Source organism: Eupeodes corollae, chromosome 3 (genome assembly GCF_945859685.1).
Source record: "Eupeodes corollae chromosome 3, idEupCoro1.1, whole genome shotgun sequence".
Classification (NCBI taxonomy): domain Eukaryota; kingdom Metazoa; phylum Arthropoda; class Insecta; order Diptera; family Syrphidae; genus Eupeodes; species Eupeodes corollae.
Window position 1 is genome coordinate 953,515 of NC_079149.1, and position 121,554 is coordinate 1,075,068.

Genomic DNA, 121,554 nt, shown 5'->3' on the forward strand with positions numbered 1-121,554 from the left:
TTCTTATTTAAGGGAATTTATAGCATTTAAAACTAACATTACGGTTTTTAGTGAAAATCATTTTAACGCAGAATTTACTCAATGCTGGAGATATTAGAACAGTACTAAGACATGAAAATGCTTTTTTAAATTGTTACCTAAGAAATACTTTTCGTCAATTTTTCGTGAATCATGGACCACTGTGTCTATGTTTCGACTCTTAGTCCTTTGCCTAGTATATAGGTGTTTGCATCCATATCGTCGGCGGCGGTGGCGGCAGAGTCGTGCTTCTGGCTCACTTCAAATCCCTTAGTGAAAAGGTCCTTTTACAGAGAGTAGTGCTAGTGCCCCTTTTATGATAATAACAATACACAACGACACGACACAAAATTGTTGAATTTTGTTAGTGCCATTTTGCCACAAAGAGTGCGTGTGCGTTAAAATTCTGGATATTGCCTATAAATTTATAATGACGAGAAAACATTGAAAATTGAAAGGGAATATTGTTTTGTTGTCTTCTTTTAAGCAATTCGGGATTTCCTATTTAAAAAAGTTTTATTTATTAATAAAGGTTGCAGATCTAATTAGATTCAATAGGAAAATTGAAATTTCGAGTGTTGACAATTTAGTAACTTAAATAATGTAAACCATCGTCAACAAAAGCTTCAGACCATGCAAGACATGTATAAATTTTGGTAGATATACATTGTTTCTTTTCAAAGATGTCCTTTTTTGACAAGTCTTAATGTCACTTGTGGTTTATTTTTGCATTATGAAGATGTCGCTAGATACGTTCGTTAACACATAACTACAGACATACTTTTTTAAAAAACACATGATTGTGAGCGGGGTGGTTTTAAAAAGAGAGTGACATATGAAGCTTTATCTATTCATACTCATCAGAGAGCATTATTGTGTAAATATTTTGACAACACTTTTTCTTCCTGTTCGATGTTGTCGCTTGTCTCGAGTATTCTTTCACTTTTAGCCCGTTTCTATATTCTTTCTTCTACAAACGAAGTTCCTTTCTTTTTATAAAAGGCATATATTTTTTTATAGCCTATTCATATTCATTCCCATTTCCGAGACATAAAATTTGTGGGTTTCTGTGGTATGTGAGTTTTGAAATTATATGCTCACCGACAATTACTTGTAAATTGAGATTTAACAATGCCTTTGACATTATTTTAAATTAAATTTTGAATTTTAACATCTGATATGAAATTTGACCTTTTAATATGCTTGTTAGCTTTCTTTATGCATCATGGCACAGGTTAAGTACTTATACCAGGTGCACGTTCCTGAGTGGGCCACGTAGGTACTAACATAATTTAAATGCTATTCTATGGAAAATTTCAGATAACATTTGGGAACCAGGTCGCAAATTAAGAATAATTACTCTTAGAGTTAGAGAGGAAAATAAATTATAGCATATATTTAAGAACCTTTTTGAAGTTTATGTGAATTGTAGTGAACTTTATACCGCAAGTCTGCTTTTTGATGAAAATATCATTTAATTAAGTTTTTGAAACCTATGTGACAATTCTTTGTGGTAAGACAAAATTTACCGGTCACAAGGACTGAAACTAAGATGTTAACATCAAACTAAATATGAAATTCTTTTGATTTACTGTCTAAAAACAAAATTAGTACGTTCGCAGTTTTGCTAGACTTAAGTGCTAAGAGAAAAAAGAGGCTGGGATGTGACCCCACTGATCATTTCCCATCCCGTTTGTCGATTAGTCTTGCTTAAAAGTTTGTAGGTTTTCGTCTTGGGTTAAAAAAGTTGTCAGTTGCATTATTCTTAAAAATTTTAAAATTACCAACAAAATTTCCATATGAAGAAATAGCTTAGTTTGAAAATCTAGTTTTGTTTAATAGATTTTTAGCCGAAAACAAATTTTTACCAATTTTAGAGCATTTCTAAGATTTTACAAATTGGATGAAAGAAATTAATGTAAGAGATATCAAGGAACGAACATCAATTTTTACCGAATTTGCGCACTATTTTTTGTAGATTTTTTTTTAAGAAATAACTGTTAATAAAAAAAACCTACTGAATATCGAAAACAATATTTTTAATTTTTATTTAAAAAAAAACTGTCAATTCATTTTTTTTCAAAATTTTACAGAATGTTGAAAACAATATTTCTTGTAAGATAAAACAAGTTTAAGGAAAGGACATAATCTCAAATGTTGAAAAGATATTTGAGTCGAAATTCAATTTCTACCAACTTTGAGTAATGTTTTTTTTATGTTTTTATTTTTTTATTAATTATTTTTTTTTAATTATTTGATTTTTCTTTTTAATATACAAATTAATTTAAGTCTCTAGCGTCATTGCTTCGTGAGATGTTTAGGGATAACCACAATTTTCACCTTTTTTAAACCACCCACAATTTTCTTGAGAGCCCTTTCTGCATTATTATCTGTATAAACAAAATTATTTAAATCGATATCTGTTCTGGTTCTTGAGCTATGGATGACGAAAAAAAACGTCGTGAACGTACGACCGTACGACGCACGTACACACGCACGCACAGACATCCTTATAAAAATCTTTTATTTGGACTCCAGGGACCTTGAAACTTCGAGAAATGTCAAAATTTTCAATTTGACAAATCAGACCCATCACAATAACTTCTTATTTCAAGTTAAAAATTAGTTAAACCGTTTTGATCTAGGGCCTTTTTTTATCTAGTGCGAAAGAATTGAAACAGTGTATTTTGGATACTTAAAATTTCGGCTACACACTATAACCCATACCAACACAGGGACTTAAAAAAAGCTTTTATTTGCGTGTTTACCCAAGAATTGACTCAAAACTTTTCTTTCTAAAGCTTTCAGTTTCCTTCTGGCGTTAGTTAAAAAAAGATCAGATATGGAACCATTTTCTTAAAATTTTCTATTTTCTTCGACCCAAAATCCAAATTTAACCTAATTGTACCTATACAATTTCATTTTATTTCAAACCCTGTGAATTTCCAAGGATGTGCTTGTCTAACCATTATTTTTCATCATTTCTTTCGAATTCATATTTCTTTACCTAACAATTTAAGCAAGAAACTCTCGAATGGCAAAAACAAAACACATACAAAAAAGACGCTTAAAAAACGTATCCTTACAAAAAAGCCCTCTAACCATTTATCAAATCCTAACAACAATATTTCACTGAGATTCACCCAACTCAAACTCAATTTATATGTACATATATTCAAAATCCCTGCCTTCAATCATCAAAATGATAGCGGATCAAAGTAAATCCAGCCTAAATCTAATTGAATAAAAAAAGGACACCCTTTCAATTCTTCTTTACTCTGATAAGGACAATATTGATTGCGTCACTCGAACAATTATTATTCTTTGTTCCACTTCCTTCATAAATGCACACTGACACGTGTAAACTCAATTTTTTCAAACAAATTTAAAGATAGGAGAGATATTTAGGAAAACATTTCAACAGAAGTTCAGTCAGAGGTCAGACATTCCATTTATTTTCATTTAAAAAACAAACTCGAAAGTGTGTAAATAAGTTTAATTTATGTCTTACATTCTCTTCTTTTTTAAAAAAGGTCCTGCAGACGTTTCACTAAAGCTCCTAGACAGCAACAAAATTCTTTGTCTGTTTATTAGAAGCAAGTACAGCTACCTTTAATTTTAAGTTATGCCATCTATCTTTCGATAATTTGTTGCATTCTCTCACAATCTTGCTACATCTTTCGTTTTTTCTTGACAGGCTGTATAACGGTAAGTTATTAATTAAGTCACATTTTGCAGACTGGCCCAAATGTATTGAAATTTCACCATCTTCTCGATTTTTCTGTCACGTGTTCAGATTATTAATATCTTCTTTTTTAAAACAAAATTGCATTTATATTCTACCATCTCAAAGATTTGGGCCTGCCCATAGCTGAATCCATAGAGTTGCGGAAGAACTTCAGGAAGCCCAATTATTAATTTTCATTCAATTCAAAGAGAGGCTTCTAAAAAAAAGATTCTACTACCTCCAACTTTCAAATCATATTTATGCTTTTTATTTTTGAGGGATTTCTGTTCTTGTGTATGAGTAGAATATAGGTAACGCAATAGGATTCATATATTCATATGTATATGTATTACATAGGGATGCAGGATAGTCTTCTTGGTCCATTAATCAAAAACACAACTGTGGCTGAATGGCACACCATAGACTCAAGTCTCAACTCACTCCAAAGTTGCTGAAGGGTATTTGGTAGTCATCGTAGGTGGTGTACAGTACAGTACATATACCTCAGTAATTTGAAAGATAAATGGCCTTTGAGGCAGGTTATAATTCTCAGGGACGATTGGGGACTATTTTTGCGAAGAGAATTTCACTTGAATGGTTCCGTCTCTGCTTGTGATTCTGCTTCTCTGGGGGGCCCCTAATGAATGGGATGAACTTAATAAGGTCATAAAAAGCAACATAATTGCCCTGCAAATAGCGCAGTTAATTCAAACCGAATTTTTGGCGAATACTTTTATATATTCGAGGAGACTTGAGTTGCATAGTAGATATGTCCACGTATATTTTTGCCCAGCCATTCTATGGTCTTCAGTCTTCAGAAGTTGTCTCTTTAACAATCGATAGAGAGGGTATGGGTGTCCTATATAAGTTGTCTTATAAAAGAGTACTTAGAAGTGATAAATGTTTCATATGAATCAAAAAGTTAACGTTCGAAATGGTGTTGCGTTAAATAAGCGATGAAAGCAAATTAAGTGAGTACTCGGCCTGAAAAAATAGAATACCTTAGTCGAACCTATATTATGTATGTATATGGATAAATTTATGTTTCATACTTTTAGCCTTTGTTAACCTTACATGGTCATATAGCTATATGTATTTTTTGTGTTACATTTAAAAGAGGATCAAAGTTCATTCATTTGAGGAGAAGAAAGCGTTAGAAGTTACGTAAGGTTGAACAAAAGGTTAAGCCTTTTGCAAATTAATACATGTGTACACATTGTATATTTAGGAATGGGATATATAAGGCTGCTTCGTAGAATGTGAAGTCTATAAAGTTTATTGGGGTGTTTTACCTAGAATCTTGTCCAATTAAGTATGTGTATTTAAGATTAGTAGAATTAAATGTTAAAACGATGTTAATGAATCTAACAGGTCAAAAGTGTTTTATTAACCAGACTACTTGTTTTCTTGACCACAAGGCTCATAAATGTACAATTTTTATATCAGCTTGTAAATGTTTTTGTTGAAATGGGACTGAATTTCAATTGATTCTGGTAAGTTAACGAGTGTTTCAACCTTCATTTAGACATTAAGTGAGATTGAAATGTAGCTTTTTTATTAGGAGTCAAACTTTTCAACAATAATTCGTATAAGACAGTTAGACAGAGCCACAAAAACGCTCTTTACGTATGATGGTCAACTTTTTACTGAAGTCATTATATATGGTAGTGGACAGTATTATTAAATTTTCACATTAATGTAGAACCGAAATCTCGAAATCCCTAGAATAAGTTAAAATTCATGGTGCAATTGTATTTTTTCCAGCGCGTTTTTTTTTAACTGTTCAATTTAAAAATCTCGTGAACTAATAACGATTTCTACTTCAATTAAATTATATGTTATTCATTGTAATGATACAAATTGCATAAAATATCTGTATAAATCAAAAACACGAAAAATACATTTGTCAACTAAATTTTTCTAAGAATTGAAAATGATTTTACCACAAGAATAGTTAACGCAACAAAGAACAATGTTTTCGACACCTGTAGTAAATTAAAAAGTCTGGGATGCGACCCACACTGATTACTTCCCACCCCGAGTCGAAAACCATTTCTTACAGGTTTTGTTCTTTTTGTAGGTTTTCGCGTTTTGTAAAAAAAAATATCAGTTGAATTTTTCTAAGAACTTCTAAAAACTACCAACAATGCTCTGCATATGATGAAACAGATTGACTTAAAAATATATTTTAGTTTAATTTCTTTTAGTCGAAAACCAATTTCTGCCTGTCTTAGTGGCATTTCTTGAACGTTTTTATTTCTTATGTAAACAAAAACATACTTGATTTTTCTAAGAAAATTTAGCAGAGAAATAAATCATTTCGAAGTCATTACCTTAATTTATTATTGAGAATCCAACACCAATGTTTATCAATTCTGCGTACTATTTTTTAGATTTTCATTTGTAGGAAAAAACTTACAGTTTGAAGCAAATATCTTATATGAAAATATAATTGAGCCGAAAATCATTTTTTACCAACTTTTGTAATGTTTTTTTTTTAGGTTTTTATTTTTTGAAAATAAACTGTTAATTAGAGTTTTTGAAAATTTTACCAGATATCAAAAACGTTAGTTTACGTTACATACAATTGTTTTGGAGATGAAATCATTTTTTGTTCGTAAAATATTTGACGTGACAATTATTTTTGTTAAGCTTTCTGATTTATAAAAAAACTGGTAATTGATTTTTTTCAAAATTGTTTCGTATAACATCACATTATAATATAGTCTTAAATTTAATTCAAGTCCCTAATGCTATTGGTTAGTTAAGTATTTTTGGTCCTTTCTGCATCTTTCTGCATTATTACCTGAATAACCAAATTTATTTAAAGTTGATATATCTACTGGTTCTTGAGATATGGAAGACGAAGAAAGTTTCCCGAATTTATATGGACGTACGAGTGTAAGAACTTACGTACACACGCACCCAAATCTTTTATTTAGATTCTAGGGAAGGTTTAGAAATGTCAAAATTTTCAATTCGAAAACTTCTTATGGGTACTTAGATAGATAGATAATTGATTTTTATTGATTTCAATATTATTTTACAATTATAACATAAATATTATATTACAAAAATCGTAATAGCATGACATTTGCCGTCAAACAAACAAAACAAAAACAATTAAAAAGAAAAAAAAAACATTTTAAAAAGGCCAATTTAAGAAGCAGAGAAAAAAATAACTAGCAAATTTAAAGCGTCAGAGGTCTTCATTTATAATTCTGGATCTACAAACATATGTATATCGTAACGAAACTTTGCAATAGTTATAGAGCTTGGAGAGATCCATCTCATTCAGCATACTAAGAACTTGTTCTTCTGATAAAAAGTCACTTCCAAGAATATTTCTTCTAGTTTCCCTTAAAGTTGGACACGTTCCGACAAAATGTATGATGTTCTCTCTTTCTGTTAAATTATTATGGAAGTAGTTCCTTTCTGCGGGTAGTACCCGTGGCATGATATGGTTAGTGCGTTGGACTGTCATGCGAAAGGTCTTGGGCTCGATCCCTGCCTATGCCACCTAAAGTTTTTCACGGGTACTGCCTCTTGCGAGGAATTGACAAATTCTTCAAGAGTAATTCTTTTCATGAAAAGTGCTTTCTCAAATTTTCCGTTCGGATTCGGCTTAGAACTGTAGTTCCCTTCTATATCTGACAACAGTGCTCGCACACAGGTATGGTTTAAAGTTATCAGTCACTAGGCCCTTGTTGTTTATAGTTCCTTTCTGCGAGATAATGGTTGAGTCTACTGTAAGTCGTTTTGAACAAGGATACAAATGTTTCAGCTGCATATTCTGCACTACACTTTTCATCTACCGCTGCTATAATATTGTACATAAGAGCTTTACTTTATTTTTATTCCACATTTAAATTCAAATTTAAATTGCATCCTTCTGCGAGACTGGACCACTCACTGTACCAGTGATTTTGGTCTTCTATAGCTTTTACTGCTAGTTTTCTAACAAGTCGGTATTCGTTGAAATTCCACTTTTCATTCGATGCATTTCGTCCACACCCTTTCTTAAAGATCATCACCTTAGATTTTCGAGTATTGACTGTAAGGTTCCAAAAACAGCAGTAGTGGTAAACAGGGTTATAAAAATCGTATAAGTTGAATTAAGAAAAGAAATTCCACTATAGTTCGTTGCATCCAACAAGGATCCTTTTTTGTGTATCGGGAAGATTATAGCGTCTCGAAATTCATTTACGGAAATATGCCTATCAAATACTCCATTAAAAAGTATTACCATACGTTCTTTAAACATGGAGTTCCGTATGGGTACTTAAAAATACAATTGTCAATGTTTTTTAAATAAATAAAACCCCTTAAATCTACTAGAAACCCTTAAAAATTACTAGAACTTGGCAACAATAGATTTTGAGCCCAAAAGGCTTGAGAATGAAAAAAGATATTGAAAGTGCTATTAACACATTATGTCAAAGTTCTACTAAAAAACATTCCTTTATTGAATAAACGTCTATATATTTTGAAAGAAAACAGCTTAAACTTAAATTTTCTATTTTATATGTATTGAAGTTACTCCGGCTTACTAAAAATAGGCACATTTTTAAGGACGCCTGAGTGACGGTGTTATTAAAAGTTTTCAAATTTATTTCAAAAATGTAATACTTCTTGATTGGAACTGGAATGCTGGAACTAGCTTAAAGTTAAAACTTTATCATTTATAAGTTCATATAAAGGGGCTAAGTTCACAAAGACAAGGCTCCTTAAAAATGTAATAAATTAGAGTTTAATTTTTGTCAAAAACTTCCTATGGAAGTACTCTCATAAATACATATTACTCCTTACAGGTGCTGCCACCACCACCACCGTAGCCGTAACTCAGAAAAGCTTTTCCATATTCCTTGTAATTATATTTTGATCAGTTGTATAACCTAAAGAGATACCCCAGCGTTGAAAATTAACGTCTGGCTAAAGGCCATTATAACAAAGCCTTACCACGGAAAATCTGAAAAGAAGTCCTTTCTTTTTTTTTGTTACTTACAGATAAAAGAAAATTATCTGAAAACATCTTTGGAAGGATTGTATAATATAATCATCCTCTATTTTTTGTTTGTTTGATTTTGCTGCAAGCATCCTATTTTTCCATATAGACGGTAGAGCACTAAACCAACTACCAACGACAGATAAGACGTGCGGGGGAGATGGGACTGGAGTCGTCGGAGAGTGGTCTACCTAGATAAAATGAGGAAGGCAGAGGATTTGTGGGACTAGGAAGTCCTGGTTTGAATAGATATTGCCTTTTAAGCAGAATTTTCCGTTTGGTTGTGACACGAATACAAAATGATGTGGCCTGGAGAATATAACCTTTTGAAAAAAATATAAGGGAGAGGACATCCGGTCATAATTTGTTGCGTCTATTATTATTTCTTCTTTTTATATTGTCTGGCTTTTATTTTTATATGTTTATACTGTGAACCTCATAAAAGTTTACAGAAGTAATAATTGTGGGTTGTTCGCTATTTTTGAAGATTTATGAAATTTTTGTTTTGAATCTTAAAGAACAAAAACTGTGCCCATTTAGAATTATAACAACAAACTTATATTAAAATTTAAATCAAGCAAAAGGTTATAAAAATGAATTAAAAATAAAACAACATAAAAAGCTTATTTATGTGTCCTATGTGAACGAAAGTATTTTGGAAATTATCCTGGAAAATTTACCTCAGTCAGCATCAATTCATACGCTACAAAATACAGTCTGTAGGGTTTAGCTTGAAATTAGGTAATAGCTTCGTAACTTATGTATATCCTCCAACACATAAAAATATGCAAACCTATCCCATATAATAGTCTGCCGACAAGACTCCTTGTCGTTCAATCTTCTTATCCCTATCAAATATGTAGATAGACAGATACATGCGTTTATGTTTTATGTATCTATACGAACAAGAATGAATTGAAAAAAAATAAAAATACTAACACTTCACTTGTGACTGCGAGAAAAGAAAATTCGCATCAACTTGTATGGTGTACGTGACATTGAAAATTAATCCTTGCGAATCCTTAAGACGATGTGATGCGACTCATCAATCTACCATTCATCAACTCACTTGAGCACGTGATAACCCAAAGGCGGAATTTAATAAAATAAAAAAAAACTAAACTAAATAAAAACATGTCTCATGACACAAAAAATGACGAAGAGGCCAAAATAAACCCAAATACTATACAAGGATTATTTATTTCTTTTTTCTCCATTAAATAGATAAAGAAGGTCAAACACTTAATACCATAAATGCATAAAATATAGTTATATAAAATAAAATAATAGACATAGACGCATGAAAAAAAGATAATGAGCCGAAGGTTGAAGATGCGCAGATTTCAATTCAGCACGTCATATAACTTAATGAGAACTTCAACGTTACGTACATATTAGGGATGGAAAAAAGGTGATAACTCATATTCCAACTTTTTGATAATGTTTAATATATATTTGGCTTTCTTGGGTTACATTACATCATTAAAAGGTTGCGTCGAATACTCACTAACTAAAGGTCACTCCACTTTTTGCAAAATTTTGTTTTTATTTAAAAACTTTACCAGATTTTTGCAATTTATGTATATCAAAGTTTTACGTTCACCTTTCTAAATAAATTATTGGATCTTTTCTCCGAAACTTAAGTTAACTTATCTAATAATCATGATATTTGAAAATTTATATATCCAAAACATTAAAATAAAATACCATTAAGCATCGACAGAGTCTAAAAGTATTGAATTCCAAGAAGTTCCTTATATAAAAATTTGATGAGCAATAATTTTAACTCCATCATATTGCAAAATAATAAAAGTTCCTCTTTTAAAATACATACATTTTTAAAATATAGAGTAAAGGAAACGTTTTCTTAAACTGGTGGAGGTTGGTGAAATTATAAACACAAATTTATTTATACAACATTTTGACTTCAACTATAATGAATTCAGGCAACCAATATGAATTAGAAACATGCTTTGTATAGAGTGTTTTTTTAGGAGCTTCAGAACTTTATGCAATTATGCAAGGCTGACATATTTATTGAACTAATTAAAAACTGGTACAAAATTGCAAATTATATTTTTTTAATATGATTTTTGGATTAACTGGGATTCAATATATAGTACAGAAAATTTTGAAGGATTAATAAGAAATATAAAACATGGATATACAAAACATATTACAGAAAACTTAATATGTACGTCATTTGATTTGAAAAAAAAACGCAAGTTATATAATTAGAAAAGAAATAGTTAAAATTTATTAAAAATAAGTTCTTTTGAAATATCAAATTTCATCTTAACTGTTTCGTATGTTCGACAAACATCGAGTTTCAAATATACCACCGTCTAAGAATAAATACATTCAAAGTTGCATAATATATTTGAATAAAAGTCAGATCTCTATCCTCAGTAGGTTTTCATTTATCTTTTTTATTTATTTTACAAAAAAAAAAACACGAATATAGTTCATTTGAACAGTACAACTTTTAAAAAATGTTCCCAATAAATCTGGTCATATGGCGTCAATTGTGGCTCGAATACTGACTTCCATCCAATGCTTCAAGAGTTGCTGGTATGTCGCCATAGGTCCATTAAAGTACAGATAAGAAACTATGTATACAGTTTATAGATATAGAAACTGTATATTTAATTTCTAATCTGTGGTAGAAGGTCAGCTAATAGGATAATTTTTTCAAAAAGAGTTGTATTGTTAAGATCCCATAGAAAGGTATTCTAATCGATCTGATTTGTTTAGTTGAAAATTTTGCAAGATCCCAAGAGTCGAAATACAAGATTCGTAGGTTCGAAAAGCGTTTTTCGTCGTCCATATCTGAATAACCAGTAGAAATATCGACATAAAAAAAATGTTGTTACACAAATAATGACACAGAAATATGAAGAAAAAACTCTTAAAGAAACTTGAGTTTGTGTTTTTTTTTACAATGGCAATTTAAAAAAAGTGAACAATTTAGTTAACCCAAAATATCTCGATAACCAATAACCAATTCGATATAATTAAGAAAACATCAGTTAACGGTTTTTTATGAATAAAACAAAATTAATAAAAATAATTGTCATCTCTAATATTTTAAGAATAAAAAATGATTTTATCTGCAAAATAATTGTATGCAACAAAGAATATCATTTTTGACATCTTGTAAAATTTTAAGAAAAATCGAATTGACAGTATTTTTACAAAACATAAAAACCTAAAAAAAATAGAGACTGAGATGCGACCCACACTGATAACTTTTCATCCTGTCTGTCGATTTGTCTTGCTTAAAAGTTTGTCTATATGTATCAAATTTTGTAAAATTTGCGTTCTATTTTTTATAGATTTTATTCTATTGAATATCGAAAATAATATTTTTTGTGAAATAAAATAAGTTTGAAGCCAATATTTTTAATTCTTGAAAAGCTATTTGAGTCGAAAGTATATTTTTACCAAGTCTCAGTATTGCTTTTTTTTTGTTGGGTTTTTATTTTTTATAAAAAAAATTGTTAATTCGAATTTTTGTCAATATTTTATGGAATGTTGAAAACAGTATTTCTTATAAGTGAAAATTAGTTGGAAGCCATAATCTCAAAGTTTTGAAAAGATATTTACGTCGAAAATTAATTGTTACCAACATTTTACATTCACGCAAAATTGTATGAGATTTTCCACTACCAACGGATTTTATGATACAGTTTTTTGGGATTCGTAAAAATTTCCGATTACGATGAAATTCATGATAGGGCTGATTCTTTTTAGGTTTCTTATTTTTTGTGCCAATTCGATTATTCGCAAAATTTGTCGTAATGTTGACAACAATATTTCTTATAAGTTAAGATTAGTTTGAAGCCATAATCTCAAATTTTAGAAAAGGTATTTGAGTCGAAAATCAATTTTTAGGAACTTTTGTTAATTTTTTTTTTAGGTTTTTATTTTTTTGTAGAAAACTGTCAGTTTGATTTTTTTCAAAATTTTATCAGATTAGAAATGCATCATTCTTCGTTGCACAAAATTGTTTTGAAGATAACATCATTTTTTATTCGTAAATTTTGGATGTGACAATTTTGTTTGATTTATACAAAAAACCGTTAATGGGATATTTTTCCAAAAATAAATTTGTTTGGTATCACGTTTCGATTTATAATATAAAATTTAATTGGAGTCTCTAGCGTTATTGTTTCTTGAGATATTTAGGGTTAACCAACATTTTACCATTCTTTTTATATATGATATAAAAAAAAACACCCACGCAATTTTCTTGAGAGCCCTTTCTGCATCTTTCAGCATTATTATCTGTATTACAAAATTTATTTGAAGTCGATATCTCTTCTGGTTTTTGAGCTGTGGAGAACGTCGCGAACGTACGGTCGTACCGACGCACGTACACAGTCCACACGCACGCACAGACAACTTTCTAAAAATCTTTTATTTCGACTCTAGGGACTTTGAAACTTCGAGAAATGTCAACATTTTTAATTTGACAAATCGGACCCATTACAATAACTTCCTATGGCAAGTTAAAAAACATTACTAAAACTTGGTAAAAATCGATTTTCCACTCAAATATCTTTTCAAAAATTAAAAATATTTAAATTCCATCTTAAAAAAGTATTGTTTTCAACATTAAGTAAAATTTTTATAATAATCCAACAGTCAGTTTTGTTCATAACATTTAAAATCTACAAAAAAAAAGTAAGCAACATTTTGATGTTCAATTCTCGATATCTCGCCAATAAACGAATGTATTGACTTCAAAATGATTTAATCCGATCTGTACATATAATAAATAAAAACTTTTAACAAATGTTGTAAGAATTGTAAAAAAAATGTTTGTCCACTAAATGTCGATTTCATCATATTTAAATGAATGATAGATCTTGACTAGGCGCCACGTTCCCTAGCACAAGTGAAAATTCTATTTACAGCGGCTTAGGAGTGAGAGGGGGCAAACGGTGCACGTGATTTTTTTCGCCATTTTTTTGAAAAATTTAACTGACTATTTTTTTAAAGAAACTGAAAATCTACAAAAATAACACAAAATTGATAAGAAATGGGTTTTAACTCAAGTATTAACAGAAGAAAGAAAGGTATTGACTTAAAATTATTCATTTCACACAAAATATTATTAGCAAGACAAATCGACAGACGAGATAGGAAGTTATCAGCGTGGGTTGCATCCCAGCCTCTTTTTAATCTATTGATTTTGTAATAAATTGAAGGTTTAGAGATTTAAATGTTATCGATGTTGCTGAACTAAAAATTAAAATGTCATCAGCATATATTAGGACAAACGAATTTTGTATGATCAAAACCAATTCATTTAAAAAAAAAAACAAATAGAATAGGAACAAGGTGACTACCCTGGGGGACACCAGAATTCACAACAAAATAACTTGAACACTCATTACGAAATTTAACACTATAACGTCTATCTTTCAAATATGAAGAGATCCAGTTTATGAAATAGTCGTTAAAATAGTTTTAAAAGTAATGTTTTAAGACACAATTTTTCACAGGCCTTTTGCTGAAATCAGTAAAGATACAATCTACTTGTTCACGTTTTTCAAAAACATCTTAACAAAAGGACGTAAAGTGAAAAGGATTAGTAACAGTTAATAGCTTTTTACTAAGGCATGCTGGTTATCACAGATAATTGAACTACAGTGTAAAGAAAGGACGCTACATACGATTGACTCAAACAGTTTAGGTATCACAGATAGTTTAGCAATAGAGCGGTAGTTCGTTATTTTGTTTTTAGGACTTTTTTGAATACTGGTATTATAAAGGAGCTCTTCCAGATAAAAGGAAACAGCGAGTTTCTTAAAGACGTGTTGAAAAGAACACATAACGGATGTGTTAAATACGCAGCACATTTCTTCAAAACGGAGTATGGTACACCGTGCGTCGGAACCTGCACTAAAACATTCGTCAAGTTGTAGAATACTATTAAAGACAGTATCTTCACTTATAACGAAATTGATTGAATGTAGTTTGCAAACATGTTCGCAATTAATTTTGTCCCATTATTATTTGATGTCGAATCAGTCATTAAGTTAGGGTATCCACATGCTTTCTTCTTACGATGAAGGAATATCCAAACAGTATCAGGATTATTTTTAATGTTTAATTCAATTTTCCGAATGTAGTCATCATATAGGACATTAGAGTCAGTAAAAATTTGTTTTATTATAATGAACGTCCTATAATCATCATCAGTTCCTGTTTGATTATAATTCACCAAGCTTTGTTCCTTTTGTTTTTTAAGTTTTTAACGTGAGAATCAAACCATGGTGGAACACTCAAATTATTTCCAGTCTTTTTAAAATGGAATCGTTTTGTAGAAAAAGTCAGAAAGAGATACACATATCGTCAATATTTAAGTTCCAAAATAAGTTATCCCATTTGATCGTATCTAATCGGATGTAATAATGATTCGTTAATGGCTTAAGAATTGTTAACTGACAAAGCCAATTAACCAGAAATGAGGTCAATCAGTCATCACTAAACCCAATTCTTCTGACGATTTGCTTTATAAACTTCGCGAACACATTGTTTTTTATTTTCGTATGAAGCTAAAAAAACACCCTATAGTTGAATTGTGAAATTTGGTTTTAATATAAGAAAATATTTTAATTAATTATAATTTCAGTTTATTTTTCTGTTTCACTCATATTTTGTGTACAATGTATGTCTATGTTTTTCTCAAGAGAATACAAGCATCATTGTATCATGCATATTTAGTAAACCGAAATTAATGGGGTAGGGAAATTTCACTAAAGGTATCCAGCCTTAGCAAGAATTCCTTAGTACCTTTATTATTACTCATCTGTATATCATTTCGTATTAAATTCATGCATATACACCTGTTCTAATATAGAAAGTCACTGGGTAAAATATTCCTTATAAATTATAGGCATATTTAGATAGGTGTATATTAGGGTGGTTCATATTTTAAACGTATTTTATTTATTTCTTTGACAAGACTTAAGTTTGCTGAATTTTAAATATTGTAAAGATCTAATTTCAACGGAAACTATGTATTTTAAATGTTATTCTTTCATTTCATTTATTTTAATGTAAAGTAATAGGTCATATCTATTCTGAACCATTAAGTCTTAAAAACAATTAAAATATTCAATATTACGAATCTCCCTTATGTACATACCTAAATCGCCTTTCTCGTATTTCTCCCCTTTAACTCTTCCCAAACACAATGAATTTTCACAAAACACTAAACCAAACATACATGACATCATATTATAATGTTCATCCTTAAAGTGACTAAAGAATTCCTGAAGGCTGCTGCCCTACAAAACCCACATTCACAATAAAAATTACCATTTTCATTTCTTTATGTTTTTCCTTCAGTAGGGTATACGGATATACTTATATACATATGTATGTATGATTTTATGTGAGTATCGAAATTTCGTTTTTTGCGGCTTAGTATTAGGGAAATGAAATTAAATAACCCAAGATAAATACCTAATGCTTTTGCCATTATGGTCCATGCTTCCACCTGATTCCTGTTTTGTGCACATAGTCACCTTGAACGCGTGGAACGTGGTTACTTACCTCAATATTGGTCTCGTTGTCAAAAGGACTCTAGTCTTTGGCTACCTATATATATGTAGATAGGTTAGGTACGGTGTTGGTTATATTTTTTTTTTTCGGACAATCACATAGCATCGAGGTTTTGTGGGCTGATAAAAAACTCCCACATCAGCCTTTCTTTCATAAGTCTTTGGATCGCAGTGGGGTTGGAAAGGGTAAGAAGAGAGAGGAAAAATATCTGATGGTAAATAGGGATTTTCTATTCATCTTCAATGGAATATTTCAGATGCCTGGATAGTGGATAGGTATATAGGGAAAAATTAGTAATTCACCAAAATACCCTTAGATAAGGACATGAATGATTCTTCTATTTAATCTTTTTTTCTTTGATAAAATGTTTATTGGATGTCCAATGGTGGTTGGAAACGTTCATGACTTAATGTGGCCTTTTAATGCCTTTCACCTGATCTTAAGCTGACAGGAAGAAAAATGACAATATTTAAGCTTATAAGAATTTGGTGGTTCGGTAAAAATCCATTTATATCTTGAATTATATTTTTTCTTTCAAATATCCTTTTCTTTGAAGGTTAATCTATGCAATTTCTTTTTTCAAGAAGAATGTGATTAAAATGAACTTTAAGCGTAACTAAAGTAAGTAGGGTGAATAGTCCTACTAAAATGTATGAGATTAGAAACTTATTAAATTATGACTTGATTGATTGATTTTCATTCTTAGATTTGGAATTTTCTTAATGACCATAGGCAATAATATGAAAGCCAAATAGTCAACAGTCAGTCACAAAAATTCAAGGGAAACGTGTTTAAAATATTCTGTTATAAATAAAGTTTGTTTTTTCCTAGCGATTAGTATTTAAAATTTACAATTTCACAGCTCTATTGTAGCACAAAACGTTTTAAAAACATTTTGGAGACATTTAATTTATCTTAAAGCAGACATTTCACATATAATTAAGATATTTTCATAAACAAACTTCATCATGAGCTTTAAAAACCAGTGTTATTTTATATTCCAACAATTATTTAAGCTCATACCTTGATCATCTATAGTCCTTTGTTTTTTATGATAATTAAGAAATTTAAAAACCGCAAGAAAATCCTCTTTGCCTGTAAACACTAAACACCCATTATTTGATTCTTTTTCTTCCATTTTTGCGGTGTAATTATTATTTGTGGAGGGATCAACAAACAAAACGAAAAAAAATGTAATTAAACAAAAGCAATAACGAACGGTCGTCGAAAATAATTACGAAAAGGGGTTTTTATGGACTGTGGACAGCCAACTGGGTCTAATAAATGTAGTAAATTTATTGCCATCCATTCCGAGATTCATAAATATTAATAAACTCCCTTATAGTCGCCTTAATAGTTCACTGTATCCGTTTGCTTAATGACTGAAGAGATTTAATTCGAAAGATATTTTATTGAAGTCTTTTTTTGTGGAAAAGAAAAAAAGCTGTTTTATTTTTCTGAGACTCTTGAATAGGTGTTTTGATTCAAATTCGAGCCATAAATAGTTTTTATTTGCATATATGATTTGTTAGTATTTAAACTGATGCTTAACATAATTAATTTATAATTTTAAAATAAACTTACTTATTGAAAAGTATCTAAAATTTCCGCAAGTTTTTGGGAATGGTCACCATATTAAATTACTTCCAAGCACTTTAACTCCTACACCACCACAACAATCCAAAATTGAATCAATAGTTTGAAAATAAAAGCATGAGCAAAGTTTTTTCCAAAAACATACATCCCCATATCAGGCCCCAATAAAGATCTGCGTTCCTCTCATATAATATAGCTGATATGACGTTTTATCATTCTTTTTATCTAATCAAATTGTAATAAACCACGATAAGATAAAAATGCTTTTGCCTTATATTCTACGCAGCTTTTGTGGCAACTTGAAGTCGTTATTTTGTCTGCAATCATTTAAGATTCTGATATTAAAGGCCTTATACTGTTTGTGAAATTGAAGTACGAGTACGAGTATTTTTAAAATTTGTTATGATTTTGCCATATTTGATTCTACCGTCTCTTTTATTTGTTTCGGTTATATTTGCTGAAGAAGATGTTCTTTTGGAAAGGCTATGCCATCCAACCGAACGTCGTTCGCGAAAAACTTGTGAGTGTAATAACGAAATTGAATCACCATGGGGACTACCAGCGTTAAAAATAGACTGCAGTTTCAAGGATTTAAAATCCCCCAACTTTCCGGGTGAGGTATTGCCCTTGTACTCGGATTCATTCGATATATCATGGAATAAGCTCGAATACGTGCCAAGTTTTGAAAGTGATAGTCTTAAAATTCTTAACGCAATGCACAATAATATTTCGGAACTTGTGGAGAACAATTTTAAGCATTTAACTGCGTTGCGTGAACTTTATGTAAGTTGGAATGCCATACAAACGATTTCCGCAAATGCTTTTGATGACCTGAAATATCTACAAGTGCTTGATTTGTCACATAATAATATCAAACAAATTGGATTTAATGTCTTTAGTTTCCTGAGTTCGTTGGAAAAGCTGGATGTTTCGTGGAACCGAAATCTTAACAGCTCAAATGGTGTGCAGAAACATGACTTTTATTTGCAGTATGGCATTCCTCTGAAGCTAGATAGCTTGAAGTTGGAACGGTGTGGCCTTAAGGATATTATCTTACCGGAAAAGGCCATGCTAACGTTGTTAAGTTTGAGAGACAACGAAATTGAAACTATTCCTAGCGTACTGCCATTAGGCCTTAAAGAACTCGACATCAGTGGAAACCCCTTACCGAACCTCTTGGAAAACCATACAAACAAACTTACTAATCTGGAAAATCTATTCGTTGAGGACATGCCATCACTTACAACTGTTGGAATCAATGCTTTAGCTCATCTGACAAAACTTCGCGCTTTAAGTTTCCAAAATTGCCGCCATCTGTCCTCATTCCATGAGTATGCCTTCGGCGTGGAAGCAACCAATCGCAGTTTGGAAGTCTTAAGTTTCCGTGGATCTGCTCTACGTTCCTTTAACGAAACCCTACTACCAGTATTCCAGGAGCTTAAAGAAATTGATCTTAATGGAATGCCATTGAGATGTGACTGTGACATGGTTTGGATAAAACAACTGAAAATCGACACCCACGGCCGGTGCATTAGTCCATCCAGACTGCGTGGAGTCAAACTAACCGATGTTCGAAGCAAGGACTTTTCATGTGACCACTGGCCCAGGTGGGTGTATGGATGTTTGATTCTAATAACACTCATAATTTGTGCAGCTGGGATAAGCTTAGTTGTTATGGGATTACGACCAAGGTCTAACAGAGTTGCGATGAGAAGAAAAGTTGGATCAAACAGTCCTTATGCAAGAGTTACAATCGAGCCCAATCGACAGGATAACAGTTATTATTAATATTTGATTTATGTATTAAAAAAAATATTATTTAAGTGTACATTTACAAAATAATATAGCTAGATGGTGTGAAAATTAATTGTGTGTGACTAATTTAATTTATTAATAAATAATAATAAATGCGAGCTGAGTTGTTTCAAAGCTTATCGCCCTGAATGAAATGTGAAGTTTAATGCTGATAACGATAAGATTATTTTTTCATACAAAATTATTTGATGGTGCTTCTAGGTATCGACCTATTATTTGGATTTCTTTAACTTATTTTAAACTTTGGATTTAAACAAAAAAAAAACCTTGCTCGAAAAACGTTTACCACTAGTTCAAAAAACTCATCATCACTAATAAAAAGTTATTTTATTTAAGAAAGTACCCTTGTAACTATTCTAATGCCTTAGCAATTGTTTAGCTCTTGAACTTAACACCCTCAGTCAAATTATTAACAAATAAGGTTTCTCATCGAGATGGTAATTCACATGCAATTACCCGCCTTCAGTATAGAACCTAGTTTTAATTACCACAAGGTAATTGTTAGTCCTGATGTAATACAACGATGACGATGAGGATGATGATGATGGTGTTTGTTTATTTATTTTTCACAAAACATGTCATTAAAATTAACCTAATATTGTAATTTGCATGCATCAGAGAATTTTGATTACATTCTAATTATTTTCAAATTATTCATAACCCGTTGCCAGATTTGTGATTCCAGATCCGAGCTAAACAAGAGGACTTAGTTGGTGCTTCGTGATGCTCCTGTCAATGCAATTATTTTCAGTTGGCAGAGTTTGTCTGCAGTTTCAGCTTCAGCTTCAGTTTTAGCTACAGTAGCAACATCAGTAGAAGAGAAGATAGGTAGCTTCTGCTAATACTACTTGCTCTCCACTGACAGCGACATTTCAGCTTCATTTGAGCCAAATGAGATAAATTGCAATCAAAAATGCAGATTGCACGTCGTTAACGTTGGAAGGTGTCATCTGTTCTATACACAGTAAGCAGCACGATATAATAATGTGTCATAGTCATCCAAAGGGACTAAATTGAGTGAAAGATAGAAGAGTAGGTATAAGTAGATATACTTCTGCAGGGTTTTGGCTGAAATATCCTTTTTGGAATACACACAGCTGAGTGGATCCAAATGCACAAACTTTACCCCAGAACGATGTAAAATACTACGAACTGAAGGCAGACTTTTTAATTAACTCAAAATGCATTTGAATTACGTGCAAAATAAATAGGTCACATGAACGGCGTTATCTGAAACATGAAACATAAAAAGTAATAAATTAACATTGAAACAAGAAAACACCTTTAAATGCAAGAAATTAAATTCCTCACTTCTGTCACGGGATCAAACTTATAAAATTTAATTTGTAAAGAGAGTATCCGTGTTGATGTTATACGGTATTTGCTTTTTTGTGTCCTTAAATGGGAGTTTTAAACTTAATTGGATGGAATAATTGGAGTCCAGGTCATAAATTGGTAAACTTTTGCAATCGTTTTGTAAACCTATATGAGGAGGTGTTTTCAAAAACGTAAAGAAAAACGTAAATGAATGTAAATATATGTAGATATGTCATCATTTTTACTTTAAGGTTCAAACCCATCGCCCTTGAATAATGGAAAATAAAAAGGAATTCCAAAATAAAAAATGTATTACCCTTAATGTTCCTTTTCTTTGTGCTATGAAGTTTTTTTGTCCTCTTTCTTTTTCAAGACTCTTTGGTCAATTCAACTTTCTTAATAAAAAAAACGAAAACATCTTATAGGAGGAGGCATTCTTAACAACTATCTCAATTTAACAGTCTCTATGATGTGCTCTTCATGTTAATTGAATTTCAAATCAAGTCCCTTAAGGACCTGAGCTTTCACTAATCGGTTTAGTTTTCTAGATGCGGATTTTGCTTTTTTCCACCAACATCGCCACCGTTCTAGGTCTCTCTCTCTAATAGTCTCTTTGAAAAAGAAGAATATAAGAATGTTTTATAAACATTCATTGGGCTTGAAATGTATAAACACTGTGATAACCTTTAGTATCTTCCCTTTAAAGAGGGGGATTTTTATTCGAGTAGCAAACTCCATAAGGAATGATAAGTAAATAATTGTGATTTGGAACAAAAGTTTTGCGTAGCACAAACCGACCGCTGATAGTAATCCCAGTAGAGGTTGGAATTATATAAGAACACTCTAATATGTATCTAATTACTATTTAAGGACATTTTTCTTTTCAAGTTCTTAAGTTAAGGACATGATTTGGGATCGCAATTATGAGAGACTATTTAATTGTTATTGAGGGAAGATTTTGTTTGTATTTATTTAATGCAGACATACTCGTATTATGTCCTTTTATGTTTGGCTCAATTTAATAGCCGGATTGCTTTAACTGGAGTCCTAGACTTTTGAACTAAAAGTGTCGGGGCCATTATAGATTGAAAACTATATAACTTATTATCATTGTTGGCTCAATAACAGAATTTGATTCAAAACCTCCTTCAACAAGTCTCTAAACATTATCTCGATTGGTAAAGTTTTCAAATAATTTTGCTCTTAAATAAAAGTTTCTCGCTGGTTTAAAGTTAAAAAAAAAATATCTTACATCTACATACAGATACAATCTATACATAAGTATTTTTATTATTGATTTCGTCTGGACTATTTTTTATAAAAGGCTTTCAGCTACTAAGCTTCGCGATTGGGAGGCTTATAGACGAAAATATACACACATTTGTTGAAAATTTGGAATGCTATTGAAGCTCCTATAAAAATGTTTTGAATTCCAATCACGTGGTTAACCGCACATACGAGTAGTTTACAATTCAACGGGCGGACGCACTGTTCAAACAAGTAAATTCCACAATACCCTACTTCCAATAAATATACATATATACCATATAAGCACTTAATAACTATATCGTTTGTAAAGAAAGGAAAAATGTCTTTAAAAAAATACACTTATACAAATTTGTAACGATTTACTCAAAGAAAAATATAAAGGCAAAAAATAATAAATACATTAGGTGCTTTGAATAAACATTTTTCAACATTCTTTAAACTAACGCAAGGTGTAGCAAAAGTCTTCAGTTTTCTATTTTTGATAAACAGATTTAAAAATCACGTTAAGAAGACATAAAAACAAAGTTCTTTTAATTTAAATTACCCATTTTGAGATTATAATTTTAGTAAAATGTTTTAAGCTAGTTTTTACATAGTAACTAATGAAAATGGTTTCACCATTTAACTTCAATCTTTTAAAAATTTGGGACTTTACATAACTCTTTATTTATACAAAATTAGTATCAGCTCATCTTTTGAAATTCATTTTTTTTTTTTTGAGTGTATGACAGAACAATATACGACATAGTTCTCGGTTTATCAACTCGAAAATCCCTCGGCAGAAAATTTGACTCCGACGTTTTTACATCATAATAAAACCGGGTATTCCAATGTCTTTCCTCGATTAACTACACCTACGAGAGTAGCCTTATCCTAACGTATTGCAAGAAGATATTGAAAGCCTTATATCGTGGCACGAAAAAATAAGACATTTCGCTCTTCCAATTTCAGTTGAACCTGTGTCGAAGAATGTCTTATTTTCGTATCGTCCTTGAACGAAAAATTGTGGTATCGTTATGGACTCGTCTTAAGGAGCGTCAGCAAAGGGTAGATTTATGTTAAATATTAAAGAATCGCGCCGGAGAAGAAGGCAATACTTACGCTATCTATCAATTTGTTTGTCAGATTGCCTATTTATACTCGCACGCTATTGTACTTGTACCGTTTTTTTTCGTTTTTGGATAACTTGCCCAAAGCATTAAGTCATCTTCTGAGATTGTGATTTGCAATAGCGAAACAAAGATGGTTACATCGGAAAAAATGGCCCTGGGGAGTATTTGACTCTGTTGTAATAGGAATGAAAACATGTTGTTTTGCGTTGTTGTTGTTGTAAGAATTAAATTGTTTCCTCGAAATTTGAACTTGGAGAGACTTTTATCTATGTTTATTTCTTTGTGTCTACTCGTTCTAAAAATATAAAATAAACATAAAATATGAACATATTTATCTACGTACACATCAAATATGGTTTAAATTTAACCTTTGGGTTATGTACGTATGCAAATATAATATTTATTCAGTTGCCTCATGTAAAACATAAAGATTATTTGGCGAAAAATTGATTTTTTAAGAAAAACAAAATTAAATACCTATGATTAAAATGCTTTGGGCTTTGATTTTCTTTTTTTAACATAATTAATTTTGGGGATAGCTTTGGGAGGAATTTGAAAAGATTCAATTTTCAAACTTCTTTTAGTTGCATGCATTTAAATTTAATTAAAAAATATATTTTATTAATTGGTACTATAAATCTAACAAATGACATATGTATTTTTTTGAGACTCAAGAATTTTTTTTCAAGAAAAGAAGTAAATCAAATAACTATAAAATGGCACTCAATACTTTTGTCAAACAGGTATTATGTGTCAAAACTAGAATTAAATTAAAAAATAAGAAAGAATTGTACCATAGCTAAGGACCTTTAGACGATTGTCAAATCTAACATGAGATATTGCTTCGAAAACCGTACTGGCGGTCATTAAGAAGCTTTCGATCTTCAAGATACTTCTTGAGCTGATAATTGAGCAGCGTTTACATGACCTTAAAAAGAAGGGACGTAAGTGAAATGGGTTGGTAATGGAATGTGGTATAAAAATGCAATTTTCCCCCATCCTCTCGAAACGAGACCTAAGGGGAAAACTGATGAAAAAGCCTACGCAGTGGTTTTTCCAGCGTTGAAGAACACCTCTTCAGAACAATAAGGGAGATACCATCCGGACCAGCGGATGAATCGCGTTAGTGTCTTACTTAGTTTTCAGAAATTCTCATTATGAGTCGTCATTTAAATCTACACGAGATCTTGAAAAATTGAATCCTATGCTTTAATCATTCTGAAAAAAATATGTTTTAAAGTTAGTTTTGGGAAAAAATAACCGTTTTTAACGTAATTTTATATTTGTCTAACATATTTCTAAAAAAATTTAATAATAGCCTTTTTTGGAAAATTGATTCGGTATCAGATCAAAATAAAATACACTAGTTGTTCACACGAACTTGCTCTTGTATATCCGTATGTATATAATTTAAAAGTTTATTTTCTAAATTTTAAATGTCATTTTATTTCTGAAATAAATATTAATATTTAAATTTTTTTATTTGAAGATATTTGAGCGCTTTTTTCACTTGCGACGTATAGGAACTATACGGCAAGTTTTTTCTTTCAAAATTCTATATATCAAAAACTGTTCAACATTTCAGCATGTATTTACAATCACTAACTATAGCAATTGTAAATACCAACGAAATAAAATGAACGTAACTTAATGTTTACGCTGAAAACTTGTAGGAAAGAAGGAATGTGATTGGATTGTAGTAAGTACCTTCTACCTACCAATATCATTCTTTTATTATCACCATAAAAATGTCTTTAGCTATCTATCTGCATAAAGTTGAGCATGCCAATGAACTTGTTTTAGACACCTACCTGACTACACAACCAATAGACGATCGCTTTGAAATCTAAACACACATGTTCTTCCTCTTTCTTGTCTTCAGATAATTTATTTTCCATCCTGGTTCTTCCAATATGAAATTAAAATAAAGCTTTCCAAAGGAAAAAGCCTCGAACAAACTAGTTGAATACACAAACAATTGTTTTCGTTAAGTATGCTTAAAAGTATTTTTCAATTTCGGGATGAGTTGCGTTAGGAAGAGTTGTGTATTGCGATGAAACTAGCTGACTGACAAAAAATGTGCTGTGTATTTTATAAGTTCATTCCAATACACAAACCATTTCCCTTAAGATAATATTTTTCTAGTATTCCATTTTTGTATTATAATACAAAATTAAGTTTTTTCAACAAATTAAAAATTAATATTCAATAAAATACAATTCGCATAGTCTACGGAAAATTATGTTTAAGTTGACACCTTATGTGTTAAAATTAAGTTGACACCTTATGTGTTAAATTAGTTAGTATGAGTGCCGCAAAAGGGAGACATGCTAACGAAATAATATATATGATGATTATTCGTCACGACTAAATTTCTATTCAATCACTAAACAACTGCATAACAAAAATATTTTTAAGAAAAAATGAAAAATTTGTATATATACAAAAAATAATTTAAACAAAACCGGTCTAATGATTTTCAAACAAAAAAAATTAAAAATTAAGGTTTATTTTGACAAGAAGACAAACTTATATTACAGGTATATTTTAAAATCTTATATAGGTACTTTTTTAAACAGACTCCTTGCATAAAGGAGCAAGTTCGTGCGGTCCAGTCGTGCATTTTATTTAATGATGTTTATGTATTAACTTTTTTGATTTGAGTTTACAAATATTTTTAGCATGCAGTTATTTAGAGCTTACTAACATAAATTTTACATTTTTTCTTCGTAAAACATTACGGCCCATTTTCAAGATATCGAAAAAAATGTTTATATATTTTTAAAAATCGAAACCAAAAGAATTGACATTTTGATCATCAAATATTATTGAGATAGTATACGAACTTGTAGACAACAAAAATTATTGAAATCGATTTTAAGAAATCTTGTATGGTTACTACTGTTATTTGTATTCTTAAACAAAATAAATAAGGCGAATCGGCTTAAAAGCTTAAATTCCAAATCTGAAGTCAATCGACTCAATGCAGACAGACGGGCGCAATCTATCTAGGGACCCACTAGAGTTAGATATAGTTCTATATGTCACAAGTTTAAATATAAACAATCTTTTGAAAGTATAATTTTATTGTCAAATGCAAAACCCTGTTCACCAGTGTTATATATAAAAATTAAGACATTATTAAAATTTGTCACCGTTGTTTAATCCAAGTGAAATTCAAAGGTCTTTATTTTTCTTAGCATTACAACAGGAAATGTATACCTATATAGTATAGAAGAAAGTATATATATATTTCATTATATGTTTTATTTCATGCAAGCATCAAACAAAGTATTTTTAAACTACACCTTCTTTCCATTTACAGCTGGACAATATTTCTTTTGTACCCATCTGAACATACAAACAAAAATAACAATTCACTTTTTAAATATATTCAAAACGTATTTTATGATGTTCTGTTCGTTCATTTCTTTGAAAGATCAAGAGAACTAAATAATATTAAAATCATGATATTTGAAAAGTTTCTATCATCTGACTGTAAAATAAAATACACTCAACGCCAGACAGAGTCTTGATGTAGATAGGTACTTGTTACTATAAAGAGCTTCATGAAGTTTCTTATAAAATTTTGATGAGAAATGATTTTTCATCTCTACCATAATTCAGTAGAAGAACAAAATTTCCCTCTAAAAAAAAAGTTTTAAAAAGAAGATGAATACATAAGTTCATATGGAACAACATGAAAGGATAAATTAAGTTTCATTGTAAATTTAATTTACATGCGGTAGTGGTCAGTATGGTTACTTTGTGAACATGGTTGGATATACCTACTTTTACAAAAGAACAATACAAAACAATTAATTACATTAGAAGAAAATGCAATAAAATTACAAAACACTAAAAGAGTTTTATTCTGAATTCTATGGAAAATTGACTTAAGGACAAGTAAACCGTACGGAAGTACAATACGATAAAACCCATTTATAAATTAGTTACGGTCTAAATGCTCGTATATAACAAGAAAACGAGGGAACTTGTGTACACAGACGTAATTTTATTGTTTTAAACAAAAAGTAATTTTCGGAATGAGATTCAAGTAAGGTTCGAAAATTATTTAAATTATGCCAATGAAAATTCAAAAATTTAGTTTGTATAAATATATTAAACTTTAAAAATAATAATCTGTTATTAAAATGATAAATAGGAACACAAAAGTTAACTCTTCTTCCATTTTGCATTTTTCTTTAAACAACAATTTAATGATTTTACTAATGAAGCATGTTTCATATAACAACAACCTCCAGTCGGTCTGACTGAAAGATAATTTTGACTTTTTGTGGTGTGGCAATCAATCAAAATAACAATCTAGACATTTGCGTAAAAGATATGGGTCATTATTAAGACGTTTAAATCTATAAAAGTGATATAACAAAAAGGTCACACACATCTCAGTAAGTATACTCTACACATACCGTACTCATACACTACTAAATATCTAAATGCTTAGAGTTCTTAATTATTATAAAGAGGATAATATGATTTTTTGTTATGTTTGAATGTTAAGAGTTCCTTATTTCGAAATGTATTTTATCTCCTGCTAGAATAATATAGATTTTATGTTTAACAATACAATAACTAATGTAAGTGTGTTTTGTAATCAATATAAAATACAAGACTTGGCATCACCAACAAAATCATAGAGATGTGCACATATAAAACTAAAGTTTTTAATGTTAATCGTTTAAAAACAAATTATTACTAGTTAATTCTTTTAAACAAAAGGTTTTTCTACACTAAACAGAATTTATTTTTTGTAATACAATGTAAGCAAAAATCAAGATTGGGCCTACAGAAATTAGCCAAGCTACCTTGAAAAACTCCCTCAAGCACTGCTGTCAAAAAATTCTCCTATCAACTTCAACCTCCCTGACGATGAAAGAAGACCACTTCTTGACCTAATACGCTGGCTGGCTAGATAGGTATCCATTTTAATTTCTTCTCTTCTCCTTTCAACCCGCGCACAACTTAATTAAAACCAAAGCAAACAAAGTTATCCGCATTGAGCGCCTAAAGAACAAAATAAAGTAGATGAGAATCGTTATATACCTACACTGCCTCTAAAATTTCATTTTTTTTTTAATTTTAGCAAAAGGAAAAATGGAAAAATAAGACCGCACCCAAAGATATCAGATTTAGGTAAGGCCAACGATTGTATAGGTTTGTATATTTTTTCTTCAGCATTTTCACCAAGTGCCCTGCTTTCAAACGATTAAAAAAATAAAAAATAATTCCATCCCTACGATTTCATCCGAGAGCTATTATCAGCGAAGTCATCATCCTCCTACAAATAAAAAATGTATTCGTAATTTATTTATACGGCAACCAGAAAACGAGCATTTGAATGAAAAGAAATAACAAATTTCGGATCTTCAAGATGGAATTTCGGTATTTTATTTAATTAAATCATATGCGAGCTTTTCAAACAACTAGGGTTTTCAAGTCAAAAAAAATAAGTTTAAATAGAAAATTGAATACTATTTTATTTAGAGTACACGGATTAATAAATAATAAAATAATAATAAATAAGCTAAATAACTTTAAATTTGATTTCAAAATGCAAAAGACATTTTTTCATTAGTATTTCCCTTGAAACTGTTTGAATAATTCAAATGAAATATATTTTTATTTCAAAACTGCAAAACCACCAAAATTCAAAACTGTTGCTTTGAGTATCCTTTATTAACTTATTTAAAGTCCAATCGATATACTCGTAAAAAATGTTTCTTAATAATTTTTATTATACACTACTAACCATTAGGATGAAGCCACATATTTTGGAATCGACTTTCGCATTTAATAGAAGAATAGTAGAAGTGTCACAATTATAAATTTATAAAATTTTAGGGTAAATTGGCATGAACGTTGGAGTTCTCCAACACATCCACCAATGGTTAAATTGTTCCCCACTTAAATTCTATCAATTTCGTTATAAGTGAAGATACTAGCTTCAATAGTATCTTACAACTTGACGAATGTTTTGGTCCTGGTCCCAACGGTGTATTTCATCCATTTTAAAGAAATGTGCTGCGTACTTAGCACATACTTTTTGTGTTCCTTTTAACACGTCTCTAAATAACTCGCTGTTTCCTATTATAATACCAGTACTCAAAAAAGGGTCCTAAAACCGAAATAATAAACCACCGACCTATTGCTAAACTATCTGCGATACCTAAACAATTTGAGTCTATCGTATGAATCGTCCTCTCTTTTCACTGTAATTCAATTATCTGTGATGACCAGCACGGTTTTGTTTAAAAGCGTTCAACTGCTACTAATCTGATTCACTTTCACTGATTTCAGCTAAGCCTTTCACAAATTGTGTCATAAACCATTACTTTCGAAACTAGCACAGCAAGGTTTTAACGACTATTTCATAAATTGGATCTCCTCATAATTCCAAACATAGACTTAGCGTTAAATTTCGTAATGAGTATTTGTTCTGAATTCTGGTGTCCCCCAGGGAAGTCATCTTGGTCTTATGCTGTTTGTTGTAATAATCTAAACTAACATTGAATGAACATCTTGATTTCATAGTTTAAAAAGCAAATAGAGTTCTGGGTTTCATTAATAGATTTGGTCGTGATTTCTGTGATTCATATGTTTTAAAATGACTTATTGTTTCATTTGTGAGAAAAGTCCTGGAATATACCTGTAAAGTATAGTCACCTTACTACGCGCGCCTTCGCCACTGCGCCGTACACGTCACAAGACTCGAAGCTATTTAGAAAAGTTTTTTGCATTTCTGTCTACGATCCCTTCAATGGTTTCATGATATTCATATATTACAGCCCTACAAAGACTTTTTCTAATAAACAAAATAAAAAACTATAAAATTCGAATTCTTTTTTTTTCAACAGCCTAGTTTAAGTATTAGATTTTAAGTATGTATTATATTTATAAAAACATGTTTATGCTAGTATTTAACGAATTATAATAACAAATAAGTCTGACAAGATCAAAACATAAACTACTACTGCGTCAATGGGATAAGGTCATAAGCAAAATTTCAGATCAAAACGACTATGTCCGCCATTTTCGGATATAACCTCTATAAGAAGGTTTGGAATAGAAACATTTAATTTTTTTAATAACCGCTGGCTTAGTGTTCTTTCATTTGATACTAAATTCATTGGGGCATCCGGGCCGGGTGCCCCTTATAAAATGAGCAATCCCCTTTCAACTCAGGAATCACGAAAAGCTTCGATTAGGTGCCCTCGTCTTCAAATATGGCTTTTGCTATGTTTCGTAACATATTAGATGAAGCTTTTGCTAATTTTGTTTCTTTAAAAAAAAATTCAAAAAGACCAATTTGGTTTAATAAAAGTTGTTCAAGGTTAAAAAATGTCGTAGCTAAACTTCGTAAAAAGATACAGATTTCGGATTATTTTTGTGAACAGTTTATTAGATCTAGGAAAGAGTACGAATTCTTAAAAATATTCACATATAAACAATATATTTGGTCTCTTGAGTCGAAAATAAAAACTAATTTAAAGTGTTTTTGGACATTTCTAAATACTAAGAGAAAATCAATTGGAATTCCTTCCAGTATTTCTAACAATGGCATTTTTTTTTTAAATTTAGAAGATATTTGTAATAACTTTGCTTTATTTTTCCAATCGAACTTTTCTGATTTGGGTTTAGATTATTTTGGAACACTTAGTTTCAATTCTAACATTAATGTTGGTGACGTTTCTTTATCGACAGTTGATGTATTAAATGCTTTATCGTCACTTGATAACAGTTTTTTTGCTGCACCGGACAATATTCCAACTTTAATTTTGAAATTTTGTAAATAAAACCTTAAAACCACACTTTGATTTATTTTTAATTTGTCCTTGAAACAAGCAGTATTTTTAGATACATGAAAACATTCTCTGATAACTCCTGTGGAAAATTATAGACCTATTTCTAGGCTTCAGCTAATCAACAAATTACTTGAAGCAATTGTTAAAATTAAACTTTATAGTTTGGTTCAAAACCATATTTCAGGACCAGTATGGCTTTATGAGTGGTAGGTCTACTGCAACAAATGTTCTTTCCAACGAAATACAACATTTTTCCGGTGTACCACAAGGTAGTCATCTTGGTCCACTCCTTTTCATTTTATTTATTAATGATTTACCGAATTGTATTAAAAGTTCTAGATGTCTTTTATATGCTGATGATCTCAAGAATTTTAGTTCTGTAAGTTCTTCATCACGCTAGTACCCGTGGCATGATGGTTAGTGCGTTGGACTGTCATGCAAGGGGTCTTGGGTTCAATCCCTGCCTGTGCCACCTTAATTTAAAAAAAAAAAAAATAATTTTCGCGGGTACTGCCTCTTGCGAGGAATTGACAAATCCTTCAAGAGTAATTCTTGTCATGAAAAAGTGCTTTCTCAAACTAGCCGTTCGGATTCGGCCTAAAATTGTAGGTCCCTTCCATTCCTAACAACAGTACTCGCACACAGGAATGGTTGAGAGTTGTAAGTCACTAGGCCCTGGTTCGCCCACCCATTTGATTTGATTTGAAGTTCTTCATCAGATGCTATTAAAATTCAATGGGATATTGATAATATTACCAAGTGGTTTTTCATAAATGGTTTAAATTTAAATGTAAAAAAGTGTAGTATTGTTACGTTTTCTAAAATAAATTATCCTAAATATGTTTTGCCTAAACAAATTGAGAATCAGTTCTTAATGAGGTTAACAAATCAAAAGGATCTGGGTGTGATTTTTGACTCAAATATGAATTTTTCTCTTTAAATTGATAATGCTATTTGAAAAGCTAACGCCATGTTGGGATTTATTTCAAGAACTTCTAAGTCATTCGAAGATCTTTATGCTTCGAAAACTCTTTGTGTATCGCTTGTAAGAATGTTGAATATTGTTGCAAAATATGGAATTTCTTTACACAATCAAGTATTTTAAGGATTGAAAAGGTTCAGAAGAGATTTACAAAATTTGCTTTACGAAAGCTTTATAATTATTAAATTCAAATATGCCACCTTGTAAGACCAGATGTGCTTTAATTGACTTAAAACCTAGAAGGAAATTGTATTCAGTACTCTTTGCTTACGATGTGCTCAACTCTAACATAAATCGTTAATTTTGTTGGTCTCAGTTTAATATGTATGTTTAATCTCGGAATTTGCGTCCTAGAAATGGTAATTTTTTCCATCTTCCTTTTCATAGCACAAATTATGCGAAACATAATCCAATATTTGTTTGAATTTGAATTTAAGTTTGTAATTGATTTTAATAAAAATAGATTAGATATTAAGAAAGACGTATTGAATTTGTTGTAACACTATGTTTTTACCACTGTCAATTTTTAAATATAATTTTTGATTTTAATGTAGTCTCTATGAAGTATTGTAACTTGAAAGGCAAATAAAATAAAAAAAAAATTTGTGGCCTGATTCTAGTGGTTAGCAGTGTATCTATATGTTGGAAAACACGTTTTGAAATTCACCCTGTATCAAAAAGAATCGCAGATATGTACGAATGAGAACTTCAAAAATAAAAAAAAAATAGAGAAAAGAATATAAATCTAATAGCAGATAGAAGCATGCTTTGAGAATGCATACTATCTGGTTGAGGGGCGCTCCCAAAGCTAAAATTTCTTGGAACATGCATATGTACATATATATATACATATGGTAAATATATATAGAAGCATTTATATTATATGAAAATTGTGTTACGGATGTGGACCGGATATCCATAAAATAGAGGAAATAGTTACTTTAATATTTTTATCGATTTCATTTTTATATTTATTTTGAATAAATTGGTTGTTTGTTTCGTTTATTCAAAAACAAGAATTCGAATGATATATGACATACATACATAGTATAACTCAGAACGGTTTTAGAAGTATCCTTCTTATTTTAAACAAACATCACGTAATGAGTTGAAATACAGAGGATTTTGTTTTCTGTGGCTGTTAAAAAAGTATAGAAATTCTAACAAGCGCGTTAACGACGAGCCTTACATAAGTGCAAATCCTGTTCCTGTTGTTAGCATTGTGCGAATATGAGAAGATGTATTTTCTATTTATGAGGAACGATGTGTAAAAATACACAAAGTTATTGCTAAAAGAAGAAAAAAATGTGTAGGCAGCGGAATGTGCATCTCTAGTTTTTTATTATGAATTTTTCAAAAGGTGCTTAAAATATACCCTCACACAAATGTTATCACAAGCGTTACCGTAGTGATAAAAATTATTCAAAAATCATAGCTTTTCAAAAAATACAACGAACAAAGTACTGAAATTCTTTGAATTAACTGTCATATAGAAATAATTTTGTTTTTAGTTTTATAATATCTTATTTTTGTTTATTTTATTTATAATCATTATATTTTACGTACAATTGGGCGTATGCGATCTTTTTTACAGAATATTAAATTAAAAAAAAAAAATGTCATGTACTTTTTTTTATAAATTAAGATAACCACAATTATTTAAGTTATAAATATCATTGTTTTTTTACAAATTTTTGAATGATTTTTTTTCGAATTTTTCAATGCTTTTATTAAAGCGATATAACAACGCTGGTTTGATTCAAATTCAATCGACTTGCAGTACTACTTGTAAAATGTTTCTTCTTGAATATTTTCTTGTTCTTTTTTTTCAGAAAAATCCTGAATTTTGAAATAAAGTTTACTTTAAGATAAGGATTAAGGATGAGATTTTTTTCATCTAACGCTAAAACAAGAAACTGACAATTATAAAAACATCAGCGTAGGTTAAAACGTGAATGAATGAAGATCTACATTCTTGGAAAATGAAACGTAATAAGTTTATGATTTTATAAGAAGGGAAGTCATTTAATATCTGAAAAAAAAATAGAAAAGAAATTCTATTTGACTCAAAATATGTTTTGAATGTATCCAAATCATTTGTATGGCTCACAATAAACATTATTTACATTTTGTGTTTGAGCAAATTCCATTTTTTATTTTTTGACAAAAAAATGTGTGTATTTTGTTATTTGTTATTTTTAGTCTTAAAAAGTAAATGAAAAAAAAAACGACTAACGCAAATGGGCTCAAAACTCTAATTCCCAATTTGAAGTCAATCGACCTATTGCTTTGGGTTGTAGAGGCCAAGACTGTCAGAAAGACGGAGGGAATCAGTGCACCCACTTTATTCGACTTCTGTACCATCGTAATTTCAAGTTTGAATATTTGTACGAATGCAAAACTTTGCAAAAACATACATATGTATGTAGTTCCTATATGTCTCAAGTAAAAAAATATTTCTTACAGTGTGGGCTATAATTTTACCAACTTCATAGTGATCCTGTCCCACTGCACGATTGATACTGTAGAATGCTATGACAACAAGAAACGTCCCTGACTCCAGCAACAATCATCAAAAATCATGAAAAAGCATATAGGGTAGATAAAATTATTTAACTCAAATCAAATCTATTGAATATAAAGACTAGTAAGCTTTCCTGTGCAGACAAAACTCTCTTAAAGCGGTTGCTTTATCCTGAATCAAAAACCTTTTTTCCCAAACCATCCCAAGAAAACATTTTTAAAAGGCTTAATAGACACTTCAAATATCAATCACTGATAGTTTTCTCAATTTCACTTCAATTGAAACCTTTTACTTGTGGCAAAAACGATTTCATCTCTCAAAAAAAAAGGAGAAAAACTTACTTACAAATTGCAATCCTTTACATCTAATAGCTTTCCCCGCCCAAGAAATCGGCCCAATTTTGTATTTTGTATGAATCTCTTATGTAAAGTAGAGAGCATCCGTTTGTTTCCATTCAATTTGGCAAGATAGTCACTATAGAGATACGAGTAGACCCCATTTGCTTTTGCCTTAGACTCTCTGAAAATTTTACAACAACCAACAAAAATAAAAAATTAAGATGAAATGAAACCCCCCACTCAACCCCAACTCCAACCCCCACTCGAATACACAGTATAAAACTTTCAAATCAAATCAAATTGTATTTTATCTGAGTCGTGTATTTGATTGCCTGATGTAGTATTGTAGATGGATCCCGTCCCGAGTACATCCAACAATTCTAAAGGCAATCTATTTTTTATTAACTGCATTATCATGTGAATTACATCCAATCAAGACCGACAGTATAGCTATACTACCAGGGTACCAGATCAAATTAAATCTTTTACCCAAAGGGGGCGTGTTTGGGGGGTGTTGCTGTGTGTTGTGCACTAGATGGGAGGGTTAGTGGTGGTCTGTGAAATAAGTCTTGAATTTATATTTTATATTCAAATAAAACGCCCATAGGGATGAATGTTCTGTTCATGTTACTCTGCAACATAGACCACTATTTGGAAAACTTTGAATTTCCAACTATTTAAACTTTCATACCTCAATCACCTCGAAAGGGAGTCAAGGAACATACTTCAAATTCCCTTTTCTTGGAGAACACAACATTTTTGAAAGTTGACTTTGATTGAAGACAAAAGAGCAGACAACTCATGCAAATGCCTGTGTTTCTGTTTCTGTTTTGAATTTGGAATTCTGGATACTGGGAACATGGCTTCTCTTATTCCCATTCAGTATCCACTCCACTGGGAGAACAGCTTTTGGGGGTTTGTTGAGAAAATCACTGAAATGAAAAGGCACTGTTTAAATTTATCGTTCAAATTTTTGGATTGAGTCTTTTGTATTTACACGAATCTAAGTTAAAGGACTCACTGATTCAAAGAGATGAAATAGAGAATATTAAAGGCCACTTGTGGCAAGGAATATTAACAACTGTGTGGGCTGTGTATGTGGCTTCAGTCTTGAGCCTTAAGCCTTGAGCACTAAGGGAATTGTTAAATCCATAGTTTCTGACCGCTTGTTGATGATTTGAAATGAGTAGAATCATAAATGTTGTTTCTTTCGTTTCGTACAGTTTCCACCTCATTTATTTTATATGAATGAACGAATATTCTCGTTTTTATATTTTTTGAATAATCTTCAAGTTCTTTGTGTGCTTATGCATGAATTGTTTATATTTAAGGGATATTTTTCATAGCTTCGAGCTGATGATAAATTACAATTTTTTGAATGTATATAGTTATATGATGTTGTAATTTTCTTGTATGTACAACAAAGCATGCCTAGATAAATTGAGACACATTTGTCTCTTATGCTAAACAAGCCAATTTGTGTATTTTAATCCGAAGGATATTAATTATGGATTAAACCACTAACCGAAACCAACAACTAGTAAAATATTCGAAGTGATGCTTTATATTTTACGCATAAGCCTAAACGCTAATGATTTGCATTTAAAATGACACAAGTATACATAACTTTAATCTTAATGTGATTTTATTAGCATACGTTATACACAATAAAACTGATAATTTAAAAAATCTAAATACTAAACCACAATACTATTTGAAAAATAATTTTCAAAACAGCCTGAAGTTGGAATAAAAAACGAGCATGCGTTTATTTCAATTTAATACGAAGGTCAGATTAAAACATATTCATTTTCTTTTTAAATACTTTGCATGATTTGAAAAATAATAAAAAGAGGCTGGGATCCGATCCACACTCATTACTTCCTTTTGGTCCCCATATAAATTTTGAAATGAAGCTTTTTGTAAGCAAGTTAAAAAAATATATTCTGCCAAAATATGAGAGATGTTCAATTTAGTATTAAAAAGATATGTTTTATGATTCTAAAAAAATATATGTTATTTTTTCGTAAAATTGTACAAAATGTTAAAAACAATATCATTGAATTGTTCTAAAACATTAACTAAACGTTAGCAACAATATTTTTCCTCCGAAAAAATAAGTTTGATTTTTAGAACATTTACTTATTAACTTCCCATAGCATAGGAAGATATTGCAATGGGTCCAATTTGTCAAATTGAAAATTTTGACATTTCTCGATGTTTCAAGGTCCCTAGAGTCGAAATAAAAGATTTTTAGAAAGATGTCTGTGCGTGTGTACGTACGTTTGTACGTCCGTACGTTCGCGACGTTTTTTTCGTCGTCCATAACTCAAGAACCAGAAGAGATATTGATTTCAAATAAATTTTGTTATACAGATAATAAGGCAGAAAGATGCAGAAAGGGCTCTCAAGAAATTTGCGTTGGTGGTTTTTTTACCATAGCAATTTAAAACAAAGTTGAAAATGTTGGTTACTTACGAACCAATAACACTAGTGACTTGAATTAAATTTAATATTATATATTGTAACGTGATTCCAAACAAATATATTATTGGGAACAAATTTACGGGTTTTTTTAAATCAAAAATATTGACAAAAAATTTTTCACCTCGAATATTTTACGAATACAAAACGATTTTATCTCCAAAACAATTTTGTGCAACGAAAAATAATGTTTTTAATATGCGGTAAAATTTTGAGAAAAATCGAATTTACAGTTTTTTTATAAAAAAATAAGAACCTAAAAAAACATTACTCTAAGTTGGCAAAAATTGAATTTCGACTCAAATGTCTTCTCACATCATTTAGATTATGGCTTCGAACTAATTTTTACTTACAAAAAATATTGTTTTAAACATTCCGAAAAAAATTGAGAAAAACTGAATTGACCGGTTTTTTACAAAAAATAAAAACCGGAAGAAAAAAATTAATAAAAGTTGGTAAAAATTTATTTTCGACTCAAATAGCTTTTCAAAAATTAAAATATTTTCATCAAACTTTTTTTACAGAAAATATTGTTTTCGATATTCAGTAGTTTTTTTAGTAAACATCAAACACTCCGTTTTTTCATAAACAAAAATAAAATCTGCAATATATAGTAAGCAAATTTGGTGAAAATTAATGTTCGGTTCTTGATATCTGTCAAATTAATTTCATTTATCCAATTTGTAAAAATTTAAGAAATGCTACTTAAATTTGTAAAAATTTGTTTTCGACTAAAAATCTATTAAACAAAACTAATTTCAAACTAAACTATTTCTTTATAGGAAGAATGTTGTTGGTAATTTTAAAATTTTGAAGAATAATTGAACTACATCTTTTTTAACCCATCACGAAAACCTACAAACTTTTAAGCAAGAAAAATCGACAGACGGGATCGGAAGTTATCAGTGTGGGTCGCATCACAGCCTCTTTTTTATATTTATTTTGGAGCATTTTTTGAAAGTTTTTATTTACTTTATAACAAAAACTTTAAAAATGGATCGAATTTTTCGAATTACGTTAAGAAGAAAAATTGGCACAGAATTTTGTAGCCTATACCTTCATTTATTCACGAAATATCGAGAAGCGAAAATCATTCTTTACCAATTTTGTGTAGTATTTTTTGTTGTAGATTTTCATTTTAACTAAATGCCCAAAACAATTTTTCCACTAAGACCAGATTTGTTTCAAGAAAATATTTTTAGATGTTGAAAAGAAGTAGTTTTTAAGAATACGTTTTTATTTTTTGTAAGAACTCTATATCAATTTGATCTTACCCAAAATTTCATTGAATATCGAAAACTATATATTTTATAAACATTTATTTAGTTTGAAGCCAAACCTTTTAATTTTTAAAAATATGTATGTCGAAAATCAATTCTGACCAACTTTAAGTAATGTCTTTTATTACTGTTATTTTTATTATCGTAAAAAAACGTCAAGAAATATAAAAATGTTCAATTTGAATTAAAAATCTATTTCTAACTACTTTTTGTATTGTTTTCAAACATTGTATGCTTTAAATATAATTAAAAAAAAGTAATTAATTAATAAAATATAATTAGACAGAGATTTACAGTGGAAATTTGAAATTAGGTCGTCAAATACCAAATTAAAATGAAAATTAAAAGAGACCATAAATGCTTTTTATCTCTTCACTGACAGCAGATTCTGGTTGGTTCGTATGAATTTTGCCCTGCTGTAACTAAATCATATCAATTAGGGTTTTTATTAACTTTTATATGATTGTATGGTATAAACCTATTTCTGTGACTTTAAATGAAATCAGAAGACTTAGTTTCATTTTGTACGCAGTTAAACGATTATTACACCGAAAGAGATGTCCAAGTCGAACTTCTTATTGCTACTTACCAAAAACTTAAATATTTACATAAAATAAGGGACTTACAACATTTGTAAATAATAAAGTTTTAATACCACGAACCTCTTTCAACCGCCATTAATTTAAAATCAGTCACTCATACCATAAATCCTCACCGAATGGAATATGTATATTTTGAGATACTTTACCCATGTTTTAGAAGCAAAATACAGAAATGCCAATGCCAACTGCCGTATTTCACAACAAATCACAATGTGCCAAATCCCGCAGATGTTTCTTGGTTTGGTAGTTTGGTATCTGAATGTTCTTAATCAGATTATCATATAAACGACTAACTTCCCCTTAACCTTTACCTCCAGGATTGTAAAAGCAAGGAATTAATTTCCATCACACACATCACAAGCATTCCAAGCCACTTGTTCTATCAAAACCCAATATCACAATATTTGCATTACACCCATTCACAGACCGCTTTAAGTTATGGAATAGCACAAAACCATGTCACATGGCCGATTTCACATGACATCGACCATGTCACATATGAAAAAACCCCCACAATTTCCCTACTGTAACCTCGTTCCAAAACGTACACATGAAGTATACCTGCCCCTATCATTGCGGTCACACTCTCGTTGTCCCCAATGTGACCCATATATCCATAATCAATTGTCACCTCTTTAATGGGGACCACACATGACCTGCCATAGGTATGTGTGTTATGTTATGTCTCATATATCCATCCTTATAACCTCTCCAATCTCCGGTCCGGTGTTCTGTGGATTGGGACCAAATTCTCTGTTGACAAATTAATTATATTTCAATAATTACCAAACATAACACTGTGTCTACTTCGAAAACACTTGCTTTCAATATGGCAATCCACAAATTCCATATCCATTTTACCGTAATAAATTAATTGTCAATTCCAAATCAATTAAATGGGGACCTCCCACTCAGTTGTGCTGTGACTGTGTTGCTAGATCAGACACACATTCTGGAATTTGTAGGGAAAAGGAAAAGGACGAAATGTCAACATCAATATAATGAAAATTGAATTTAACAATGACAGGTGTAAATCAAGTACGTGAAACCAGCGTACAAACATTCAACATTCATAGCAATCATCAATCCATCTCGGTATCATCTATAAGCATTTAGAAAACGTGTCGTCGGTGTGGGTGGTGGCATCACCTTGCGTCGCATCGACCTTGCATGCCTATAGCCCTTCCACTTTCCTTATATTTGCACAGAATACAGGATAAAGCCCCACCGAACTGGCAGCGTGTGAAATGAGAAAACAAAAAATCCTGCTACAAAGCCAAATAAATTCTGTTGAATTGATACTTTAACAGATTACCACAGCGTAACGAGTATAATTATTATTGTTACAGCTTCACAACAACCCCATCGTCGTCAACCCTGCGCCTGCGACCGCGACCTGCTGATCCGGAAACGACATTCATTTTTAGAAAATGTATATGAAACCTAATTCTCATCCGTTTTAAGATGCGACATACTCGTACTCGTATTCGTATAATATACAGTTTCAAACGCTAAAGCTGAAGCTGAAGCTGAACGAACAACTTACCGCACATCAACCTTCACCCGCATAGAGCTTACGTGGGAAATTTATCGTTCTATTGTGGTACAAGAAGCAGTGAAGCCCGGGTCGGATCTCGGATATATGCGCAATGGCAGCCAAGGGTTTTGAATGGTTAATTGTGTGACACATCCTGTTCTCTGAAAAAGAGATATGCATGCTGTGGATATGAGGTGGGGACTGTGGAGACTTGGGGTTTGGGCTGTGACGCTTTGAGCTGTGAGGTTTATGGGAGAGTGTTTGTGGGAGAGGTGCGAGTCTTCTGTATCTTGTTAAATTTAATAAAATCTGTCTCAACATGGGTGCTGAAGTGGGATATCAAAGGGAAACTGAAATTCCAAGTCCTACACAGATCTTTTAAGTTGAGAACATGAAAAGAAAAGAAAATAAAAAAAATACCGCTTTGGAGTGTGATATACTTCCCGCCCGTGTACGGTACGAATCTCCACGAATCACCTCGAGCATCTACAAATCTTCATATAATTCTCCTTAGTGCATATGACAGATTTACGGGCATGGACAAAATGCCTTTCCACATAACTTATACTCCTTCTCCCAATGCAGAACCAATCAATTTATTGGTTTTTTGATTCCGCCCGAAGATCGAAGAACGAAATAGAAGAAGTACGAGTACCATATATTGATGGGAAAACCAAACCTCTGCACTGCCACTTGCACTGATTAAAGCAATATCCTTTGAGAACTGATGATGGTGAAAACTATAGTTCCATAATGTTAAATCAATTTGGCTTTAATTTTGGTTTTTGATATTTCCTCTTATTATATCAGGAAATGACGATGTGCAGATGAAATAATAATAATTAAGTATTTAATGAGAATTGGAGCTTTAATTAAATTTGGAATGTACTGTAATATATATACAAATAATTTGTTCGAGTGCATTATATTTCGAAAATCTAAATTTGTTTTTGATAGGATTCATCAAATTGGACAACTTAAAGTGTCTTGTAGAAGTGAAATATTAGAATAGATTTTAAACATCGTGAGAAAACTAATATTTAGATAGATTAAATATGTTGTACGAATATTTACGATTTCTTTAAGCTTTTCAGTTGCTACAAATATTGAGATTAATTCTGCTGAATCTTTTGGTCCACGAATTTTTTACAACTTAAATTTTATTTATTTCCGAAAAAAGTAATGATACAAAAGCCGCTTTGTAAAAGCAGAATTATCAATGTTTAAAACATAAATAATAGTGTTGGAAATTTAAAAAAACGATGTGCAATTTTTAGTATCATACTTAACAGCACTTTGTTAAAATTATTTACCTTTTAATACTTTAAGGTCTTCGCCCGGCACGGATCGGTCCTGCACAGCTCACTTGCTAAAGCAGCTATCAAGGGCAAAATTTTCTCAATTTATCTGACAGAATTCAACTTCAGGTAAAACAATCTAACGGACTGTATCATATCCAGGAAGATATGACCATGGAATAATTGTAATTATTCAATGATTGTAATTATTCAATGATATGACCTCCCTACAACAACAACCTTTCCATCGAACAGATATAGCGAGGGTTACTGCAATATATACCGAACATTGGCTGATAGGAGAGCATGCAGCAAGGCTGGGTTTCTTTCACAATACTCACTGCCGTAGATGTGGAGACCACATGAAAGGGAAACTGTGATTCACTTCCTCTGAAAATGTATTGCCCTGACCGGTTCTAGAATGTTAAGCTAAGAGAATTTTTCAAATATCTTGATGAACTTTCCGAAATAAAAATAAAAGACCTGATTTTCTTTCTGAATGCAACGAAATGGCTCTAGGATCGCTTTTTTTGTCACAATATTATTTTTAATAATATGCATTACATAGGTGAAACGAGTTCATGATACCTCAACGGGGCTTTTCAGCGCTAATTGAGTCACTCAGCAAGGGCTGCTTGTGACTGCCATCTAACCCAATAAAGCACCCATTAAGCCATTTATAAATGTTTAAGTGTAAAGTGCTACAGTTTGATATTAAAAATGTTTTAGCAGTAATTTTGTGATCTTAACTTTAGTACAACGATACTTAAATAAATTGGGTGGCGCCATAGTTGGTTGAGAACTAGGGCCTAGTGACTTAAAACTCTCAGCTATCCCTTTTTGCAAGTAACATTGCCAAAGATGAAGGGGACCTACAGTTTTAAGCCGAATCAGAACGGCTAAAAAGACCTCTGGCATGACAGTTCAATGCACTAACCATCATGCCACGGTTACTGCATACTAAGATGGTGTAAAATAAACAAAAACAAACACTTAGCATCTTGCTAAGCCAAAACTGTTTTAAAATTGGTAAAAATTGTTTTTCGACTAACAATCGTTAACAGAAATAGATTTTGAAATCAATTTCATAATATACAAAATATTTTTGGTAACTTTAAGGTAATTTCATAGGAAAATTCAACTGACAACTTTTTACTTAAATTAAAAACAGTCTATAAGCAAAACATTTACAAAAAAAAGTCCGAAACATTTTAACTTATTTCTAAACTACTCGTACTTAATATGACTAAGCAAACAAATTGAAAAATTCAATCCTTAATGGAAAAAAGTACAAGCTTATATATACTCTGGGTTCGGGGTCTATACTTATGTCCCTCACACAGCACTTTTGTTTTTAACTTCAGTGACTAGGATATCTCTAAAACATATCAAAATGTTTAAGAATATATTATTCTATCATGTTCTCCATTTCATGTATCCTTTTTTCGGCAGTGTGTTTTTTTTTTAAGGTCTATAAGAATTGTCGATGGTTTTTTATGGTTTGACAGTTTAGAATCTTAAACTGTGTTAACATTTCTGTTCAGTAAGGTTAGGCAATTCTTCAATGAATTTAGTAAAATAACTAGGATTCTAAGTTTTGGGAATTCACAGAGAATTCGTCCGAAAAGCTCATTTTTGGTTGAATGCCTTCAATTAACAAAATGCCTGCATATGGAGCGAAAAAAATCCTCGCGCATAAACAAATCACTATTACATCCATTAACATTGTCTATTTGGTATGATTTTCCAATAAAATAGTTTGTAACAGTGTTTAAAAAATAATCGAAATGAAATCATCTACCGAACTATACAAAGTTCATTCCAACAATATTTCTTTCTTGTATTATAGTTAAAAGTTAAGATTAAAAAAAAAAACATCAGAATTATATTTAGAATATAGAATATTCTTTCATATGAACATTTAAATCAAAAACCGCTCATAAAAACTTTATCTCAAACTGATTTCACTCTTTCTTAAAACCTACACCAGCCACCCAGGATCCAGGATCCAGCAGAGCTAGCTAACCCTCAAAACAAAATAGGGAAGAAAACAAATTTAAAGCAATTCAATAATTTTAAATCCTTAAATCCTGTACTCTGTTTCAAATTTGAATAAATGCTCATATACTCGTATGTACAATACCTACATAAATAGGATCTTTTCGTAAATCAAAAATATATTTAAATAATTGTACAAAAGTAAGTATATACTCGTACTCGTATCATGTGAGCATGTGATTCATTTTTGAAGAAACAGAAAAACATTATGTATGTAGGTATAGAGGTTTCTTAAAAATGCTTTGTCAACATTGCTTAAATTGATGTATGTATTTTATGAACGGTTACATCCTATTAGTATAAAAGTCCTTGAATACCCACTGCCATAACCAAATGAAATCTGAGAAAATATCTAATATATTCAAGCTATTTTTGGTCTGATGACAGAATATGTAGAATGTTATGTATGTAGGAAGGATTTTTTTATTTTTTGCCCTCAGGTAAAAATGTATCATTCGCTGTCGATATACCGAAATATGTACGTATAAGGAGTAAACGAGGGAAAAATAAAACCTTGACAATCGAAAATTATTTTCCTACCTTTGTTGTGTTGTTTTTGTATTTATATGTGGAAGGCTTCTACGTAAGATACATTTTTATCCTTTTTTTCGATGTTGAAACAGGAGATTTCTTAAACTTGGCTTTTATTTAATAAAATGTGGAATAATACATGTAGCTATACATTTGGATATATTGTTTAAGAATACACACTAAGAACATTATTTATGCTTGTTGAATTGTAAAACTTATATTTATAATCTCATGAAGAATTTTGTTTAAGCTATTGTATTTAAGTTTAAGCTCTTAAGGTTTAGCTGTCAGCTTTAAAATAAGTGGGAAATGTTTCAAAATTTAAACTGATATTGATATTGATTTTAAGGAATATAATCTATTGTTAAATCAAGGATGGTAATGAAGCACTAAATACTATGCCGCGCAGAATTTTAAATAACCAATTTATAAGGGCTTTACTAAAATTATAAATAAACTTTTATTTAAATGAAAAGATCTAAAAAACACTAACCTTAGGATGCCATCAATACTTTCCAAAAGAAAAAAATTGATGCTTCTATTTCACGAAACTCTAAATCCAATAAAACTTCGAGAGTAGGTATGTGCATCAGAAATAAACAAACTTAATACCTAAATGAACAAGAAAGATATGACCTAAAGTGCCTACGAACAAAATTAAGAACAAATCGAAAGAAAATATCAATAACGTCAATTATAATCTTATAAGATCAGTAATTGAAATCAATTGCTAAAAACGTAGTTCAAGACTGCAAAGAATAGATAACAAACGTTTCATATAAACATGTTCAAAAGTATTAGAGGAAAAACATCGACGAAATAACTTTTTTTTTTTTTTTTTATAATATGCAGGCACTCAAGGGGTTATTAGTACCCTTTATATGTTTATATTTAAACACAGTGCAAGCGTTAGGAAAATAGGGAAGGATTTAAGAGGAGATACCGGTGCACATTGGTCTTAAAGTTCTGAACATCAAAATGGGAGGGAAAAACAGAGTTGGCCAAAGCATTCCACATTCTCGATGTGCGATTTAAGAAAGAATCTCTGTACTTAACAGTACGCCCGAAATTGAGCTCAAGGGTAAACTGATGAGCATTCCTAGAAGTGCGAGTATTACGGCTGAATTGTTTAAGGGGTGGAATGCAACTGGCTAATTCGACAGAACATTGTTTGTAAAAATATCTATAAAATAACGAAAGGCATGAAACATTGCGACGGTGTTCTAGCGATGTAAATGTTTCGATTATAGTTCTGTCGCCTATCATTTTTAAAGCCCTTTTTTGAATTCTATCCAAGAGATTTAAATTTGTTTTGGGGGCACCTGCCCAGATATGAGAATTATATTCAAGCTTTGGACGGATAAAAGCTTTGTAGATTATAGCCAGATCAGAAGGGGTGAAAAATTTCTTGCATCTTCGGAGAAATCCTAAGCATCTGGCAGCATTTTTGGCGATATCGAATATGTGATCATTCCATAAGAGGTGATCTGTGATATTCATACCAAGTACTAAAAGTTGATTAGTTTCCTGGATGCAAGTGCCGCTCATGGATAGCGGCATCGGGGGTGGGTTACGCTTTAACGACAGGAGACAGCATTGAGTTTTGGAAGCATTAAATTCTACACGGTTTTTGATTCCCCATTGGACAATGCTGTCAAGATCAGAATTTAATGAGCTTATCATACGCTGCCGTTGAAGTTCCACATCCGAAGGACAAGGATGTGAATCTATAAACGAGTATGAAAAGCTGAGGGTACTGTCGTCGGCGAAACAGGTTAATGGATTAGAAGTGGCAGACATAAGATCATTTATGAATATAAGAAAGAGTGTCGGAGACAAAACGGAGCCCTGGGGAACACCAGCATTTATTTTAAGAATTTCAGACTTGTAACCATCCAATACAACTTGTATTGAACGGTTAGAAAGGTAATTTCTAATCCAACGAAGAAGAGATTCATCAATACCAAAAGCACACATTTTCGATAAGAGAGCTTGGTGCCAAACTCTATCAAATGCTTTTGAAATATCAAGTGCAATAATCTTACTTTCTCCAAAACGATGTAAAGATTTGTTCCACTGTTCGGTGAGATGGACCATGAGATCACCAGTGGACCTATTGCTACGAAAACCAAGCTTTTACAGCCATTTATATTCAAAATAATCACAACAAAGCAATGAAAAAGTATTTCAACCATTTCTTAAAAGTGAAATCGGAAAAGCGATACATAGTTTCAAAAATGAATAATGCATAGGAAATGATGGAATCTTGGCTGAACAAAAATGTATTTTTGAGAGAATGAAAGCCAATCTTAATTTCAGCCATAGGTCTGAACAAGCTGGTTTCCGATCAGGTTTTTCAACAATGGATCATTTACAAACTGCAATACAAAAAAAAGAAAAATGCAACTTTGCTTTCATCGGTTTTGTAAAAGAGGCTGGGAAGCGACCCAAACTGATAACTTAACATCCCGTCTGTCGATTTGTCAAAGTTTGTAGGATTTCGTGTTGTGTTAAAAAAGTTGCCACTTGAATTATGCTTAAAAACTTCAAAATTTCCAACAATATTTTTCATACAATAAATAAAATAAGTTTTAAGCCAATATTTTAAATGTTAGAAAAGCTATTTGAGTCAAGTAAATTTCTATCAACTTCAGTAGGTACCGTTTTTTTTTTGTTTTATTTTTTGTAAAAACAAACTGTAAGATCGATTTTTCTCAACATTTTATGAAATATTGAAAACAATATTTTTTAAAAGATAGAAGTAGTTTAAAGCCAATATCTCAAGACTTTGAAGAGATATTTGAGTCGAAAATCATTTTTTTACCAACTTGTATTAATTTTTTTGTTTAGGTTTTTATTTTTTGAGAAAAATCGAATGGATGGTTTTCTTGCAAACAATTTTACCGAACACTGAAAACAATATTTCTAATACTTTGGAAGCCATAATCTCAAATTTTTGAAAAGATATTTGAGTCGAAATTCAATTTTTACCAACTTTTATACATTTTTTTTTTAGATTTTTATTTTTTATAAAAAAAAAACTATCAATTCGGTTTTTCTCAAAATCTTACTAGATGTTAAAAACGTTTATTTTTCGTTGCACAAAATTGTTTTGGAGTTAAAATTATTTTGTTTTCGTAAAATTTTCGAGGTGACAAATTTTGTTTTCAGTTTTTCTAATTTATAAAAAAAAAAACGTTAATTATATTTTTTTCAAAAAATATATTTTTTTGTTATCACGTTACAATATAAAATATTATATAAAATTTAAATTAAGTGTCCAACGTTTTTGGTTCATGAGATATTTAGGGTTAACCAAAATGTTCACCTTTTTTAAACTACTATGGTAAAAAAACCAACCACGCAATTTTCTTGACTTTCTGCATCTTTCTGCCTTACTATCTGTATAACAAAATTTAATTGGAGTCGATATTTCTTTTGGTTCTTGAGCTATGAACGACGAAAAAACGTCACAAACGTACGGATGACGTTCGGACGCACAAAAGTACGTAAACACGCACGCACAGACATCTTTCTTAAAATCTTTTATTTCGAATCTAGGGACCTTGAAACGTTGAGAAATGTCAAAATTTCCAATTTAGAAATAGGACCCATTACAATAACTTTCTACGGGAAGTTAATAAAATCAAACAAACATTACTTTTGGGAATCAATCTATTAATTTGAAATGTCAGAAACATTATAAAAAAAAAAACATTTAAAACTTTTAGGAAGTTTAAAATTTTGCGTCAACATTAAAATTTATATAAACAGGTCCTTTTTCAAGGTTAAATTTGTATTGGTCTTTACATTTTTCATTTTTAAAATATGACATTTCAGTGAGTTTATATTAAAATTAATATATATTATTTACTTTAAGCTAGTTTGATTTTCCTTTAAATGTTAATTTTTTCACACGATGATGGTTCCATAAGAGACAAATTTATTTTATTTCCAAAAACAAAGAGCAGAGATATTATAAATGTTGATATTTGTCTTGACACCCTCAAAAGAAAAATGAAAGATTTCACTGGCTAAGCTTTTGTGGATTTTCATTTTAATATACATACATATAGAAAAAAAGGTTATATGATCATATTATTATTTTGTTGACGCAAACATATTCGGAATCATTAATAATAGAAAATATAATATAACCCAAGATAACCATTGACATTTTTACTATTGCCTATTGGCAGGCCCCAACAGCAGTTTCCTTTGGGAAATTTTCACTGAACGAGAGTGTTTTCTTTTTTTATTTTTATTTTTTTCTTAGGTTAAGTTAAGTTCTGTCTGCTATATGTAGCTTTAGCGGGATGTTCTCGTACTTTTTTATAAGAATTCTACCGGGCTCTGTATAGCCCTTTTGGTATCCTCGTCGTCGTAGTCGAAGATGTCGTTGTTCTCATCGTAAACATGTCAATTTCCTTTTTTATTCGAAAACAAATATTGTTATTGCCACAGTAAAATAAAATGCAGGATATAGGATCACATGTAGTTGCTGATTGGAAAATAATTTTACAACTATTTGTGACTTAAATATTATATATTTTCCGAGATTATTCAAATTTGAAGAAGGTTTTCGTAGATGCAGATATTTAAGTCGGTTTATCTTATTTCACTTGACCGAAATTGATATTCAGGAAATCCTTCCACTGATTCTTCTAGTTTATGAAAATCTTTTTACATTCATCAATAGTGAAAACTCACATATGTATGATTCAAGTCAAGTCCCTTTGTCAAATGTTCGAAATTTCAAATTAGTTTGCAATAAATACAGATTAAAAATAAAATACTAATTAATGAAGACTTTGAACAGTGCTTTAATCAAAATGTTAAGTGCCTTACACCAAAAAATTCAAAATTTTATTCTTATAATCGTATTTCATCGTGCACTTTAAACAAATATTTTAGTAACCTTAATTTTCATTTGAAGAGAAATTATTTTTTTTTTTCACGAAACCAGTATTTGCCTCTGGAGTCTTTTTCTCTCAGATTTTTTTTATTTTCAAGTAAAGTTAAGGTTATCAAAATCGATCCTTTTGCTGACAATCGCATTGTCAACAGACGGAGTAAAAAACACCGGGATGTCTCCAATTGCCTTGCAATTTTTCCCAATTTAACTTCGACCAGCATTATGTCCTTGAGTCCGTTTATTGGTAAACTTTATATATGTACACAAAGAATAGGTGAAATCTTATATATGTTTGTGTTTGCTTCTTTATATAAATACATATAGATTCAGTCATACAAGTCAATGTAGAAAGACAAACAAAGAGTCTTTATGTGGTCTTATTGAAGAAGATTAAAAAAAAAAAAAAAAAACCCCACCTTCTGAGGACTAGATACATGGGATTTCTGGAAACTATTCTAATGTTCAAGTTTATTATCAATATTCTTAATATCCGTAACTAAATTTGAAAACTATTCACATATTGAAAAAAATTAAATTTATTTTCAGAATTGGTCCTTATAACTGATGCCATCTTGCGTTAGGGTTATGTTAAGTCCTTGGTTTATGCCGGCAAACCAGCAACACATCACCATTTGAATTTAATATTTAAGCAACCATTAGCGTCATGCTGCCTGATTTATGGTAAAAACAAGGTTTTCTTGCTGGTCGCCTTAATTAAAATCTGACTTCAAAATTATTGTTTCACGTCAGGTTTTTGAGATATCACTTTTTAAAATTAAAAAAAAAATACGTATAAAAGGGTTTTTAAATTTGTGATTGTTTTCCAAGTCTTCAGTCTTCCTTTTCTTCGTTTTTTGTTGAAATATTTATGTATGTATATTATTTCATACAATAAAAATATTATGAACCGGACATCAATTTTTACCAAATTTGCGTACTATTTTTTGTAGATTTTATTTTTTTTATGAAAAACGGACTGTTGGATTTTTATAAAAAAAAACTATTGAATATCAAAAACAATATTTTCTGTGAAATAAAAAAAAGTTTGAAGTCAATATTTTTAATTTTTAAGAACTTTTTGAGTCGTAAGTAAATTTTTACCAAGTTTTAGTATTGTTTTTTATGTGAGGTATTTATTTTTTCTAAAACAATAGATTTTCGTAAACATTTGACTGAATGTTGACAATAATATTTTTTAAAGGATAAAAGTAGTTTATAGCCAATATCTCAAAATTTTGAAAAGATATTTGAGTCGAAATTTAATATTTACCAACTTTGAGTAATGTTTCTTTAGGTTTTTATTTTTATAAAAAAAATAGTCAATTTGAATTTTCTCAAAATCTTAAATTGTTTTGGAGATACAATTATTTTGTATTCGTAAAATTTTTGAGGTATCAATTTTTGCTCGTTTTTTTTGATTTATAAGAAAAACTTTTATTTGGATTTTTTTCAAAAAATATACTTGTTTGGTATTACGTTACCATATATTATATACATTTTAATTAAGTCTCTACCGTTCTTGGTTCGTATGATATTTAGGGTTAACCAAAATTGTCAGATTTTTTTTTAAACTGCTATGTTAAAAAAATCACCTACGGAATTTTCTTGAGAGCCCTTGCTGAATCTTTCTGCCTTATTATCTGTATAATAAAATGTATTTGAAATCGATATCTCTTCTGGTCCTTGAGTTATGGACGACGAAAAAAACATCGCGAAAGTACGCACACACAGACATGTTCCTACAAATCTTTTATTTCGACTCCTTTATTTCGGGACCTTGAAACGTCGAGAAATTTCAAAATTTTCAATTTGACAAATCGCACCCATTACAATAACTTCATATGGGAAATTAAAAATAAGGTCCAAAACGTATTTTCCAAAACTATTTAAGTATTAAATTCAGGCTTTTCTCGAAACTTCATATATGTAGATTAGAGAAAGATTTGTAATTTTCAAAGTCATCATACAATTTATTGTTAAAAAATATTTTGAGTCTTAACTTAAGCTTAGAAACCCCGTTTTTTGGTTGTTTTTAGCATATTTTAAAAACATGATGTGAAAGAAAAATTCAAAAGTTATATTCGAATTTAGGACATCTTGATCCTAAAAAAAGTCATTTTGTCGACCTGTGTTATCTAACAGCTTATAATAAAAGAACCTTAATGTTAACCATATTTGAGTCTTGTATAATTTTTTTCAATTTTACAAGCTCTTAAAAAACACCCATTATTTAAAATCTGGTATCTGGTTAAAGTAAGTATTTTAAAACAAAATCTTAAAATGCGATGAAATGATAATCTCTTTTTCGAAAACACAAACAAGATGGTTTGAACTGAGCGTCGTCGCACGTGTATGAGAGCAGGTCGCAAGGTAAATAGGTAAAGTAGTTCAAATACAATTTTGAAATAAAATCGCTTCGGGGAACTAAATTTCAAAATGAGCCGCTTATGGGTTTTCTATCATATCGTATTGCCAAGTTAAATCAAACTTTCGAGTTCGATTAGTTACGCCCGGAAAATCTCCCCTGTGGATGTAAGTTTTCCAAGTAAAATTTACATATATTTTAAATATTCAAAAGGCAAAAAGATTTTACTACAGATTTTCATTCACAAAACAAAGAACATATATACCTTCTCGTATCTAATGTATACTTATATGTAATGGAGGTATATACTACATATATGTAAGTAAAAAATGTAAACGCCAACAACCAACATCATAGCTAGCTAATTTACATTGGTCTAGTCATCGTCGTCGTCGTTCGTTGCTTATGATGGAGGATCTGACATATTGGCATGCATAGAGGGTATAGTAGGCTTTTGTAGAGTTAATGACTGTTGAACTTTTTTTTTACTTTCATGAAAGGCTTTAGAGGCAAATCATTTTAAGAGTTCCGCTTCAACATTATTCAACAGTGTCTCTTGCTCTCATTCATGGCAGGAGGCGAAAGTACTCAGGATCAGGTAGGTACATTTAAAAGTGAAAAGCTGTATTCAGCGTAGCTTAATGAAAAGTTCAGTGAACCGTTAACGTTGCAAAAATTGTAATCGTGATGGAATGATATATATACACTTGTGTATATACTTTGTGTATAGGGGAATTATTATGGAGGCTCATTCATACCTTCCCTTAACAAACTATACATTCAGTCAAAACCTAACATAGCAAACGTATGAACAATGAGCATATTAAATGAACCGGAAGTCAGTTAATTTCATAGAATTGACTCATTACATTTACTTGTATTCGTATACAGGTTATCTGTTAGTCAAGTTACTTATTTGTTCTTTTTAATTTAAACTTTTGACTGAGTAAATTATATGCTATAAGATTAAATGAGCCTAACGTAAAATGAAAAATGTTGTTGAGTAAATGAATAGATGGCTGAAAAAGCTCCATATAAATTAGGCTTCAGATCTTTATGAAGAACAAAAAGGTGTAAAATTTAAATATTCATTACGTTGGAAGCAGCGTCGGTGGTTTATGTTACCGTTGAATTCTTTCGCAATTGTTTTTTTTTAAACAAATGCAGACAAATTGGGTAAAAAACTTCTACTTTATTCAACAAAACGGTACACCAACGTCGTTACGTCAAGTTTTAGCAAAGCCATGCCTTTTAATTAGGTACGCTTTTTCGTTCTAGAATCTCCTAATTTCAACAGGAACTACTCTTGAGACTTTGGACATACAAATTTTGGCCGTAGTACAAATATTTACCGTTTTTGACTTAAATTCATAAGCACACAATTTATTTTGCTTCATATATGAAAATTCCAGCTCTTCAAATTTAATCCTATATCATCAAATCGATATCCCGATACATGCGTTCCTCTAAATTCTAAGATATTGGAGCTGGTCCTTAAGTGATTGACAATTTTCGAAATGCATCTACCATGCTTTCACATGAGTGTTCCTTTCAAAGAATTTGTACCTGTCTCAAATAATGGCAAAGGTATACAATGTAAGCTATACAGCCGATCTCTCTGGAAGGCAAACGTATAACTACGATACGAATAGATTGAAATACTTTTCTCATGCTAATTGGAAGTTGCAAGTTTGATTCATTTTGCTTAAGCAAATTGGATGGGAAAGTGGCAATGCAAAATCCAAACCCGACCATAGATTTTATAGCACCAATATAGGTTAACGGGTGGGGGCGGGAGCTCGCTCTAGCTCAAGTCGTATAAGGATGTCATCAGGAAAGCATTCTGAACGATGACAATTTTCTGTCAACTGAATGCAGATATAGCAACAATCTGTAAAGTCAATTATTTTACCCATGGAACCCGAGGCCGAACCCATCCAAAGTTTAGGTGTACTTCGCTCGTACCTACCTTTAGAAGAATATGAATGAGCACTTTTCCATACAACAACAAAATAAAAACCCACATGTGCACACAAGTAGGAGTTTCACATCGTGTTAGCATATCCCTGAGGATACTAAATTGAATGAAGCAATTTTCATTGAAAGTTGTACAAAATTTCTGTCACCAGGCAGGTATGCAATGCAACATCATCATTGATGGGTTAAAAGTGGTATCAACGATAACCTAGATATATACAATGGCGTCATCATCAAACAGAGACATACCTTAGCTGCACCACGGCACCGGATAGAAGCCATCATGCTACATTGTTTGACGTGACGCATTGATTTTTTTGATTTTTTTTTTCAAAAATACGAACTAAAAAATCATGCATACAAAATATTTTTAACAATCCAATTTGAAAACTGTGTCGTCGAAAGGGATCAATTGTGTTGTCAAGAAATTAATGACAAAAGTTAGCATAAAAATGTTCACAAAATTTTACAAAAGAAGCTGAATAGAGGCTTTGGCTTTGAACACAAGTGCATGCATATGTATATCATCAGGATATAAATAAGTTCATTGGAAGAATTTACGGGTGAAGCACACTTATACGTGGGGCACCCCTTATAGAAGATCAAAAAACCCTTAGAGTGAAGCTCAATTAAAATTCTGAATATTGCTTAATTTTAATTCGATACCATTAGGATATGTGACTAGAAATACGAAGTTCATACATGCATGCAGAAACCTTATTGATTTACATATTCATAAAGTAAATAGGTAACTTTTCACCTTTAACTAACATAAAAGTAATTTAACATCAATTTTATTTGTGAGAGATAGGTTTTAGAGATCCTTGTTCTTTGCTCAATTGTTTGACATGATTTGACTTTATACCTCCGCTATTTTTTCAGAGCTTGAGAAATTTAAATTATATCGCTACACAGAAAAATTATTGCCATGAATCTAGTAGATAATAATATGGCATTTATTTTTTTAATATGAGTTCCGCCGCATATCCGCCAGGCAGGGCTACGAGTTACAAAGTCAATAAATCTGGCCATATGGTGTAAATGGTGGCTTCAAAGTGTTGAAGTCTATAAAGGAAGGAATACTTTTCGAAATAAAGTTGTCAACAAATTGATTTTACAAAAAATTGATGGAAGTTCGTTGTATGGCAAGTAGCACCATTTTATTTGTCAATGTTTAGGTGATTGATAAATCAGGCAGTATAGCTCGATAGCGCTCGCCATTGACAGTCAAATTCGCGGACAGATTTTTCAAATCAAAATTCCACAATTTTTGTTGAGACTTTTCTTGATTAATAACCGGACCATACTGAACAGAAATGTTAACATACCTTGACATTCTCAACTATCAAACCATAGACAGAAATCACAGATATTTCTAATATAACTACAAAAGACTATATATATTTTTAACTTTAGCTCTGCATCATCTAGGTTCGTAAATTCCTACTTTTTTCATGTTTGCAATTTCGAAAAGACGTTTAAAAAAAAAACAATTAACCACAATTCTTTAAAAAGAAATCTTGAAATATAAGATGCCATCCTAACCAGGTATACGTTCTTAGCAATTTAATGTCAATTTAAAGACAAGTCATTGAAGGGAAAAGTTTTTGCTTCACATAAATATACGTAATATTGTGTAAAGGAAACTCTTAACATAATGTACAAAAAGAAATCTAATACCTTTTCCAAAAAGCCACCATAAATTAGTTTGTAATTACATTAATGGTACCCATGCATCATTCTTACATAACAAAGTTGACTACCCCAATCACTTACGTGTACATCATAAGTGCTTAGGTGGCAACGGCATGGTCTTGAATTCACTTTTACATTCCTCTTCCCCCCTCATCGCCCCCACTATCTTATTCCCATACCTAAAATGCTTTTCTGTTAATTAGATAAAACATCCATTTTCCCAAAAGGGTGTTCGCTCGTGCAAGGATACACTTCTGTGTACCACAGTCGACCACTTACAAGTAAAACCACTCCAAAAGTACTCATTCACAAAATGGTTACATTACATACTTTCTATGGCAACAGCATATAGAAAGTCAAGACAAATACTGAAAACGCTAATCTCTCGAAAAGTCAATGAACCTTTGCAAATTAACGTGATTAAGCTTTCAATTAGTTGAACTTTTTCAATACTTCAATACACCACTAGAATTTGACACCCTCGATTGAAGAACTTTATGAAGTGATTTCTCTATAATCCACAATTTTGTCCAAGGGAGTGAAACCGTGAGAGTAGTTGACTACGAGTAAAAATAGTGAAAAAATGAAACTAAAAATGAAAACTTTCAACCCTTGGGACCACAAGCCCACAAGTGAAAAGAATGAAATCCTTAGTCGGTGATGGCTTTAATCTCGTCTCGCAAAAAAAAAAACAGAAACCACAAACCGCATCCACCCAACTATCACAAGTGCTGCAGTCAACACTAGAAGACTTTGATGCCTTACCGTTGCTTTTGGAAGCAGATGTGTCCTATGGATTTCCTTGCATCCTTTAACCAGGATTCTGATTGAGGTCAAAGTTACAGTTTACATCAAATAAGAAATGAAAGCGAGGAGGAACTTTTCAATTCGATTTCAGTAGATATTTTATTTTGTTTTTGATAAATTTCTATATAGGTAAATACCATTCGAATAAGGGGCATCAATGTGTTGCACAAACTTAACCAGTTAATCAGAGACAGTGAAAAAAATGCATGTATACGAAATATTAAATCTAAAAGTGCAAAATAAGTAATATGTTGGTAGAGCCTAAGCAATTTGCTAGCTAGTAATTTGACTAAATATGTACCAATTTTCAAGCTATTAATCCTTCCCCTTTATTAAGAAACGTGCATCTGAACGTGTCTAAAAAAGGACAGTGCGTTAACAAGGAAATTATCAAACAAACCTTAAATTGTGGAACGGACCTAATTGTAATCAAAATCAGATATCATAAGGATTTAGCAAATTACTAATAAAAACAGCCATTTTATTTTTTAGATTAAGAAAATTTTAAATGGCTTGAAAATTTTACTAAATCGTTTGAAATGTTGCACCCTTTTTTATAATAAGGACACACTCAAGGGGATAATTATACCCTTATTATGCAGAGGCACAGTGTGAGCACTAGGAAGAGGGTTCAAAAAAGGAGATGTCGGTGCACATTGGCTTTGAATTCCTTAATATTGCAATGACAAGGAAAGACAGAGTGTGGTAAGATATTCCACATTCGCGTAGTACGGCTAAAGAACGAATCTCTGTCTTTGAAAGTACGGCCGATGTTAGACTTGAGGGTATACTGATGAGCATTCCTAGAAGCGCGAGTGTTACGGTTGAACTGTTTAAGGGGAGGAATGCAGCTGGCTATTTATTTATATTTATAATTTTTTTTAATACATCAAATAAATATCTGTGTTTTTTGAAAATGTTTAAAATCGTTTTATTTCGTTGATCTAAAGATAAAACGCACAGGATCTAATTAAAATTGTTCAACAAAAGTGAAAACCAATATATTTTGTTAATCTTAAAAATTGTATTTGTGAGATAACTAATAAAACAATGCCAAGGTATACTCAACACACCCACTACGTTTCAATATCGGATTCTCGGTTAGCCTCAAAGCCTGTTCTATATATTTGTGACTTGCTAACAAAAGCCATCGTGACAATTAAAAACTCCTAAGCATCTAAAACAACACAATTTTTAATTCTATTTCAAATGCTCAATTCAATAATTATTTTATCAATCCTTAAAATTATTGTGTAAAATTGTTCTATCTCAAGTTAGTTTCCTTATACAAAAATGTAGGACACAAGTGCAGAGTTGAATCAAAGTAAAAAGAAAGAATAATTTCTAATTCCCAAATGCAGTTGCCATTCTACCTTCGATAGAAAACAAAATGAAAAAAAGAAACACATTCAACTTCCTGTTCTTTTTTGGATTGATTTTTGAAACTTTTACTGAAACCTATTCCCTTAGAAGGGATTTTTATTCAGCACAATTGCTTTGAGTTTCCATTTCAACTCATCCGAATGTTTCAAGGTAAAATAAAATATACAATGGGTAGGTTCTGCTACAGCATACATTTTATTATGATTGGAAAAAAGAATAACTGCTCGAACATGAGTTTAAAAGATGAGAATTTTTTTGAAAATTCGGTTACGGCAATAGGTTTTTGGTAAACGGTTCAGAATCCTAGACATTTTAAAAGGGAGTCTTTGTCAATTGATTGGTTACTAATTTATGAGAAATAACATAAAAGTGATTATTTAGCATTTGATATAAAAATCTATAGCAGTTAAGATATTGGTTGAAATGTTGACTACCATGACAATTTCGGTTTTAAACAAAATATTCTTGACATTGGGCTTTACTCATGGTTTTATATATTGTTTCGATTCAAATATAAGAACATATATATATTAGCATTTCTTTTATTTTTAACTCAAACATTTGTCATCATAAATTTGTTCATAAACTAACACAAAATTATTAAAATATTCCATACGGCATTTTTTAAAACCAGGTTTAGAAAACAACATCTATGAAGTAACCACCCCAATTTGATACAAAAAAAAGAGGCTGGGATGCGACCCACACTGATAACTTCCCATCCTGCCATTGCAATTTTCCTGAAGGTTAAACTTGCGTGTAATTTGAACTTTGTTTAAGTCATCTTAAAGTATCCGCTGTAATGACCGTCTGCTTACTGCAGTTTGCCCCGACAACAACAATTTTCATCAAGGTTTTTATTTGTATCAAGTTTCATTATTACTTCAATTTCTTCTCATTAAAGGAAAATATTGCATATATTGGTATAAAAGATTCTCTTTTTAAATCAACTTCATAATTATTTTTATATAGATTCATGTTACAACTCTTTATCATGCTCGTTAAGACTTGAAAATTCGTATATGATCCTAAATCTTATGGAGCTAACACATGAACTTTAAACCATATACTGGATGGTTGAACAATTTGGTGTAAAATAATTGTTTTTAGTCGCTTTTTCCCTTATTTCCGTACTCGCTTTTAAGTATCATATCCAATAATTATACCTCAATCAATTAGAAATGTTCTTAAAATTTAAATAAAGTTAATGATGGTAGCCGGAAAATATTATAATCCATTTTTAAGCTTGCAGTCTTACCTGGACTTGCACTCATTCTCTTATGCTACATATTCCCGTATATAAAAGAAAAATATATATCGATAACTCACACAACTATTCAACCGAAAATCAGAAGATAGTGCAAATCATATTATAAGGTTCATAATTTGAATTCATTGGAGCATTTTCCATCGCCATGATCCATTTTAACTAAGCTATTCAACGAAACGGACGAAATGAGTCAATAACAATACAAAGCACTGCCACGTAGTCATCGCTACATCCTCTCTCCAATTTTCTATAATAGGAGTGTATTCGAAACGGTTAAGGATATACACTATACATACGTATGTAAGTATCTATAAACGTATCTCGCTTTCTGGAACTGGAACACGTTCTATTCACAAACGTAGCACATTTCAATTGCTGCATGACGATGACGATGCGGGAGAGGATAAAGGATGAGGATGAGAATGAGACTGAAGGATGACGACAAGGACACCCAACCCACAGCTGTTTTTGTCAAGCCATTGACAGAGCATTTTGCTTGATTTAATCCGTTTTCCAGAAAAGCAACATGAAACAGGATACTTCTGTACAATTGCACGTACAAAGTGTGATCAAAAATAAGCCATATCACCGCTTTTGGTGAGTAGGAGAATGATAAGGAGAACGAGAAGAAACACCCAAGCACTATATAGACAATGTTATATTTTTGTTTTACTATAAAAGACTTGATCCTTACAGCAACGAAGCGAGGATAATAAAAATAAATTCTAGCAAATATCGTGGAAATAATTTACCCGTTTAAATCCATGCATAAATTTCAATCCCCCGCCTAAGCAGATGGTGTCCTACATTATAGTAAATTGTGTGACGTCTCCTTTGTTCTGTGTTCAGATGATAATCCATTCGCTAGGCTCGCTGCATCCGCCCCCCACTGTCTTCCACAAGGCTCATTTTCTCCATAATACCTATGTATACCTTCATATTACGTATGTATATCTACTTCTGCATACATATTTTTGCTTTTATAATTTACTGCTCCTACCAGCAATTTTTCAAACGTTTATTCTATTCCTGCAAAAAGGACGAATGAGTATACTTATTCCAGTATTCTTTGCTTGATGCAGGAAAGAACTAGAAGGCATGTGTTTAGTGTATACCTTCATACACATTTATTTTATGATCCTTTTAATGTTTGCTTCAAGATTAAATGTCTTCAAAAGTCTATTTGAATGTCTGTATGGGCAGAAACAGATCCTTGGACTTACTGGTTTTTGTTTATCTTCTTTTTTTCGTCTGCAGCTTTCCGGTAGCTTCAAAGTCCTTTGATTCAATAATAATTGCGCTCAAGGACATTTGCAGCCCGTTGAACTGTATGTGTTGTAATTGAAGTTATAAAGACACTGCTCTTTTATTATTATGGTCGACAGACGTCATCCTCATCGTCCAGGCAGACAGTTTTAGCTTTGAACTACGTATGATTGTATGAAGTTAAAGCTATTTTCATTATTTAAGGACCAGTAGACCCGTTCCCGTAGAGCTCATCCTGTCACTTTGTTGATCTGTTTAATCTTCGTATTAAATTATTGAAGCATTATTAATAAAAATTTTCTTCTGGTTCACGGTTATAGGAATGTAAATTATATTGATGAGATATTACTTAATTATCAATGGGAACTCAAATTGATTTAAAAAATGAGTTTCACATTTATTTTCAGCTTTAAAGTTGGTAAGCTGTTAACAATACTCGGTGTTTTATTTAATTTGACTTTAATTTTATTTGGTCAAAACGTTGTGAAATTACTATTTGAATTGCTATTTTTGTATCTTTTTTGAATTTGTTCTTCTTTGAACATATCTCTAACTTTCCTTTTTATGTTGAGTATTTGATGAAGTGTCTATCATTCTTAATCAATATTTATGAGGCGAAAACTGATATACTTAGCAAAATAATAAATGTGTCAACAGAAAATAGTCCTCGATAATTTCGATGAGAGATTCCGTAAAACAAATATTTGTTACAATATCGACATATCAAATGTTTTTATTAGCGTTTCTATATTATTTTTTTCGGATCATATCAAGAGGCTAATCCTGGTGTAGCCTCCCCATCAATACTTTTCCTTTCAACTCAAAATGAGAGTGAACTCAACCAATCAAATAATTTTATTAGAAAATATATGAAAGCTTTTTATGTATGAACACATGAATGTATGGTGAGTAAATATTGACGGTTTTATTACACAACAGCTTTAGATCAAAAATTTCTTGAAAGTGCAAACTTAAATCTAGAACACATATACATAAGTTCAAAAATATTTCTATCAATGGGGCAAAATTTTAAGCTAGTTAGGAAAATGTCAAAGCCAGTTTAGATTTTGCTAATTTAAATGCTTTAAGCATCTTTCTATCTATTAACATTTTAAGATGTTAAATTTGCTTAATCCATAAAATATGACTTCTGAATTTCTGATATTTCAAATTAATATGCAGGTCCGTTTTCCAGATTTAAGTTTGTTTGCTTTGTTTTATTTTTTTATGAAATGTCACTGTTTAGATCAATGGCGGATGCAGAGGGAGTCGTATTGGTTATGAAATCCCTCTCCCTGGGAGATTAGTTTTTAATTTTCATAAGTATTCCCTTGAATTCAAAACTTATCGTTTTACATTAATGGGTATGATCTTCTAATATTTTAAATTATTATTTTTGTATATATGAAAATAAAATTTGTATTTTACTGCTTTAAGTTTTGTTGCTAAGAGTACAACTTTTAACTCAGTCCCCATAGTTACCAAAAACATAATATGAATAGGATATCCAGTGCTATTCCAATTGCGCAGTACAAATCTATCAACTTTAAACCAGTATACGATTTTGGGTAGGTCATATAAGCCATAAAGCTTATACAGCTTAGTTTTATAAGTAAGGATTCATCTAAAGATTTGTTAGAAATTTAACAATATTCACCAAAAATGCGGTTAGCTATCGAAAACAACTAAAATCTTTGTTTTTACACATTTTAGTAAATATTCAGGTTCTTAAGAAGAAACCTTGAACGACAATTCGCTAATTTAATATTAAGTTTTCTTTAAATTCCTGAAACTCTTCTTCAGTTTCATCTAATTTTTAAACGCAAAAAACTATTGTTAGACTTAAAATTATTTTTTTCTATCAAAATTGATTTTCTATTATATATAAAAACCTTTATAATCTTATACAAAATTTTAAAAAAATACTTTTTGAAGTGAATTTTCTTTGGATGTTCTAGAACTGAGATTTTAGCACGAATTTCAAGAACATAAATGTTCCAAGAACAGCTAAAGTGACACTTTCGTTAAATTAATAGCTAATGGAAAAACATATGTAACTAACGTTTCATATCTATTAATTTAATATAAAAGCTTTGAATCTCTTGCGAACTGAAATGAAAACAGATTCTGCAACGTGTAATTTTTGACACACTAAAGTTTCTTCTTAACTTATTATTTTGTTTACCTTAATTTGTTCTTATTTATTTTATAATAATATTTTTTAGAATTTTGTATGCAAGATTCTGTTTTATTTCCCTACGAAAAAAGATCGCATTTTTCCAGCAAACTTTATTATTTTATGGGTCTTTGCATCTATATTTTTGTAGCGTTCTTCCCCTTTATAAATACGAACAAAACAGAACATATTAGTTTTGGGAAAGAGCTAGGTTTCAACACAATTTCTAACATTTCTCCGGGAAATGCACGAAAAACCCTCTAAACGATTGTATTTTATACCTGTTGAAATCTTGGAATTCTTTCATATGTAGGGAGCCGTCCAAATTAAAAATGTTGACCATATCGTTTTGGGCAAAAGTGTCTTAAGATAAAACTAAAGTTGTCAATTTAGCCCTTCAAATACCTATATAAATCAAGGTTAAAATATTATGTTATTTAAATTGTGTCAGCCTCCATTAAAGAACATTTTTAAGCGGTGCCCAAAAATTCAACTTTATGTTAAGTGTGTAACAACCAACCCCCCCACCTCCTTGATTAAAAATATGTATTTGCTATTGGTTTAGAAGTGTTCAGATGAAATGTTTATAATAAATGAATGTAAGTATTTTAATGCTAAAGTTATCATATCGAAAAAAAAATTCTTTTAAAAACTTTTAAATAAAACTTTTAGTTTTTAAATATTTAAAACCAGGTAGTTTTTGAAAGTTCTTGTTCTCTCTCCGCATAAATATTGTATTTTCTGGATTTTCCATTATTATTAGGAAATCACGGCAATTTTAACGGAAAAAAGATTGTAGTAGATACCTTTTATAGTTTTGGAGTGATAATCATAATTCAAGGATATTTTCATATGCATGTTTTTTAAGAATTATGTTCTTTTTTTACACATCCGAAGATTTTATAATCTGAAAACAATTTTTCATATGCACATTAATTTTCAAATCTTATTTGCTTTTATATCTACCTGATCCTTTAACCATTTTACCTGGTTTTCTTATTTCAAAATGGCAGTCAAACACAATAACTTAGATTTATTATTAGATATATTTTAACCTCCCCCATATCTCCATCACCTAAAGCTCACCTCTTAACTGAATGCATAGTATAGTAGTATGTATATGCCACCACCAAAGAGCAAGTAGTAGAGTTCAAGGAAATAAATCAAAGATTACAATATCTGATTTTGCATCCCTACTTCAAGTTTCTCATCCTTTTTTGTTTCCTCTTGCGAGAAATTAAATTTATCGAAGTAGAACACCGCATACCACCAACACACAACTATGATTAACGATTGATGATAAAGGTTTTAAAATGCAAACGCATTTAGATAACCACCCGAAACACCTCTCCCCCTCACCCTTCCACCGTTCTCATCTGACCCACAATGCACCCAGTACCGACGGGCTTTGGCATTGTCTGGGTATCCTATTCTATATTGACGTCACAATATGAACCCACAGCTATCAATATATTCAAGGTTTAACGTACAATATAAACATGAAATATCTTCAGAGCTAAAGAAATTCCAGTTCCAGAGTTAAACCTGAAAAATTGAGGTAAAAGTTCATATTCATTTTTCATGGTCAAAAATTCCTTCAATAAGGATTCACTTTTCATGCCAGCGCGTGTGTGAACCCTAATTTATAAAGTTAACTCATTTAAACCGACACAAGTGCTACCATCTAATAGTTATTTGTCGTCCTTCATTACCATCCCAGCATATAGGGACAATTCGCAACGAATAATGTGTCATCTGAGCGGAGCTAGGATACCATACTAGAGTATGGTGTCCTTTCAAGAGATGTGAGAAGACACACAAACAAAAAACAAAGAGGCATCTTTCGCTGCTATGTCCTTTATAGCTGTCACAGTGAAAAAGTGCCTTCCTCACCTACCTAATTCCAGAATTAATGGCATCGACGCGCCGAATTGAAACAGAAAAAAAGTTCCAAAAATTTAGAGAAGAGTAGAGTCCTTGGCGATGGCAAGAGAGAGGGGGTAAACAAAACCATTATAAGCATGTCAAAGCACCATAAGACTTTATTTCCAAGGACACTCCGAACTGAAAGCACACGTAGCAGAGCAGGAGTACAGCAGATAGGACAAGAAAAATAAAATTCTCACAGATACTTGTATAGTCATAGAGTAGGTATTTACACAACACTTGAGCACATGAAAGTTTTATTATCACCACTTATGAGGATAATTTTTACTGTTCATCTGCTACTGAATTGCTTCGCTTTATCTTCTCGTAGCTGTATAATTTCTCAAAGGATTTCCTGTTTATAAGTATTTCCTGATTTTACTTTTTTCTGTGTTAAAATTTTCAACTTCAACTAAATGTGAAAAAAATAATAATAGTTTGTATCTTTAATATTGGTCTTTGTATTAGAAAAAAAAAATCTAACAACAGCCTTACAAAGAAGATAGCTTATCTAAAAGAAGAGAGCTACAAAGTGTGTGTATGAGGATTATGTTTTTAATGCTTATGGAATATTATAGCAAATAAAAAGGGTTTACAAAGATTGGATCGACAGTTGATAGTTCCAAGATTTAAGCATCTAAAGAAGATCAAACTGTATTCCAAAGACAAATTTAATGGAAAACGGTACCTGATTGCACCAATAGCTTAGTATTTACAATAAATTTAATGTCAACAAATTTTCCTTCAAGCTTCCTTATATTCGAACACCATCTAAACCAGATTATGGTTAATTGGCAATAAATTTTAACCGAAGTATTTGAAAATGTCCAATTTTTAAGTAAATCTGGAAAATGTACATATTTTCCAACAAATCAGTTTCAAATCACATAAAGATGCATTGTTAATAAAATTAAAAGCAAACAAACGCACTTGATACACCAGACGTACAATAGACTATTTTTAAAAATTTCGTATTCATCATTTTGGATATCTGTGGCCCATGAGTATTTTTGTGTTTCACTTATTTATAAAACAGAAAACTCTGATTGATCTCTGATGACCTAACAAAAGTATTGAATACAACGGGTCCACCTTTAACTGCATTAGAAGTTTTGATAGTTGTTCCCACGGTTTAACAGTTGAGAATGTCAAAATAAGTTGACGTTTCTGTTTATAAAGGTTGGGAAATTGGAAATATTTTTAACAGCATTAGAAGTTTCGATTATGAATTCGATAGTTGTTTTTACGTTTTGACAGTTGAGAATATCAAAATGTGTTTATAAATGTTTGGAAGTTCATAGTGAATTGTTTAACAACTGTAAAAATTTACTTTGGAAAAATAATTGAATAATTATAATAGTTGAAGTTCATAGCACAATTCTTCGATTTAGCGGTATTTACTGTTGAAGCTTATTTTATTTCTGGTTTCCATACTTGATGCATCATTGATCTTTATTTCTTTTGAATTGCGGAATACTGAATTTTTTCTCAACTGATCATCGATGAAGTTTGGTTTTAACTAGACAGCGAAAATTTTTATACAGCACGCTTAACTATTAATTAATTCCAACATAAATTTGTTGACAAGATAACGAGGAAAGGAACACTTGAAGCATTGAGAGCCAACATATCTGGGAAAAATATATGAAAAATTAGACTGATCAAATGGACTATGTTAGTCCAAAAAGTGATGGAGATAATGTTTAAATGAAATGCACGACTGGGTCGAACCAAATTGCTCATTTATCAAAAGTTTCGATTCTACAGTTATTTTTCGTCTTGAAAAAAAAAATGAAAAAACGCTAACGTGAATTGGTTTAGGACCTTAATTTGCAAGTTTGAACTCAATCGACAAAATGGTTGAGGCTGTTGGACCTAGGCAAGACGGAAGGAATTTAGGAACCCACTTTTTTCGACCTCTCTACCATCGTAACGTCATGTTTGATTAAAATCTCATGTTCGAGGTCGCAAGTAAAAATAAGATTGTTCTCGAAGTTCATAGAGTATAAATACCATTAAATGTCTTAATAATTTTAATAAAAAGAAATTTTAACAGCATTTCTGTCATTTGTTATTATTTCAAGTTTTCTAGCCTTGTTCAATCAATTATTTCTTCAGGATAATTGTTGAGGTACCTTGTCGAAAATCCAAACCTCAATTTATTGCTGTTTAAATTATATACAAAATGCAGCCTTCCAAAAATACTTTATTGTGCAAGGAATAGGAACTGATTATATTTGTTGGTAATATCTAGAAATCGGGTTGAATAAATAAATTGTGATGTTTTTTCAAATGAGTTAAGCCAATTTACTGATCTCAACTCAAGTTCCTAATTCAGAATAAGAACTTATGTCACAATTTATTCTGAAAAAAAAAATGAAACGTAAGGTCGTAAGGTATGCAACAGTCCGTTGATAACTAGGGCCTAGTGACTTACAACTCACAATCACTCCTGTGTGCGAGTACAGTTGTCAGAGTTGGAGAGGACCTATAGTTTTAAGCCGAATCGGGAAGGCTTACTCGTATTTGAGAAAAAATTACTCTTAGAGAATTCATCAATTCCTCGCAGGAGGCAGTACCTTTGGAAAAAAACCCAAGACCTCTGGTATGACAGTCCAAAGCACTAAGCATCATGTCACGGGTACTACTCGTATTTGTAAGTTCTTATGCCCTACTTAAATACTGAGATTTTGTATCAACGAGAGGTCAACACTGAGAACCACGTATTCCTTGCAAATTATGACACTAATGTAGCCTTGAAGCTGACTTTTTAGCCTTATTATCAGCTTTATATAATTGGACTTGCGAGATTAAGTACTCATATACCTTTAACAATTTTTCTTAAAGCATACCTTTTATATAATTTGATCTTGATTACATAATTAATTGGTATGGAAGAACCATTGGTATAACGCTTAATATAAATGAATATAAAATATTAACGTTTTTTAAATTCTATTTAATTATGGAAATTTCATTGCAAAGTTGAAATCTTCCACAACATTTATTTATTTAAAAAGTCTTTTCGAAATTTCTCAATGGACTCCCACAATCATGTTTGAGAATTTTCAAAAAACTCTGTTTGGCAAAAATATTAATTCATATGCTTTCCGACAATCTAATAATTAAGAAGCCCACAGAGCTCTTTAAAATGCACACACATGCCCTTGCCAAAGTCGTTTTCGTTGCCGTTGTCGTCGTCGTCGTAGCCTTTATAATCGCTCCCAATGCAAAATCTCTGTCACCATACCCTGCCTTCCTCAGCTACAACCTAGATTTAGGACTCAGAACCCAGGAGGGATTCATTTGGAAAATTAATTTTCATCTTTTCTACCATTATGAGGACACACTTCAGGAGCTACCTTTCATTTCGAATTAAGCAATCACAACCTTTGACATTAGGGCTGAGGGTTGGTCCCAAATAAATGTTTGCGCAAGAATATCAAATACTTGCTCGTAGGAGTTGTGGAGAAATGTGTTGATACTTCCTTCAAAAATGTTGCTCCTTCTATACATACCTCCATATATAAAATTGCGTTGTGCGTTGTGGTGTGGTAGAAGGAACAAGGCATTAAATTAGAGATAGTCAAAGTCGGAGCCAAAGCCAGATCCAGAGCTGGTGTCAGGGTGTCGGAGGACTTCTTTTTATGAGAAATGTTTTTCGATAATTAATTTAAAAGTTCACAAAACTCAAATAAAATTTTATCACACTCAACAGTATTCAAAATGAATGCCAGCATGCAGTTTTCTTTTTGCACATTACTCGTATTTGCAACAGAAGAAAGGAAGGACGGAAGAAGCATGTGGCCTTCTTGCTGAAAACTGAAAGCTGAAATGGAGCATGAGCATGGAAACTTTGTTATTTCCGCGCTGCTATTGTTATCTCATTATTTCCGGACTGAAGTTTGTCGTAAATTGTGACGTGTTAATCACTGTCGTGTCGCGTTGGCGGTCTTATCTCGTAGCCCACAAGCTCTCTTCTATACTTACAGTCCCTACTACAAGCGGCACTGAGGAATGATGATGCTATGCGAATATTAAACTTCAAAAATCATTCAACTCCACACTGCTCGTCACTCTAGTGTCACGCTCAGAATCGTTGTTAACGGAGCGGAATCAGATGTAAAGGGAAATCGTCATCTGGTGGTGGAAGGTGGTAAAGTGGGATAGTGGTTATGCGGGGGAGGCTTTTGTTAACATTTCAATTGTTGGTTTCTGCTTACCCAGTTTGTGTTCTTTTGACGCCTTCAGTGTGTCATTGTTAGCCTCGTTTTTGTATTGGAAACAAAAGTTTCTTTCATGTGGCTTGTTGGTTTTTGTTTGTATGTTGCCGCTCCAGCTTTTCTTTCTGATGACACACCGTTTAATTTTGATTTGCAGAGTTATGCAGTTGAATGGAAAAATGTTTTTGAAAGTTTGTTAAAGTGGTTTCTGTGGAGTAAGGTGTAAATGATAAATAAGGACCACAGGCAGCAGAAAGAATAACTTAAATAATTTTACTTCAAGCCAAGTCCGTGATTTTGTTGTTTTGTAGACAATACTTTTAACATCCCTGTGAATAGGTAGAGTTGACAAACAACGAACTTATTATTCTTTAAACTGAAAAAGATTATTAATGCATCTAAAAGACTTATACTCATAACTTATTTAAAAAATATTCACAAATAATGGACTTTTAAAAAATGTATCGATCGTGTCTGTTGAAGCAGTGGCGAACTAAGGGGGGCAGTCCGCCCAAGGTGGCAGACTACTAGGGGGTGCCATCAGTAACAGACAAATAACTTTGCCACACTACAAAAAATAAAAACACAAATAAAACAATAAATTTGTTTCCCAAATACCTACCTATATATATGTGCGAATGAATTTCGTTACTGGCCTATACTCTTAATATAAGTAATATGGAAATAAAATATTTATCGCCCAAGAGCAATAACCAAGCATTTACCAAGCGTCACAGTTCTGTGTTCAGTTCTTTTTTCTTAACTGATATGAGTATTTTTCTTCGTTCCTTTGGAAATGGGCTTAAAGATGCCAAACACAATTGACAACAATTTGCAAATGTCAATGGGTGCAGAAAAAAATAAATGGCGCGGTATTCTAACACGGCTTTTGGACGTTGTTTTGTTTCTTGCTCGTCAAAACCTTTCTTTTCGAGGCCACAGAGAGGACTTGTCATCAGAAAACAGAGGCAATTTCTTGGAATTGGTGAAACTTATATCCAAATATGACCCAGTTTTAAAGGAGCATTTGTTGAGAATCGAGCATTCAATAGGTGATAAGACACGAGTCGGCTCGTATTTGTCCAAGAATATTCAAAATTAATTTATAAGCCTCTTGGGTAAAGAAGTACTTGGCATTATATTCGACAGCACACCCGATGAATCACATATCGACCAAATGAGCGAGGTCATTAGATACGTTCACATTCAGGACGGCAAAGTTGAGGTTAGGGAATCTTTTTTTCTACATCTGGAAAGACTGCCAAAGAACTTACCCACGATATCTTAAAGCAACTCAATGAAGATAGTCTTGACATTAAACTTTGTCGGGGAAAGGGATATGACAATGCTGCGACTATGGCAGGTATTCATGGAGGAGTTCAAAAATTAATTCGGCAAATTAATCCAAAAGCTTTGTTTACGCCATGTGCAAACCATTCTTTAAACCTTTGTGGACTTCACTCTTTGGGAAGCACTCCTTCAAGTACAATGTTTTTTGGGACCGTGGAAAGACTTTATAAACATTTTTCTCAGCATCTACGCATCGTTGGGATATTCTCATAAAAAATGTAGGTGTGTCAGTCAAGCGACTTGTAGACGCTAGATGGAGCGCTCATCACGAGGCTGTTAAGCCATTGAAGGAAAATTTTGTGAAGATAGTTTCAACTCTTGAACTCCTTTGTGATCCTGAAAAGGTAAATGTATGTAGATACAAGAGGTGCTGCAACCATACTCTTATCTGCTGTATGTGACTTTACGTTTTTATGTTATCTTTCATTCTGGTTCGATATTTTGGAATATGTTGATTCAGCACAGAAATACTTGCAAAAATCCGGACTCACTCTAGAAAAAAGTGTAATAAAACTTAAGGCACTAGCGAGTTTTCTTCGTGAACACCGTGATGAATCCGTGAAAAAAGCCGTAATATACGCAAGAGAACAATCCACCGAGCTATAAATTTCAATTGAAAGGCGGGGAAGAAGAAAAAAGAAGAAAATTTTGCCAGGCGAAAAAGCTCAAGATGCTGGTTTGACGTTGGAAGAGGAAACACGAAGAGCCATGTTAGAATGTCAGGATACATTTTATACTGAACTTGTGCCATGGAAGATATTGCGTCAGTTTTCTCAGCTCTTCGACCGAAAATATTGCTGTATTTAACGGAAGAAGAACTGCGGGCTGTGGTTCCAATGCTTACCTCGACATTTACAGAACTTACAGACAACAGTATCATATTGGAAATGGTAGCTTCAAAAATAAATTTAAAAGATGCAGAAATTTGGACAGCCTTTGAATTTTTAAGCTTCATTGTTAAGTGGGATTTTTCAGACTCTTTACCGAGTCTGTCATTGGCGATGAGAATTCATTTAACAATTTGCGTCTCAGTGGCATCGTGTGAACGAAGCTTTTCCAAATTAAGATTAATAAAGACTTATCTAAGATCAACGATAAGCCAAAATATAGGTTGACTAATTTGGCTATACTTTCAATCGAAACGGAGCACACAAAAAATATAGATTTAAATGATATAATCAAACATTCAGTACAATAAAAGCTCGTAAGCACCTTTAAATAAAATCTTTGTTCGTGTTTTTTTTTTTTTAATTTTTCAAGGGGTGTAAGCTTGCTTTATCGTCCCGGGTGTCACTGCGTCTTAGTCCACCACTGTGTTGAAGTACACTTTAAAGAATGTTGGCCTGTCCTTTTGTTAAACTCCGTGTTCAAGTGACATTTTTAAAAAATATATAAGAAAATTATTAGGAAAAGTGTGATGAATTTTCAACCTTAGTTCAAAACCCCGTTAAAAAACTCTGAGATGCAATAAGTTCATGCAAATATTTTGTTTTAATTCTTTAAACTAGAGACTTCAACATATTTGTAAAGTAAAGGTATTTCTTTTAGGTAAATATTTTTAGTTTCAGCTAACCAAGAAATATATATGGGGAAAGCATGAAATGTTTGCAAATGACTGGACTAGAGTTAATTTTTCACTATCGTTTTTAAGGACATGTCTACATATGTCCTTGAAAAAGATAGTGACAAATTTTGTAGTACCCGTGGCATGATGGTTAGTGCTTTGGGACTTTACCTAAAACTGAGCAGACTTGGCATAAACAAACCATTATCGTATATATTTTATGATTTTCTTAACGGTAGAAAGTTTGTTGTCAAAAGTGGCAATATAACTTCTACCACAACATTCTTAATTAAAAATGGTGTTCAACAGGGAGCGGTGAATTCGCGTATTCTCTTCAGCATTTACACCAGCGATCTGATAGGTAGGCTTACAAAGGCAATTGTGTACGCCGACGATCTAATTGCATACAGACCGGCCCGTAATTTTGAGGTTATTACAATTCTCCTGAAGCTTGATTTCGACAAGATTCATCGATATTGTGACGAATGGAAACTGAAAATAAATGTCCAAAAGTCAGAGACAATTCTGTTCCGGACTCCGTTGGCTAGGGCCACGAGGGATTCGTGCAAGAATTGGCGCTAGGTGGTCATCGTTGATCTTCACGGACAGCTATTAGCCAGCAAAAGTGTTGTGAAGTACCTCGGTATCTGGTTAGATCAGTATTTATATTTCGACAGACATATAAATGCTGTTTTGACCAGGGCTAGAGGAGCCTTCGCTTTGACGAAACGACTGTTTTTTAGCAGTCGGCTTGACCACAGAGTGAAGGTAATTTGCTACATGGCCCGTTGCCATTTCCCACATGGAGAAGTTTCTAGCGGCTGTGTTTACGACGCTGTACCAGCTTATATAGAACAGCCGAATCTTCTTACGTGATTTACTATTCCAAGTAGGTCCTATACAAGGGGGCTCGAATCAACACAATAATCAACGAGGCCACATTGCGGGAGCTATGTCTTCGACCAACAATTTAATTTTCGGGGCGTTCTATCCGAACGACGAGTATTTTTTTTAAATAGTTTATAGGTAGAATAGGTAGTTTAAGTTAGTTTTAAGTTTTATTTGAGGACCTAATTTTAAGTAGTTTTTAAGTAAAATTAAAAAGGATATTGATATTATTTTTTTTTTTTTAATTTTCTAACAAATACAAACAATTTAGTTGAAGTAAAATAGGTTTTAGGCCGAAAGGCAAAAGTATTAATTGTTATAGTTTAACTCAGAGTGTCCGTATGGGACCAGTAAGTTAATTGTAAGTTGTGGTTAATAAGGCTAGTTTAATGAATTTTTGTCTAGCTTTAAGATAGGTTTAAGATTAAAGTAATAAAAATGAATTTAAAAAAAAGGGCTTTGGACTGTCATGCCAGAGGTCTTGTGTTCGATCCCTGCCTTAGCCATATAAGGTTTTTTTTCACGGATACTGCATCTTGCGAGGAATTGACAAATTCTCCTAGAGTAATTCTTGTCAAGAAAAGTGCTTTCTCAAATTAGCCGTTCGGATTCGGCGTAAAACTGTAGGTCCCCTCCAACTCTGACAACAGTACTCGCACACAGGAATGGTTGTTAGTTGTAAGTCACTAGGCCCAATTCTGCGCCACACAATTAATTTTTTTTTCAGGAAGACGCCTGAGTCTTTGTTTTACACAACGACGCCTTTCTTTTGATATGCGGCAGAAAAGTTTGCAAATAACGTCAATTTTTTGGCGTCCGCTCTTACTACAATTAATTTGACGTACAAATATACTACTAACAAAATTAAGTACTGAACCAACATCCTGCCAAGTTGAGTACCTTTAAACGAAAATTGAAGATTACTATTTTGGATATTTCGAAGCTTTTCTCTTCCATTTCACTTCTCTTTATTTTTCTGTAAAAAATAAAAAATGTATTTTCGATTTCAGCATCGGATATATTTTGAAGAATTTTAAGGCCTAGTTTCTAAATACAAAAATAAAACAATCTACTCTTTATACCACTTCGCCCTCTTGCCCTTCTTCTTCTCCATCACACCATCGTTCGCTCTGCTATCAATCAGATTCTTGTATTTATTGACCAGATGCGACAAATCATCTCGATTACTTATTTTCTTGTTTTGCTTCGTCCTGTCGATTTGTCTCTTTTCTATTCTATGCAATATCTTTTGCTTCTTTGCCTTGTCCTTGCGCTTCTTTTCGCCGACTTTCTTCTTGTGTTCCTGGGCTTGTTCCATTATTTTTTTGTTTGATCTCAGTCCAACCGATGCTCCAGGTTTGCCTTCGAATCCGACAAAGTCTTCCATAACAGTCACAGGTTTGGCCTTTTTCTCTATCGCTGCCGCTCGGGACTCCTCCAATTTCTTTATGTGCTTTTGCATTTTTTTCTTGTTGTCTCCTTGTGGAGGTAGTGTCTTGGCTTTTTTAATCATTCTGCTGTTTCTTCTGGCCTCTTTGCGTTTCTCCAGCTTTTCCTTGTATGTAGGGTTATTTATCTTCGACTTTTCGGTTCGCTTTTCCTTGATCTTGTGCACAGCGCGATCCTCAATACTGAATGCTACAATTGGACGCTAGAAATGAGAAAAAAAAAGAGGTTCTAAATATTCCAAAAGCATTACAAACATTAAGCTTCCTTACATGAGTATCTCCGAAAACGGTGGGATTGTTGTTGAGTTTCCTCAGAGCGGTGAGAGCTTCTTTGTGGGTTGTGAACGACATGAAACCGAAGCCCTTAGACTTTCCCTTTGGATGCTCCGCGGTTATCTTGTTCTCTCGCATAACCCGACATTCGTGTGGTTTGAATCCGGTGTGGGTGATAACCATATTCCGAAGGTTCTCATTGTCATAGGTCAGCGGAAGATTGTGGATAGAAAGACGATTCCGAGAAACGAACCTTTGAAATATACACAAAATTGAATTAAAGTTTTTTAAGGATCTCGTTGCATAAGACATACCTGTTGAGGTTCTTCAACACCTGGTTCTTGATCTGTTCCAGCTTGTGCCGCCTGTTCATGTCCGATTGCGACACACCCTCCGCAGATTTAGATCCCGTCATGATGAGACCTTCTCTGGCTAGGAAAAGATTTCGCGAGTCTTTGTGCTCATCTTTTGAATTCTTTTTATCAGCCTGCTTCCGAACCTCTTCTCGACTCAGTGCTGGAAACGGATCCAGAGGAGTATCATTCAAAACGAACTCCGTACCCGAAGCCAGACAAAGATCAGCAGACTCTTTGGTTTTGAACTTCACGAAGGCACTTCCTTTCGAGTGACCCGACACGGGATCTCTATTGATGATGGAATAATAGACTGGACCGAACTTGCGGCAAACTTTTCGCAAATCATTGTCTTCGGCATCGAATGGCACGTTTTTGATGAACACAGTGCAGCCTTCTTTAACATCGTTTGAAAGATGTTTTTCCATTGGAACCTTGACTTTACTTTTTATGTCTTTCTTGTCTTCGTCATCATCTTCATTATCATCGAAGTTCTTCTTTTCTTCATCGTCGTCGTCGCTATCGTTATCTTCATCTTCAGAGTCATCATCGGAATCATTTTCTTCGGCATCCGATTCAGATTTTATTGAAGCTTCTTTTTGATCTTCTTCTTCATCACTCTCTGTCTTGGCAGCTTCGTCGTTGTCATCTTCATCGTCGTCATCTTCTTCTTCGGATTTTATTTCATCCTTTGGTTCGACTTTTGGTTGAGTCTCACCCTTTTTCTTTGTGTATTCATCCTTTCCTAGAGCCCAATCTACGAAAATTGTCCTTCCCAAGAAGTCTTTGCCGGATGTTTTCAGAATAGCTCCTGCCGCCTGATTGATTGTTTCGTATTGAACGAACGCACAACCGACTAGTTTACCATCGGGACGCTTGAGAAGATTCAAATCCTGGATTGTTCCGTGCTTCTCGAAGTGTTCTCGCAGCGTTTTCTCAGTGGCTTTGTAGGAAATGTTACGGATTATGAGCCTGGCTCGCTTCTGACGACGTTTTTCCTTATCCTCCTTGCGATTCACATTGAATGGGTTGGAACGCTTTCGTTTCGCTGGAGCTCCGGCTGAATTTTGGAGTGAAATAGGAATATTTTTATAGGACAAGGGATTAGAAAATAATTACACCATTGCCTACCTGTTTGTTGATCTGTTTCTTCAGTGATTTCCATTGCAATTTATTAAATTAAAAATGTTAAATATAAAATTGGTAGTGTTTTGAAGAAGAAAATCAATTTATGATTATTTTTATTTGACGTTTCGCCGCACGTGGATATATGAGAGCAGTGTTAGCAGACGTATGAACGTTTTGTGTCGTTTAGGGTATGAACACAATGGTAAACGTTTTAATTGGGAATGATGTACTCTTGATTTTTTTTAATTTCCATTGCGAAAAAGCAAAAATATTGCTTTCAAGTCAAAATCATGAGTTGATATACTACGAACTGGGAAAGGAAAACTTTTGAATTTTAATATCAATTTAAAAAACTTGTCTCTGTATTTTTGTTCTCACAATGGTTAACTATTGCTAACAATTATTGTTTACTTTGGTATTTCCTAAAGCTTAAAAATGTTACAATTTGTAACAATATGACGTCTTCACATTAGAAACACATTGTTTGAGTTGTCAAATAGTTTCTATTTTTAATAATCCATAACTGTCAAAATAAATGATTTGTTGTAAAACAAGCCATTCATGATCTTAATAAGTAACAAGCAATTATTTCAATAAACAAACGGTTTTAAATTTCCATCTTTGTTTCCTGCTGTTGAGAAAAGGTTAAAATTTTATTGACTCACGTTGACTTATGTTATGAAATTATTTTAACAAATTTCAAACACTCGTAACTTGACAGGAAAAGGAAGAGGAAATACATTGAAGAATTAAAAGATCTATACGAAACACGGAATTAATGAAATTTAATAAGGTTTACTCAATAATTAAATCGTTTGTTAAATCAGATTGATTTATTTCAAATGAAAATTTTCCTATAAAAAACTACATCTCTGAGCACTACTTCTAGCAGATGCATTGGACTGGTTTTGCCATAATATTTGCTATAATCCGCTGAATGGCTTCACAAACGTCAAAAACAAAACAGCTGATCGGAAATTCGACTTTTGAGTAAGTGTTAACTTCTGTGGTTAAAACTAAATTTGTGTAAATATTTTTTAAGATGCCGATTTTGTTGCGTCTCTATAATTTGTCATGCAAGTCTATAAATGGAAAACTACTCAATGCCCAAACATCTTTGCAAAGGTTTCTGGTTATTAAAATAAAATTGTGAATAAGAATACATTTTTTCGTTTTCTAATAAGGTTACCTCACACCCGTTCGGTATCACTCATCCCTCTGAAACGCTTTATGAAAGAGGAACAATTCGCCGAAAAGGACAAAGCTCCGCAAGGCTTTAAAATAATATATCGAGCGCCAATGGAATATTACATCAAATCTGCAAAGATTATATCAACCGGAAGTGCTACTCTGATGGCTTGTTTAGCAACGTTTAAGTATGCCACCGACAACAAGTATGTGGAACTAGCGACCGAAATTAATTTGGGTCCTCTTGTGGCACATGATTCAGATATTTGGCCTATTACTGCAGGATTTATTGCTATCAATGCAACTATAATGATTTTCATCACCAAATATCCATTGAGAATCTACAAAAAAGATAAAAGGTAATTTCCTTTCAATAGTTTTGAGTTTCAATTTTCATTTAAAATTTTCTGTTTTTAGCTACTTGGCTATTTATGAAGGAATTCTTCCTCTCGGAGTAAATCGTTTCGAATTCAGCAGAGGACAAACAAAAGAATGGAAGCACTTCTTGAATCCCTGGTCACTCATTACATACAGAATCAAAAATAAGACATCGCTGTTGCTGTTGGATTATTTCAAAACTCCATCGGAGTTTAATGAAATGTGTTCTGAATCTAAGGAAGAAAAATAATTTATTTAGTTGACTAATAGAAGAAAATGTTTTTGTTTACAAATGCGGCTTTTAATTTTCACTCCTAGAGTGCGCTTCAGAAATTGGTAAACTGTCATTTTCTGATTGGGTGTGTTCATCAAAACATTCAATCATCATCTATTAGCTAGATTCGAAATTTCACTTTTTCGAATTGAAGTTGAAAACGATTCAAATATAAACTGGAGTTTTCACTTTTATCGAAATCGATTCAAGTTGTTTGAACTTAAAACGAATGAAATTTTGAGTTCTACATTTCAATTTTCAAATAATTTGAATCCGACCAGATTAAGTTGGTGTTACTTGAATTCAACAAGAGGAAATTGTTTAAAAAGAGTAGTAGTTTCTTTTAAAAGGAATTAACTTTAACTTCTTTTATATATTGAACTTGATTAATGAGAAGTTGCAGCTTCTACTTTATATTTGAGGAAAAGGACAAAACATATACAATAATTTTTAGCACACCGAATGTTTGCTCTATAGCATTTCGAGTGAAACAACGGTCTTCGAAAAATGTTCAAGGCGCATTCAGAAACTATACTTCCCACTGATTATAGCGAAGAACCAGACATCTGCAGTTGTCATGTGCATCAACTTAATGCAAATATCAAAACACTATTATTTTATATTTATTTATTGAAGAACATATAGAACCATAAGAAATAATAACATATTATTGTTGACTTTATTGACTGATGTGATATATGTCAGCTGTTTTATTTTCACTAGATGTAAATGGGTCAAGTAACTTATTGCGTGGATGAAGTACCGATAACTGGCAGTTAACATATTAAAATATAATCGTGATCAAAACCGATTTTTTTTGATACCTTGTAGGATAAATCGATATCCCCATGCAAAACTATACTAAGTTAACTTAGGATAGTTTTGAGTTTAAATAACTGTCATATGGACAAACGGTGTTCAGGAAAAACCAATTCGTCTGTTAACAGTCAAACATTTTATCTTTAAATGTTCCATAGCAAGAAAATAAAAATAGCTACAATTCATCTTCTCTGAAAACTTGTAGCGACCAAATAATTCACAGTAGCTCTATGTAGCTTATATTATATGGATTCTCGATTTATTCGAGAAAATATGCGTCAAGACAAGGTGTAACGGTCATCTTCTGATGAGCCCAACCATTACATCGGGGTGAAACTCATATATGAATACCATGCTGGTTTATTTTATATTCATTTTCATGATTTTAAATCATATTTATTAAAAGCTTTTGAAAAGATTGGGATGAGTAATGGAATAATCCTAAGTCCAGATAAAAGAGGGCAGCATTTAAGGCCAGTAAATGAGTTAAGAGAAAATTAAAAAAATTTTGTACATTGAGTTATTTTCACTAGTACAATCACATTACTGGATTCGGAAAGGATTCGAACAAAAAATACCTAAATAAGGAAATTAAGTCAGTTGGACAAATGTTTCGTCCCTACGGAGAATGGTTTGAATGTAGAGATTATTATTTAATAAATAAGGTAACATTAAGGTAGTATTGTGACATCTTTAACTTTAATTTAAGTTTTTATGTTCCAAAAATAATGCGATTTCTGCTTGAAATATGAAAACATGACTCCTAAAGAAATTTAAAAATGATCAACATTTGGTCAACAAACAAAAAGCTCGAGAGTTAAAAGAAGCAGAGAAAACAGCTATATAAGCTTCATCAGCCACTGTTACTGCTTGTTTTGACTTCGACAAAATACTTTCCACTCCTACTGCCAATGCAAGCTGCTTTTAATATAAAAGAAAACTACAAGTTTATAATTTCACGGCTTATAAGCTTGCCTCTCATGAAGCTAATTGCTATGTTTAGGATGAAACCATCGCCAAAAAGGGGTTTCAAACTGCCTTCTTAAATTTATTGAAGATTACGTGACAAAAGGTGTACCAAATTTCCATTTTTGGTCAGACAATTGTGGTGGTCAAAAATATAAACAAGGTTTTGTTCGTTTTTTTTTGGTGGGCATCCAAAAACTTTAAGATAAACATCACTCATAGATTTTTAGAAAAAAGCCACACCCACACGAAAAAAGTCGGAAAAATAAAATAGTCTACACTCCAATACAATGGTGGTCAATTATTAGGAATGCAAAAACCAAAGAACCGGTTCATAAAGTAACAGAAATGATGCAAGATGATTTCAAAGATTTTAAAACTTTTATATATTCTCTGAATTGGATAAAAAATACGGATAACGAAAAACTGACAATAAGTAAAATAAGTGAAGTACATATATTTCAATGCTGGCAAACATTATGTGATGAACTACAGATATTTGTTTGAAGATGAATTCAAAATAATAGAATTAAACGCTGCAAAAACAAAAAATAGAAACAAGAACCGATCAAAAAAGTTTCCGCAGGAAGTGTTTGATAGAGTTTACAAGGAACCTATTGCCGTTTCCACTGACAAATATTTGGACCTTATTTCGCTTTGCAAAACAAAATCTTATTCCTTCAATTTTCCAGGATTCTACAGATAAAAACAAATACTGAAAATGATGGCTAAACGTAATAACATTTTACAAACAATGTGAAACTTTTTTTTTTTTTTGTTATAAATAAAAAAGTTGATCTTTAATTGTTCCTTTTATTATTTGTATATTCTATTATTATACATTGAAAGTGCAAACATTTCATAGTAAACAATTCTAAGTAACACTTAGGGCCCCGTGTTGTTAATATGTTGCGTCCACTTTTATACTAAGTGAACTTATAATAGATTTTAAATATATTCTTTCCGTGCAGTTTAATACTAACATGACATAGAATCATTTGAAGTAAGAGCTGAACACTAATAAACATACCAACCTCAATTTAATCTAGAAGACGCATTATTTATTCAACTCAGAAATCTATCAAGTAAGAAAAAAGTTATACTCAAAAAACTTTCCTGAAAATAGCATATTGGCACTTAGTATAGTTTTGCATGGGGCCATACAAATTTGCAAAACAGCATTTTGGAGAAAACCACGTATTTCGAAATAGAATAAACTAAATAAAATCTTTAGACGAAGTCGACTTTAGGAGGGAATCAAATGTCAATTTGTCAAGAAATCAATCCGAATGCATCAGCAACTCATTGGTTGCGTTCAAAATCAGACAGGTAGGGTATCTGCATACCTTTTTGTTTGTGTTTAACGGATAAAAGAACAGCAAATCCAAATAGCTAGAATGTCAAAGAAGGTATTCAAGAATTTCTTATATATGTGGGAGTCTGACAGAACAGCTGAAGGAACCCGAAAACTGATTTCAAATTTGTGTTTTTTTAATACAAATTTGAAGAATTTGTATTAAATAAAAATCTTTCTCTACTTTCTGTTAACAGCTGAAAGTTCTTTTTATATTTTGCGAGCTATCTCAATTTAGGTATCCAACTCGTTCAATAAGGTATCATAAAAGCCACAAATCTAGAATAGCCTATCCAACTCGAGATTAAACTCAGCCTTTCACTGGTTTCTGTCATCAGCGTGAATATTAATCAATAAAATCGTAAGGTGAGTACATTTTTCAAAGATCCAGGGACTACAAAAGGACCCTATAAAATTTGTTCTGAAAATTTCGTTCTTTTTCCAAAAAAAAATAATATTTAGAGAAATGTTTTTTTTCACTCTCTACATTTTCATATAAGAAAAAGAAAACTCAATTTTTCTCAATTTTGTTTATTATTATTATATTTATTATTTATTATTAAAATCGTAAGGTGAGTACATTTTTCAAAGATCCAGGGACTACAAAAGGACCCTATAAAATTTGTTCTGAAAAAATTCGTTCTTTTTCCAAAAAAAAATAATATTTAGAGAAATGTTTTTTTTCACTCTCTACATTTTCATATAAGAAAAAGAAAACTCAATTTTTCTCAATTTTGTTTATTGCGTTAATAGAAAACATACATATTTATATACATATATATCATTCATTTATTAAAAAAATTACCTAAATTTAATATTCGGAGTTAAATATTAATTCCGAATACTATCGTATATGTTTTTTGTTCTTAATTTACACTATATTTTACAACATTTTATTTGTTCTTTCTGTTTTTTAATGCATTTACATAATAATTTCTTAATACTAATAACTGGACAATGTGTGTTTTTATTCATATATTTATATAAGTCATATATCCACTTCGGAATAATAATACAAATTAAAAAAAAAGAACTGACGATAACCTTAAATTAAAAACAAAAATACAATAATAATAATAAAATTAAATAATAGAGAAAACTAAAATTAATGCTAAGTTTGATGACGTAGTATTCTAATAGTTTCGTTTTATCCTTCGCGCTTAAGAAACTACGATTCACTAAAGAACCATAGAGTTAACTTTATAAACAAAATGTAAATTTAAAACAAAAAACAATAAAGTTGACACATTTTTCTTTTTTAAATTGGAATTGTTATAACATTATTTCCTCAGGACAATAAATACAATTTTCTTTCTTATGTGGAATGTGCACAGAGTTTTTAAGAGGAAAATAATACTTTAATAAAATTTTTGAATGTGAAGAAAACAAAAATTGCATAAACATATTTTATATAATTAATGCAATTTATTTTTTAATTTACAGAGAATAAGGCACTGAGCTTTGATCCGTCATTGGGTGGTGTTTTTTTTTCTAATGAATGCATACATAATAAAATATTTAAATAAAATATAAATAAAAAGGACAAATGTGTATCAAATAAAAATAAATTGTGACTTTGTGCGATTACAATGTAATAAAAATATAATTTAAACAAGAAATTAAAAAGAAAACAAAAACTAATTTAAATTTAAAATAAATACAAATTGCTCTCTTCGTACAGCAAACAGTAGTGTCCGCTTTTATCTGACAATTATTTGTTTGAATGCAACTAATAACGCTGTCGTAATAAGGGCGTATACTGTGGTCGTCGTCGTTGTCGCCGATATACTTTTGCCGGAGCTTCTGCCTGGAATCTCATCATGTGCCTGATGGTCATCCGCACCTAGTTAACAAATAAAAACAAAATATACAAAATTATTTCTCAAGAATTACTCAATAAATATACCAAACAAAATCAGAAACCTCAAATTGGTGATTTAAAAGTGTTATTAAAAAAAATTTCAACAAGTGCACCAAAAGTATTTTTCATTGATTTAATCTAATGCGGGATTATAATTGACTGCCATTTTTTATTAAAATAAATAAATTAAAACTTAATAATCACAAATCCTATCTAAAATCATTTATTCATAATCTTATATTTAGGTTTATTGCAAACATTTTAAATTATAGCGAGGGCTAATGGTTCAGGAAATTGAAAACGCCAATTTTCGATTTGTCAAGTGGGGTTTAACTAAGGTTTGAGTTATATTTTGCACACCTAAGACCCTGTTTAAACTTCACTTATAAAATCAGAGAACTTACATAATCAGCTGCATTAAGACTAAAATACGCGAATACTATTTTCGGTAGGGCTTTAATTTTTAAAATTTCAAGAACGTTAGGGGTTTGTTACATATAATTAATTCCTCCTGAGCTTTTAAAATTTATCAAGTTTTATGTTAGCTTTCGCCAATACTAAAACTCTCTAGCTTAGGAATACTAACAATTATTTAATTCCTAGTTTAATTTGTTCTTTTAATAAAAATATGTAACAATTGATTTGTTATCGTTTTAGGGTAAGTACAGACGATTGACAGATCTTACCAGGGCTTGTTTACAGGGCTACTGTTTCCTGTTTCGAGTTTGCTTCCGCACAAAAGTTTTATTGTATGGTTCAAATAATTTTTCAGGCATTTACTGATGTCTTAAACAATGTCATTTTTTAATTATTATTGAGCAAGTTAAGACTACACAAGGGAGTCGAATGTATGTCAAGTTTCTACTTTCTGATTGGCCAGCTGTCAAAAAATATTCTCCTAAAGTTAGCCAAGGAACATATCCCTTACTATCAACTTAAGTCTACTTATGTTAAAATGACAATTGATAATGTTTATTCATTCAACTGAAAGCTTAACTTTATTACTTTATAATTTATTTATTTTTACACAATCATATTCAACGTTTTGTGTAAAAATGTTCGTTTACAAATTAATTGAAAAAGGAATAAGTAATATTTATTTAAAATACAAGTCGAGATGGACTTGTAGCTTGCCTGAGGAGTTTTTGTAAATATTTATGCTTTTGCACGATGAACTAAAAGTAGAGGTTTATAAAGTAAAGTTCTGAGTTTAAAATTTTTGACACTTGACCAACAAACTAGCTGCATTGGTCAAAATTTGCGATCAAAGACTGTAGTTGACTGTAAATGAAGTCCCTTGTACTGTCTGAACTTGATATGTCAAAAACAATTGTCAAAGTGTCAGTTTTACAAATTTTTAGAATTTTTGTAAGATTCATTTGGAAACAACTTTTTAAAAAATTGTTGATTTATAATACATGTAGCATCCAAAATTAAATAACCGTTATTTTAACTCTGATTCGTAAAAGGAATGAACAAAGCCAAATTTGATGTTCCTTTTGCTTGCTTCAGAAATTAAAAAAAAAACATAATTGCTTTTTTGTGAACCAAACATTCGTTTTGACAGTTCAGCACTTTCATCGCATCTCCTTGAAAGCTCAGTTTTGGATTATTCAAAATAGTAAATAACAATGAGTTCAGGAACTTTGTGATGACGTTATATTGGAACGACAAAAGTTGGTACCCATCTTAAACTTGACTTAACTTAAGCTTAAATTATATTAAAACAGAAAATATTTGAGAAAATAATATACAAATTAAATAAAAATTGAAAAATAATACTTAATAATTGCATCATAATATGTATAAACAAACTTATATTTTAAATAAGAGTTTATATGCCTTATAGAAATATTTGTATTGCATTTGTATGTTCTAAGTCACTTAAATGTAATTCGGTAGCTTTCTATAAACTTAAGTCATGGATAAGTTTAGTAAATGAATTGGTTTGTTTGTTAAAATATTTTATTTATCTTTTTACATGAAATCTAACATCATGCTTAATGATCATGATAGTTAATAAATTTTGTTGTCTTGATATGAAGTTTAAAAAAAAATTATTCGGCTGTTTTAGTTACCATCAGGCGACAAAAATAATCCCACATTAATAAAATGCATCACATTAATAAATTAGAAAAAAAAAACTTAAAAAAAATGTATACAAATAAATAAATATACAAATTATATTATAAACAATTTGCTATAAACCACTCTGAACGAAGAATTTAAATAAAATAAATTGAACGTACATCTTGTCAAGCGTGTTGTTGTTGGCAGCTGCAGTGTTTTCTCAAATTCTTCGGCTTCGATTCACAGTGTTGCCAGAAGCCGTCCATTTTATTTGTCCTACGCACGTTCAATTTGATTATTTTCCTAACAAAATCTGATTCGATGGTGTAATTTACAGTGACGATTTTTTGCTTAACTCTCTAACTCAATCAGATTTTATTAATTGTTGGTTGTGACGTCAATATTTTAAAGATATTTACATATACAGATTAATGGTATAATTGGCATTTTTGTTTTCCTTCAGCGGGAAAACTTTCGGAAGCTTAATTTTCTCGTGTTTCGATTAATTAAAATAATAGTAGACTGGAATTTTGGACAATTGTTTGCAATTTTTGATTTTCGATGTTGTCACAGACACGCATGTACGATTTTACAAAAAAAAGTAACAAAACAATAAAAAAGAAAAAGTTAAAAAACAAAACATTTTTTAAAATCATAAAACAAAAATTATTACAAAAATATAAAATAGTATTCACTTTTGTTTTTTTTTTCGTGCGCAGTATTTTTTTTTGATTGTTTTAAAAGCTGGAAGCTACACAATTTACATAAAAGCTAATTGCTACTAGGTAAGGAAGATTGAGGGGGCGTTAAGCTACATGTTCTCAACCCCGAGATCTGACGCCTGCAAAACATATTTTCAAAATAATATCATAAATAGTAATTTAAATTAAACATTTAAAAATTATACACAAACAAATAAAACATGCTCCATAGAGAAATTTTTGTGTTTTGTAGTTCAAAGTTGTGCAAAGTGTAATAGGAAAAAAGTACCGTTTTTAATAAATATTTGAGAACAACAACAAACAAAAAAAAACGTGCAAATATTTTGTTTTTGTAAAAACAAATTAAAATATTGTGTAAATTTGTTAGGAAAAGTACACCATAAAATATATAACGTGCCAAATTGAAAACCATTAAATAACAATTATTTGCCAAAAATTGTACCATTTTTTTTAAATTTTTTACCTGGGGAGGGATCTGAGAATTTGTGTTAATAAAGGACAAAATTTAAATACCAATCAATTCAAAAAGTTTCGGATTTTTCAAAGGGAACTTAAAATTTAATTTATAGTGAATAGATTTCAAAAATTTTAAAGTTAGCTCTGAAGAGGGTGTATGAGATGTTTCGGACATAAGGGACTTGAAAGTTAGGCAAGCTTTTAGTATCTGATTGACCAGCTGCTAAAAAATTAACTTCCAATTAAGGCAACTTTAATGGGAAGTTGACTGGAAAGTTAGTTAAGAAAAATCTCCCTAACTATCGAGTCAAGTCTACTTTTGTCAAAATGACAGTTGATCATCTTTTTTCATTGAACATAAAGCTGAACTTTACTATTTATTTATTTATCTATTTTCTTCAAAACTTCATTTCATGCTTTCTGTAAAACTTTTTCTTGTCAGTTTTGAAAAGAAAAAACTTATATTTCTTTACAATACAAAATGCAAATCGTGACTTACTTTTAAATTGCTTGAGAAGTACTTTTAGACAATAATATTTTAAGTAGTTTTTGTACTATGAACTTGAAGTATAGGTTTGTGAAAAAAGGTTCTGAATTTGAAATTCATAACACTTGAAAAACTAACTAGTTGCCTTGGTCAAAATGTACGTTACAAGACTGCAAAAGAAGGCCCTTATGTTGTCTGAACCTGCCCAATGTCAAACTGTTTTGACATTTTTGTTAAGTAAAGTTTGACACTACGACGACGCCAGAAATGTTGGAAATAAATCTATTCTGCGAAGTTCTAAGAGCACTTCGTCTAAAGAGTTCAAGCCACAGGGACTTATTTAATGGATAAAATATCGAATGGACTATGTAGCTCTTAGCTGCGGCAGAAATAAAGCGTAAATCATGGAATCAACTTCCAGATTATAATTACAAACAAATGTTTTTAACAGAATTTGAATTATCATTTTAAGTTTCCAAGTTTCTCTTCAAAAATTTCGAATAGTAAAAATTCGAGAATCAATGGCAGGTCTATTTAAATCAGAAAAGAATTTTTTCATCAAAAATATTCAAAACTTATGGATTTTTCCGATATTCCCAAGGATATTCATGACGACAAACTTTATTGAATTTAAATTTTATATGGGGTACAATCCTTTTTTATCTTTCTTGACTTTTATAGAAGATTTGTGTGTTTATTAAAGAATTTAAACATAGTAAACCTTAACCAAACCTAAGGGAAGGCAAAGTATTGTCTTATTTCTTGGGTTCTTAACCTGATTTTATAAAAACCACATACAATTTATTAATAACAATTTTTTTTTGGAAATATTTCCCAATTTAATCATATTGCCAAAATTCTGCTAATTAAAATTTATAATTTTGATACCATTTATAAAAAACACTTTTTTGGATAGGTATAAAATATAAAAAAATAGAGAAACACATCTGCCAACAAAATCATGCAAAACAAGAAAAATACAAATAAATATTATTCTACGTTCAGCTGGGATAAAACTTAAAGTTTATAGATAATAAATAAAATTTCTAAAATATATACAAAAATTAGAATACCAAAGTAACTCTAAGTCAACAACACACTTATTTGCTTCTTAAGATTATGTTATTTAAAAGGAGAGGTTTTTAAAAGTGCATTCCAGAAGAAAGATTAATCCAATCCTTATTAAACTACGTGCCTTAAGCCACCATATTCATTAATTTATGTTAGTTAAAGATTTCTAAAAACTACATTATATAATAAATAGTGCTTTAAATTTGTGCATATAAAATATTTTTAATTTGTTTATTATTATTAAATTCCCTGTTGTAATCCTTAGTTATTTTAATTAATATTTTTTTTTGTTTCAATAACTAATGCTAGTTAGTGAAACCGACCAGTTTTCTTAGTTTGCGTAATTAATGTTGATACAAAAAAAAAAAGAATTAAATATTATTAATTAACTTTATAAAACAAAATATTTTCAAATTATTGGTATGTTATTAAAAAATATACAGAAAAGGTTAGTTTTTTTATCATTAGTATTTTTTGAAGTTAGTAATTATTTTTCTTTTTAAAATGTACAGGATGATATTTTGTTGAATTTAATGTTAGATTATGTTATATTACATAGAAATGTGGGTTATTTAACTTACCGTGTGTATAAATTATTAAAAAGGCATACATTATTTTTAATTAAGAGAACAAGTTAACCTGGTCCCTACAATCGATTATAAGGACAGATTATGTATCTTATTTGGAATGTGTTGTAGAAAATGGGAAGAAATTGGATCATACACATAATTTCATTAAAATCATTCTTTTCACCAAAATATGAGTAAATCTATAATATAATTTTTACCACAATCTTTCACTATCCCATAAAAAAAATACAAAAAGGAAGATGCGCTATAAAATCAATGCAAATTAAAATCATACAAAAAGTACACAAATGATCCAGGCGACTAATGAAGAGAAATACAAAACAGATGTTGGATGGTGTAAACAAATAAGTATATTGTAGGTTAAACAAATATTATTTCTTTTACATAAAATGTATAAAATATCAAACACAAAATATTACTGTAAGAAAACATACAATGTCGGACTTTAACAGTGTTGTATAGAAAGATTAAATAACGTAACATACCATTGAATTTTTTTTCTTTTTATTTATTGCTAAGATTCTTAAGTGGATCTTTACATCCTTAAGTTTATAATTAACTTGATTTTTTTTATTTAATTTTAATTTGAAGAGATCACTTGTGTGTAATGTAACATTCTTATAAAGAATATTTTCTTGTTTGGATTTAAGTTTAAATTAAAAAAAAATACTAAAAGTAAACGTTTTGCTTTGATTTAAAAGAATACGTGTGGTCGGTTCCACTCACCTGCATCGTAATTCAAATCATCATTGTCATAGCTACTTGATTCATTGTGATCAACAACAGCCTCATCGGAATTTGAGATAAAATTACCTAATGAGTTAAACGATGATGGAACGTTTTTACAACCGAACCACCAATGCGCCGATGGTCGGGGGAACGGAGGATCAGCACTATCAACCTGTAAGTAAAAACGACATGTTTAATAAATGCTAAATCAATTATTTATAAATATAAAATGTATTATGGAAAAGTACCCACGTTTACACTGAAAAAGTTAATTTAACAATGTCTCTATGTCTACTAATAAAAAGAAATTCGTTTAGTTTATGAGACAATTCAAACTTATGTACCAACTATTGTTGAACATTTTTCTTTAACTTTTTCAATGTATTTTTAACAAAAACAAAGCAAACATTTTTAAACTTACTGCGAATGTCCTATCATTGAAACGATAATATTTATCACCCTTAAAGAAATATGTGTAACCGTTTGTATACTGGAGCGCAGCATCAATGTTATTTGGCAAGCCTTCCCAATTGGAAATTGGTTTTGGATACGTCGACTTAACTGGTGGCCTCTTTAATGGATCAAATCGCCAGAATTTACTTCCTTTGTAGAAGTAAATCTTGCCATTGCCACCCCAAACCATAGCAGCGTCCAAGTGATCGGGAACGCCAGTAAAGCCTTCACTGATTTCCTTAGGATATTCACCATCAACCTGTCGTCCCGAATACCTCCAATACTTGGTGCCTTTGAAGAAGTATGTTTTGCCATTTTTGTATGTAAATGCAGCATCGATGTCACCTTTAAGAAATATTTGAAATAGTTAATATTTAATTACAATTTTTATTTAATTCTAGTCCTTATACCTGGAAGACCTGGCCATCCTTCTGATATGTATTTTGGATATCCATCAGCCACTGAGTTCTCTGTAAGTTTATAATACATTTGTCCTTTAAGAGCGTACGTAAGGCCATCGTGTGAATTGAAGAGTGCATCGATCTTGGGATCTTTACACAATATAGAATCATCATGGGGTCTTGTTGGAATAATTGAGGGTTTCTGTGTAGTTTTTGGTATACTTCCACCACCACCGCCTTGATTTGTTTTCTTTCCATAAAGAGCTTGAATAGCCAAGACATCGTCTGAGTCCAATTTGAAAACAGGATCGAAACCCCGGTAAAAGGGAGCCATCAAAGCTGATCGTACATCAGAATGACTAAGTCCAAGGGAGTGACCGAACTCATGAGCTGCTACTTGGAACAGATTTGTACCGCGAGGACTACCAATTGTCCAGTACTCAGCATCATCAAAATGAGCATCACCTCCATAGACAGGGAAATAGGCGTGAGCCAGGGTACCACCTGGACCGTCGAATGGATCTCCATCGCCATGTTCGCTCTCTTCAAACCTATATAAAAATTACACAATCAAATTGAATTATGTGGAGTTTCAAAGACTGAACTTGCACTTACTTAATTTCAATATGGACGGGTCCAGTGTTTTTGGCGGTAAAGGTAAGGTCAGTATAACCACTCCACACATTGAAGGCTCTCGAAACTTCAGCATCAACATCAGCCTTCTTCAGTCTCTTGGGATACTTGGATATTTTGTAAGTCAATCCTTTCACTCGCCAACGGCTGCCTTGAAGGGCATAACGTTTCGATCGGTTATCAGTACCGAAACCAACTTTATCCCTAACACCACATCTTGGCAGTGACATATACTGCAAAGTTTCATCATCCAATTCACCAGTCACATTAACTCCGGCGAATCCCTGAAAGTCCTGAATAGCTTTGGTCCATATGTTTGAATCTAAAAGTGCACCATTGGCAGGATTTCTAGCTGTCGCTGGAAGATAACCAAACTGTGACAGATATATCTGGAAAGAACAAAAATACAAAATCAGTCAAACAAGTCTTCAATGATTTCAAGCAACATTATAGCTTAACCATTGCTCTAGCATTGACGCCGTATTTCAGAGTGCTAAAACTCAAAATTAGATACACGAATCTTAAAATCCATAATGAACACCTCATAGCAAGAAAATAATCTACAAAATTCTAATAATAAGCGGTCCGACGCGACGCGTTACCTGATCAATAATAGACTAAAACCTAACCAATATGCTGGAATTGGAGGCTTCATCGAATTGGTCAATTAGCATGCAATGCACATAGTCCATAGGCTAGCACATGTTGTCATGATTTCGTTAACCGACAAGGACGAATTTGATGAGATCGCAAATCACGACAGGAAAAACAATACGTAGCCCCCTGGATTTGTAGGTTTTTTATTCAAGCAATAATACTTCGATGATATGTAAATTGATGCGATATCGAAAACACTTTTTGGCGAATGTTTATTTGATGATGCTCGCGGGAATGCATAATAAATAGATAGAATGCATTCCGGTGTTTGGGTACATGCGAGAGTGATGGGAAAATTAAAAATTACATATTGATGGTTAATTGCATTGGATTAAGGCTAAACATAGTTTTGATAAGGGTTTTGTTATGGAGGTTATGTTTATTTTTTAACTGGCCAAGTTAATTTTGATAAAAATTGTGGTAGCGAGCGAATTTGGTCGTAATTTTAACACAATATTGGATACGTTCGAAAAATCAGAGATTGGCTTTCGAAAGTGAAATACCCAGTTGCATTCCCATCTCAAATACTTCAACCCTAATACCTACGTTTCTAGTAATGCCCATCAGTTTAACCTTGATCATAATATTGAACGTATGAATGTGGAATGTTTTTCAAAAGCGATACTGTTATTAAAGGTTGTTCCTTTATGTTCATATTTTCATACGACTATCTACTTTATCAAAACTGTAGAAAGGCATTACTTAATTTTATTTCTAACATCATTCAGCTTATTTAAACATTTTCTAAAACGTGGAAATTTACACCCATTAAAAACTCAATAATTTAAATATTCAACAAATCAACAAGGAGATAATATTCACGTGTACTAAAGGCCGCAAATAAAACGTGATAAAGACATTTTTATCATATTCCTCATAAAGCTAGAAATGTAATTATACTTCAAAGCTTAAATTGATGAGCTAAAGTAATAGATATAGCACTTGAAAACAAAAAAGTAAATTCCATTTTTACTGTTAGTTCCTCATTCTGTACAGTAATTTTAGTAATTTTTTGCCTAGACGACCAGCGACGACAACTGTCTCCACCTTTAACCATCATCATCAGTATTGATCGCTTGTAATTTGAAATACCTACCATATTAAAAAAAAAGTATTTGTATAAAATTTTATTCATTCCGTGTCAATCAATCATTTCGATGGCTTCATTTCTCTTTAAAAGCAATTCGCATGCCTATTTGCAATGTTAAATTATTTCATAATTTTAATAAAATATTTCTTAAATCTTTGCACAACCCATGAGGCTATGTACATCATAGAATTGTGTAGCACTGTCTCACCAACAGAATATTCTTCCTTGTTGCGAGATAGAATGGTGTATTCCAGAGAGGACGAACTGTGAATTTTAAATATCGATTTGCTTAGAATATCGTTATGGACATACCATACTTTGCCTACACTTGAAATTATGAATCGATTAATGTTTTTTTTATTTTATGAATATTTAATTTATCACCTGGCGAAAGATAGAAACGTATCTACGTAAGCATGGACAACACTGGTTTTGCTAAAGTGTGATTCACCTTGCTATTGTTTTAAATTTTTGTTTGTTTCATAGTCTTTTATGTTTCGTATAAGGAAATTTGCTAATATGGCTATCATTTTTTATGATTTTGGCTTATAGGGGTATTGGATTTTATATTTATTATGTATACTGTTATTATAAACTTCATTAACGAGTCAGTAGCCTTATAGTAATAAAATGTGACGTAGGGATTTTCCGCACATTGAAAAGCACTTATGTGGACAGTATGTAAATTGTTATAGTTTAAAATTAAATTGCTTAAAAATGCTATAACAGGTTTAACCGGAAACTAGATTAGTTTAAAGGATCTAGAAAACACTGTGCTTGGAATACCTAATAAAACAGTATAAAATACCTTGCTTCAAGATAAAAGATAGATAAATCATTATGTAGGACTTTTAGACAGGTTTTTAATGAAACAAAAATCTTAAGTTTATAATGTTTTTCAAACTGGAGAAATAGTATTCAATTTTCAGAAATACTGCTTCGCTTACTTTCGAAAAGAAAACTCAACAAAGACTTATACGAGCAACATGCAGAACATTCCATAAGGCACCGTATAAACTTATTTAAAAAAGAAGTGTCAAAATGACCTATACACAAGCGACATTATTTAAATGACATGTCATCGAACATATTACTCAAAAGTCACGGACAAAGTTTGCTTCAAACCAAACAAAATAAAAATGCTTATAAAGTTCATTAACGGGTTGGTTACACTCAATGCAAAATTCAAACAAAAAAACTAAATATTTATTATCAGGTTCATCCGTCTGTGACACGGTTAAAATTTTATCCTAATGATAATTTTCATATACATACCTTCAATTCTACACTAAATGTATGTATAGATATATTTATTTGATATTCGTGTGATATTCATCTAATTTGCATGAGTTGAAATAATTGTAATTTATACTTTTTTTATATTTGTTTTTCCATTATTTGTCAACCTCCACGTGAATGTCAAATTAAACGCGCCTATATACCTTGGACTTGCACTTGACTGTCAATATTAAATGTTTCAATTGCAATAACCTGTCAAACGTAAAACATAAATTACATTAACAGATTCGTGCAGTAAATTAGTTTATTTTTCTGGAATTATTTTGAATACAAAACAAAACAAAAAACAACACAAAAACTGCATTGCACAGAGCTTTAGAGTATAGTTAATAAGATTTATTAACTCGTTTTCCATAAAATATATAAGACTTATGTTTTTAAAGCAGTATCAACAGTATTTATTTTTTTTTGTTCAAAAGGAGTTTCACAAGGTATCGTGCTGTGTATGCATGAAATTCACATGCATATTTAAATTTTATCAACAATTATAATTTTCTGATTAATCTTTTAAAAACCATTGACATTTAGGTAAAGTTTTACAGCCATGTTAGTAAATTCCTAAGCTAAGAAGATAATTTTTTAATTTAAAAAGATTTGAACATCTTACTAAACTTTTTTTTAGTTGCTAAATCTACATTTTATTATAAACATTAAGTTTTTGACATGTCAATTTAATAGGTCAGTTTATTTTTATTTTTTAATTTTTTCCACGAACTGTCACTGTAAGTTTTTAATTAAATAGGAAGCAAAATGATAAAAACGTTTGAATATCAAGTATAAATTACTAAATATTTATAAAATATTTAACCAGTAAAATGATTAACCCTTAACAACAGGTTGTTTGACATTTTTTACCATTTATTTTAACTTTGCTCTTAGAGATTGTTTTTATAAAAAGTTGAATCAATATAAATGTTTTGGAAATATTTTGAATTTTGTTTTTTGTCATAAACCTATTCAGAAAAAAGTAGAATTTAAATAGCTATAACTATTTTTCATAGTGAAGATGGCGCGGCATGTAAAAGGCAGTATTTTATTGTCCATTTTAATTTAGTGCGTACAACAAAACACTATTTTTATGTAGAAAGCAATATAAAAAATTCTAGATTTCACACGGGTGGTGATTAAAATTAATTTATACAGTTGAAAATACCCCAATAATAAAAAAATCTGCTAGGTACTATCGTAAAACACACCTCACTGACCTCATCAGATGAAATTGAATTTTAGTTTAAGAACAATTTACTTATTTTAAATTGCGTGCTACACGCAATTCTGTCGCAGAAAACTCACCCCTTTTGGTTGAATATTTAGCTATATTGAACCAACAACAATTAACCTTTAATTAAACTGCATTATGTTTCAAACGTGATTCATATGTTTTTGTTTCATCATATACATATATTAAGAACCTCAAGTTCATAAAGTGTATTACGAGAATGACCTAAAATAAGTGAAGTAAAATGCCAAGAAATAACTCTATTATATGAAAAAATTGATGCAGTAGCTTTTCCTTAACCATACTTAACTTAAATCAATTTTATTTTGAAATTTTCGAGTTCAATTCTGACTTATTTTATTTTAAAGAACTCCAATTTTTGAAAATCAATAATAATTGATAGTTGATAAATATCGAAGTATAACATTTGACTTACAAATTGGTGTGGTGAAAATTTGAATGTTGTACCAGCCTGATTTGAACATGAATATTTTACTTAATAGACACAGTTTTGAATGAATGAATTTAATATATATCAACTATTAAACAATTTATCAGTCACTTCAAATAATGTTGATAGCATATTTATCTTACACATCACACAAAAAGGTGTGATTACAAAAGTTAACTCATTCAATATTGATTTACTTCGAGAAGTTTTTGATTTGGATAATTTACACTAATCATACTCCGAAAAAATTAAAGGAACTTACGATATTCAAAACAACATATTTAATAAGAAATCAATTTAGACAAATTAACCAGAAAAAAGCCTAAACTAATTGAATGCCATTACTTCACAGTTCATTACCCTACTTGGGAATTAAGGCCTATAACCTAAAATAAAACACCCATAAACAATTCTGTCGGCAATCAGTCGACTTCCTCACTCAGAAATAGTTACAAAAAAATATCGAATGTGCGCGCCCCTTGTTGAGGTGTTGGCGGCATTTTGAATTGGTAACCTACACCAACCAGCTGATACCAATCAGAAAATATGCAAATATATGGGTAAGACGTCAAGAGTGGTATAAAGGCACGAAAAAATAAAAGATTCAAGAAGTGTATAAATTAGTATGGACAACGTAAACAGAGAGTCACCTTAAAATTACCAACAGCGTTCCCAATATTAACATGATTTTTGTCGTTTTAACAAACTCCCATATCAGCCCATCCAGGAATCACGAGCAAAAAGTTTACAATATGCCCAGAAAGTTATGTAACCCAAAAAGTGGACAGTGTGATATTTTTTTTTTATTTTCGGAATTAAAATCGAATAATCGTTTCGTTTCGTTATCATGATATCCGACTAAGATATACGACTTTTCCGTTCTTCGGAATTGATTTGTATTCTACAGATGGTTTTGAAGACGAGGTAACTCAGCATCTGGTTTTAAAATAAACAAAAGAAGCTTTCGGTAATCCTTTGACCGGCAGTCGTAAAACACAGAAGTTCCAATAAAAAAGAACTTGTCAAATAATGGTAGTATCTTTACCAAATGAACTTATAAATCTTACGGAACATGATAGATATCCCATAAAACAGACACTAAAATGTGATAAAGCGGTAACAGGATAAACGAAACGAAAATGAAATAAAATACTTGTTTTTGTCTTGTTAAACACTTCAAACAATGTTTAAAATTCAAAGCAAAAATAAGCTTGAATTAAAATATATATACACTGTTTCTGAAATATTTTTAAATGATGTTTATACCCGAAACTTTTGTTATAATTTTGTAACAAGCTGAAATTCCATAACAACAAGTTAGTTGGTTTTGAAAAGTACAATAAATAATTTCTAAAACGTTAATTTCAAAACAAGTTCACTTAAATTAAATACTTTTTTTAATTATAAATCAGTTTAATAAAATCAAAAGAAAAATTCAAATTGATTTAATTAAGAGTAACTATCTATTTCACAAAATAGAAGTATTGTAGAATAAATGGGTAAATTACGTAGTAATAAAACTAGTCACTTAATCGTTAATATTTCATGACTTTTTTTTCTCAAACTGCATCTTTATTAATTCACAATAAATCACTATTTCTTAAATAAAAACAAATTCATCGAGCAAAGTTGTTATAAATACAAATTTATTGATTTTATCTATAACGAACAAATCTAATTGCAAATAAAACTCACATTGATTATACAAAATTAAATACACTTTTTCTTACAATAATTCCTTGAAAGTTGTTAAAAACAATCGATTATTTTATTGATTTTCTAATTACAAGGTAATGTACCAAGAAATCATTTTGATCAGTATTTAATATTAATGTGAACGATTAAAAATTAAATAAACAAATAAAATAAGATCAATAGAAAATTTCCAATGAGTTTTGTTTTATATGAGCAATTAAATAAATTATAAGATTTGTTTCATGTTATATAAAAACTCTTCTTTGTAGCAATTATACATAGTTTTATTTTTCATCACGTTCAAATTAAAAAGTAAAACTAAAAAACAGCTCGTGTTTATTTTTACTGCCTTGCTGTTAAATATTTATAATGTTTCTAAGAATGCAATAAATTTTGCACTGCTTTGTTTGCAGTGTTTTATGCCTTTCTTCGGTTTATCGATATTTAAATAATCAATTTTCTGTTGAAATTGCCATTTGCATTTTAGTCCTCTAACATTTCTGACAACAATATCGGACGTACTGTGAATGTATTTTCAGCCGTACATCAAGAATATAAAATGATTTACAAAGCTTTGAGAACAATGTGCTACGCTCTCTCTTTTTAAAGGTTGGGGTCGAAATACTATAAAATACTGTATCTCAAAATATTGTATTTCAAAATACTGTATGTACAAAATACTGCATGATCAAAATGCTGTATCTAAGAATTCTGTATTTCAAAATTCTGTATACCAAAACACTTTATGACAATACAGAATTTTGAGCATACAATATTTTAAAATACAGCATTTCGACCCACTCCCCTTTTTAAACCCTTCCTTATTTTCCTGTAGCTTGCACTGTATTAAAACATCTTAAGGCACCTTACAGTGTTATGACCTATAAAGTAAAAACCTAGTTTTCTATTTTTTTAATAGCTTTTCCCTTTTTTGTTAATTTACTTTTTGCACCCAAAAGTGTGTATTAAAAACGTAAAATTACATTTTGACTTTTTCCTATTTATCCATCACTTCTATGTCTGGATCTCTGGAATTAGCATGTTCATGTTCAGTAACAGAGATTTCAATGTATACCCCACTTAAAAGTTTATCAAACAGAAAGTGAAACTCCTTGCTAATTGCTTTCACTTTCGTCCTGACCCACATCCTACAAAATTTGTATAAAAGTGAATAATACATGAACTCGTTTTCATTTTCAACATGATATTTCATTTATATGGTACCTAATTAACAGTTAGCAACTTCCTAACGAAGTATCCATTTAATTTTCCCAAACACAATTTGTACGTGGGAGGGACTCCTTTGTCAAAGGATAATATCAAATTATTTACATATAACCAACAACTTACGAAGTATAAAAATAGCTGGCATATTATTGGGTCATTCAACCGAGTGGGTGTCGGTGGCGTATGCGTAACCTTTTCTCTTCTAATACGTAGTTTTTTTCGAATAAGTAAGTAAGTATTTGTTTAATATCACTTTTATAGGTTAACCCTAGGTGAATAACGTACAAATGTATACGTTTGTATATTTATGTTGTTTTTCAAATATTATTGTTTGACCCCGTTTTAAGGAGGAAATTGACTTTATGAGAACACGAACACGGTTTTTGGTTGAAATCATCGTTCTCCATTTTATTTTAACGTATACTAAACTTAGTCTACTAAATAATGTCGGAAATATTGCGTCTTACTCTTAAACAACAAAGTCACATGGCTTACGTCATGTCTTAGACATTCCAGTGGCAAAAAGGTAAACAGAAAGTGGGGAAGAAAGTAGTATAGCAAAGACTCGTTTATGGTTATCATCGCTTTTACTGTATATGCCGATATACAAGCCCAAAGAAATAATAACCAAGTTAAAGATTGAAAGTGATGGGTTTTTTTTTTATGGACAGACTAAATTTTTGCAATGGATTATCCAGTTATATTTTTTATTTTTAATCACTGAAATGGAGGTGGTTATTTAACCCAACTAACTTGAATTTATTTCCGGTTTGTCATTATAATTTACAATGTTTTATATTTTTCTGTGTAATTTTTTCAGATACATTTTTTTTGTAGCTTAAGCTTATATTGGATAAAAATGCACGAGGCATTTAAAAACAGTAACTATATTTAATATGGAACAATTTTGTAGTTATAATAACATACATTTGATTGATATATTACTGAATGATTAAGTGACCTTAATTGATTAAGAAACAAACAAAAATCGAAGTCTATTTTCAAAACAAACTTTATCTACTTTGTACATACATTTTGAAAAAGTATACATGTTAATATATTTTTTAAGAAACTTTGTATGTTTAACTCATGTTCAAAGGAATAATTGTTACAGAAATAAAATCTAGCGACAGGTACTTGCTGGCTGTGCAAGTACCTGTCGCTGGATTTTATTAAGGTACAATAAATTGCACAACTGCATACCTTTATACCATGTCAGCAGCTGTTAAGGGTCATTTGGCAACAATTATTGCCTTAAAACGTTATACTCTTTTGACTTTGTTTAAAAAAAGTATGACCATATTATGTTAGGACACAAATACTAGAGTTATTTTTATCTATCTGTGTTTGAATTGTTTTTGAATCTTAAAGCCCATGAACTTCAGTTGTCTCATATAAATTTTTCATTGCAAATAAACTGTTTAAAAAGCTGTGAATATTTTTATTTTTAAACTTGTTAACATTGTATACTTTATATACCAAATATAGTTAAAACACAGAACCACACTAAGTTTGAAATATGTACTGAATTTAAAAAAAAAGATGGTCACCGTAGTTGCAAGGCGTGTAGATATTGTGTTGTATTTTTTTAAGGAATCTAATACTTAAGTTTTCCACTGCCATTAAAGTATGTATAAGTATTTCATAGTCCATAACAACATAAAAGAGAAAGAACAAAAAATGAAGAAATAGGCTTCTGGTAGGCAACAACCTTCACCTCGCTAGTTACAGAGTTTGGATTTATGGGGGTTGGTGTTCCACTTTGACCGGTCGCTTGATTCGTTGTTATTTTTTTATTTTTTTTTTGTTGTTTCTTCTTCTTTATTCTGCCTTGATTAATTATTTCTTGGTTATTCTTTATTAAAGTTTAAATTTTTTTTAAACTGATACCTTTTAGAATATACGTTTATATAATACTCTGTTTTTATTTCAAGCAAAAGGTTAACATCCTGTTGAAACTGATTTAAATCAATTAGAGTTAAATTTTGGGCTTTAATTGTTAGCGAACATGAGAGAATGTTATTGAAAATACATGACATTTGAAATTATTTTTTAAAATTGTATGATTAAACGAAAAACCGTAATGTATGTATGTATGTATATATATATGAAAGCATGAGTGAAAAACAAGGGAAGTTGGGTAGAGCTTGAGGCAGGTTTGGAAGCGGATATGAGTTTTGGTAAATTGCAGGTTATTTTGAGATCTATTTTGAATTATTAAAAAATATAGTTGTTATTAGAAACTTTGGAAAATGATGCTTTAATGCAATACCTAATAAAAAAGGAGGACGATGAACTTCCACACGCGACTTAAAAATTACCGGAAAGTATTAATTTTCGAAATGCAAAGTTCAATAAATTCCGTGGCAAAAGTTTATTTTAATATTAAATTTAATTTTATTGACATTCTACTCGTTACTGAAGTACTAACATTTTTAAGTTCCTTTACTTTAAATTTTTAGTTTTTATGAGAATAATTATTTGTTTATTACCTCCCATTTTCAATTATGTGAAAAAAAAAACAAATTAAATTCGTCAGAAAATTGAAGACTAAGCCACTGAATTTTTTGACATATTTTGATGAAATTATCTCTTGAACAAAAGAATACGATTACTGAGCTTATTCCCCAGATATGGTTGACGAAAAACCACAGACATCTCTCTAAGAAGAGTGGATTTTGATTTTGGGGGCTATTAAACCTGGACAAATGAAAAAAGTTACTATTTGACAAATCGGATGCATTACAATAACTTAGTATAGACATTTTGACAGCTTTTAAAAAATTTAAGACAGCTGCTGTCAAACAGAATTAAACAACGTCTTAAAAAAGATTCTAGATTAAACGCATTGTGGATGAGTATATCGGCTTTGAATATCAAAAAGGCTATGATACCACTCTCCTCAGTTGTAACATACATACATCATGTTTTTTTTTTTAATACTATTGGATTTTTGAAATACGTTAAATTTTATGAATTTATTTATCAGCTAATGAATTTTTCTACATCTTTCCTGATAAAAACTAAATCAGATCAGAAATTTTTTGTGACCAATTAAAGAATAAATATACATATACTTAACCAAAAAAAAAACAAACAAAAATAGCGGAAATTAACCTTGATTAAAACCATAATTTAAAAATTCCACTCTTGTCTGCAATCAATAAAATAAAATTATAATTATTACAAACAAACATAGAAGTGTAGACACACTCAAAATACAAAACTGACTAAAGAACATAGTCGCAGTAGCTATAAGTACCAAGAATTATATTGCACGTACTTAAAATTGTTCCTAGTTTAATCAACTTGGCGACTCGATATATGAAGTCAAAAAACAACAACAACAGCCTCATACTTGATGTGAATTTTAAATTAATTCTCGCAAAAATAATAAAATAAAAAAAATACGAAAATATTAAACAAAAGAATAAAAAATAATAGCTGGAAAATTTCAATAATCATAATTTTATAAGTTTTTCTCCTACAATGTTCATTATCGCTAATTAGTTTACAATAATTCAAAAAGAAACTCTAGATTCTCAAAATTACTTAAGGAAATAATTTATCTAACTCAAAACGGTTTGAGCTCGAGCTGGGGTGTGCGTGTCAAAAGCACTTCCCCCTTTTTAGGAGCCGAGCGGCGGCTGGCGTAAGCAACAACTCCAACTATTTCTATACCCGCTGATAGGGAGAGGGGTGGTGCACGAGTTTGATTCCAATAGTTAACGATGACATTGAGTGACCATACTTATGATCATTGATCAGAACCATAGACACCAGACAAAGCCGCCAAGTAGATATTGTACTTTTTAGTATATAGAAGCGCGTTTGCTAAATTCTAAGCCGGTCGTGGCTTCACATATCAATTAGTCTCTATTGTTCTATTGGAAGTTTGTAACATTGGTTGGTTGATCATGTTTAGCTTTTTTATTTTTTTTTAATTCCTTCTGTCAAACACTGGCAGGAAATAAATCTCAGATAGGTTCTACTGTTCTTCAGAACCGTTTGCATTGTTAGGCGTTTCATATACAGAGAAGACCAACGACGACGATGACGACGCGCCCGCTTATTCCTGGTCAGTGGAGTTAGAGATCTGGTGACAACTTGATTGCTTGAAATTGTGAAATGCATTTACCATAACTTACTAATTTTGTATGGAATACTTGATTTGGAAACTAAATGATTAAAAAATTGATACATTTTAAGAATAATTTAAAACGATCAAAAACACGTCCTAATTCGAAGGTGGTTTTAAAATTTAATAATTTGATTGTGGATAAAGCTGACACCAGCTCCTTAACTTTTATATAAATTCTCGACGTCAAGTAAATGGCTTAAAAAATGCAGGCGCTGGCGTCCATCGTGCCGGTGTTAGCGGCGGAGTCGATCGCAGAGGTATATGATGGCGGCGGCGGCCGGCGGCGCCGGCTTAGGTGGTTGATGATGCAGATTGAGTGAATTGAATAGATACTTTGATCGTTAAAAATTATTACAGGTGGATTACACCGATTTCATGTTCATAATTTATTTACCTTCAACTGGGGGTTAAACTAAACAAAAACCAAAAGGAACCGATACTATAATATTCTGCTGGAATATTAGAAAAATACTTGAGACATGAATTGCATGCAGCTATGCATGCGCCAATGTTTCATGATTGGGTGTGGTAGTCACGTGCTTCTGAGCTGGTACAAGTTGTCTCCAGTGATCTTTGGCAATGATCTTTTTGCGGGTGGATAGATGTCTAGTGTCAACAGATCAGTTAACGAATAAGACATGGTTCTAGGATACGCATTAAGTTTTTCAAAGAAAGAATTAACGTGAGATTTTTGTATGTTGTTCTGATGAGAACAATCACGTACTCATTTCGAAAACGTGAGACTTAGGTTGGTGTATACATAAAGGTATGTTATATTAACAGAAAATCAAATTGCGGAAGGCTTGGCGTTTTAATGATGGGTAATTTTGAAATATTGAAGACAATTAAGGCCTAATGGTTGCATAGAAGAATTTTTATATCATTTTATGTAGTTCCTTATGGAAGTTTATTAAAAATTATAAAATTGAGGAAAAATAAAGAAAAAAATAAAATAACGATCGAGCTAAAGAATTAGTTATTTTTACAAACAATTTTAGATAAAATAATCCGATCACTTTAAAAATCATCTAATTAAATTGCCAAACCTTGACCCACAAACCATCACAGTCAACTTTAGAGGTTGCTGCAACTAATCACGCAATTTAATACAATTATATACCCTCTCCAACATTTAACCCCAAAGAAAATTCAACAAAAAATACTCACTTCAAATTAGTAATTTAAAAAAAAAGTATGAATATTGTTGCTTGTCATGAAATACAACTTCCACAATGCTTTAAATTGACAGGCTTTGAGTTATTTTTTGCAAACTTTATACCTAATATAGTAGAAAACTGAACAAAGAACAATCAAAGTAATAGAAGTTGTTATTAGAAAATTCAAAATATTTATGGATTTTCATGATGAAATTAAAGTTAATAAATTTTTTTGTAGCTAAGTTAAATGGTTTTCTTGACAAAACTTTCAATCAATTATACGTATAGAACACAAATTGCTAAATATTTTATTTAAAACAAAAAAACTGCCAATTATATGAAAACATCGTTTTACAAGTTTGCTGTTCTAACGGACGTCAGTCAATAACAATCAATTAACGAATTAATCTTGAACCCAGGCCGATGGGTGCATTTACAGTTAATTGGTTCCTAGAAAACTTTACTTGCTCGTGCACCTCCCATATTACGATTAAAAAGAGCCGCACACTATTTTTGTAATGAATCAGCGCAAATTAAAAAAAAAAACACAGTCTAGTTGATGGTTAAACATCAGTAAACAGCTTGTAAATACATTATAATATAAATCACAAAATACAATTATTACCAATTTAAAACTGTATATACTTAATTAAATAATAGATACGTTTATAAAAAACTCATAGTGTGTGCTTTGATACTCATTCACACTTCCTAGAAAATCACTTTTAATTCCATGCCACACGCCTTAACTTCCGTCATGGTGAAGTCTCTAGGCTTAGAGATTTGTAATTTTTCGTCAAAGCATCACATTAAAATGTTGTTTATTTTCTTTAATAAAGAAAATCATTGCATGCTACATGCCACAAAGTTCACAAACATTGTAGCCTCATTTACATGATTTAATCACAATTTCAAATGAGATTGTAGCCACTTTGGGTCGGCTAATTCACCCCCGCTGAAGCTGGTCACTTCACATTAAAACATTTTCATTTCAGGGGATGAGACATAAGTCGGGAGGCCGGTCGGTTAGAGAAACAATATTAAGCTTGTTGTTTATAAATGCATACAATTTGCATTAGCCTTCAACTTTAAAAATTCTTTTTGAATGGTATAATGGCCACGTGAGATGAGCATTAAATAAACCAGGGATCATTCAAAAGTAAAATATTATTAATAAGTAGTGAATTCTGAAATATACAATAACATAAAGGAGTTTTCCATTCCTTTTGTTTTGAATAAAAATTGGATAAAATGAGAAAATAAACCAAGGTATGAAAATCCGAGTATTTTTGATATAAAAAAAATAAATTGGATGGCGCAACAGTCCGTTGATAACTAGGGCGTAGTGACTTACAACTCTCATCCATTCCTGTGTGCGAGTACTGTTGTCAGGAAAAGGACCTACAGTTTTACGCCGGATCCGAACGGCTTATTTGAGAAAGCACTTTTCATGACAAGAATTACGCTTGGAGAATTTGTCAATTCTTCGCAAGAAAATTTTTTTAAATGGAACCTTATCTTGTATAATTAAAAAATTAATAGTGTGCTTGTTTTTTTTTATAATAAGCACACACTTAAGGGGATATTACTACCCTTATTATGTAAAGAAACAGTGTAAGCACTATGAAGAGGAGAGAGAGAGGTTGAAAGAAGGTGAGTATTGCAATGGCTGGGAAAAACAGAGTGTGGTAAGGCATTCCACATTCGCGTAGTACGGCTAAAGAACGAGTCTCTGTACTTGACAGTACCACCGAAGTTGGGCTCCAGTGTATACTGATGATCATTTCTAGAAGCGCAAGTATTACGGTTGAACTGTTAAAATAACGGTAAAAAAGAGTGAGACGTAAAAGATCCTATGATGGTGTTATCACCAATTAATTTAAATGCTCTACGTTCAATGCCGTCCAAGAAGCTAAAGTAGGTTGCAGGTGCAATAGCCCAGAGATGAGAGTTAAACTCTTGCTTTAGACGTTTATAAGTTTTATAGACAACAGCCAGATCAGAGGGGAAAAAAAACTTCTTGCATCGCCCAGAAAACCCAAACATCTTGCTGCTTTTTTGTCGCCATCGCGTATGTTATTATTCCACAAAATGTGGTTGGTGATACACATACTGAGAATATCGAGATGTTCAGTCTTCTCGATGCAAGCGCCATCCATGGATAATGGCAGGGGGGGAGTATCTCGCTTTAACGATACAAAACAGCATTGGGTTTTCGAAGCATTAAATTCCACGCGATTTCTTATTCCCCATTGTACAATGCTGTTTAGGTCGGAATTTAATGGGCTTATCATATTTTGTCGTTGCAGTTACACATTCGAAGAAGAGGGATGTGAATCTGAAAACGAATATGATAAGCTAAGAGTACTATCGTCAGCGAAACAATGTATTAGTTTAGAAGTTGCAGACAGGAGAACATTGATACAAATTAGAAAGAGTGTTGGAAATAGAACAGAGCCCTGAGGCACACCAGCATTTATTTTGTGGTTTTCAGACTTAAATTCACACAAATTGTATTCAACGATTCGTTTTCCTTAAATCAGTTTAGAGGATTTGTAAGTGTTTATCAGATAACCGATACTACTATTTTATTAAAATGCTGTCCCTGACTATTTATTCTATACTTCTTCTGCTCATATTCACTTTAAAAATAATATACTATGATGTGGTGTGAGACATCTTTGTTGAAAAGGAATTTTAAGCTAATGTTGTTTTATAAAATAAAATAAGCAGCAATTATTATTATTTAATGAATCGATTTGTCTTTGTAGAAACGTGATTTGAATATTCAGGATGTTGTTTACTGCTAAATACTTTTTTTTTTCTTTAAAAGACATTAGTACATCTGATATAAAGTAAATAGACATATTACTTAATGCAATTTATGCTAAGTTGGAAAGAAAACATCTTAAGATTCAATTTAAATTAACTGATCTTAATAATTTGTTTGTTAGTTATTTTGTATTGTCTGTGAGTTGAGTCAAATTATTATATTGTATCTAAGCATTTGAATCTGTTGTAATATTAAAATTAACATATTTCTTAAATCTGAATTTTATTAAATTTATTTGTTCAAAACACTCCTAAAATAAAAGTGAAAGGGAAGACCTACAATAAACTGTCTTAGACCCTCAAATCATATTTTCTACTCTATAAAGAGATTTATGTCAAAAGTTATGATCATTTGGTATCTGTCGCTGACGTGAGAGTCTTCTCTTAAAACATAATTAAATATTTAAACAAACATGACAAATAATTTCCATGACGACTTCGATGGATTAAAATAAATTTTAACTTCTATACTTTGCTTCCAACCACGTCGCCAGCCGCCGCCGCCGCGACGTACCATATCGCCACCGACCGACGAAGCAGGCGTCATCAGGGGCTTATAATGCTTTGAAATAATTTAAGTTGCGTTCCCGCTTAGCGGTGATTCATTTTCCGGTATTTATTTTACAAATGCGAAAATGACTCATCTTAATATGTAGACAATCGACAGATATCGAATAATACCACAAGTTTAACAAAAAAAAATGGTAATGAATGAGTTCAAACTTCAATCTCTCCTGCTGTTTAAAGCTGCTACCGCCCTATTGGATTCATGAGGCTTGAACCTCAGAAACAACAACTTGTTTATCTTATCATTAAGTTTAGTTTTTTTTTAAATTTTGCCACCGAAATCTACGTTACGCTTTCACACAGTGGGAGCAATAGTCAATATTGAGTGTATAAAATCGAACTGGAAATAATACTTGTGCCCAATCAAGATGCAGGGGGTTAATTGAAGTTTCAAAACGATCTTAACTTTAATAGTCTAACACACCATATTTTTCCGTAAAATTTCTCCAACCTATATTTACAATTTTTGGGCTTCTAACTTGTCAAATTAACGATGGGTTGGTTCTACTGTATGCTACGCCGGCCGCAAACTAATAGTTTATGTCATTCTTTGTGTTCTCATTTTAAATCCAAATTTTTTAAGATAAAACAAAATATTTATTTATTTTTGAAAAACGGTTTCCATCGAATAATAGTCAGCTCTTGGTCTCATGCAGCGCTCAAACAACAATTATAGTGGTGTTACGTCTCTAATGATAATAATTGTTATTATTATTATTACAAAATGATCACAAAGATAAGGTTATCAGGGCGTAACATTAAATCACTTTTTGTTGGTTTTTATCAAATTGCTTAGAGAACATTGTTTTCCAATACTCACACTCGAAACTCTCTAAAACCATAATTTTTTGTCGTCATTTTTTTTTAACACAAATGAAAACGAATTTTTACAAAAGTACACATTTTTGCAAAAGAAAATTAATACAACAAATGTACTTAAGTGCATAAAACACACCCATGACGAACGTTTGGAACCATTGAGTTAGGGGTAAACAAATTAATTTTAAATAATTTATTAACTGACAATGACGAAGAGAGAAGAACAATGTCTGCTTTTTGCTGCTAACAAAAATGTCTGTCAGCGATTGTGGTTGATGCAGTCTGCCATAAATTTATCTGTGGACAGAGCTCATTTCTATTTTAATTGCGTAGATATCTGGGCGGGCTTTTTATTACTAAACTAAAGGTGATTAGGTCATAATTTAATAGCAATTTGTCAGTGTTGAGTACTCTTTGTATAATAAATTGAAAGGTAGTTTATATTCCATACAATATGTATGCGTAAATGTTAGGAATATATAGTTTAGTGGATGTGGAACTGTCCGAGATCACAAATTACATGTCAGTTTTTCTTTTCTTTGAATGCGAAGATTTTATAAAGTGTTCGAGATTGAAAAATTGCATCGATTTTTAATTTTGTATACATGAGACAATTAAAACTAATGTTTAATGAAGTCACTGGTAAATTATTTTAAAAGAAATATTCGATTGAGTCATGTTCTGCATTTTGGGAGTAATTAATTATGAAGAAAAGGTCTAAAAGAAAGGTAACTCTTTCTCTTCAGTGTGAAAAATAAAACTTTGAACTTTTTTGAAATTCGAGATTTTAATTTGCGAGATTTTCTTGGGTGTACATTTTATTACGAAGTAATTGCCTTTTTCCAAGCATGTAAACATTTGAATAATTTGTAATGGCACAAAACTTAAAACTTTTAGTTTTAAGCTCTCTAGTAGAATGGTAGAGGAATCTTTGTAAGTTAATAACAAATGATTTTGTCAATTTAAAACGGTCTTAGCATCTTATAAGTTAAATAACTTAAGCTTAGATCACTTCTGACGTTTTAATTTAGACGTATTCTGATGCAACGTTTTTAATAAAGTAGGTACAAGTATTTTAAATGTTAGTAAAACTGATACAATTTTGGAAAAACCATTAAATGGCAAAATGTTTAGAATATATAAAAATACGTTGTTTTAATTTCCAATAAATTCATCTATTGCCTTAAAGCTAATGTTTTCAGAAGCAAAATTTATAAAAAAATAGTTTTCTACTTTTCAAAATATGTATAAAAAAAATTTATAAGGACATTTTTTAAACTTACCGCAGCTTGTGACGTTGTTTGTACGGGTTGTTGAGTGTCTGCCGCAACTGTTGATATAAGCAACGTCGCTAAAACTATGAACACACTTTGGCAGGATATGTTGATGATTGTGGCGGAAGTCTTTCGACTCTTCGTTTTACTAAAATCCTCGATTTCGTACATTTTGTTATATTCTTTTTTTGTTTGATTGCTTGATTATGTTATGTTGTAAAATATTTATCACTGTGTTTCTTTTCGAAGTTAATTGCTTCTCGTTAAAAAAAGTTTACTTTGTATTGTTAGAATATCATGTGCTTAATTAAACCTGAAAATAAATAGAAACAAAAAATGTATATGTTAGCTAAGCCCAAACATTAAATAGCATATACCACAATCTAAATGTCTAAATATCAACAGTCATTCCCTCAACTCATTGCTCCTTAAAGGGCAAACATTTGCCTGAAGTTAGCACATTCATTTAAATAGATTCCTATTTCTAGGCAAATACGAGTATATAACTACAGGTAGGTGCTTATAGGTTGTATCTATAGATACCTTATGGATAGGTTGGAAGTTCTTCCTTTGGTGTTTATAGTGTCCTGATTTCAAAAATAGAAAACCGGAGAAGCAACAAACTGCATTGCTTCTTCTTCTTCCTCTTTTTCCTTGCTCTGTGAAAATAATGGAAGTCCTATACAGCTCTTCTTCGGTGGATATGGTCATGAGGAGCGAGTCAAGGAATATACTCGTACTTACAAACAAAACTTACGAATCTATATAAATATAATGCATTATACTTCCATATAGCCCAAGCCCAAGCCAGGCTAAACTGGAAAATGCCAACAGGTTGTGGTATTTTAGATTGAGGTTGAGATTATTGAGCGTGAACTGAGTGTGAGGGAGGGCAAAAGGAAGAAGAAGGTGCATCGGAGTTGTGCCTAGATACATTCTCCGGAACCACCTTGGAATTATAACCTCATTTTGTTTGTGTTTGTTGTATTTTAAAATTAGATTGTGAATGTGGATAAAGCTGTGGTATATAACTTCAATGTGGAATATGATAATTTATTACAAGCAAAGTAATAAATTTATTTATTTCTTTGTCGCAACTTAAAGTATCTCATATATGCATGTTTGATGTATACATCGACCTTTATGTTCTTGAAATAACTTTTTTTTGTGAGTGATGAATTTTTGAAAAACACAAAACAATGCTGTGGTGGACTATTTATATAAACTTGAAAAAGATATTTGTATCCCTTTAAGAAAACGGAAATTTTATATACTATTTCGAACTTAATTTTTGTATTAAAGTATCTAAAGAGAATCATGTTTCAAGAATCAAAATTAATGTTTTTGATGCTAGTTTTGAAAAAAAAAAAAACATATCGCATGCAATGCATCATTTGTCTTAAGGTTTCAGTTCCTATCAAAAAGTATACTATGTACAAGACTTTCGAATGACACAAAGTTACCTACAAACTCTTAACTTTTTTGCTCAAACCAATCAGCATGGGAAATTCCAAGTAAAAGTACCCCACTTGTTTCCATTGGAAACATTTAGCCAAATTTGTACAGCCCCAAAAAACTGGTAACGTGTTATTTTTTCAGTTGAATTATTGATAAAACAAAACACTAGAAGGTGGTACAGCTACAAAAACACTGACAAAGTACAAGAAATATTTCCCCTAATCAATAAATATAGTTCGGGGTCGTGCGGAGATATTAACAAAAATGTTAGCATAGGTTTATTTTATAACATTTTTTAATACAATCTGAATATGATTTATTAAATTAAAGTGGACAAAAATCCATCAAGATAAGTCCACTATCATTGACATGTTGCATTGGTCTTCAAAACACTAAAATCTGGTTCACTGTGCAAGGTTAGTTTGTGGACTTAAAAATCCTGATCAAACGATAAACAAAATGGTGTGTTTGTTATTGTTATAGGGAAAGGTTTGCTATTTTTCAATAACAAAAATAGGTAGGTACATGTCGATAATATATTGTCAACATTTTTTTAAAATACTTTCAAGTTAAACAAAACTTTGATAAGAAAATACTTTAAACCATTTGTGAACACTTCTTTTTTGATAAAAAGAATTTATTTTGTAATATATATTTTCATTATCAACACATTTCATTCATATCTTAAAGATATGATTTTTGTGTAGATAACATTTGTTAATACTTGTTTAAATCAACAAACCAAAAAAGTTTAATTTGTTGGATGGTTGAGTTCTTATGTCAGATCTATTTTTAAACTTGAATTGTATTCAAATTTGAAAATCTAAGTTAAACCTGGCCTATTTATTTTAAATCAATGTATTTGGCCATGCAGTTTTTATTTCTGTATCTAATCAAACAATCTTAATGTAAATAGTATCTTTCTTTCTATTGATGGTTAATAGGTAAATACCTATGTTAAAACTCATTACATATCTCATATTTCTACGTTATCTTTAACCCTGAGTCCTGGAAATCAATTTTTTAAGGTCTTTCTAAGTTTAACCATGAAGCGTGGACAAAAATTTGAACGCCTTTGCCCTTGAACTGAATACGATTTCACGTCAGATTTAAGATTTGAATATGATAAAAAGTTAAGAAACGGTGGGACTTAAATGTAACTTACTATATTAAAGCATTGTGACAAAAATTGTATTTAAGTTGATTGACTCTTAAAATTAACTAACTTTGTAGATAATTGAACGTTGTGATTTGTATCTTTAATAATCATTATATTATTATTAATAATTATTGGCAAAGAGATTTTTCTGTATGCAAAAAGTATTCTCAAGAACCCAGGGTCAAAGATAGAAAATAATTTAGCAAACAAGCATAACACACTTTCTCACTGAAGGCGGCAAAATGCAACAAACTTCAAGAAAACATTCTTAAAATTATACAACTTAAGAATTAAATATATGGCTTAGTTTAGTTGAGTTACTTTTTGGAGCTAAAAAAAGCTATTTTAAATTTAGATGGCGAAATTATTTGATTTAAGCTTTGTGGAGATAAATAATTCAAAAATGTTTTCATACTAAAATTATGCAAGAGTATTATTTTTTTATTTTCTCGTAATTCAAAACTTATCCTGGAAACACATAAGTACGTACAATCGGATGTTGTTATCTTCTTAATTTTTGACGAGACTGTTTTGTGTTTTTTTTTTTGTTACCAATTGAAGTGATTTAGTGATATGTACTTAATTTAAATCACCTTTGTTTGATTTGTAAATAAAATGATTTTATTAATTTTACTTCTAAGCTGAGGAGCAAGAACCTAACCTTTGATTTATCAAGCAAGCAAAAGACTGTTCTTTGTATATTTAAGAGAGAAAAAAGTATTTCCTAAACAATATAAAAAAAGAAGGAAGATTTTTGCTTTTGAACAAACTACTTTAATTATATTTTTGTTCGGATAATTTTGTTGAATAAAATAACTAAAAGTCTTAAAATATGAAGCTACTTTTTTAGAACACATTTAAGGCTTTTTTCAGTGTCATTTCATTGAATAGATATTATTATCTGATGTCTTAATTAAGGAACACATTAATTATACATCTAACCACTTGGACTGTTTGTTCAATGTGAACAACGTAATCATTAAATCAAAATGTGTAAAGCTGTAATCAGAACTTATGGCGGTGAAGTCGTAATTAGTGTATATTTTCCATATACAAAAAACTCACTATTAAATTTATTTTGAGCGAAATTCATTAAATTCAATTTTAAGCCAGAAAATGTGAATTGTTATTTTTTGTGTACTTTACCTTAGATGACTAACTAATAATTTTTTTGAAACGAGAAAGATTCGTTTTTTTTTTTATTGTTTTATAATAATTTCTGAATGTGTCACCAGAAAATTTAAAAATTGTAAATTCATTGAATTATTTCTCCCTTTGTATTTTTTTTACAAATTCTCAATCTAAGAAAATAAAAATTAAATTTTTGAATACATTTTTTACTAATTACCATTATTCAAATCTAATTTTATAGGTTTTTATTTTTTGTTTCGAAACCGCTTGCTGAATTAATTTTTAGCCTTAAGTAAAATAAAAAATCAATAAAACAATGAATTTTAAACAGACAAAATCCTGAATGCAAAAATGAACTCACAAAACTATATATGTACGTTTTAAAACAGGTAATTTGTATAAAATTTATCAATTCCCACCAAGCTATGAATTTTAAACTTGTAATTCCATCTTAGGTCTATTAGGAAGCAACTTACAAATTAAGACAACGTTGTTGGTGCAGCACTGTTAGCTGCTGGATTCTCCTTTTCCTCTGTTTGATTTTATAACCATTTCATTATTGGAATAATGATGATCTTTGTGTATCTTCTATGCGGCTCTCATCTATGAAGTGCAATGCATGAACTCACAGAATTAAAACCCAAGTGACAGTCCCTGGTAAGATCACCGAACTTTCTTTCAAGAAATTGAACAGTAAAACCGATTCGATCCCACAATGCACTCTGAACACTTGTTTACACAGGAAACAAAAATATATTTATAATTATCTCGTTTTTTTTTATACAAATTTATTATAAGAGATCTTTTGTAGATACTTTTTGTGTTGTTTGTTTTTTAATTTCTTAAGAAAATAATATAAATCTCTTTTGACTTCAACAAAAATATTTAAAAAAATTTGTTATTTTTGTAACTCTTTGAAAAACTCAAAATTTGTATTTCTAATAAATTTCGCGTTATCAGTTTAAGCTTCCAAAAAAAGACGAAACCCTCGCGAAGGAGAACCGAGATATATTAAACCCAACTGATCGGTCGGCGACTAAATTAGCAACTGATCGATCAAAGCTCACCGCAAAACGCACAAAAGCTTCGCACTTGTATCTCGGGACGGAATATGTATCTACTGGTACTGGATAGGCAAGGCAAGGCATTCAACAGTCTACATATGTACATGCCTTACAGTGCTTGTTTTTGTTGTTGTTCTTCTTGCGTTAACTAAAAGATAGATAAACTTATCGAACAGTGCTAAGTGTATCTTTTGAATGAATGGGGCTTTTGTGGTGCAGATATTTTTTGTTCGATATTAATGTTTTGTGTTGTTTTTAACTTTTTAACTTTACTCAGCATAGGTAACTTTTTCTCTTCGATTTTTACTCTCAGTTAATATGGAATAGGACGGGGTCTTGAGGGGCCTGGGAAGCTGAATAAAGTGAGTTTCATTGGACTTGCATGGAGATCTCTCTCGTTTCGAGTCTTTCTCTCTATGCTGTAGTTATATTATTGGCTGGAAGTTGGAACTGAGGATGAATAATCGTTTGTTTCTTGGAAAATTAAGGTTGTCATACGAAAAAAAAGTTTTTCTTTTTATTTTAAGTTTAATATTCTTTGTAATACTGATGTCGAAGATGACTCGCGCAAGGGCTGAAGTGGGTTTTACAATCAAAAAGATATAAGTGGTGTGCGCTGTCTTGGATTTATTTTTAATCTTTTTTATATTCAGGTGAAGCGAAATCTGAGAAAAATCAGTCGGAACGGAAGAAAGATTTGTAATCTGGAATATTTTACTTTACTTATTTTGTAAGCCTAGTTATAATAGATTAAGTATTGTTTTTGATTAAACAGGATATAATGATGCGTGATTTGTCTGCTTAGGAAGGTCATAGAAACTGAAGGACTCTAATAAAAAAGAGCCTTTAAGGTACCTACATAAAAAATTGTTATTATTTCTGAAAGATGAAAAGTATCTTCGATTTATAAGAATGATCATAATATTAGTCCTTCACAATGTTTTTGGGCTATAGGGTCTACAAACTTACTTATTTTTAAAGATGATAGAAATTCTATTTTCATTTTTAAAGAGTAACCATAATTGGTGTTTATATTATTAAATAATAACATGGAGAAACCTATAATTACGTTTTTAAATGGGATAATTAACTGTTTCAGGTGTTCTGGTAGAGTAAATTTAAGATGCCTGGTTGAGTTGAAAGGTTTCATTGTATTCTAACAAAAGCCATTACGATCTTTTGTTGTCAATCGTTTCGTGTCAGATTAATCGATAAATATTTTTTGTTTAAACAACAAATCGATTTTCTTTGTGCCTGCAAAATTTTATAATTTTTTTTTACAACACATTTTTTTATGAATGAATGAATGATTCAGCTCAAAATTGTAAACTCTTACGTTAGGTAAATTCCATAACGTTTATAGTTCATTAATATTTTCCTATGATTTTTTCCCTTGGTTGTAAAATTTATTATAACCATTTACTTAATTAATTTTTTTATATTTATATTATGATTTGCAGCTTACTTGTCAATTTCCGGTATTTTACAAAGCATTCAGAGTCACCCACAATAAAAGCTGCCGCAGTAAAATTGTGTATGATTTTATGATGAAAATTATCTACATACATATCTTCGATACGATGAATCACATCAAAGTTCGAAGAAAATCACTTCCATTTCGATGCATTTGGAATAAAAAAAATAATGTTTTTAAGACTTCCTTAATACATTTACTGGTTTTGATCTGATTGATATTCAAGAAATTTAGATAAATTGTTGTTACGATATTTTTACAAATTAACCCATGACTTTCCATTCATGAATGAATAATGTGTTTTAATTAACATAAACTGTTATTCATATTTGATATTGATGTTAAATATATTGCGAATAACTGGAAATCGGGAACAACCAGTTTTACATATTAGGTTTATTTTATGGATTCATCGAGCACGTGTTGTAGGTTAAACCTTTTTCTCGTTAAGTTTAGGGCATGGGAAATGTGACAAGTTTATGTATTAAATACGTCAAAATTTTAGACGGATGACATAATATCATATAGCAAACAGTTGGATGATCACTTGGATACAATCTTTTATATTCACCATTTACCGTTAGTCAAAAGACAAATTCTTCTTCTTATTTAACTTCGTTTTTGCCATGATAAAATATGAAAATTAGAAGATATAGTACCTACATGAAGATTGGAGTGCTTTATTTCAAATTCAGCTAATTCTTACACTGAATTACTGTGTATTTTTAGAATTACAACTCTAGAAAAACACTTTAATATACTTTGTGCAATACCTAAGCTGATTCGCCGATATAGCGTCTAAGTAGTGGATGCCAAGACTCATAGGCCGACCAACAAGCGACGGAGGTATAAAGAACTTAACATTTTTGGGCATCTTGCCCAACCAATGTTATTTTTCGAATGAAGCGCTTCTTAAGGTTTACATTTAAGAATGTTTGAAGTAAGTCTAGTGAATAAATTTATCAAATAACGAAAAAAAAGTTTGCTGAAATTGGTCTTAAAATGTTGTCAAATGTACCTTATTTTTAATAAACTCCTTTTATTATATTTCTTAAATTGTAATGCGAGAATATCTTCGGTTTATAAGAATGAATATACATTTTTAAACAAATTTAATTAATAAGAAATAACGGCGCAAAAGTTTAAACGATTAAGTAAAATGTTAAAGTCATTTTTAGTTATTTACTAAGTCAATTTTAAACGATTTTAACAACTTACTCTCTCTTAACAATTTGATAAAGTTAAAATCAAGCAATGGCCATTTAAACGTTAAGGAATTCGCTAAATTTATATGACATCGGTACAATTATTCTTCTAAGGGTGGTTGATAGAATGATCAACAATTATGAATTTCAATAAATAGGTCTGTTTAAGCGTATTTAGAAATAAAATAAATAAGGTGACGCAACAGTATATTGAGAACTAGGGCTTAGTAACTTACAAGTCTCAACCGTTCCTGTGTGCCAGTAATGTTTTCAGGGATGGAGGATCAGAAGAATCCGAACGGCTAATTTGAGAAAGCACTTTTCATGACAAGAATTACTCTTGGAGAATTTGACAATTCCTCGCAAGAGGCAGTTCCCCTGAAAAAGACTTTAGATGGCACAGGCAGGGATCTAACCCAATACCTCTGTCATGACAGGCCAATGCACTAACCATCATTCGACGGGTTTCTTGCTTAGATGCTCGTTTTATAATATGACGCCCTTAGCAGTTTACTAGTTAGCAATAAGAAAAGGAAGGTTTGAAATTTCGGACTCCCTTAGTAAACAGCTAAATATTTAGCAAATTACCAACTAGTAAATTGTTAAATCTTTAGCAATATGTTGTTTAAAATTTTGCGAAATGCTTTTCTGATTTAGTAAGGCAATGACGTGGATGTTTTTTCAATCCATCTGTTGAACTCAAAAATATTAATTTCAAATTCCTTAGGACCAGTTTTTCAGTGTAAGTTTAAAAGTTATTATGGGGTAAGTAACCAAAGAAAACTGATTTATGTCAATACTTTTTTCACTATTTAAAGGTTTTTAGTTATTTCGATTTTTATTTTAAATTTTATTTTATTTTAACCCTACTGCAAAAAAATCTGTTATAATTCTTTTGCGAATAGAGGTTCATAGGTAATTGATGAAATAAAAATGCATAATACGAAGTCATTAATTTTGCCTTATTTTTAATAATGAACCCGGTTTTCTATTTCTATTTTAAACTATGCATTTTAAGTTTCGAATAAGCGAAGATTGAGGATCTTCCAACCTCTCTATTAATGGTTACAGAAAAGAACAATAATAAATGAGCAATACAACCCCAAATAAACACGTCTTCTGTGAAATGTCTTAACTCGTCTCTTGCATAATAAACTAAAAAAACATTCACTTATTCAGCAAGTCGTAATTGATCTTCTAACTAAGATTATATAAAAGTACGAGTATATAAAGATCACATTAAAAAACACAATCCTTCAGAAAAATTATATGCACAACACTCAACTCACCTGCATCTGGTTTTTTAAAAGGTCCGAATCACAAAATACGTGTCGTTAGCGGTTTTTTATTTAATTTTTCTTTTTTGACTTATTGCAGTTATGTATCTTTTGTTGTTCTTTTGACCTTAAATTTTAGAAGATCAACTCAATGTCCCTCCTCTTTTTTTGTTTTGATAGATGTATATATTTTTCAAGACCAATCTCAACACAAATCTGTATATTTATGCAAAAAACACAGCACAATTAAATAAATTTTATATTTTTCTTCTTTTAACAAAACAAAAATGGGTTCAATGTAACAACTTAGAACTCATCCGAATGATATCTTGACGTAAAAGAGTTATGAAAAAAAAACTTTATCAGTTCTTATGTCGTGTGATATACAAAGATAGATACGCGATTCTGATATGTGAACAAACGCAAAAGATACTTTAATTTTGTTATCACACTCGAAAGCTTTATTTTTCACTGATTAGAAATTTGTACAGAAAACAAACGGTTTATTTGTTTTACACGGATTGCAAAATATCTCCGTAAATATGGCAGTTTAGAGTAACGTCCGTCGTCGTCGAATTTAAAACTTAAACACCCTGTTAAGTATTATCCTTTGTCTGTTTTTATGGGTTGAGCTCACTAGGAATTGAATATTTTAGAATAATTCTTATCTCAAAATTTCAACAATAAAAACAAAATTAAAATTATGAAAATCCAAAATTAATAAACATCAACCGCTGGCGCTGGAGTTCGCGGCTCGATTAAGACTCTCTCTGCCGAGTGTAGTCCGTGTCAGTGTCTACAACTATTCTCGACGAAGTCACGCGAATAACAAAACTTCTCTGGCTGCCAAGAGGGTGCTTTATTTAGCTTCTTTAGGACGAGACGAGACGAATCGCAATCGAATCGAATGGAATAACGAAAACGAACGACTAACGTACAAAATAATAATACGCCAATGATGACGGTCGTCGTCGACGTCGTCGGTGGCAAGTTTATTCTAACACGGACTTATGTTGCTTGTGGTGTTTTATATTCTGTTCTGGTCTCTATATTTTGTTTTGGGCTTGTGAGGTTTTCTTGGCATAATCGAGTGATTCATTTGAGTTTTGTTTCATTTGAGCGAATACAAAAAATAAAATAAACAAATAAAGCAACAAGAAAGTACTTTGGTTGTTATTAATCTTAATTTATATCAAAGAATGTATCTTAAATGAACTAACGGTATTCGAAACAAGTGCAATGGAGTCATGAAGGTTATAACGAACAGAAAATAAATCCAAAATTTTGTTTACCTACAATCCTTGTTTTTGAACGATGTGCCTTCAGCTTCTAGGTATTTTGGTATAGGGAATTCCTTGAGGGTAAGCTTGTTCTAATTCACTCAAAAGAGCTTTAAAAATCTTTGCTCTTAAGTATGTAAAACTAAGTAAAGCTCCTTGCTCTTATAGTATATTTCACTTAACTATGTTAACTTGTTAGATTATATACTTTTGTAATTTTTGCTTAAAATTAAATCGCGCAGCAATCGCGATTGGATTGATTGTAACACAGACTGAACATATTGGAAAGAAATTCAAATACTTTTATACCCTAAGAATGACTATCTAATTCTCGAGGCGAAGGTGAAAAGATGAATCTGATGACTTTGCCTGGAAATCGTTGTTTATTTTTCATTTTTCAATTTTTATTTCTTACAATAGAAGAAGACAAGTGCAATTTTATTGTGTCAGGCTCAGGATATATTGCCGATGAAGAAAACGGGGATGCGGGTTAATTGTGTTCACTTTTTATTATTTATTTTGTTTTAATCACATTAAATGAATACTAATTAGGCTTTAGCTGGAGTGGAGTTTGAGTTTGATTGAAATTGAAGAGAATTTATGACTTTTGTTGCAATTTGTGACAAAACTTATAGACCGGAATCTATTTTAATTCAAAGAAGAAACAAAAATATGAACAATAATGAAAAAATAAGTTTTCTTTACCCACCTTTCGTTTTGTTTTGTATTTAGTTTGAGAAAGGACACAGGCAGTAAAACAAAAAGGTTGATTATTTTTCAATGTCAAGTTGAATTGGAACTTATCCAAATATGCCAGTATTTTGTAACAAAAGCAAATGAAGTCGTGTGTTTTTATTCAACTATGATGATAATTTTATAACTGGGACTGGATTTGGTTTTGTGATAAAAATATTTATACGAACTGATAGAGTTTGGGGGCAGTAGATATTTGAATTTTTAATTTTTATAATAAGCGCACACTCAAGGGGATATTACTACCCTTAATACGTAACGACACAGTGTGCTAGGAAAGGGGGAAGGGGTTGAAAGGGAAATACAGAGTGTGGTAAGGCATTTCACATTCGTGTAGAACGGCTAAAGAACAAATCTCTGCACTTGCCAGCACGAGCGAAGTTGGGCTCGATCTCAATCTTAATGCTCCAGGTTCAATACTGTTCAAACATAGATAACTTGCGGGAGAACCAACCGAGAGGATTGGAATTATACTCTAGCTTTGGGCGTATATAAGACTTGTACTCGTAGATAGCATCTAGATCAGAAAAGCAGAAAAACTTCTTCCATCGCTTTAGAAAACCCAAACATCTTGCGGCATTTTTCCCCAAGAGGTGGTTGGATAATGGCGTCAGCAAAACAATGTATTGGCCAAGAAGTTGTAAACAGGAGATCATTAATAAAAATGAAAAAAAGTGTTAGAGATAGAACAGAACTGGGACACATTAGCATTTGTTTTGTAGTTTTCAGAGCTGCAATAAGCTGTAAAGTTTACATTTGTATACCTAGAGGGAAAAATGGAATCATTTTCAATATTATTGATTTTAAAATAATTGTAGGAAAAATTTTAAAGTCATATAAATAAAGTCGTTTTATCATCTCTCTTAACACTTTAGTGAAGTTAAAATCACAAACAGCTGCTTTGACTTCAGAGTTTCTGAAATTTAAATTTGATAGTTCCGCTCCCAGTTTTTTTTTTTAACTTACGGATTCTAAGAAGGATGTTTAGCTGCGTAACAAGCTTTGTTTATTGTTGTTTACAAGTGCTCGAAAGGAATGAAAAAAGAAAACGGAGTCTTTTACATACAAAATAATGTGAACTTAAAATTAAGAGCATAAAAAGTGCGTACAAATTAGAATAAACCTTAACTTGTAATCAATTTCAAACAAAAATAAATCTAAGCTTCTAAACAATAACTCAAGTCTGCTAACAATCGAAAACACACACACAAATAACAATTATTCTATTAAAGAGGAAATATAGATAACCGAGGTAGATTATACAACTTTGAATTTAATTAATATACTCGTCTTGAACAATAGTTTGCGGCATCGAAGAAAGAAAAAATGTTACAATGCATATTATCCAAGACAATGCAGTATGCACCACGTTGGAATTTGAGAAATATCACTCGGAAATGTATAGTGCATAAGTATAACATCTCTTGTTTTTGGAATAACACTCAAATTTGAGCAAATGCATCTAGCAGACTTCATTTGGTATTATTTGTATCATATTGTGAAGTAAACAGAAGACAAAAATGAATGAATGCATGATGATGATATTAATGTCTTGCCTCGCCCATTCAGTGTACTGGGGTTGATATCAATTATTAATTTTGTTTTCTACTTTAAACAAGATACCAACAACACCCCCACAACATATACCATTGAGTCTAATTAATTCCTCGTGAACTCACTGCCCATAGACTCGATATTTATGTATATTCCTATGTATGAACAGTACAACCCGAATAAGTCTTCTCGTTTAGGTGTCAAATCCTCATAAACCTTTGCTTAACGACTTTCCCTGCTTAATTGCCTTTTACTTTCTATACTTTTATTGAACTGCACTTGAATCATTTAACTATCACTTTCTTGTCTTGTGAATTATGCCTTAAGATTCAATGAAAAAATTAAATATACGCTTAAATGGTGTTTTTTTTGTTATTATGTTTTTTTAATATTCAGAACCCTCATAGTTGCCTAT

At 31.1% G+C, this 121,554-nt stretch overlaps 4 protein-coding genes and 1 long non-coding RNA gene across 12 annotated transcripts; 3 read left to right on the top strand and 2 right to left on the bottom strand.

The window, feature by feature from the left end:
• Positions 1 to 18,223: 18,223 nt before the first annotated feature.
• Positions 18,224 to 19,837, top strand: LOC129950703 (leucine-rich repeat neuronal protein 1). The gene has a single exon (XM_056062625.1). The coding sequence runs from the start codon at positions 18,327 to 18,329 to the stop codon at positions 19,710 to 19,712; it is 1,386 nt and encodes a 461-aa protein (XP_055918600.1). The 5' UTR covers positions 18,224 to 18,326; the 3' UTR covers positions 19,713 to 19,837.
• Positions 19,838 to 73,695: 53,858 nt separating this feature from the next.
• Positions 73,696 to 76,032, bottom strand: LOC129952395 (RNA-binding protein 28). The gene is made up of 4 exons (XM_056064952.1): positions 75,908 to 76,032; positions 74,738 to 75,836; positions 74,421 to 74,676; positions 73,696 to 74,353 (listed from the first exon to the last, which is right to left on the bottom strand). The coding sequence occupies exons 1-4, from the start codon at positions 75,939 to 75,941 to the stop codon at positions 73,772 to 73,774; spliced, it is 1,971 nt and encodes a 656-aa protein (XP_055920927.1). The 5' UTR covers positions 75,942 to 76,032; the 3' UTR covers positions 73,696 to 73,771.
• An 830-nt stretch (positions 76,033 to 76,862) lies between these two features.
• Positions 76,863 to 77,763, top strand: LOC129950359 (uncharacterized). The gene is made up of 3 exons (XM_056062275.1): positions 76,863 to 77,029; positions 77,089 to 77,451; positions 77,510 to 77,763. The coding sequence occupies exons 1-3, from the start codon at positions 76,947 to 76,949 to the stop codon at positions 77,718 to 77,720; spliced, it is 657 nt and encodes a 218-aa protein (XP_055918250.1). The 5' UTR covers positions 76,863 to 76,946; the 3' UTR covers positions 77,721 to 77,763.
• Positions 77,764 to 81,601: 3,838 nt separating this feature from the next.
• On the bottom strand, positions 81,602 to 118,998 carry LOC129952208 (matrix metalloproteinase-14). Of its 8 annotated transcripts, XR_008782281.1 has the most exons (8): positions 113,009 to 113,758; positions 108,794 to 109,097; positions 90,339 to 90,745; positions 89,733 to 90,274; positions 89,291 to 89,667; positions 88,954 to 89,041; positions 85,510 to 85,655; positions 85,124 to 85,336 (listed from the first exon to the last, which is right to left on the bottom strand). XR_008782281.1 is itself a non-coding variant. In XM_056064688.1 (7 exons), exons 2-7 carry the CDS (start codon positions 108,953 to 108,955, stop codon positions 82,584 to 82,586), a joined length of 1,806 nt encoding a protein of 601 aa, XP_055920663.1. In that variant the 5' UTR covers positions 108,956 to 109,097; positions 118,845 to 118,998; the 3' UTR covers positions 81,602 to 82,583. The 8 variants fall into 8 exon arrangements, 7 of the variants coding, with proteins under 7 accessions (XP_055920663.1, XP_055920662.1, XP_055920665.1 ...); XM_056064688.1 differs by lacking the exons at positions 85,124 to 85,336; positions 85,510 to 85,655; positions 113,009 to 113,758 and adding exons at positions 81,602 to 82,726; positions 118,845 to 118,998 and having other exon boundaries at positions 88,867 to 89,041; XM_056064687.1 differs by lacking the exons at positions 85,124 to 85,336; positions 85,510 to 85,655; positions 113,009 to 113,758 and adding exons at positions 81,602 to 82,726; positions 117,565 to 118,510 and having other exon boundaries at positions 88,867 to 89,041.
• LOC129952209 (uncharacterized) lies at positions 112,642 to 113,309 on the top strand. The gene is made up of 2 exons (XR_008782282.1): positions 112,642 to 112,921; positions 112,988 to 113,309. It is a non-coding gene; the product is annotated as an uncharacterized LOC129952209 (long non-coding RNA).
• Positions 118,999 to 121,554: the final 2,556 nt, after the last annotated feature.

Coding starts and splice junctions, on each gene's coding strand:
- LOC129950703 (XM_056062625.1), top strand. CDS start 18,327: ATGATTTTGCCATATTTGATTCTACCGTCTCTTTTATTTGTTTCGGTT.
- LOC129952395 (XM_056064952.1), bottom strand. CDS start 75,941: ATGGAAATCACTGAAGAAACAGATCAACAAACAG. Junction 75,837..75,907: donor AGAAACAGATCAACAAACAG/GTAGGCAATGGT, acceptor TCCAAAATTCAG/CCGGAGCTCCAGCGAAACGA. Junction 74,677..74,737: donor GTGTTGAAGAACCTCAACAG/GTATGTCTTATG, acceptor TATATTTCAAAG/GTTCGTTTCTCGGAATCGTC.
- LOC129950359 (XM_056062275.1), top strand. CDS start 76,947: ATGCCGATTTTGTTGCGTCTCTATAATTTGTCATGCAAGTCTATAAAT. Junction 77,030..77,088: donor GCCCAAACATCTTTGCAAAG/GTTTCTGGTTAT, acceptor TTTTCTAATAAG/GTTACCTCACACCCGTTCGG. Junction 77,452..77,509: donor ATCTACAAAAAAGATAAAAG/GTAATTTCCTTT, acceptor TTCTGTTTTTAG/CTACTTGGCTATTTATGAAG.
- LOC129952208 (XM_056064688.1), bottom strand. CDS start 108,955: ATGTACGAAATCGAGGATTTTAGTAAAACGAAGAGTCGAAAGACTTCC. Junction 90,746..108,793: donor AAACAACGTCACAAGCTGCG/GTAAGTTTAAAA, acceptor TGTTCTTTCCAG/ATATATCTGTCACAGTTTGG. Junction 82,727..88,866: donor TGATTTGAATTACGATGCAG/GTGAGTGGAACC, acceptor TTTGTTAACTAG/GTGCGGATGACCATCAGGCA.